Source organism: Peromyscus leucopus, chromosome 19 (assembly GCF_004664715.2).
Source record: "Peromyscus leucopus breed LL Stock chromosome 19, UCI_PerLeu_2.1, whole genome shotgun sequence".
NCBI lineage: Eukaryota > Metazoa > Chordata > Mammalia > Rodentia > Cricetidae > Peromyscus > Peromyscus leucopus.
The window spans coordinates 21,976,498-22,119,151 of NC_051079.1; the positions used below are offsets into that span (position 1 = coordinate 21,976,498).

At 49.1% G+C, this 142,654-nt stretch overlaps 2 protein-coding genes across 25 annotated transcripts; one reads left to right on the plus strand and one right to left on the minus strand.

Annotated features, from left to right (window-relative positions):
- Nucleotides 1-824: 824 nt before the first annotated feature.
- On the plus strand, nucleotides 825-61,393 carry Bin1 (bridging integrator 1). 24 transcript variants are annotated; one of them, XM_037197032.1, is made up of 20 exons: nucleotides 836-1,113; nucleotides 30,194-30,274; nucleotides 37,112-37,166; nucleotides 37,294-37,388; nucleotides 37,811-37,906; nucleotides 38,965-39,072; nucleotides 39,769-39,861; nucleotides 44,677-44,762; nucleotides 44,906-44,981; nucleotides 46,579-46,661; nucleotides 48,056-48,100; nucleotides 49,780-49,927; nucleotides 51,165-51,293; nucleotides 54,689-54,796; nucleotides 55,202-55,225; nucleotides 56,782-56,889; nucleotides 57,798-57,869; nucleotides 58,123-58,233; nucleotides 58,461-58,562; nucleotides 60,783-61,392. In XM_037197032.1, the coding sequence occupies exons 1-20, from the start codon at nucleotides 1,030-1,032 to the stop codon at nucleotides 60,888-60,890; spliced, it is 1,812 nt and encodes a 603-aa protein (XP_037052927.1). In that variant the 5' UTR covers nucleotides 836-1,029; the 3' UTR covers nucleotides 60,891-61,392. The 24 variants fall into 24 exon arrangements, with proteins under 24 accessions (XP_028722886.1, XP_028722889.1, XP_028722887.1 ...); XM_037197033.1 differs by lacking the exon at nucleotides 836-1,113 and adding an exon at nucleotides 20,075-20,199; XM_028867053.1 differs by lacking the exon at nucleotides 48,056-48,100 and having other exon boundaries at nucleotides 825-1,113; nucleotides 60,783-61,393.
- Nucleotides 61,394-74,512: 13,119 nt separating this feature from the next.
- Tex51 (testis expressed 51) lies at nucleotides 74,513-79,149 on the minus strand. Its single transcript, XM_037197045.1, has 9 exons — nucleotides 78,911-79,149; nucleotides 78,746-78,820; nucleotides 77,146-77,235; nucleotides 76,892-76,909; nucleotides 76,724-76,807; nucleotides 75,245-75,320; nucleotides 75,119-75,158; nucleotides 74,914-74,975; nucleotides 74,513-74,790 (listed from the first exon to the last, which is right to left on the minus strand). Exons 1-9 carry the CDS (start codon nucleotides 79,107-79,109, stop codon nucleotides 74,643-74,645), a joined length of 792 nt encoding a protein of 263 aa, XP_037052940.1. The 5' UTR covers nucleotides 79,110-79,149; the 3' UTR covers nucleotides 74,513-74,642.
- Between the last annotated feature and the right edge of the window lie 63,505 nt (nucleotides 79,150-142,654).

Below are 142,654 nucleotides of genomic sequence, written 5' to 3' on the forward strand. Positions count from 1 at the left end.
TCCTCCCGCCCCCATACATTGGTGGCAAACCTGGATGCAGTTAGCCTCTTGGTGTTTCTTTCGTAAAACGGTAATAAACTGGAGCCTCTTCCTCATAGGACTGTTGGAGACTGGGTGAAATAATGCTTACCAAATCGCTCAACACCATGCCAGGCACACATTAAACGTGCAGCTAAGGTTAGGTGATCGTTAGGATGATAGTTAAAGGCAAACTGGAAAAACCAAGTGCTTAGTTGGCATGGGACTAGGCAAAGAGAAAGGGACAGAGGAACCTGCCCTAGGGTGCAGGTGGAGGCGGACGCCCGGCTGCCAGAGGGAGGGGAATCCCTGGAAGGGCATTTTCCCAGCCCCCGGCGACTCAGGGATTCCAGGGACACGCAGGCATCTATCGCGCCCCCCCTCACTCCCCCCCATTATCTTTGATTTTAGAAAGCACCAACTCCTTCACCTGGTTCTAGGGTTGCAGGAGGTATCTGCTTGGGAGGAGGATTTAAGCCTCAGGACCGCGGTGGCGCGGAACCGGGGACAGCGTAGGTAGTTCCCACCCCCAGACGAAATCGCCAGCACGTCCGGGGAGTCCCTGCCCCGCAGCCCCCCCCCCCCAAGCAGCCTCCCCCCCCAAGCAGCCTCCCCCCCCCCCTCCGCCTTTCCCAGCGCCCGCCCTCGAGGCTCCCTCCTCCTGGGCGTGAGGATCCGAATCCCAGATTGGCCCTTTAAAAGGCAGTGTCGTGTCCGGAGGGGGCGGGCTGGGGGCGCTGACCCGCCCGCGGCTAGTCCCTTCTCCCCGCCCCCTCCCTCCCCCCCGTGGGTCCCTCCCTCTCTGGATCCCCGCGTCGCTTGCTCGCTCGCTCGCTGGCTCGCTCTCCCCGCGCACGCTCCGTCTCCGTCAGTCCCCGGAGCTGTTCTAGTGCGCGGCGTGGAGCCAGAGCCCAGGCTGGTGGAGCGGCCGGGGCCGGAGGCTGCGAGCGCGGCGCGCACCGCCTCCCCGCGCCATTATCCGCGCTCGCTACGGGCGAGGCCGGCGCCGCGATGGCAGAGATGGGGAGCAAGGGGGTGACGGCGGGGAAGATCGCCAGCAACGTACAGAAGAAGCTGACCCGAGCGCAGGAGAAGGTGAGCGACCGGTAAACCTGCCACACCTCTCACCCCTACCCCTGGGATCGAGCTGGTCACTTCCGGATGATCGTGGCCGAGGAGTCCCCGGGCTCGGTCTCCCTGCAGTTAGGGTGTCCCCTCCTCCCTACTCGGGCTCTGGTAGAGGAGAGCGCAGCTGTCCACCTTGTCGTCGTCCCCCCCCCCCCCCCCACCGTTTTGTACCTTCGCGGCTCCTCTGCAGAGAAGTGGAGGCCCACGCTCTGGTTTGCTTCTCGGACGCGGGGTCCGCTCTTACCCTAGCCTGGAGTCCAAGGGTCGGGAGGCTGGGAGGTGACCCCCAGCTCTCTAGACCCACGCGGGCAATCCAGGCGGGGCTTGCGTGGGGGGAGGGAGCCTGTCTCGCTGCCCCTAGGGCTGTACACGTCCCAGACTTCTAAGGCTATACTTTCCCAGCTGGCTAGTGCAGGCGCCCACTGCCCTCTCCTTCCTATGGCCTCTCGACGTTAATCCCTGAAGGAGGGATTGCTTTTCTCTTTCCAAGAGGTGCCTGCGGCCTAGAAGGTCCCGCCCAGACCCGCCGGGTTGCAGAGGGTTCTGCACCCTTAGCCCCCGCAGGGCTTTGGCGGTTCCAGCCGCTGGAGAGAGAGATGGTGGGAGCTCCTGGCTATACCGGTGGCCCAGGAGAGGGGTGTGGAGGGCGCCACAGGGAACCCCATCCCTGTTGTCTGAGAGTACCCTGGGGTTTTTGCAGGAGATGGGATCAGGGCTTCCTGGGACACCCTGACTGTGCAGGAAATGCAGGGGGTTGGGGGCGGGGGTCCTTCGCTGGCCTGCCTTTTACCCCTCGCTGTCCCTGGCTCATTGAATTGGATCACGCCAGCTGCTGACGCCACTTCCCCTGCCAATTCCGACTCTTGAAATCTGAGATTGTACAATCTGTGTTTCTGCTAGGGATAGCCCCCCATGGCTCGAGCTGGGCCGGGGCCTGATGGGGACGGGGACAGGCTTGCCTTCCTCTGCCAGTCTTGGGGCTGTTTATAAACAACGACTTTTGCAGCTGAGAGCTAGCTATGCGCTGCTCCCCAAGGATGCAGCCACGTGATGTGATGGGAGGGGGGAGTAGAGTTTCCTTAGAGAGCCCTACTCCTCCTCATCCTTGTGGTTACTAGCTAAGGAGGGGGTGACTGTGAGTATGGGGAGGCTCTTGCTAATCTCCAGATCTGGCCAGAGCTCCTTACCCCATTCAGGAGGAAAAGGAAGAGAGAGGGATTAGAGTCGTAACCCCCACACCTCCCTCCGCCTGCCCCAATAGTCTGCTGGTGGCTGAGGAGACCGGTTACCCAGCTGGAGCAGTAGGCAGATACAGCTACCCTAGCTCCCAGTGACCTAGTAATTCATTTAAGATGCCTGGAGCCTGTGTCCCACTCCTAAAGGAAATGAATGGAAACATCGGGAGTAAACTGAGACAAGTTCCCTGCCCCCACTCCGTGAAGATCAACTTCATACGCCTCTTCACTGTAGCCGGTGTGCACCTCTGTCCAGATGCTGTTTTGCTGGCAGTAGCCTCCTCGAGGCAACCCCAGGCGCCATACGTGTAGGCTGTGTCCCTTTCTTGTAGATGGTCCTGTATTGCTGGGCCATCTCTCTTTCCAGTGCCCCCACAAAGAGGTTCTGGGCAGTTGGCTGACAGCTGGTTGGCTGTGGACCACGGCTTTAGCCAGCAGCTGGCCTTGTCTGAGCCGGGACTTCATGGGTCTGCACTTGCCTCCTGCTCTGTGTCTCATGGGCATTAGTTAGGGACCATTTGCCCAGGGGAAGCCAAGACAGTCTGACAGGTATCCTGAGACAGTAGCCTGTTCCCCATCCTCTCCCTGCTTGGCACCACAGACCCGGCTTCCAGGAAGCCCTGTGTCCTACCTAGGTCCTCTTCTGCTTATCATCCTGCCACTTGGGAATCCTCATTTGTCACAGCCTGGGTGTACTGATTGGACTGCCTCCCCAATATCTTCTGGTGGTGGTCCATGCCCGATTCAATACCCATTGCTAATAGGATCTCAGGTCCCACACTGTCCTACAAACAGTCCTGCCTGACACTGGGCCTACCTTTCTTCAAATAAACTAGCCGCCCCAGGGCAGTTTTTATTTTTTATTGTCACAGAAGGGTATTTTCTGAGCAAGGATAGCAGGTGGAAAGCACAGGGAATGTTGGGGAGATAGCTCAGTTGGAAAAGTATTTGCCGGACAAACAGGATCTGAGTTTGATCCCCCAGGACCCATGTGTAAAACTGGGAGCAGGAGCGTTGTGAGTTTGAAATTCCGGCACTGGGGAGGTAGAGACAAGAGGATCTCTGGGACTTGCCAGTCAGCCAGTTTGGCTATATCAGCAAGCTCCAGGTTCAGTGAGAGATCCTTTCTCAAACAATATGGTAGAGCAGCTGAGGAAGAGACCTGATGTTGAGCTCTGGCCTTTACATGCATGTGCATACACACAGAAAAAAAAAAAAAATAAGAACGCCTCCAGTGTATTTGCTTAAGAAGAAGACCCTATGGCTTCCCATTTGGTCTTCCCAACTTCTCCCTCCTAACAGCCATGGCGATTGAGTGACAGCAAAGTGCAGTGTGCCCTCTGGTGCGAGGGGTCACAGGACCAGCTCTTCTCTGTGGCCCCTAATGAGTCTTAGGTTGCTTTGACTGCCCTGGACACACCAGAGCTGTGCTTGTGACCCTTGTGTGTCTCTCAAGCTCTGGTGGGTGGTTAGTGGGTGTTTAGGACTGAATGTCGGGACTTGGGTGCTTGATCTTGGAGCCCTGGCTGGCCCAGACCTGGGAGCAAGCAGTTGTCTTTTTTTTTTTTCCCTGCCTGCACACATGCCAGGTGCCTTGTTCTAGACTGAGTCCCCGCGAGCCGCCTCAGGCAGGAAGCGTATGGCTCAGACCTCCATGGGGCTTACTCCTGGACTGTTGCTGTGTGCCTGAGATGAGCCTGTGTGCCTGGAGACCAGGCCCGTGGGCTTCATGAGGTCATCTTCCCATTGCATTTGGCTTAGCTGACCCTCTATAAATGACTGTGTCCATTTTTGGGCCTCAGGAGGGTGGCTGGGCAAAGCCAATTTAGGGTGGAGGCTGGGTCAGATGACAAGAGGATTAGAGGCTGGCGAGCTGGGCCCCTTGGGGGATGGGGTGGTTGGGGAAAAGGACAGCTGGGGTTTGGGGGGGGGGTATGGAATCTTGCCTGCCCAAGTCCACGGCCTAGGAGTCCTCAGGGAAGAGTGTGTGAGGGAGGCTGGGCCTTGTTCTCACAGGACTGAGCCAGTGCTTGAGCACAGGGAGAAGGTCCTGGGTGTGGCGGGAATGCACAAAGGGGGAATGTTTCCTTGATGGCTGTGGCTGTCCCTGAGCATGCTTGGAGGGGGTGCAAGAGAGAGCGGGGGGGGGGGGGGGGGGGGGAGGGAGCGCCAGTGGGAGTGGGGAGCCTGGGGTTGTCGGTGTGCAGCACGTCTCTGGCATGTGAAACAGATGCTCAGCAAAGGAAGGGGCAGCCGTGGTTATTTATAGGACCGGGCCACGTGGTGGTAAACTGCGCCATGGTGCTGGTTATGCCACCTTGACACAGGGCAGTGAACTGCACTGGGTTCCTGTGCGTGGTCAAGGTCTTCCCTGGTGGTAGGTGCATCAGCTTCCGTAGTAGGAGCTGGGTTTGAGCATCAAGCTTCTTCTGGTGGTGACCTAAAGAGTTGTTAGGCTACCTTTAGGAGAAGCAGGTGCAAGGGTCCCCTATAACAGAACGTGCTTTTGCTGCCTAGTCCCGAGTCCCTGCTAGAATCACATAGCCCCTGCTTCTGAGGTCATCCGGGCCACTGATTTCACTTACACAGGCTTTCCCCAGCCTGAGGACCCAGCCTGAAGTTGCTGCCTTCCATGCAAGGCATAGTCTACATCCCCTTTCTATCTCCGTGCTTCCCTGTGCCCCGGAGAGTCTAAGGCCTGTTCTCAGTCTCCTCTCCCATGCCGGATCACCTCCTTTCCTCTCCAACTCTCTGCACTGGACCTCTCTCTCCTTGAGCTTGGACAGGCTCTGCTGAACCTTCCAGCGGAGATCAGATTTCCTGAAAAGTCTTTATGTGGAACGGTGTATCTTCCCTGCAAGAGCCTGCCTTCCGTATGGGGTGTTGGGTCCTTGGGGATGGGGGTCACAGGGGATGCTCTGGAGACACTGGTCTCAGGAAGGGGTGGGAGAGCTGTAAGCATGTCCTTGGGCTCTTCCTGAGCCCCCTCAGGCCTGGTGGCCTCAGTAGTGTACTGGCTGTGGCAGGTGGAAGCCAGGCAATTGGTACCGTACTGGGGGGAGGGGATGGAAGAGGGAGAGCCTGCTGGGATGCCTAGGGTACAGGTATGGGGCAAGGTGTGAAGGGCTGGTGAGGATGGTGAGAATTTCAGCTCCATGCACGAGAGGGGTGGCTGGATGACTCAGGCCAGATTTCATTAAGTGTTGCATGCTGGGGTAAAAAAAAAAAATCTGTGTACCCCAGGGGTTCTCACAGCCGCTGAGGCAGAACCACTTCCTACCACTTCCTCACAGATCATCTTTTGAGGTTCCTCCATCTCCTTCCTTCTCTGGCTTCTGCCTGGGTGGCCTTGGCTGAGTTCTTTCCAAGTTGTGAGGCTGGGACAACGCTGAGAATGTCTCAGCCCTGCTGTGTCTTCCATCCTGCACATCAGCATGGCTCACACACGGGGCCTCTGGGTCCCCCTGACCGGCTGTAGTCAGGTGGCAGGTCCTTCTGGAGACCACCCCCCCAATGGATAAACTGGGGATAATGATAGCTCCTTTTCACAGGCGTGTTGTGAAGGACAGAAAGCGTTTAACAGACGCCTGTCACATAGTATGTGCTCACTAAATATCGGCTGGGTAGGTAGACTGGTAACACAGAACCTCCCTGGGAGCCCTCCACAAGGTCCACTACTCAAATCGCTCCCTGGGAGTGTCCATTACAGGCCTTTGTAGACAGCTAATCCCTGCTGAGCCCTTAGCCTGTCAGGGCTTAGGATAACAGCCTGTGTGTGTGTGTGTGTGTGTGTGTGTGTGTGTGTGTGTGTGTGTGTGTGTGTGAATACTGTGTGAATGTTTATGTGTGTGGTGCACATGCATGTAAGTAGTGTGTACAGGGGCAGTCTTGCAGGCAGAAGGTTTGGACTTAAGAATCAGAATGATTTAGAGTTAACTCCGTTCCTACAGATAAACTCTAACCTGGGCCTCCTTAACAAGTCTTTTGTTTCTTGACACTGGTGGTGTATTTATTCTTCTACACAACATGTAGCACACACTGTGTGCTAAACACGGAGGAAGCAGGGATCAAAGCCGTGCCCTGTGGAGCTGATGTCCTAGCTGGAGACGTGGTCATCTCACAGCGGCCACAAGCAGGAGCGTGTTCCATGTGTGGAGACCAATGCCCGTGCTTAGGTTTTAGATGGATGTGATTACAGACGCCGCTGGCTGCCTTGGTGGGGGAAGGCTAGGGGAAGGGTCTGGTCTCCAGGTGAGGGGCCACCTCTTGCAGTGGGGGACTTCCTGTTGGATGTCTGGTATGTTGCGTTTTCCTCTTTGGCATGCTTCCACTGGGTCTGAAAAATGCAAAGAAAAGCGTGCTAATCCTAACATTTTACACCGCAGAGGGGCAGGCCAGGGCAGATGCGCAGCTTGAGGTGGGTGTTTGTGCAGGGCCAGGCGATTAGGGGTGCCCGTTCAGAGTACACTTTGGGGAGCGTGGAAGAGGCACTTATTGGATGCTACCAAAGATGTCAAAGGTGGCCTGGACTGGAGGGGTCCGCTTGAGAGATCCCATCTAAGCAATGGTGCCGGGGAAGGTCACAGGTCTAGTGAACTGGGGCTGAGTCATCTCTCCACACCCACACGGTGTTCCTGTCCTTGGGCAGATCCTGCCAATCTGTCTGACCTCAGTCTTCCCTTCTGAAAAAGAGGTAATGATACCTGCTCCCTGGGCGCTTGGGAAGTTGAAGTGGAAATTTGCGTAGGTGCTGCTAGGTCAGGGGAGGCCGGAGACCACCAGTAGTACTAATTTAACCTCTCACTGCGCTAGTGCCGTAGGAGATTCCATGAGGGAATGCCTGGCACCCAGGCTTCTAAAGCCCCCTGTGAGAGGCCGCCATCTCTAAACAAGGCTGCTGGATTCTGCACATGCTATTAAGGAGCAGGGGCCAGGGTTGGGGAGTGGAGAGAAAGCCTGCTGTTCCTGTCCGAGGGAAGCGTCATCAAATATCAAGTTACTAGTAAGAGCTGTGGGTTACAGCTTACCTATACCTTACCATCATTGCGCAGTCTTGTGACTGTCACCCAGCGAAGAAACTAAGGGGCTGGCAAGGTGGCTTGAGGGATAAAAAGACACTTGTCATCAGCCTGACCATCAGAGTTCTGTTCCCGATCCCTGGGGATCCCATGTGGTGGAAGAGAGAGGACTTCCACATGTATGCTATGGTACTTATGCATATATACACATGTGGATACACATGAGTAAATAAATAAACAAATAATAAAATTTATTTAAAACAAGAAAGGAACTGAAGCCTGGTCCAGTGGTTGACACTCTGCAGACTCTCTGGACCAACCAGACTTACGGTTCCCACTTCTCCTGCAGTCAGAAGGTGGGAAGATGTATACAGGTGAGGAGGACTTTGGCCCCTGAGACACTTGACCCTTAAATAAGATGCACCCCTAATCCCACTTGAGGTGGAGGTTTATTCTGTGTGTGGTAGACTAGGTGATGGAAGGGAGGCCTGGGTTTCCAGGGCAAGACTGAAAGTGACGGTCCCACATCTCACAGCTGGGGACAGACCAGACCGAGTACGTGCGTGCGTGAGTGGGTGTGTGTGTGAGTGTGTGTGTGTGAGAGTGTGTGTGAGAGTGTGTGTGAGAGTGTGATTGTGTGTGAGTGAGTGTGTGAGTGAGTGAGTGCGCTCTCCTGTGTATATCCACATGGAGACCAGAGAACCTTATTTTTTGGAACAAGATGTCTCCTTGAACCTGGAGCTTGCTGTCATTGAGACCCCTGGATCTGCCTCCTCCAGTGCTGGAGCTTCAGGTGCGCACTGCTGTGCCTGGGTTTTACACGGGAGCTTGGGATCTGAACTCTGGTCCTTATGTTTGCATTTACCCACTGGGTCATTTCCCCCGGTTCAGGAACACCTTTTATTCTGAATTACATACTGTATACTTTAGCTCCCATCTTTGCTACAAAGTTCCCTTTTATAAGATGACAGGGATACTAGGTGTTTGAAAATGTTCCCAGGAGAAAGATCGCTACTGTTGACCTCACACAAGTTAGGAAATCTTCTTTCTCAGTTGCAGCCCTCCCTGTCTTTGCCCTCAATGGCAGGGTACTGCCTCCTGCCTCCTCGGCGGTGTCCAGACCGCCAACTCAGCACGCAGCAGGTATTCTCAGCATGAAATCAGCCCTCAAGTGCCTTAGAAAATTGGTTTCAGGGTACCCACCTTGCAGATGTCCAAATCCTTCAGAGGTCAAGCCTGTGACGTAAATTAATGTAGTATTTGCATAGAAACTATACACATCTTTCTGTATGCTGCTACCCGTCTCTCGATGGTTTATAATGCTCAATTTGGTGTGAGCACATGGCACATCATATATTGCTCAGGACACAACAGCCAAAAAACCCACCCCGTCTGTGTGTGTTCAGACACCATTTTGTCTTTTGAAATGTTTTTGGTACTCCGTTTGTTGAATCTGTGGCTGTAGAATTGGAGGACCAGTGTGCTTACTGCAGAGGGATGCATGACTTCTGGCATCAGGAGACAGTTCTGCTGGAGGCTGAGGGATGGAGAGGAGGAGGTGGAGAGGAGGGATGCTTACTGCAGGACCGGGGCTAGGGTTAGGCGGGAGGAGGCTGGTCCCACCCTGCTCTGCCACGTTGGGGTAATCTAGGCCTCCCTTCCTCCATGGTCAGATGGATGAGTAAATAGCTCAGGCATGTGGTGGAGTAAAAGCGGCTGCAGATTGGCTGCCTGGTGAGACTGTTCTTGTGGCGAGTCAGGGGTGTGTGTGTGTGTGTGTGTGTGTGTGTGTGTGTGTGTGTGTGATGAGTGGGGGGCTGCCTGCTTTGAGGTCAGATGACAAATGGGACCTTGGCCCTCAGCAGACCAATGCTCTGTATGAGCAGAAGTACCGGGTTGTATGGATCAAGGGGTGGGGGGCAGTGTGGTTGCTAGGCCTGAGGCCTCACAGCTGCCGCGGAGTCTCCACCCTTAGACGTGGTCCTTATGCTTTTTTCTTCTTCTTCCAGGCCCCGCACTTCTGCCCCAGATCCCAAGTGTCACAACAGATGGATTGGGGTCACATCATGGGGCTTGAGGAGGGAGCCTCAGACTCTCTCTGGGTCCCCCTGGGAAAGGGCGTTTGTGTCTCTGGTGTCCTTTGGAAGGGTGCCTAGCTGCATCATCTTCCCACTGCAGCGTGAGCGCCCTGCACTAAGCTGAGCCCCAGGTCATCATGGGAGTGAGTGGGTGGCCACAGACAGCAGCTACTACAAGGCCAGCCGGGGAGGTATTTTCCCCTGTTAGAGCTGCTGCAAGTCCTAGACCTAGACCAAGTACTACCACAGACTCCGCTCCTTATCGAACCGCCCTGGCACCCTGGCAGGGCAACCCCTGCGGACTCCTCATTGTGTATGCAGCACATCTGACCTGAATTAGACTCTGGGGAGACTGCAGCTCGCTCGGGCTGAGGTGGTTTCTCTCACTGGCCATTATGGGTCAGGAGTCTGAGAGGGAGATTCTTGCCTTCCCCCTGGAGCCCCCACAGGCCTGGATGGATGATCAGGGAAAGCTCCCTAGAGGCAAGGCTGGGCTGTGGGCAGTCATGGAAGAAGAATTTTCAAGGCCTGTTTGAGACGGAAAGTTAATGCAATTGGGAGGTGAAGGCCTGAGGCTGAGAAAAGATACATGGAGTCCAGGTTGGGGCGGGGGTGCGCGCGGGGGGGTGGTGGTGGTGGTGGTGGTAACTGGCTTTGTCTCAGACTGGATCTGGCTCGGGTGTGCACGGTGTTTGTGGAGGTCAGAGGTCAACGTCAGGACTCCGGCCATCTTACTTTTTTAAATTAATTTTTAAGTCAATGAATTAATCTAGACTGTGTTTGTGCGTGAGGGCAGGTTTGTGTCAGGGGACACACGTGGAGGTTTGGGGACAACTTTAGGGAGTTGCTTCTCACCTCCCACTTTGTTGAGGATGGGTCTCTAGTTTCCGCTGCTGCTGTGTGTACTCCAGGGAGCTGGCTCATGAGCTTCCAGACCATTCTCTGTCCTTTCCTCCTCTCTCACTGTGGGTGTGCTGGGATTACAGGTGCACACTACTCCATCAGGGTTTTTATGTTTGTCCCAGGGTTTCAGGTCATCAGACTCACGTGGCTAGTGCCCTTAACCACTGGCCCTTCTTCCAGGCTCTCTCTCACCTTGGTGAAGTTCTCACAGGGTCTCTCATGGTTTGGAACTCTCCACGGAAGTCATGCTGGCTGACAAGTGAGCCCCAGGGACCTGCCAGGCTCCACCTCCCAGACCTGGGATTGCAAGTGTGTGCCACCACATCTTGGCTCTTTTATGTGCGTTTTTGGGGATCAAACTCAGGACCTTTTGCTCCTGTGGCAAACACCTCACCTGCCGACCTGTGTCCCTGGCCTCCTGGGTCAGGCTCCTTAGCTTTCTTCCTCAAGTGTAGCCGGAACCATCCTGTCTCCCCAGCTTGCGCTCAAACAAACATTCACGATTTTGGTGTCTTACTGACTCTGGGCATGGGGATCTCGGGGCAGCTGGGATAAGGAAGTGAGCTCTACATTTCCAGGGGGGAGTCACTTTGGCCAGAGTAGAAACCAGCTGTTTGCAAGAGGCCTGAGGGCCTGGGTCAGGTGGGGCCAGCACAAAGCCTCCTGTATTGGCTCTGTGATGTTTGGTTCTGCTTATGCCTTCTTTTTCAGGGCCCGTGGAGGGGTTGGGGGGTGGCAGGGTGTATGAAGATGGGGTGACACCAGTGGTTCTGATGAGCGGGAATGTCAGGACCCGCTCACCCTCTTTAGCCAGTGGCCTAGAAGGGCATGGGACTGTCCCTCACTCTTGGGTCCTGCCAGCCCTGGGCATGCCTGGGTGTAGGTGCGGGTTGCAGGGTGGCAGATGACGATACTGAATGCTGTGTTATGGAGGGGGATGGGGGGGTTGTTGGCTGGTGAGGAGATGGAGATTTCCATGGGGCCTGCCTGTGGTGGGAGGAGCTTCGCTGGGGCTTCAGGGCCGGAAGGGGATAGATAGGGTGACAGGACAGCCTCAGCCGGTCCAACCCCTTCCCAACAGCTGCAGCTTCTTTCTTTGGACCGTTCACTAAGTTCACTTCAGCCGAGATGCCTGAGCCCTAGCAAGCCTGGGCCCCCCCCACCGCTGAGTCCTGAGCACTGGCCTGATACCCAGAGGTCGTCGTCCGTGGACCCCATTTCCATGCTTCTGGCTGCTGTGTTTTCCTAGTTCTTAGTCCAGGATGGCATGAGCTATCTTACTCCTTGTTGCACACGCCATGGGACTGTGGCTTAGTGGTCAGACATGCGTGATGAGGGCGATTGGGGCTCTGACTTAGACGGGACCACTGGCAGGTAGACAAGAGGAGGGTAAAAGCTGGATGGGGTAAGAGGGAGGAAGAAAATGTAGTGACGTCGTAGGGATGGGTAAGAGGATTTAACGTTCAGGGAGGAGAGAGGATTTGTCCCGTGGCCCTAGGGTTTGCTTGCTCTCTGAGACCACTTTTCCTCTAAGTCTGTGTGGGCGGGGAGAGAACCTCTTCCCCCATCCCACCCTCTCCCCCTTCTCCTGACAGGGCTAATCTGCTCTGTGTCAGGGAGATCTTGGGGAGGGCCCCGATGGTCTGCAGTTAGCCTTTGCGTTTTCTCTGTGCTGATGTGAGGTTTCTAGAAATTGAACTGCAATGCTGTCCGTGGCTCCAGGTTGGGGCCGGAGGAGGAGGAGGAGGAGGAGGAGGAAGAGGAGGAGGAGTCAGAGGGCACAGCGTATATTCCTTCCTCCTCCCCTTCCTCCTCCCCTATCTGCTTGGGGAAGCCCTGGGATTTCCTCTATCTTGGACCTCATTCTGAGTCCAGGTTGTTTTTGCCCACAGTGCGTGCGTGCGTGCGTGCGTGCGTGCGTGCATGCGTGTGCGTGTGCGTGTGCGTGTGCGTGCGTGCGTGCGTGCGTGCGTGCGTGCGTGTGTGTGTGTGTGTGTGTGTGTGTGTGTGTGTGTGTGTATTGGGGTGGAGTGTCCTGATTACATCATTCTCAGCTTTCCCTGGAGACAAGGCCTCTGAACTTGAAGCTGGACTGGCAGTCAGCAGGTCCAACCCAAGCATTCTCTGTATCTTCTCCTGCCACCCACCCAGTACTGGAGTTAGGGATTTGAACCCAGGTCCTTACACTGTCTCCTGCTCAGCCACACCTCCCCCCGGCCCCCGGCTTTGCCCACCTTGTGCTGTCCTCTTGAATATCCAGAGTGAGAGGATGGGTGAGGGGTAGTGTCTACCCCAGAGCAGATGTCAGAGCCTCTGTGTTTTCAGATGGAACCCCATGTGGGCCGCCTTTGTGACTGAGGCCTTGGTATATGTTTGGGAGGTGGACAGCGACCTCGGAGGCTGAGACTCTAGAGAAAGTGAATGAACCCTTCACTGTGTCAGGGATTTCTCCATGATTCTGGATCTCCCCATCGACTCCAGATTCATTCCAAGGTGACTAAGGCCTGGGTTTTCTTATGAACAAAGGTTCTCAGAGGTTCAGGGCTGGGTAGGAATAAAGCTGGCCTGCTCCCTGAGCGGGCGGTAGCAGCTGGGTCAAGATATACCCACCACCTTCTCTGAAGGAAAGACTGGGGACTCTGTGAGTCATTATGGCTGGCCAGAGGCTGAAGGGTAAATTTCAGCAGGACAGGCTGAATCTGTCCTCAGCTGAAGGGCAGACCCTACTTCCTGTCCCTCTGACATTGAGAAAGTTGCTTGTGGAGTGTGACTGTCACCATTCGCCCAGGACACTGAAGGTCAGGCTGCAGCCTTTTACAGGGCATGTGGTGTCCCTTAGGCCAGCGTGGGTGTGTGAGGCTACTCCGTGGCCTCCGTGCGGCTCTTGGCCTTGACGCTCAACCCAGGCCCAGCTCCGGATCCAGATGGAGGGGCCCGAGGCTCAGTGGGGAAGGAGGAAGTAAGTCAGCCTTTGCAGGGGGTTGGCCCCCAGGTCACGCAGCCTTGCCAACTGTTGGCAAGGGCCAGCCTGTGGAGTTTGTGGGGTTGCCATCCACTCCCAGCCTCATCTTTTTCTCCTGCTCCCCGCTTGGGCCCATTCTTTGGATGGTCATGGTTGTACCTAAGAAGCAGCCCTGTGGGCAGGGACAGCTAGGGAGTCAGTCTGATCGGAGGGCGTGTGAGGCTTGGCTTTGGATCCTGGGGCCCTCTGCCCTCTCTTCTGCTGGGGGGCTCCATGCTGCCCGCCCTGGACTCCCCCTCAGCCCTTCCACTAGTAACAGATGGTGGACCCAGCTCTTGGCTGGGTCTCCCAGAGTTCTGAAGTCATAGAGGGAAGTATCTGCTCCGGTGGAGAGGGACTGGGGTGACTTGCCCAAGGCTGTGGTATAGTGACCATCCATTCTCTGGCTGTCTTCTCCTCCTCACTTTGTCTCTCTGAGCTTGTGGTCCCCTGAAGTGTTGAGTCCAGTGGTGCCCGGGACCCCAGGCAGAAGTCACACAAGGCCATCATTCAGTTGGCAGTCCTCTCCACGCTGGACAGCAAGCCAGGCCGTGTCCGACCTCTCCGAGCCTTTTCACTCTGTTCTGCTGTGCTCCTTAGGACCTGGAGTGCGGAGCCTGGGGTTGGCCTTGATAAAACCACACACGCGTCAGCACCTTTTCCTCCCAAACTTCCCTTGCCTTGCATCTAGAGCTAACAGGACAATGGCTTCTCCGGCCTCTTCACCCTCTCTCCAGTCTCCTCTTTGTCTACCATGCTGTCTAGACCACTTCCTTTGCCGGCACAGGAACAGTTAGGGGTCTGGCTCCGCAGCCCAGGTTGGCCTTGAACTCGTGGTCCTCCTGCCTGAGCCTCCTGAGTGCTGGGACTACAGACATGCACCTTCCCCCGCCCCCCACGCCAGTGCCTATTCCCTCGGAAGCAATTACGGAAAGTTGTAAGTGAAACATGAGTTCCCGTAATTTATTCTTTCGTGCGTGCATGCGTGCGTGCGTGCGTGCGTGTGTATGTGTTCACATGTGTGTGTGTTCATGCATGTGTAGGTCAAAAGTCAACCTCAGGTATCATTTCTCAGGTACCCTGATTTTGGAGGCCGGATTTCTCACTGGCTTGGAGCTCTCTGATCCAACTAAGGTGGCCAGTTGCCTTCCCCATGCTGGGGTTACTGGCATGTACTGTGATGCCATATAGTTTTGGGGGAGAGGGTTGATAGGTCTTCATATCTGCAAGGCAAGCCCTTTACTGACTGAGCCATCCCCCCCCAAGCCCCATGATTTACTCTCGATGTGGCTTGGAGAGGAGGTAGGAATCCAACACTAGTCTGCTTTGATGGAATTATGTGATTTTTTTTTTTCGTTGCCTTTGTTTTGTAGCGCTGGGAGTGGAACCCAGGGCTTTGTGTCTGCTAAGGCAGCTGGTACGCTAGGCCCATGTGTGTGTTCTTCTCCAGCCCAGGCAGCAGGTGCTGAGGGGGTGGGAGGTGGTGGCTTTAGAGGCAGATCCACCCCCATGCTGGGCTGAGAATAACACCACACTCGCCAGCCCTACGAGGGGTGGCTCAGATGATAGAGATCTGTATAGGTCGCTAGAGAACTCCAGCCAGGGTTGGGGCGGGTGCCTGTCAGGACGGCGCCCCACCCAACATGATAGGCCCTGGGGTCACCCTGTGGCATTCACATTCCACTGGCCATGCCAGGCTGCCGGGCTTTTGGCTGGGCACTAGGGCCAGGCTATTGAGGCTCAGCCAGGGCTCCCCACAGTGGCTGCTGCTGGTCGTGCAAGACTGTCCCCAAAGGGATACGACTTTTCCCTTTTGCTGATTTTTGAGGACCCTGTACTGTGTCTTATCATTGAGTGTGGCATATGTATGGAGGCCAGAGTTGTTCTTTGTCTCTCTTCCTCCGTATTCTTCTGAGGCAGGGTGTCAGTCAGACCCAGGATTCCCCTATCTCACTAGCCAACTTGCTCTGACCATCTCCTATGTCTGCCTTCTGAGGCTGGAAGTACAGAGAGGTGCCTTGCCCACCCAACAATGGACATGGGCTCTGGGGCCCTGAACTCCCAGCCCTCTTGCTTACATAACCAGCTCTTTAAGCACTGGCCCGTCTTCTCCATCCTGATTTTCGAAAGCGAGTCTCTCATTGGTCCAATAGGCCAGGCTGACTGGGGATCCTCTGTCTTTGCCCCTCAGTGCTAGGGTTACAGGTATTCCACGATGCCTGTCTCTTTATGTGTATCCTGGGGCTTGAACTTAGGCCGTCACGTTTTCAAGGCAACCACTTTACCATCTGGGCTGTTTCTCCAACCCGCCTTACCGTTTTAACCAAGGGGCCCAGGGCAATGGGCTGAGTTCTTACAGGATTCTCAAGAACTGCAGCCAGGCAGGCTGCCGAAGGGAGCTGGGTCTGTGAGTTGTGGACTTAGGTGGTGTCTGTCTCTGAGGAAGACTCAGTATGAGTTCAAGAGAGTCACAGAGGTATGTGTGGGCACATGTGGAGGGGCTGGGTAGGGTGGGGATGAGATGGGGTGGGCTGGCTTGGGTACAAACAATCCTACCTAGGATTGGAACAGGGGACAGGAATGGAACCAGCCGCTGTGACTCCAAGGGTGGAGTCTGTGGCCCTGGTCCTCATGCCCCAACTTCCTGGCATCTCTGGGTACCTCACTGCCCCATGTATCTCCATCTTGGGGAATGACAATCTTTCTCTAGTTGCTCAAGCCCGAATCTCTCCTTCCCGCCCATTTTTCATGCTGTATTTAATTATTCTTAATCATTTCCTGTCTGTATTCTGGCCACTGCAGTCTGACCTGCATGGATTTCCTGACCTACCCTTTTGAGAATGTCCCCATGTAGCATAGAAGTCATGACAGAGTGAATGTCAATCAAGATCCGGCTTGGTGGGTGGGACGATGGCCCAGTTGGTACAGTACTTGCCATACAGACATGAGGACCTGAGTTCCATCCTCCAGAACTTAGATTACTGGTAATCTCTGGTTACTAGACCACCTGGCCAATAAGCCCCTGTTATACACTCTCCCTTACCCTCTCGAAACACAGTAAGAACAGAAAGTGATCTTGGAGGGTTGAGAATGTGGCTCAGGTAGAGTATCAGCCCCATGCACACAAAGCCCTGGCTTTGATCCCCAGCATCACATCGAATAAGTCAGGGCTGGTGACACACACCTGTGATCTCAGCCCTGCCTGGGGGAAACAGAGGTTCAAGGATGATGACGTAAAGGGATGCAGAAGCTGGCCTGAGACGACTCAGGTCTGTCCCTTAGGGTAGGTAGCCCGAGCCTGTGAGTCGGGGAGACTTCAGGTACAGAGGTGTGGGCTCTACCCTGTGGGTTTCCACTCTTTGGGTCCCAGCAGCCTTCCTTCACTTTGACGTGGGGTCCTTCTTTCCATGTCTCTTGAGGCCTGGCTCTCTGGCTTCTTCATGAGTCTTTCCATCTTCCTCCATGCCCAGAGGCAGCCAGAGAGCATGGGCAGGGGTCCCTGCTGGGGCCGGGGGGGTGGATATATGTGCATCTGTGTCATTTCATATCTGGATGTGAGTGCTTGGCACAGGCTTCTGCTGCCTTGGGGGGGGGGGACGGGCTGTCTGAGGGCTGGGAATGCTCTAATCTGCTAGGGGTGGGATGGACTCTGTCTCTGACTTCGTCCCAAGACCAGCATCACAGGTACTTGTGTTACTCTGGAAGGTGGAAGGCAGACTGGCCTGCCGGTACTACACTGCAGGAAGCCCCAAGGTTTGTTCCTGGCCATGGTCTTCTCCATCCTGGATTTGCTTTCCGAGCCTGAGCCCCTGCATGGGAACTTAGGCTTCTCCTCTCTACTACGACCACAGCTGGGCCAGGTGCACTGCCTTAGGCTCAGTAGCCTGCAACCCTCCCAAGATGCCAGCCCCAGGTCTAACCTCTCTCTTTGGTTGCTCTCCCTTCCTTACTGGAGTCGGGGTAAGGCACAGCAATGGCTCTGTCTGGATCGGCTTCTCAGGCCTAAGGTGTCAGGAGCAGGCTCAGTTGGTTTTGTTAGGGCCACTCTGAAGGGACGGAGTGTGCATTAAATACCTGAGAAAGCAACCTTGGGAAGGAAGGTTTATATAGTCCATCACGGTAGGAAAGACATGGCCTCACTAACGTGAAACAGCTGGTCACATTGCGTCTGTAGTCAGGCAGCAGAGAGAAATGAATGCTGATGCTCAGCTCCCCTTCTCCTTTTTAGTCACCCCAGGACCCCTGCTTATGGTCTGGTTCCTCCTGTATTCAGGGTGGGTCTTCCCACCTTCATTAACCCAGTCCAGGAAATCCTTCATAGACATGCACCGTCAATATGAATCATCCCCAAGTGCTTAGACCTCAGTGTCTGAACCCAGACTCCGAGGAGAGATTGGCAGAGCTCACCTGAGCTCGGTGAGATGAGACGCCACCCTTCGAGCTGTCACCAGTGCAAGAGCCGCATCCAGAGACCACCCGGTAGTGAAGTGTAGTCCTGGCCTATGCCACCCTATTTGGTGTGCCTCAGTTTCCTCTTTCACAACATGGCTGCCATAGCCTTCTTGTTCCAGAAAGGAAGAGAGGACGCTGTGGCTGGAGGCATCTCAAATGGCAGAATAGACCAGGAAAAGGGTCTGGCCAGTCCTGTGAGCATCCCTGAGCCAGGGCCCCCTGTTGGAGGAATATGATCAATACAGGTGCCAAGCACACTCAGCACTAGCCAAGAGCAGCCTGCAGGTGCTGCAGCTTGGCCTCGGCCCCAACAGGTGATGGGTCTGGGTGGCTTGTTGGTCCTGGTCTGTCTCTCTTCCCACATTGACGGGGCTGAGCAGCACTGACTCATGGCTACTTCAAAACCACAGACCTGGCCCTGTTCTGCTTAGCAATGTGGGCAATAGTGTGTTTGCTTGCTTCCTTTTTATTACTTAAAAATTTATTATATATTATTAATTAATTAATTAATTACTGTGTGTGCCTGTGTGTGTGTACGTGCATGCCTGCCTGCCTGCATGTGCCTGCTTTCTCCTACCATGGAGGCTGGGGATCAAACTCTGGCCCTCAGGTACTACTGCAAGAGGTTCTGTCCCATCGAGCCATCTGGTCTACCCCGGCCTGCTTTTCTTATTTCTGAAGGGAGGGTGTTTTAGTCCCTTCTTCCACTGCTATGACCAAATACCTGACAAGAAGGAACTTAAGGAAGGAAGGAAGGAAGGAAGGAAGGAAGGAAGGAAGGAAGGAAGGAAAGAAGGAAGGAAGGAAGGAAGGGTTTATTTCGGCTTATAGTTTGAGGAGATACAGTCCGTGATGGCAGGAGCATGAGGCAGCTGGTCACATGGCATCCACAGTCAGGAAGCCAGGGGAGACCAGTGCTGGTGCTCAGCCCCTTTTCTCTGAAGTCCAGCACCCCAGCCTATGGGAAGTCCAGCACCCCAGCCTATGGGATGGGGCTGCCCATATTTAGGGTGGGTGTTCCCTCTCAGTTAACCCAGTCTAGAAACTCACAGACACATCCAGAGGTTCATTTCCTAGGTTATTCTATACCCTGTCGAGTTGATAATAGTGACTGTCATGGAGGGTAATACTCAGGAGCTTGAGGCATGAGGGGAAGACTAAATGCCAGGGAGCAGGGATTCCCAGTAGCAGCATTAAACCTGAAGGGAAGAAAGGCCTGATTCTAGGGTAGAGGCAAGACAGGACAGGGGAGCCTGGAGCATTTGGCAATGCTGGAACCGAAGTGCAGGAAGATAAATGGGGATACGTCAGGAGGCTCCCCTGGCCACATTTGAGCAGTAAAAAGAATAATGATGGGAACAGGTCTGTGACGCAGTGAACGCAAAGTGAAAGTGTGAGTTCCTGGCACTCACCTTCCCCCTGTCCTTGCAGAGGTAAGCAGGGAAACTTCACAGAAGGCCAGGGCATATGGAGAGAGCTGGGCCACAGGAACAAGGACTTCTCAGGCTTCCCTGTGCATGGAACTCAGGGTGGGGGCTGCATAGGGGGGTACCTAAAACTAATTCAGCAGGACTGGATGGAACCTGGAGTTCCCTTTCTTCGCCAGGCCCTGTGATGGAGCTGGTCTGTAGACCTCCTGTGCTGACTCGTTTTATGTCAACTTGACATAAGCCAGAGTCATCTGGAAAGAAGGAACCTCAAATGAGGAAATGCTCCCACTAGACTGACGTGTTGGCAAGCCTATGGGGCAATTTTTTTGATGGATGATTGGTGTGGGAGGTCCCAGCTCATCGTGGGTGGTACCACCCCTGAGCAAGTGGTCCCAGAGGCTGTAAGAAAGGAGTTGGAGCAAGCCATGAGGATTGAGTCAGGAAGCAGCTCTCCTCCATGGCTTCTGCTTTAGTTCCTGCTTTGAGTTCCTGCCCAGACTTTCTTCAGTGATGGACCATGATGTGGAACTGTCAGTGAAATAAATCTTTGCCTGCAGGGGTAAGGAGGGGCCCACAGGAGAATATCCTAGAGTATCAGGGAATCAGTCTAAAACTCAGGGGTACCTGGACAGATGGACAGACCTTTGGTCTGATTCTAGGGTCCCTTCTTCATTTTTACCTCCCACGGGGGAAACCTGTCTGGTTTCTCACAGGGCCTTTTGCCTGTCTTCCTGTCAGCCCCCGTTGTAAGTGTGTGAGGGCGTTAGAGTGTGCATCCTGTCCCTGCGGTCCCCAACCACAGCCTGTGCTGGGAAGAAGAAGAAGTTCAGTGGGGAGGGTGGGGGAGATGGCCGACTGACTGGGTGAGGCTTCACTCGGAGACTCTTTCTGGCTGCAGCTACAGCTCAGACTCACCCGGAGGAGATGATGAGGAAGGTGAGGCCTGATGACTTTTTGAGGGTCTCAGCAATGGAGTGGTGGGTTCCGGGAGGGAGGTGCGTGAGTGAACGCTCTCGTGTCTGTGTGTAGGCAGGCCTGTGTGTTAGGGTGCTGGCAAAACCGGGTGAGTGGTGGGTGGAGTTCAGTGTCTGCTTCCCATAGCAAGCGGGACATCAGAACTTCGGTTCCTGCCTGACTTGGGCTTTCCAGCTTTCCCGTGATCTTTTCTCCCGGGCTCCTGGATTCGACCCTGGGTTCTGGAACATGCCTGTCGTGTGTGTGTGTGTGTGTGTGTGTGTGTGTGTGTGTGTGTCCATCTGTCCGCGTGTCCCCACAAGGTTAGAAGGCTCAGTCTCACCCTGGCACTGATGGAGGGAAGGCCTTAGTCTACGAGGTGACTGTCCAGGGTCTAAGGTTCAGTGAGAGACTGAGTGTCCTGTCTTCTCTGCTCTCCATTCACCAAGCCTCTCATTGGGGGAGATAGGAAATGATCGGACTCTAGTTCAAACAAGCCTTGCCTGTGAGCTTAGCCTGCCCTCTGGGATGGTGGCCGGGCCTTGGCATGGGCCATGGGACTTTTGTAGGGGTCTTGCCTGTGTCTGTGTGAGGGGGTGGGTTTTTGTAGAGTTGGAAGGTTTGGCGGGATGTCTCATACGCTCAGGGATACAGCTGAACCCAGAGCGTCTGTTCTTACTTTAGGTCACAAGGAAGGCCACATCGGATGTTGGGGGGCTTAGGGAGGACTTCCTCCCTTCCCGGAGGCACAGGTGGCTCCAACAGGCATTGACCTATGCCCGACACCTCACCTCAGCCTTCCCAGGGGAAGTGGGCCATCTCATTTGGCCGCTGCCGAGAGGCTATACAGCTGGATGTTAGCGGAAGGTCTGGAGCCGTCCATTGAGGTGTGCAGGCAGCCGCTGACAGACACTCCAGCTCTGCTCACATCTGGCCAAGGGCTTGAGGATGTGGGGAAAGGAAGCTCTGATAGGAGGTGACATTGAGTGGCACTGATAAGGCTTCCTGGACTGCTGGCTCTGGGCCTGCTTAGTGACCTCCTGTGCTGGCAAGCACATACACGTGGGGGTGTGGCCAGTGGGAGCCTTATCCGTTGTCCCACGTGAAGGGCTCCTCTTTGTTCTCTGTGAGCTGAGACAGGCAGGGCGAATGCGAGGTGCTGTTAGTACCACGGAAGGTCTGGGGCTTCCTTTTGTTATAGGTGTGAATTAGAATCTAGATGACACTCACCGTGATTTCCGGGTGTGTCCTGCAAGAGAGAGTTGACCCAGGAGCCCATAGATAGAGGAGATAGAGATAGACAGATCATTAAAGAAGGGAAAGATGGGCCTGGGGCCGTGACGGTGGGAAAGTGCTTACCACGCGAGAGTGGTGACCTGAGCTCAGAGCTCTGGAAACCGTGTAAAGTCCCGGTCTGTGGTGACTAGAGCATGCTATGGCTAGAGCAGAGGTGGAAAGAGGAAGCTTCCTGGAAGCTTGTGGGCTAGTTTGGCATCCAAACATGGCGCAAGTCAGGTCCTTGGGACGTGCAGGGCAAGTGGTTTAGCCACTGAGCCTTTTCCCCAGCCTCTCAGACGTCTGTCGGATGCTTCTGGAACCTTCCTCTCTGCCCTGTTCTCCTGCTTCTCCAGTTTGGTCTAGAACTCTGGATACCTGGGTGCCACTGAGGCCAATGTCATTCCTCCCTTCTCACCCTTCACGGCTCCGCTTAATGTCTTGTGCTCCTCCTCTTCCTCCTCTCCCGGTCCAGGTTGTCCCGGATACTGAGGACCCCTGCTTCCCCAGTCTGTGACCTCAGCATAGGAGACTCCAATGAAAGGGATGAATGGGCTCTGTCAGTGTGTGCGTGTGTGCGTGTGTGCGTGCGTGCGTGTGTGCGTGTGTGTGTGTGTGTGTGTGTGTGTGTGCATATGTGTATGTGCGCGCACGCATGTGTGCGTGCGTGTGCATGTGTGTGTGTGCATGTGTGTGTGCGTGTGCATGTGTGTGTGCATATGTGTGTGTGTGCATGTTTGTGTGTGTACATATGTGTGTGTGTGTGTCTTGGTGAAAGCACTGTTAGACCTAAAGTGAGTACCTTGTGCTCCTGACCCCAGAATGGCAACAGGTCCCCAACGTGGCTGAGCAACATTCATGTCAGGGAGCTGAAGGGGTACTAGAGCTGGTCAGGAAGGCCTCCCTCGGGGGCCAGGGTGTGGTGGGGTGCCCGGTGTGGATGGTATGGATAGGAATCTGCCATGGTAGTTGGTCTTCCCTCCTGCTGTGAGTCCCTACAGAGTTTCTGCTCAAGGAGCAGCCATGCAGTCAGATTCTGTAAAAAACCCACAAAACTTAAGAATTTAATGCTCCATCCTTTGTGTTGGGCTGCATTCACGGCCATACCCCGCTGTGAATGGCTTGCCGGCCCCGAGCTGGACACACCCGGTAGCCTCAAGGTCTCCCTGGCTCAGATCTCTGCAGTGGGGTTCTTGGGTGAGGTGGGACTTGAAGGGGGCTGCTTCCCTGACCCTGGGCTACACCATAGTTGCTATCACGGTTCCTTGCCACTGTAGGGGTGAAAGTTCACAAAGCTGTTGGCCCCTTCTACCATTTTTACCCCCCTTCCCGTCCTGTGACCTCCAGTGACGACGCGGAGCCGTTAGATACCCCACTGCTTTACCATATGACTTATCCCTTGTCTCTTCTCTCTGGGAGCTGCCGCCCCTCCCCCACAGGTCTTTCCTTTCCCGACTGCCCCACCCCCTCGCTCCCACATCTGGGCCACCTGTGTGGTTTTAGCCATGATGCCGGGACATAACCTAGGTGGGATAATTGATAAAATATTTCAGTCATCTTGCTGTTACTGTAACAAAATGCAGGAGACAATCAGTTTTTAAAAGGGAAAGATTTACTGGGTACATAGTTGAGATGGCTTAGTTCATGGTTGATGTGCTGTTTTCGAGTCCGGCTTGACGAGAGGTGGCCGTGGAGGACTGGACATACTGAGACTCCTGGGGTGGGGGGCTCTGGAAAAGGATCAGTAGGTCGGTGTAGGTCCGTGAGGGCCAGAGGGGTGGGGAAGGGCCCAGCTGAGGCCCTGAGTGTACTTTGCAGGCCGTGCAGCCCAGTCTCAGGGTCATCAAAGGGAGGTGTGGATCGGAACATCCTGGTGTGAGGCAGATGCCTCTGGGCTCCGTGATCACCGCACTGTCTGTCCCCCTTTGCTTTTTTTCTCTCCCTTTTCCATCATGGAGAGCTCTGGGGTGGGAGAGAGCAAGGCCCAGGGAGGAAGTGGGGAGCCTTGTTGGGCAGGCCCTCTGCTCAGCCTTCCTCTTAGCTCATTGACCCAGCTTCTCTCCTAACCTTGGGTCTGTCTTTCCCACCCTTGCCCACCTAACACCGTACCTCTGTCCTATGTCTCGTTTCCCCAACACTGATGAGGAGGGCCAGAGGCCACCAGAGGCAGGCCACTTTGTGAGTGTGTGTGTGTGTGTGTGTGTGTGTGTGTGTGTGTGTATGAATATGAAGGTAGGTGGTGGACTGTGAGAGACAGAATGGTTGGGCCCAGTGTTGACTGCTGGGCTATGGCGGAAGAAACAAGAGTGTCTGTGCCCATGTCACCTCTAATGGTCTACTCAAATAGGAAGCTGATTCCGAGTGACGTCAGCCAGCCCCAGCAGCCCTTACTACCCTCTCTGGCCTGGGTGGTCTGTCCTGTGCCTCTTCTGGGCCTCCTTGCAGTGTCATGGTCCTTGGCAGGGGTGGCGGAGTCATCTGAGTCCCTGAGGACACCCTGTTTGGCCCCTTTTCTGCTCAGCCCACTTTGAGTGGGTGGGGCTCCCAGCAGTGCAGTGGGATCAGTAGGGAGGGGCATCCGGTCTCTAACACTGCCTCGGAAGCTTTCTTCGTGGTGAGGTCATGACAGCCTGTCTGAGATTCCCCTTCTGGTTCTGGTAGGAGAAGACAGAACCAGAAGGTTCTATCCTTTCGATAGACGGTAAGGAGTCCCGAGGGCCTCACTCTTAACTGTTTCCATCTACTTCTTGCTGCTATGATACAGGCAGGGTGATTTAGAAAGAAAATGGTCCAGGGTTTGGGCGGCGGCTCAGTTGGTGAGTAGATGCTGTATCATGCTGAGGACCTGAGTTCAGATCCTCAGCACCCACATAAAAGCTGGATATAGCAGTGCATGTCTGTAACCCCGGGGCTGGAGGAGCCGAGACAGGCAGATCCTTGGAACTCATTGGCTAGCCAGTCTAGTCTAGTCAAATGGATGGGCTTCAGGTTCAGTCTCAAAAATCCGGTGGAGAGTAATTGACACCCGATACGGACTCTTGGCCCTCGCATGCACGCACGCACGCACGCACGCATGCATGCGCACACATTTGTGCACATCCTTGTGAACAAGGACATAAAGGGCATATACCACACACAGAAAGAGAGAAAGAGAGGTGGGGGAGGGGAGCCAGAAAAATATTTTAGTCAGTTTGCCATTATTGAAACAAATATTTAGACAATGGACCTAAAAGAGAGGAAAGATGAGTCTTTCCCTCAGCCCGGTAACAACCTGCTTGCCAGTGCCCAGCCTCCCACCCCACCTCCATTCACCAGGGATTCTGCCTCTTGGTTAGCGCTTTCTCCGGGACCCTCTCAGCCTTCCCTTCCAGCCCATCTACATTCCTTTGCGTTAGCCACGGATATCCAGAAACACCCCTGGTGCCGCCAGGGACCCACAGTGGCCACACTGAGCGCTGGGGCAGGCGATTTTCACTACCCTGCTGGTCTCCCATTATGCTCTGTCCAGACTTGAGCTGAGTCCTTCCCCGGCAGCCTGCATGCAGGAGCTCCGCCTCCCATCCAACTCCATTCACTGGAGACTCCATCTCTCGGTACAGACCCAGAACCCCCTGGTCCTTTCATCCCTGTCTGTCCAGACTTACTGTCTGTCCTACTGCAGCCTACTTGCAGGAGCCCCTCCCTCCGCCATGCCTCTACTCCCTGGGACTCTGCCCAGGGAGTGTGTGGACCCCATCTTCCTAGGTCTTTCACGGAACCCCTCTCAGCCTTTCCCCCTTGCCCATCTCCATTCCTTTCTGCCACCCACTGACTGCAGAAGCACTCTCTACCAGGGTCCCCACAGCCACCACACTTGCCTAAGAGCCAGAGAGGACAACAGAAACCAAAGAACAGAAACCCAACCGACAAAGCCAAGACTAGATATCATCATCCATAAACACTCCGATCATCATGACTCCAGATATCTAGACCCCAATGCAAACCTGAGCAGCCAAGACAAATGCCTTCACCAGAACCTATTAGCCCTGTGAGAGTTGGCCTTGAGAAATGCAATAATTTTAAAGCACAAGACAAGGACTTCAGAACAGCAGTTATGAATATGTTCAAGGGCCTTAAAGAGGATATGAATAAACCCCTTAACAAAGACCATGAGAACACAAAGAAATAGTTAAATGAAATAATGAAAACAGTTCAAGACATGAAAGTAGAAATAGAATCACTTGAAGAACACTGAAACGGAAATAAAACAGGAAACGAAAAATTTAGAATGTCAAACAAAAACCTCAGAGGCAGGCCTCACCAGCAGAATATAAGAGATGGAAGAGAGGACCACAGGCATTAAAGACCAGATAGAAGAAATGAATGCCTCAGTCAAAAAATGTTGAATGTCAAAAAATCCAGGTACAAAACATCCAGGAAATCTGGGACACTATGAAAAGATAAAATCTAAGAGTAATAGGAATAGAGGAAGGAGAAGAAAACCCAGGTCAAGGCACAAAAAATGTTTTCAACAAAACCACAGAAGAAAATTTCCCCAGCCTAGAGAAGGAGGTGCTCATCAAGGTGCAAGAAGCATACAGAACACTAAATAGAAAAGTCCAGTAAAGAAATTCCCTACAGCACATAATAAGCAAAACCCTGAACATACAGAACACAGAAAGGATATTAAAAGCTGCAAGTGAAAAAGATGAACTAACATAAAAGGCAGGCCCATTAATAACGTCTGACTTCTCAATGGAGACTCTGAAAGCCAGAAGGGCCAGGCTGATGTTCTACAGTCTAAGAGACCACAGGTGCTGGCCCAGAGGACTGTATCCAGCAAAACTATTGATCATAATTGATGGACAAAGACATTCCACGAGAAAACACATTTAAACAGTTTCTATCTACCAATCCAGCCCTACTGAAGGCACTAGAAGGAAGACTTCAGTCTGAGGAGGCCAACCACATCCAAGAAGACACGAGGAATAAATAATACCTGAAAAGTAAATGAAAAGAGGGAGAAAAAACCCACACCAGAACAATAAAATAATAAAATCAGTAAACACTGTTCATTGGGAACTCTCAATGTAAATCATCTAAATTCCCCAATAAGATACAGACTATCAGACTGGATTGGAAGGCAAGATCCCTCTTTCTTCTGCATCCAAGAAACACGCCTCACCATCACCTTAGGGTAAGAGGATGGGAAAAGTTATTCCAAGCAAATGAAGCTAAGAGGCAAACGGGTGTCGTCATTTTAATATCTGACAAATCAGACTTCAAACTAAAACTAATCAGCGGAGATAGAGAAGGATGCTACGTACTCATCAAATGAAAAGTCCGTCAAGAAGATACTACAATCCTAAACATTTATACATCAAATACAAGGACATACAAGTTCATAAAAAAAAAAAGAAAACCACAACTACAGCTAAAATCACATGTTGAGCCTTACATGGTGTAGTGGGTGACTTCAGTACCCAGCTCTCACTAATAGGCAGGTCACCCAGACAAAAACCAAACACAGACGTACTAACAGACATAATAAAGCAAGTAGACCTAAGAGATATATACAGAACATTTTACCTAATGAAAATTCCCTTCTTCTCTGCACCTCGTGGAACTTTCTCCAAAACTGACCACATACTTGGACACAAAGCAGGTCTCAACAGATACAAGAAAATTGAAATAATAATACCCTGCATCCTATCTGACCGCCATGGATTAAAGCTGGATATTGATAACAAAAGAGACAACAGAAAGCTTATAAACTCATGGAAACTGAACAACTCTCTACTGAATGCAATATGAGTCAAGACAGAAATTAAGGAGGAAATAAAAACTTTTCAGAATTGAATGAAAATGAAAACACAACATGGCCAAACCTATGGGACACAGTGAAGGCTGCTCCCAGAGACAAGTCCATAGCACTACGTGCCTACATAAAAAAAATCAGAGAGGTTCCATATTAACAACTTAATAGTACACTGGAAAGATCTAGAACAAAAAGAACTTGTACCCAAAAGGAGTAGATGGCAAGAAATAGTCAAACTCGGGACCGGGATCAATGACGTAGAAACAAACAAAATCAATACAAAGGAGTAATGAAATGAAGAGTTTCATTATGTATCAAATAAAATTGATAAACCCTTAGCCAGATTAACTAAAAGTTGGAGAGAGAAGATCCAAATTAACAAAATTAGAGACAAAAAAAGAGACATAACAACAGACACCAAAGAAATCCAGAGAATCATAAGGACATACTTTAAAAACCTGTATCCTACCAAACTGGAAAACCTAAAAGAAATGGATAAATTTCTTGATGTATGCAACCCACCAAAGTTAAACCAAGATCAGATAAACAATTTAAACAGACTCATAACACCTAGTGAAAGAGAAAGTGCAATTAAAAGTCTCAAAAAAAAAAAAAAAAAAAAAGCCCAGGGCAAGAATGGATTTAGCATAGAATTCTATCAGCCTATCAAAGAAGAACTAGCACCATCAACCAGTCCTCAAATTATTCCACAAAATGGAAACAGAAGGAAGATTGCTTATTCTTTTTATGAGGCCACAGTTATACCTATATCTAAACCAAAGACCCAACAAAGAAAAAAAATTACCAACAAATCTCTCTTATGACCATAGATGCAAAATTTCTCAATTGTGAACTTGCAAACCGAATCGAAGAACACATACACATAAAAAAGATTATTCATCATGGTCAGAAACTGACGGTAAGGCCCTATTGCTGAAGACAACATTCACATATCTCATTGCACACAGAGAAATTGAAGTGGTACCTACCTAGAGCCTTCACCTCTCCTAACTAGTGTTCAGGTACTGGAAGGTACTGTGCACATTACCAATGGAGAAAGGTAATCATCAACCCAGGTATAAACCATGTAAACCTGCTGGTGCAGTAGTGGTACAAACATGGTATGAGTAACTAACCACTCTCTCTTTAGATTTTAGCTCCCCTCAAAGAGACAGAACCCATGTCTGGCGCTACTCAGATAGCCAAGAATCTGAAACTAGACAAACCATGGGCCTAAGGGAAAACCAAGTACTACTGTTCTACCAAAGGAACATAGCAATAAATTGACTCCTTATAGCACTCTGCCACACCCATATATCTATTGCTCCATTCAGCCGTCATCAGAGATGGGAACTAGTACACAGACCCACAACTGGACAATGTGCAGAGAGTGAGAGATTCTGGAACACTCGGTCCTAAGTTAGATGTTTTCATCAACCTCTCCCTTCAGGGATCAGGGATCTATAGGGAAAAGGAGGCAGAAAGATTGTAAGAGCCAGAGGTGATGGGTGGCTCCACAAAAACAGTGTCCTTCAGACACAACAGGACTGATGTACCCATGAACCCTTAAATACTGTGGCACATGCAAAGGGCCTGCACAGGTTGAGCCAGATGGTGTGCCAGTGCTGAGAAGGGAATGTGGACAAGGACTCCCACTCCGAAGGAGCTGTCTGTGGTTGGTACCCATCTGCAAAAGAGAAATTAGTTCTTCCCAATGGAGTCTCACTGGGAATAGTAACCACACTTCAGGGTAGACCCCATGCCCAGCAGCAGAACAGAAAGTAAACTCAGTGGTCTTTCTGTATACTTTTATCCCTTATGGTTTAGTTTGGACATTTTTTTTTTTTGTGTGTGTGTGTGGGTGTCTTACTAATCTTTGCTTGTATATTTAGATACCTGATTTTGTGGGGCGTGTGTGTGTGTGTGTGTGTGTGTGTGTGTGTGTGTGTGTGTTTGAAAGAGAAAAAGTGTGAAATAGGGTGGATAGGGAGGTGGGAGGTTCTGGGAGGAGCTGGGAGAGGGGAAAATCTGATCAGAATATAGCATATGAAAAATACTGTTTTTCAATTTTAAAAGGTAAACAAAACAAAACAGAAGAAAAGAGACAGGTCTGTTTGGTGCACATGTTAGAGGTTTAGTAGTTAGAATCCTCAGTGGGTTTGACTCATTGCTTTTGGGCCCAAGGTGAGCCAGTATGTCATATTTGGGGAGAGCATATGAATGAAAAAGTTTCTTGTCTTAGAGTATCCAGGAAGCAAAAAGAGAGACAGAGCAGGGGATGAGGTCCCAGTCAGCCCCCAAGGGCATGTCCTCAGTGACGTAGCTCTCTCCCACTAAGCTCCACCTAATGGTTCTACCATATCCCAGTAGTACCATAGGCTTGAGACCAAGTTAATGCATGGGCCTTTGGCAGACAGTTGTAGGAGAGATGCTTATCTAAGTTGATATGTATAGGGTGTGTGTGTGTGTGTGTGTGTGTGTGTGTGTGTGTGTGTGTGTGCATTACTATGGAATACTGCACAATTTTATACAAGGAATGAGCACCCATGGAATTTGGTATTGGGACAGAGTCCTGGAACCAATCATGTGTGGATATTGAGGAACCCCACACAGCTAAAACACTCATGATAACTGACCTAATCCATTGACAATGACATCCATTATCCATCCACGAAGAAAAAGCATTCTTGGCCTGGTTGCCTTCCATGGGGACTTACCTGCCCACACTGCCTTGTTAGGATAACTTTCCAACACAGATGTGTGGGGGGGACGACATGACACTCTGACCCTTGCACAATGACCGTCCTCATGGTCCTTGTGTCCCACCCTCTAGCGACTGAGCACCCTTGTTCCAGCCACTGCGCTTTTCAAGCTGATGATCCTCCCTTCTCTTTGTGCCGGCAGGTCCTGCAGAAACTGGGGAAGGCGGATGAGACTAAGGATGAGCAGTTTGAACAGTGCGTCCAGAATTTCAATAAGCAGCTGGTGAGTGTTTCTGGAGGTGAACAGCGGTTGCCAGGTAGGAGATGGTGAGGACCATATTTGTGGAGTAGGAAAAGCCAGAACGGGGAATGATGTGGGTTGGTGAGGTTGTGAAGGACTTCCTAGAGGGGGATGCCCTGGTCCTGGCTGAGACCATCAGAGAGAAGAGGCCAGGTTCTTGGGAAAACCTACAGTGAGGAACAAGGAAGGGGAAGCCTGGAAGAGCTGAGGACTGTGGTCAGACTCTGGAAAAGCTCACATGTCAAGGCCAGTGGGAGCCAGAGGAACTTCTTGCTAGGAGAGGAACATCTGTTGCATTTAATGTGGGGATCCAAGCAGGCTGGATTTGCTTAGGCATCATCTGGACATCATTGGTGCTCAGCTGTATGGCAGGCTAGCTGGTCCTTTGTAGATGGCTTGTGGGTATCTCCAGACAGTCAAGGAGAGCCGCTGTACCAGTGTCCCCCTTTTATAGATCAAGCAGTGAGGCTCAGAGATGTAGGGTCAGTCACCCAAGGCCACCCAGCTTTGGAGGTAGATTCAGTTGCTATTTGTTTGGTTCCAAAGCTTGGTAGCACTCCCAGGGCATCTTTACAAGGACACATTCCAGGCTTAATTATGTAGGCAGCCTGGAGGCAATAATTAGATCCAGAGGAGGACTTCCCTACAGAAAGGAAAACCTTGAACATCCCAAATGGAGATGGCCTACACCATCCCCTGACTGGGGTTGCGGGAGAGGGCAAGGAGGAGGGAGGGCTGAGCTGGGCCATGGCCTATGACTTCTTCAGGACAGTCCCATGAGAATCTGAAGCCACAAGAATGGGTCAGGACAAGCAGGGGGGGCGGGGAGGCTAGGGCTCTGCTGGAAATGGGGTGGGGTAGCCCCAGGCTGGGAGACTCCAGCTTCACGGTACACGGTCAATAACTGAGGTCTTGGGTAACATTGAAGGTGCCCATCAAAGCCTCTGCGGCTGGCCTGGAACCTAGGGGAAGGGTCTCATTGCTCTGGGCCTGGGATATGGGAGTGAGTGGCAGCATGGTGGGAGAGAGCTGGAGTATGCTGGGAGAAGGATGAAGCATGCTGGGAGGGGGCTGGAGAGCTGGAGAGCACTGGAGAGTGCGTGAGGAGAGAGGGCTCAAGGATAAGTTACCCTGGTCTGCCAGAGATGTCTAACTCAAGAGGTTCCCCAGGCAAGAGTGGGAGTCACCATAACCACCACCCTGGGGGTGGGGGAGGCAGTAACAGGAGGTATTCAAGGCCTGAGTAGGTTCCCTGACAAGGGGCATGGGTTTCTCCATCTGTAAAACCTGAGCTTGAACAAGAAATCAGAAGCCCTGGCCTCTGATTCCGCCTATTGTAAGGCAGGGCATGTCCCCTACTTGGCTGTTTCTCCTAGGCTGTGGGCAGCTTTGAAGCCCTGTAGGAGACCGCCATTATCTGCACACGTATTGTCGGCCCACAGAGCCTTGAAATGAGGCCCGTATTCTTTATTTCATGTTTTTTTTTCCCCCCCTTGGGACAGAGTCTCCTGTATCCTAGAATGCCCTTGAACTCATTCTGTAGCCAAGACTGACCCTGGCCCTTCTGCCTTCATCCCGAGTGCTGGGGTTACAGGCTTGCTCTACCACACAGTCTGTGTGTGCTTGGGTTTGAACCCAGGGATTTGTGTATGCCAGGCAAGCGCTCTGCCCACTGAGCTAAACCCTCAGCTCCTGCTGTTTTCTTTATTGTTAGGTGAAGCACTGCGCTTCCCAGCAGTTAAGGCCACACGGCTAGTTTAGGGGGTTGGGGGGATTAAAATTAGGACTCTTGGCCCTTTAAATTCCTCCCAAGTTCACCCTGCCCTGAGGACCGCTGGATGCTGTGAGCTTGGTAGAAGTCTCTTTAAAGCAGGCTGGGCTGGTGGGGAGGGGGGGCAAGGAAGCTCAGAGGCAGGAGCTGGGGTCCCTGTGGCCTGGCCCAACAGAGTGGCACTCCCTATTCTTCCCACAGTGTTTACAGGCATGGGTCTAGGATTTCTAAGTTCTTGTGTTCCAGAACAAGGCATTGAACCATCAGCACATGGACAGTGATAGAAGCAGAGAACTCTTCTGAGTGAGGACGTGGATGAGAGAGTTAGGAAGAGTTAGAAGTTCGATGACACTTACTTGTGCTGGGCAGATGGAGACCGCTGTACATGTGTGCTTTTTTTTTTTACACATGCTCTGTTTCAGGTCAACCTTGGCTAGAAGGGCTTTCTTTCTGCCGGTTGGCTTCTGTCAGATGCTAATCTTCAATGCCTTACTCTACAGTCACATCAGGGTCACCCTTGCTAGGTCTCTGCTCCTGGGCAAGCCCTCCCTTAGCACTCCTTGGTAGAGGAGGCGGGGGGGAACGAGGGCCTAGACCCAGAGACCAGGGATAAATAAAGATAACCATGGAGTTCTCCTGGCCTGGGGCACACGCTACCCTGGGCTGGTGTGGTATCTGACTGTGTAGGGTCAGGGGTGGTTTTGAGAGTACCATTTTACGGTCTCCCTTGCATCTCAGCGGCCCTCACTTGGCGGTTATACAGGTCTGGAACAGCCTGGGGTCCTGGGGTGTGTGAGGGATGACTTGGCAAAGGGTTGCGAGTGAGGTGTGGATCGGAAAGGGTATGGGGGCTGTTCTCTATTCTTGAGAGAGAGAAAATCCAGGAGCTGTAGTGAGCCTGGTCCTCTGCCAGCCTACAGAACTGCGATGAGAGCTGGGGTGTGGGAAGCCAGAGCTACAGCGTCTTCTGTGCCTCCAGCTGGAGTCTTCAGCATAGTGATCTCAGCTCTAGGTTACTGTAAGGCTGACAGTGTGTTCAGTCTTCAGGGCAGTAGGTCTCCTTCAGTGTTCACTTCTTGTGACCTGTGGAAGAGGCAGAGGTTGCCTGCTGTTACTTCCCCTCATGGTGACCCAGGTGGATGGCTCTCTTTGGACCCAGTTGGTGCCAGTCACACGTAGTACCCTTGGCCTTTGCCCTGTCCTGAGTGACTGTAATAAGCAGACTGGTAGGCTATGAGGTACTTGGCCACTAGGATTGAGGTTTACCCTTTGAATATGCTCAGTTTATCCACACAAACGTTCCTTACAATACCATGCTATACAGAGATGATGGTAGTCTCATGTAAACAGACACCTCACCAAGTGGCGAACTATTGGGCAGAAAATTCCACTGGGGAATCCTCTCGAGTGAGGGCGCTTTGGGAGCAGGCTTGACCCATGCTTCTGGGTCCTTCAGCTGTGGCAGGCTGGGAGGACGGTGCTATTGGAAGTTCCAGACGGTCTTTGAGAGCAATGGTCAGTGCCGACCAGTGCAGCAGAGGTACAAGAAACTCAGTGGTCGCTGGAGCCAGACTCACATGGAGGGCCGTCTCAGAGTCCCTTTGCCAATGAGGACCCCTGCAGAGGCTTGAGATGCATAGCGGTGCAATCCTGGGGCGGCCTCCAGAGTTCCAGTTTTTCGTATTGTTCCAGTGGGCGTTAGCTCTGGGTTATGGGAGCTCACAGCTTAGGGCTGCTTATGAACATTATAGGAGCTGCCTTCGGCTTGGCTCATATCGGAGCTGCCTCGTGGTTGGCTCCATAACAAATCTTGCGAGCATTACTTTATTCCAAGTTACACAAAATGGTTTCACTTATGTCCTAACATGGGTCCTAGGGAGACTGCCTGTTCCTTTCATCCCACGGGACTGCATACCGCATCCAGGCCCACCAGAAGCCAGCGTGGGCTTCCAGGCTGGCTGAGCTCTTACTTGTAGGGCTGTTCTAGGCTGCCAGGCCCTAGGGCTCACTGAGATGCGAAAGCCCTACTCTTGGCTCCGTTTAGAGTAACATCCTGTCTCTGGTGCAGAATGCCCAGCAGCAGCAAGAGTTGGGGCTGAAGCCAAATGCCCCCTAAAACCACTAGGACATGGGAGCCTCTGTCTGAAGGCTTAGGGTGGGACCGAACAGGGGAAGGCCCAACAGGGGTGTATGGAGGCTGACTGGGCTTGGCCTCCTCTGGCTCTCTGTCAGGCCCAGACTAACACTTAAGGGCCCAGCCGAGCAATGTCCCAGAATATTCTTCCCCAGCTGAACTCTAATAACATTGTGACCGGAACCCAGGAGGTTCTGGAGAATCGTTGCCCAGCAATCCCGGTTAGGGGATGACTCTTCTGGGTAACCCCTTGCTCAACTGAGTGCTGCTAATCTGCTCACAGCTCGGTGCCTGGGAGGCAAGAGGGGCCTTGGTACAGTCTGCAGCTTGGGTAAACTGAGTAATCCAAGGGGACCTCGTGCTTGGGTACAGTGTAGGGGGCATGTGTTGCAAGAGATAGGAAGGGGATAAAGATGTGGCTTGGGAGGAAAAGAAGCTGGGTCGGGAAGGTTCTGTGGCACCAAGTAACGGTCTCGCATCACCTTCCAAGCACGCTTTAATCCTCATCGTTGGCAGCGGAGCCTGGAAGGTGTTAACGTGAAGCAGCTTTGGAGAGCTGGGGTTCTTCCTGTCCAGTGCTTCAAGCTCTGCCTCCTGTCTCAGAGCACTTCTAGGTTGGGCTTCTGTTTCCTCGTTTTGTTTGTGCTCAGTGGGCCTTGAACTTGGGTGTTCAAACTTACATCTGACCAGGGTTACACACCAGCCAGGTGGCCAGCCTCCCTTCTCCGCATGTTGCTGGTCCGTGGACTGAACTAACTGCGGAGTGAAGATATTTCTAGAAAAATCAACACCAGCCACAAACAAGATTCTACAAACAAGAGCAGCCCAGTGTGCTGTTTATAGCTCATCCGCGTTATGAGTAACGTGGAGACGGTGCGCGGTCCACAGGAGGATGTATGTGGGTTCTGTGCAGATGCTGTATCATCTCACAGAAAGGGCGTGTGGTGCGTCTGTGGGTGTGGGTGTCTGGACCGGGTCCCCGGATGGATCCTCAATGTTTCTCAGAGTGCAGCTGTGAGTGTGAGCTGTCCCCTAGGGGACTGACAGAGTGCGAGAGGGGGATTTTGTTCCTCTCCCTCTCTCTGTTTTGTGGCATTTCGCGTGGTTTTTCCTCAGCTGCCACTGGCTGCTGGTGTCCTCGGCTGTGCGACGTGAGATGTGACATAGAGTACAGATGACAAAACAATCGAAGGATTCCACCCAAGCCTCGCGTAGTGAACCAGTGAGCTTATTGTAGGGAGCAGGGGTGACTCAGAGGCAGCTGTGTACTGCAAAGCCCACCCAGTGTGTGTGTGTGTGGGGGGGGGGATGACTCACTCGCCGAAGCTGCATCTGGAGAGTTTCCCGACTTGCAGGCAGCATGGCTGGCTGGAGACTCTCCTCTCCCCAGCAACTGTTACTGTTTATATAACGTTGGGGAGGGATCTTATAAATCTGTACATTTTAGGAATTCTTGGGAGCCACTGTAACCCGTTACCCACCTAGCCTGAACCCTCTGGCTGCAGGTGCTCCCTGAGTCTCCCGGGCTTTGCACCATGCTGAGTATGTTGCTGACCTCATGGCATCCTTGTCAAGTGGTGATAGTGTTGTTGAGAGGATGGTACACAGAACTGTGGGTACCTGGGGGAGAAGTGCAGGTCCCAGTAAGGAGGAAGGACCTGCTGGCAGGGGGCAATAGAGGTTGGAGGCGGGTGGGGTGAGCCAGGAAGGTGGCCAGTCCCCGAACGCCCTTCCTGGAGGTGGACCAGTATGGACAAAGATAATTTTCAGGTCAGAGTGTTGCACTCTCTAGGTCTTCTGTGACTAGTCATGGCCATGTCTCCTTCCCTCTCCTCCAGAGTGAGAGGGGGCAAGATGTTTACTTCCGGAGACACCACCAGCCTCAGCGGCATGCCCCTTCCCCAGGGTGAAGCCCACCTCCCGAGGGCTGACATCAAGGCTCCGGGGGCTGGTGTCTCAGCTGAGCTGTTCCCGAGTACTTGTGACGTGCCAGGCGGGGTCAGTATTTGTTCTCTTTTCCTGAGGCTCAGGGAAGTATATTGACTTGCTTACGGCATGACCCCCAAACTGTGTGTTCTTTCCCTTCTCACATGGCTTCTGGAACCTTCCAATTAGCACTTCGGGTAGTCTGAGGACTCTCACCTATTGTAACCCTCCTGGTACCAGTATCTCAGCATTCCTGGTCCATTTCTATACCACAGGTTCCATCCTTTCTGCTGGCTCTGTTGCCTCAGGAGCTCAGGAAGCTTCATAGTTGGCTAACGCTTTTTCTACAGTCCCTCTGGTCTGGGCTAGAGGCTCTTAGAGTTCTTGGAAGTATTTCTGTACTTCAGCAACCTGCTAGTACCATTTCCTTCTGGGCTTTTCTTCTCCTTGGCGCCTGCCACCCTCTGTCCATCAGCACCGTGGCCCCGTGAAAGCTCACCGGACCCTCCTGCCCTTCCTTTGGGACTGTGGGAGTCCCTGTTCCGAGGTGCAACCTGAAGTTGCAGAACGAAGTGCCTGCTGGTCCTTGCACCCTGTTTCTGTGCTCATTTGTCTCTCGCTCACTGTCATCTGAGAGTCACGCCGCTTTGTTCATGGGCTCTGTGTGGATGGTACCCAGCAATACCCCCGTGTGACATCCACTGTGCAGGGGTCTTGTCTTCCAGCCATTCTTACACCACAGAGCGGTGGCTGACAAAATGGAGCTGTGGGGGGCGGGGCTCCCAATGAAGGGATTAGCAAGGACAGGCAGAGGGCCACAGCTGGCTGTCCACAGCTGCCATCCTGAGGTTCCAGCTTGTAGGGAGAACATGGGTTGGTGGCTGTTGGCAAGAGGGAAGCCTGGTTTGTCATGAGGTGGGTTTTAGGAAGGAGAGGGTTGGTGACCGCTGTCCCCAGGCCCTGACCTAGTTCTTGGATCTTCTGGCAGACAGAGGGCACCCGGCTGCAGAAGGATCTCCGGACCTACCTGGCTTCTGTTAAAGGTAGGGTACGTCTGTCTGCAAGGAGCTGGGGCTGCAGAGACTTGGGGCAGCTGGGCCCCGTTTGTGGTGCTGATGTCTGGATGGGGGATAACGACTGGAGTCTGTGTACCTCCTCCCTACCCCACAGCCATGCACGAAGCCTCCAAGAAGCTGAGTGAGTGTCTGCAGGAGGTGTACGAGCCCGAGTGGCCTGGCAGGGATGAAGCAAACAAGATTGCAGAGGTAAGCATGGGAGGGTTGGCCTTGGTTCTTCCCCCGGGGCCCTTTTGGCCTCGGTTTCTGTCCCCACAACATCTCACCCTCTGGTGCAAGCTATCCTGATTCTCCGCACTCATGGGCGATGTAGCCTTGGCCAAGTTGCCTTCCGTTTCTTCAGGCTCTGCTTTTGGTCCTCTTCACACGGGAGTTTGAGAAAGTGGGTCATGGCTGTCCCTATGTGTTAGGGCGCATGAGTTCCAGTCTTCCTTGCTGACCCTGCCAGTCTTTACTGTATTTGAACCTGGTTGTCATTCCCTGGACACTGCAACCTCAGAAAACCAAGGCTCTGAGAGTCCACAGAGCTTTGAGGTGATGGGCTCCAGAACCAGAGCTGGGGACTCTGTGGCTTGGCTCTCTGAAGCACTCTTCTTGGTCCCATGTTTCAGAACAATGACCTGCTGTGGATGGATTACCACCAGAAGCTGGTGGATCAGGCTCTGCTGACCATGGACACCTACCTGGGCCAGTTCCCTGACATCAAGGTAACGGGACCTCTTGGCCCATTGTCTTGCTTTGGCTTGGATCTCGTGGAAGGAGCCGGGGTCTGGGAGAAGCCTATAGTGCAGGTGGGAGGTGACTGGCCTGCGGTCAGGTATCTGCTTAGCCTGGCAGTTTGTCTCTTCAGGACTGGTGTCTCTGTGACCATCCCCTGGCTGGCTTGTGTGACTTCCTGGGGGGGAGATATAGGGCACGGAGGATACAACAAAGAAATTATTTTACCCCAGTCTAGATGAGTTTCTTGGGGTTATGCTTACCCTCCCATAAGTCACAACTTACAAAGCTCCGTCCCTGGAGCTCCCGGTACAACTTGAAGACAGTGTGGCAAACCAGAGCGTTTTCTCTTCCCAGTCATTGTTACCTCTTACATAACCTCAGGCAGGACCTTGGATGTGTGTGAGGTTGTGTGTAAGACCCAAGCATATTCAAACCAAAGATCCCCGTATTTATGCTGCGTGTTTGGTAGGGTGTGTGTTGCCTGTGAACTGGTGTGTGTGTGTGTGTGTGTGTGTGTGTGTGTGTGTGTGTGTTTACATTATTGAATGCTTAGAAACCCGATTGCTTCTGCTGGAACTGAATATATGCTTGGAGCCTGGAACGCTAAAGTCTCCACCAATCCAATGAGCCCCCAGGTGCCGTGTCCACAGAGGCTCAGGAGTGCGAGGAGCCTCGGAGGGTTAGGAGGGAAGTCTGTCTCCCTTATGGGCTCCAGTGCAGATACGTAAAGCCACTGCTGGAGTGGTTCAGGAGAAGATCTGGGGCCCGAGAAGCGTCTCTAAAGATCCCAAGCCTGGTGGAGGAGGAGGTTTGGTTCACAGGACACTGGCTGGGGGGGCTCTGAGCCATGAGTGCCTGCTGCCAGGACAGTGGGTGCCACAGAGAGGGCCGGGTGCCCTGCCGAGTGAGCTTTCTGCCCGCAAGGAGGCTCTGTTGCCAGCTTGGGGTCTACTTCAGGCCTGCTTGGTTTACCTTGCCTACTTTCTCTGGGCCCAGCCTGGGCATGTTTGAGCCCCCATTGGGTCCTCCTCTCTCTGCTCCCCAGTCACGCATTGCCAAGCGGGGGCGGAAGCTGGTGGACTATGACAGTGCCCGGCACCACTACGAGTCTCTTCAAACTGCCAAAAAGAAGGATGAAGCCAAAATTGCCAAGGTAAGGGCTGGGGCGGGGGGTGGGGGGGCAGGGAATCAGAGAGAGGTTAGTCCAGGGTTCCCAGCTGTGGGTGGGGATGGTGCTGAGCCCAGAGCCAGACAGTAGAAGACCCTGTGGGTGCCGAGGCAGGCAGAGGGGTGGTGGTGGTGGGGGGCTGCTGCTGGCCTCTTTCTGCCCTTTTGCCCTGCTCTGAGGCAGTTTTCCAGAATGAGAATAGACCCAGCTTGGGTTTCCCTGGCGTGGTGCTTAATGCACAGAGCGGAATTCTGTCATGGGATCCGATGTGACCCAGTCTTGCTGGAACAAGCCTGTGGGCTGGTCACAGGCAGGGCTGGTCTCGTAGTCCCGTGGTGGGTGGGTGGGTGGGTGGCACAGCCCTGTGTGCGGAACCCCTCGACCCTGCCTATTATTCCTCTTATCATGGTTATGCCTCCTTGGGCACGGGGTGGGGTGGGTGGGTGGGGGTGGGGTTCCCCTTATTTTCTCAGCTGTGGGGGTTGGGAAGGTGGAGATGCAATACTTGCTGCGGGCTGGCCTCTGGTCGGGGGCGGGCTTGCCTGTCTCCGTGTGGGATTGTGGGCTTGGTGTTTAATTATCTATGTCTCTTGTTTTTTTTTTTTTTTTCCCTCCCACCTCCTTCCTGTCTCTCCATTCTCCTTTGCCTTGACCTCTCCTTCCCTTCCTCCCTGCCCCCAGCCTGTCTCGCTGCTTGAGAAAGCCGCCCCCCAGTGGTGCCAAGGCAAACTACAGGCTCATCTTGTAGCTCAAACTAACCTGCTCCGAAATCAGGTGATACTGGCTTCTAACCTTGCACGTGCTGGCGCCTTCTGGTCTGTTGTCCTCTCCCGGGTGTCTCTCTGCCCAGCCTCTGCAAGCCTCCCTGGGTTAAGGGAGGGCTTATCTTCTTTCTGGGGGGGTTTGGAGCCAGACAGGGCTGGAGTCGGGGCTGGAGGCCTGTGGCACAGGGTGGGGTGAGGTGGGCCTTTCAGATGCCTCTCTGAGACTCCTGTTTTAGACGAGACTGCTGACGAGGTGTCCTGGCAGACTGGGGCCTAGGAGCTGTGGCTGACCTGGGCACCCACCCAGGTCTATGCTTTCTTCAGAGGGCTGACATCCGGGACTGCCCCAGCCAGGAACACGTTTGAGTTTCTGCCTTCCTTGGGGACTCCGACCCTGTTCCTTGAGCTGTTTGGAGCCCCAAAGTTATTCTGGATATTCTGAGGAGACATGTCTGCCCCCACAGGCACTCTTACTCCCAGGATCCCACAGCTGGTTGTAGCTGATTGGGGTGCCTAACTCGAACCCTGGAGTGGTTAACCTGGTTGTTGGCCTGAACTCCATGTAGGTGGTCCTTGCTACAGAGGACTTGGGACCCGGCTATTGGAGGAGCCTCCAGGAGGTCTCTTTGTTCTGGCTGGGATGCGAAACCTGTCAGGGAGACCTGGGTCCCAAAGGGTCATCCTTTGGAGGCTACATGGGAGAGGAAGGTTTTAAGGGAGTTCCTACTGGACTCTGGGCCATGCCACTACCCTGCCAGTGGACCTACAGTCCTCTTGGTGTCCTGAACCGGAACTGACTAAAGTTTGGCTGGGGTCTGCTGGAGGAGAGGCAGGTAGACCAAGAGAAGTGGGCCACATTTTTTTTTTTTCCTTTCCCATCTTGCTGAGACTCAGGAAACCCTTTAGAGTGGGGATGAGGCAGGTAGCTGAGACTTGACCCAGGAAGAGGTCGGATTTCTCCTGGACGGTGCCCCATTTTTCCTGGGCCACCTCCTGATTTCATCATCTCCAAGCACACATATCAAATACTCAGGAAGGGGAGGGAGGGAGCCCCAGCCTGACATGGTTAACTGCCTACTTTCTGGCCTGCCCACTGCCTAATTTCTTGAAGGCCTAGGCTTCGGGCTAACTTTGGAAGCACCGAGGTTAGGATCAAGGTGACTGATCACTCGGAGCCTGTGGGCACGGGCTAACAGGTTTGGAAAACAGTCAAGCAGTCTTGGGAGGTCAAGCAGGAGGGGTATCAGGAGGCATGTGGGCTGAGGGAGGTAGCGGGTAGAGCTGAAACCAGGTTTATATGTGTACCTTCCCGACAAGGTGGAGTACTCTGAATGAGTTGGAGAGGCCCCTGGGGTGTCCTAAGGCCTGGGATGGGGTCTGCCTGATGCTTTAGGGCTCCCGAGACATGTGTGTGTGTGTGAATCCTGCTTGGGAGGGCCCTCATTTTACTGTAGGGGAGCAGCAGGGGAGACTGAGGCACAGGGTCACCTTTTCAAATGCTGGCCTGTAGATGGTTCATTTTTTTTTCCCATGTGACTTCTCTTTTTGGTCCCTCCTCTCCTAATGTTACCCGGGAAACTGGAGCAGCTGTGGACTTGCCCTTGTCACCAGTGGGCAGCTGGCTGACTGTGAACTTGAACTTGGGACCCTAACCTGCCCTGAGGGTGGACTTGACTTTAGGAGACCGGGTCCTCTGCCAACTGAGCTTGTAGAACTGACTGGCTTCTTATGGCCCTGATTGGTCCTGGGAGCTCTCCAGACATGCTCCAACCTGCAAGACTGGCCCCGGTCTCTAGGCAGCAGCTTGCTTTTAGAATGGAGAAGGGCACGGGGGGGGGGGGGGGGGGGGGGGGGGCTGCAAGGCCTCCTGGACTACCCACAGCGCTCTCCTGCCCCGACACTCCTCAGTGCTTCCTAGCGTGTGGTGTTCATGGTACAGTGTGGATAGCCGCTTTCCGAGTGCTTCCTAAAAGGCCATGATATGAGGCACCCATCAAAGGGCTGAGGCCCTGACTTCGGGAGATTTAAGGTGGACCTGTCCTTGTTCTGTGCGGTGTTGCTGGGGCACCGGACCTCCTGTGCTGAGAGTCTCCCGGCTCTGATCTGACCCCTCCCAAGGGAATTATTTGTGTTTAGGTAGACGTTTCCTCCCTTCTCGTGTGTGTGTGTGTGTGTGTGTGTGTGTGTGTGTGTGTGTGTGTGTGTGTGTTGGTCAGAGGACAACGTCAAGTGTCCTCAGGCACTGTCTTAGTTATGGTTTCGATTGCTGTGAAGAAACAGCAGCTTGGGGAGGAAAGGGTGGCTTACACTTCCACATCACTGTTGCTCATGGAAGGAGGTCGGGACAGGAACTCAAACAAGGCAGGAACCTGGAGGCAGGAGCTGATGCAGAGGGGTGCTGCTTACCTTCTTGCTTCTCATGGCTTGCTCAGCCTGCTTCCTTATAGAACCCAGGACTGCCAGTCCATGAATGGCCCTACCCACAGTGGTCTGGGCCCTCCCCCATCAGTTGCTAATTAAGAAACTGCTCTACAGGCCTTGCCTACAGCTATATCTTATGGAAGCGTTTTCTCAGTTGAGGCTCCCTCCCTTCTCTCAAATGACTAGCTTGTGCCAAGTTGATATAAAACTATCCAGGAAGCTGGGCAGTGGCGGCGCACGCCTTTAATCCCAGCAGGGAGGCAGAGGCAGGTGGATCTCTGTGAGTTTGAGGCCAGCCTGGTCTACAGAGTGAGTTTCAGGAAAGGCGCAAAGCTACACAGAGAAACACTGTCTCAAAAACAACAACAACAAAAACAAAACAACCCCCCCCCCAAAACAAAACAAAACAAAAAAACCATCCAGGATAGGCACCATCTACCTTATATTTTTTTAATTAATTAATTAATTTTTTTTTTTCGAGACAGGGTTTCTCTGTGTAGCTTTGCGCCTTTCCTGGAATTTACTTGGTAGCCCAGGCTGGCCTCGAACTCACAGAGATCCGCCTGGCTCTGCCTCCCGAGTGCTGGGATTAAAGGCGTGTGCCACCACCGCCCGGCTATAATTAATTTTTTAAAATGTGGGCGTGCATATGTGGAGGTCAGAGAACAACTCTGTGGAGCTGGTTCTTTTCCTTCCATCCTTCCATGGGCTTCAGGGATTGAACTCAGGCTGTTGGGCTCCTGTTTAGAGTGTGTGTGTGTGTGTGTGTGTGTGTGTGTGTGTGTGTGCCCTCAGAGGCTAGAAGAGGGAGTCAGATCACCTGGAGATGGAATTAACAGGGGTTGTGACCTTCCTGATGTGGGTGCTGGAACTGAATCTGGGTCCTCTGGATGGGCAGGAAGCACCCTTTAACCTAACTACTGGGCCATCTCTCTGCCTCCTGCCCCTAAATTTAAAGTGGGTCCTGAGGGATCAGACTGAAGTCCTTATGCATGAACACTAAGCACTGAATTTCCTCAGCTGTCTTCCCAGACTCGCTTTTAAGGGTTGTTCCCTGTGTTTTTAATTAGATTCTAATGCCATCCCCTCAGGAGCCCATGTGTTATCTGGAGTGTATGGTAATCAGAAGCCCTGGAGGCCCCTTCTCTTATTCCATCCAAGGCTCCAGCTTGGGGTACACTGGGGCCGGGTGCTCGGAGGGCTGGTCCTGGTGTACCTTAAGCTGGGTGGAGTCACCTGGAGGGAAAAAAAGTGTGATTTTTGTCTGAGTGGTGTTCTGGCCAGCTGTGGTCCCACACCAGCCTTGAATATGAGGCGCCTGGGCTGTGAGTCAGACCTGAATCTGGGTCACTCTTATCAGCCCTGTCTGGGTGACTCACAGCTCCACCTGGTGCTGGGGTCTAGTACCACCGCTTGGAAGATGTGAGCCCTCTGTAGAATAAGAGGTGTAGGGAGAAAGAATCATGGGTACTGGGCATGGGCACCTCAGCCCAGCTCGCTCCTCCCTGCCTAATTCCTTTGTCCTTCGTAGAAGAAATTGAGCCATTGCCACTGTCCCTAATTGGGACAGGTCATAGGAGAGGGATTTGTGGAGTGGGGGAACCTTCCCCAGGAAAGTAAAGAGAAGCTGGAAATGAAAACCTAGCGGGCTTTGGCCCTAAGAAAGCAAGTAGGAACCATCGGGAGGTGGTCATAAAAAGCAGTAAGGTGCTAGCTGAGTCTCAGGGCTGACGCTTGGCTCAAGGGAGTTAATGCAGGCAGGGTTCTGTTGAGTCTGGGGTCTGCCTCTGTGCTCCAGCTCTCTCGGTTGCTTCCTTCCAGCCCCCGACCCCCTCTGTGTATGTGTGTTTCGGCGAGGGATCAAGTTCCCGTACTGTCCCCGAGAAGCTGTCCACAGTAATGTTTGGAGACAGGATCTCTCACTGGGACCCGAGGCACACTGGTTCAGTTCAGCTGCTGGCCAGTGAGCTCCAGGGATCTCCCCAGGCGCACCTCCCCAGAACTGGGATTTCAAATGTGTTGTTCTACCACGTCGGGCTTTTTATGTGGGTGCTGGGGATCAAGCTCGGGTCCTCCTACTTACCCTGAAAGTATTTTACCAACTGAACCATCTCTCCAGCCTTCTTAGTGATCTGTCTTCCCTCTAAAACCTCCTCTTTTAATGTCAGCTCAGCTCTCTCATTCCCAGAGTCTCCCCTTAGGCCTAGCTGTAGGAGCCCCTAGGTCTCCAGTGGCAGGGTCTGGGTGGGTAATCCACATCCGGTCTAGTGTCTACCCTCTTCAGGTTCTGGGGCCTGCCACCAGGCAGGCGAGGGTACCAGCGATTGGGGGTAGGTCGGCCTCAGCTTCCCCAGGGCAGGAGTCCAGACAGAGGCTGACATACCCCACTGCCTCTCCATCCCAGGCAGAGGAGGAGCTCATCAAAGCCCAGAAGGTGTTCGAGGAGATGAATGTGGACCTGCAGGAGGAGCTGCCATCCCTGTGGAACAGGTGAAGTCAGGAGGGGTCCATATACCTGGCGGCCAGCCTGGCCCTGTGTCCGCCTGCCCGCTCCGGGGCTCTGCGGCGGCTCTGAGGATGCAGCCCGCAGTCACGCGTGGTTTTCACCCTATCCCCTCCTCTCAATCCGGCAGCCGTGTAGGTTTTTATGTGAACACGTTCCAGAGCATCGCGGGCCTGGAGGAAAACTTCCATAAAGAGATGAGTAAGGTAGGCTGGGTGATCTGCGGCTCGAGAGGGCCGGGCGGAGGCAGGGGTGGGGAGCTTGGGCACTCCCGAGGACGGCTGTGGGCGGTCCAGTCCAGCCCCAGCCTGCCATGCCCTGTCCTCTTCTTCTTGCCTGGACCCACATGGCTGAAACGTGATCAGCCCCGTCTCTAAGTATGATCATCTTCTCAGGCAACTCTGAGAGCACAGGGCTAGAAACGGCGGTGGATGTTTTCCTCCATCTGTAGGAAAACAATAAATAAGGGACCAGAAATTTTTGTAATAAGAAAAGTCTCCTGTGTTTCTTGAGGTAGTGAATCAGCTCATACTTCTGTGCTGTATTAGAATGGGCGCTGTGTCACACAGCCCATTGGAGACCCCTGCTGGGAAGGGGCCTGGCATCAAGGCATGCCTGGGAGGCAATGACTCCTCAGTAGGACCTAAATGTCCACTGACGGCTAAAGCCTAGCTCTTTCTAGCTAATCCTGGGTAAAGGGAACAAAGCCACGCTCTCCCCGTCCTGGTGGCTGTTTTGACTTTGTCTCTTGGACCCAGAGAGATGAAGTGATGAAGGTGGACCCCAGGTTTGGGGGCTGTTCCTGAACACAACCCTACTGTTGAAGGCCCCTCTTTTCTTCCCGTTTTTTTCCCTTCTCCTCCTAAAAGACGTGAGGCAGAGCACCCAACAGTTCGGACTACTGAGATGGCTCAGGGGGTGGAGGTGCTCATCCCACAGGCCTGGTGGGTGACCCGAGTGTAGTCCCTGAAATCATGGTGGAAGCAGAGAATCGACTCTGCAGAGTTGTCCTCAGTAATAAACACATACGTGGAAAAAAAAAAATCAAAACCTTTCTGCAAAGTTAGTCCAAGGCACAGAAGGCAGAATGATGTATAAGTAAGAGAAAAATTTCAGCCCTTCCTAGTGGCCAGAGCAAAAAGAGAAATGATATCAGTGATGAGAACCACGGTCCTCTTACCTTTTGGAGGAATTTCTGGAAGTAGGTAGGTAGGATGGTTTAGAAGCTTCTTGGCAAGATGACTTTAATAACTAGGATTAACAAACATTAAATCTGCAATCTGCAGAAATGAGTTTTAAGAAATAGAATGTTGAAGTGCCTTGTGCTTGACATCCAGCAAGTAGGGAGACTAGGTAAGAAAATTGGAAGGCTGAGGCCTGGGCGACTTAGCGAGACCTTGTCTCACACTAAAATGGACAAAGAGCTGGGGACGTGGCCTGGTAGTAGAACATCTGCCTACCACATGCAAAGCCTTTGGTTCAATCAACATCAGACAAGCTCTCCTTTTCTCCAGCTGGGGAAAAGTGAAACAGTAGACTCCTGTGTGGCATTTGGGATGTCCGTTTAAGGAGCCAGAGCAAAAAGGTGGCCCTCAGAAACGGTAGCTGTCAACAATACAGCTCATGTCCCCTGATTTCCGGGCTGTCGGTTGTCTGGGGTTCATGGTGCTGGTTTCCTCTTCCGTGGATGGGGGCAGAGGAGCTTGCTCCTGGTGGAGGCAGGGGCCGCAGTGAGGAGATGGAGGAATTCCTGCAGAAGGTGCGATTGTCCCAGCCTGCTTCTGTTCGCCCTTCTTCCCACAGCTCAACCAGAACCTCAACGACGTCCTGGTCAGCCTAGAGAAGCAGCATGGGAGCAATACCTTCACAGTCAAGGCCCAGCCCAGGTGGGTGAAGGCAGGGAGGGCGAGGTCCCTGGGGCCCTGTGACTTGATGGTAGGCACTAGGGGCAGCCTCTTCCTGAGACTCTCTCTCTCTCTCGTCCTCCTTGGTCCCCATGGGTTGGACCCTGGGCCTCTAGGAACCTCCCCAGCCCTGCCTCCTGGCATCAGGAAGCGGCACCTGTATGTAGTCCTGTTCTGTGGAGGAAGGAATGTGGCTGGGAGCCTGCAGACCCCGGGGCCTTTGTAGAGTAGAGGACAGGGCTTGGTTGTTGACCGAAGGCTGCGGTTCCTGGTGGACCAGCCTTCCTGCCTCCTGCTCAAGGTGAGGGCCAAGGATGGGGGCAGTGCCTTGGTGCTTTGTCCTTTGCTGACTTCCCCCGGCAGCTGCTAGGGGATCCTGTCCCCTGAGGAAGAGGGGAGGCAGCAGAGACAACCTGGAGTCTGGTATTGCATCCCTTCGTGTGTGTGTGTGTGTGTGTGTGTGTGTGTGTGTGTGTGTGTGTGTGTGTGAGAGAGAGAGAGAGAGAGAGAGAGAGAGAGAGAGAGGGAGAGGGAGAGGGAGAGGGAGAGGGAGAGAGGGAGGTGGGGGGTATCGATCGCGTGTGTTTGTGTAAGTTTGAGTGAGTGCAAACCGTGCACCATGTAGAGTGCACTGTAAGCATCAACCCACGTGCCCGCAAGGGCTCTGATTCTTGGGTAACTGGTCTGCTGCCCAGAACTTCGGAGCATTTCAGTGAACAGTCTTACTCCTTTCTCTCCCCCTGAAAATAAAACGTGCAGTTGACAGAGAGGAGTCTGCAGGTGTCCCAGGGAGCACGGGGGAGGGAAGGAAGGGGGGAAAGGAGGGTAGATATGAGCCTGTAGTCCCTTTAGAAAGACCTTACCCAGTTGGAAAGATTGTGGGGCCCAGGCTGGGGGAGCAGGTCCTTGTCCACACTCACCACTAAGGTTGCCCATCTGTGCCCCACCCTGGCATCCTGTAGCCTTCCAGGATCTGTCAGCAACTGCACTTGGGCAGGCAGGGAGGGGCACAGGACCGACGACGGGAGGAGCATGGGGCGCAGATGGAGGGCGGGGGCAGGTCCTGGGAGGGGAGGCTAGGAGAGATGGAGGCAGCAGGAGCAGGCTGAGGGTAGCGGGGAGCTCCTGGGGAGAGGCAGAGAGAGGAAGGTCGAGAACAGGCAGAGTTCAGGGGCAGGCTGAGGGCAGCGTGGGAAGGTCCAGAACAGGCTGAAAGGTCAGAGGTGGGTTGCATGGGGCAGACTAAGGTCAGGTGGGGCAGGTAGAGGGCAGGCCATTTCTTAGAGGCCCCTGAGCCAGAAACGAGGGTGGAAGAGGAAGGCCTAGTTCCCAATGGCTCCTCCAAACGAAGCATCCACACCCCACCATCCCCGCAGAAAGAAAACTAAACTGTTCTCACGGCTGCGCAGAAAGAAGAACAGGTACCCCCGTTGAGTGCAGTGCCCTGGGCCGCTGGGTCCCCGCCCTGACTGCGCATGCGCCTTGTGACCTGTGCCCTGCTGCGGGGCCCACTAACCCCTAACCTGCCCGTGTGTCCTGTTGCTTGGGGACATGTGTCAGGAGGGGATGGAGGGCCTGGGATACCAGGGAGGTAGGAGGTACAGGGCAAGGGGGTTTGAGGGTTAGTGTAGTGGACACCCATTGCTGCTGGTCACCAGCGAAGGTGGAAAAGACACTGAGCAGGGACAAGGAGCCACACAGTGAAAAACATCCCCATGTACACTGTATTCTACATTGTTGTTTTTTTATTTTTATTTATTTATTTATTTTTATTTTTATTTTTTTTGGTTTTTCGAGACAGAGTTTCTCTGTATAGTTTTGGTGCCCGTCCTGGATCTCTGCTCTGTAGACCAGGCTGGTCTCGAACTCACAGAGATCCCCCTGCCTCTGCCTCCCGAGTGCTGGGATTAAAGGTGTGCACCACCGCTGCCTGGCCTGTTATGTATTCTTTAGGGAGGCAAGTGCCCCCCCATAAAACAAGGCCGCCTCAGACCAGGCATCTGGGGTACCAGTCTAGTGTTCCTTCTGGAATGTCTGGATCTTCACATGTCCACACCATAGCTGATTGTTTCAAGTGGCTCTTGAGCAGCTGAAATGTGTCCATTGTGATCCTGGAAGCTGAGACGGTAATGCTAATTTATTTCAATTAAGTAGACGTGTGGTGGCTGGTACCCGCTGCGGTTCGAAAACACCAGTGGACCCCCTGTCCCTGCATGTCCAGGAGCCCCACGGCGTATCCCTGACCCTTCCTGTTCCCGAGTGGACCCTGCTGCTCACTTTGCCCTCTCTCAACTGCCACTTCTCTGCAGTGAGGCCACCAGCGTCGGTTCATGCCAGCCCTGCCTGGGGACGCTTCTCCAGGGTGTGCACTAAGTTCAGGAACCGTGGCAAGGAAAGTGTAGCGGGTAGCGAGGGCTCCTGGGCTGTGGTCAGATCTGTGCAGATGGGCAGAGGCAGGTGGGAAGGTCGTGCAGAGGTCGGTGGAGCAGGTCAGGGATAGGCTGAGTGGGCAGGCCACTGCCTGATGAGAGAGACTCACATTGCCTCTAGGATGTCTGGCTTGCTTGTGCTGTGGACATTGGGCATTTAGGCATATTTGGGGAAGAGACTTGTGATCACTGGTGCACCCCTGATTTGGAGACAAGCCCCCTATGAGCCACACAGGAGCGTGCACTGTTCCTTTCACTTCCAATCTCTACATGCACTCATTTCCAGAAAGGGATTCACAGGGGTTCCACCGGACACAGATCAGCACACAATTTCTTTTTACATGTGAATCCATGGGGCTCAACGTGCATGCACAGTTTTGCACACAGGACCCTGGGGCTCACATGTGGATGCACAGTTTTGCACACAGGACCATGAGGTTCACTCATGCACACAACTCCACATGTGGATCCCAGGGTCTCACATACGTACACAGTTTTACATGCAGATCCATGGGCCTCACACATGCATACACAGCTCCACATGTGGATCCACGGAGTTCACGAATACACACATGTAATTCCCCATGGACACCCACAGGGTGCTCACATACTGCTCCGTGTCTTCTAGCACTTTGTCCTACTGATACCACTCTCTTTCTGTCCTTCTATAGTGACAATGTACCTGAGAAAGGGAACAAGAGCCCGTCACCTCCTCCAGATGGCTCCCCTGCTGCTACCCCTGAGATCAGAGTGAATCACGAACCAGAGCCAGCCAGTGGGGCCTCACCTGGGGCCACCATCCCCAAATCCCCATCTCAGGTAGGCATGCCTGTTGTCTCTTCCTCTGCTTTTATCTCCTCCCCTTTCTCCGTCATCCCCAGCCTGGGGCCAAACAGGGTGTGAGCCTGAGGCTCCGCTCCATGGAGGACTGGTTCTGACCTCAGTCTGCATGGGCTCCACTGAACCTAGACTTTCTCAGTGGCTCTGGTCTACTTGACAATAGTATTTGTAAACATTCCCATCCATAGACGTGCGCACCTTCCCTGTCCCGACTCCTTGTCCCGTTTCCTTGACTCTTAACTTTTCTCCCTTCCTAGATAGTTGCTCTGGCTGTCCAGCCCCTGAGTATCCAGTGTCTCTCCAGACTCAGGATGTCTTGCCCTTTCTCTGGCAGGGACTGAGAGAAGAACCTATTAGATGGTCTCACAGGACCATCAAAGGAACAGAGAGTGGGCTCCGTGAGGCAAGGTGGGGGTGGCGCAGAGGGGACAGGTGTCTCCATCCTGTCCTGTTCCATCACGCCCTCTGGGTTCCTGCAGAGGTCCCGGGAGCTAGCAGCTGGGTGGGATTGAAAGGACTGAGTCCTCTTGTTCCTGTTCATAGGAAATTAGGACAGTGAGTCCAAGAGTGGTTCTGAGAACCCACACCTGAACAGTGTACTGCCATTGGTGAGCTAGGATCCCAGGCCAGTGCTGGCCACACTTCTGTTCACTGGGTCTTTTTCACTGCCCTGGGCAAATGGGTAGGAAGGCAAGGTTAGGGCAGTCCTTCACCTGGTCTGCATATGTGTGGTCCTTGTGGGGACCTAGTTCGGGCTGGCTTCCGTACGGATAGCCTGAGCCAGAGCTGGAGCTCCTTTTGGGGGGCCCCAGCCTAGGGAAGAGGAGGTAAGGTCTGTGGGAGGGCAGAGATGGGCAGGGGAGGGGGCCTTTAACTCAAGTTCCCTCCTGGTTGGGTAGGGCAGACCTAGTGGCCTATGGGAACGTGTCAGGGGTTGAGACCCGCTGACCCACCCGCTCTGCCTTTGTTTACCCCCTTTGCTTCTGTCCCCTCCCCCTCCCCCTTTCTTTTTGCACAGTGGTTTTGGACCTCCAGTCTTGGTCTCTTCCCTTGGGGTGGCCTGTCATCTTGGTGTCTGTTTGGGGGAGCAGTGACTTGTTTGCTCCCCTCGGTGGCCTGGGAGTGACTGACTAACGTAACCACGGCTTTGTCTCTGTCTCCCCGTGCCCTGCCACGCCTGCCCTGCCTGCCACGCTCCCCCCTTGCTGGCCCACAGCTCCGGAAAGGCCCACCCGTCCCTCCGCCTCCCAAACACACCCCATCCAAGGAGATGAAGCAGGAGCAGATTCTCAGCCTTTTTGATGACGCATTTGTCCCTGAGATCAGCGTGACCACCCCCTCCCAGGTCAGCCGTGTCCACCGCGGCCCAGTCTTCTCCCTTTCCCTCACTCTTTCTCTCACAGCGTGCATGGCCTTCCATCCTCCACCCTGAATGCTAAGCTTCTCTCGAGAGTCAAGAATTTGGCTGGAGAGATGGGCTGGAGCCTCCATCTTTGATCTGTGCATCTCTCCTCTTCCATCATCATCCATCATCCATCCTACCCATCCGAGCATGCACCATGGCTAGATAAAGGGACGTGATAGTGACAGATCTTCCCTGTTTCTTGTGGCGGTGGTCAGCTTGGCAGTCACCTCACAGTGACTGATGCTGTCCTGGGGACATGGAGTGGTTGGGCAGCCATGGGGCATTCCCTGGTGCAGATGACATTTGCCTGGGAAGGATTCACAGACGTGGCTTAAGTTAGAGATATCAGAACTAGGCCGGAAGGGAGAAGACCCAGACTCTCTAAGTGGGGCAGGTGGCCGGCAATGGTAAGCATCAGGCAGAGCCCTGCTGCATACTGTCATGACCAAGGTGCAGAGACTTACCTGTCAGGGCTGCTGTTTGTAAGCGTCATGAAATGCCCACCCTCAGATGGAGATAAAGAGAAAGGTGCCTTTTGTGGTGGAAAAACATCTTGTTAAGACTGGAGTAGGCTGACACACCGTCAGACCAGCCTAGGGTGATCAGCTTCCTGTTCCAAACTGGCCTTAAGCCTTCTAGCCTTCCATGCAAGGCTTCACTTTTGAGGCGGTGGCTAGTCTAGACCCTGGGGGGCTTGGCCAGAGCCCTTCCCAGGTGTGTCTCTAGAGTCTACCTTCCCCGGGATCGTTTGTATAACTCAGCTAGCTAGAGAAGGCGGACAGGGTCTGAGGGTGGGAATGTGGAAGAGGCAGCTTGGCATGGAGAACAGTGGCCACTGCAACAGGAACCTAGAGAGGGCAGGCCTTCAGCTCCCGTGGAAGGACTACCTGGTGGAGCCAAAGCCACGCTGTGCATGAAAGTAGTACAGAGGCAGGTAGGAATAGGCAGTGTGGGAACGGTGCTGAAAATCTCCAGGCTAGCTTGTTGTGGGCCTACCCTTCCTGAGCATGCCTTGCTAGGCAGGTGACCGGCATATGTTTAAGATGAAAAATAGGGGATATCATGGGAACTAGCAGATGCGGAGTGGAGATAGCATGTGGTGATATATTGTGTACCCTAATAAAATTTACCTGAAGATCAGAGGACAGAACAAGCCACTCGATTAAACATAGAGGCCAGGCAGTGGTGGCATACACCTTTAACCCTAGCTCTCGGGAGGCAGAGATCCATCAGGATCTCTGTGAGTTCAAAGCCACCCTGGACTATATGAGATTGACTCAGTCTAGGAGAGAAACAGAACCAGACAGTGGTGGCATGCACCTTTAATCCCAGCACTTGAGATCTCATGCCTTTGCTTGGGAAGCACACATGCCTTTACTCCCAGGAAGCAATATGGCAGGGTGGAGAAAGGTATATAAGGTGTGAGGAGACAGGAACTAAAGTCTTTCGGCTGAGGAAAGCTTTTCAGGCTTTTTTTTTTTTTAGGGGTCCTAGAGGTAAGAGGTGGCTTGTTCCTTTGTCTTTCTGACCTTTCATTATTCACCCCAATTTCTGGCTCCAGGTTCTTTATATAAAAAGGACCATTTAGCAATTCGTGTTACCATGGCGTATCTACTTTCGCGTACCGGTCTTGTTTGGTTTTCAAATGCACCCCGTTTACCTGGGGAGGGACCTGATGTAGAGCTTACCATGGTCATGTGTCAGAGGGAGCCAGAGACTGGCCCACCAGACTCCATGTGTCCCCCCATGTCATCGCATGCCTTGCTCGCTGCTGCTGCTGCTCCTCATGTCCATCTGCAGGGAGCCGGGGCTACCCGTCAGCCCGGGGGTTGAGGGGGTGGGGGGAGAGGAGAGCACTTTGGGCGGGATCGCATGAGTGGGGGCGGGCTCATGTTGTCATGGTGCTGGTGCCAACAGGCTGCCTGGTGTGATGTGGTGAGCAGTCTGCATCCGTTCCGCGACTTGGTCTTGTGTGGGAAAGAGTCGTTTGCCACAGGCAGGCCTGAGAGAAGAGGGGCAACTCCCCGATAGTGGGCCTCCCCGACAGTACTTCAGGAGTATTGCTGTCTTGGCCTGGGTGACTTTGTGACAGAGGTGCCTGCCTCATGCTGGGTGGGAGGCACCTCAAAGTCTTGGGGCCGTGATGTCTCTAGCTCAGCTTTCAGACAAGACTGGACTGGAAGGAAAGGCAGCTAAGGGTCAACCTGAGGTTACTCGTTCTGGGAAGTGGGTCCACTTGGCCTGGCCCAATTGAAAGGGATCCCCGAGTCTCACGCTGTGTGGGCTCTTAGTGTCCTTGGGACAATAGAGGCTCCTCTGAAGAGCCGCAGGCCACGTCACAGTTCCTAGCTTCTCTTGATTGGGATGGGCATAGGCCTGGGACGCCCTCTCTGAGTTGGGCTCCCATGGAAAGCAAGTGGAGGTCAGAAGTCGCTGGCCTGATCTCACAGATCTGCAACCTCTCTGCCTTCTCCTAAGGGCTGGGGAGGGGGCACGCTGAGCCATATCCCTGCTTGGACCGGGCGAAGTCTTCCATAGCTCTGAGGAGGAAGCCCACAAGCACAAAAAGATCGCAGCTCCTTTAAGGCAGCTAAGTCAGCGCGTCCCCCGGGAACCCAGCCTTGGAAACCTAACCTGGTCAGCTGCTACTGACTTGTTCCAGGGTCTCCCTCGAGGGTCTGGAGAGAGGCACCTCCCATGATGTGCTAGCCTGGGGTCCATTGGAGCTTTATATTATTGGTAGAGTACTGGCTGCATGTGTACTGCTGGGCTGCAGCCGGGTGCCCCAAAAGGGAATCTGGAGGTATCTGGGGGTGTGGTCCATAGTGGTAATGCGGGTACCCCCAAGCTCCCTAGCATTGGGATCCCACACTGAAGATGCCCTTGAGGCATGTATAGAGATGGATGGCAGGCTGGGGTGTCCCAGAGAGTGGCTTGGCTGGGTGCCAGCGTGAATTCTTTGATATGGGGGCCTCTTGGTTGGGAGACTGAGGTGGGCGCGTCCAGCCCAGGCCACAGCCTTGTGCTGTTCTTGATACACAGGGGGCAAAGTTTGGTGAGCTCGTGGGGGCAAAGGGCAGAAGAGGAGATGAGAGTGACCTGGTCTTGGCTGGATGCTGGCCCTAGTGGGGGGGGTCGGGTATCTTCATGGAGGTCGGAGCCTGTGCTAGTTTGTGTAGTTGTGGTCAGTACTTTTTCGTGTGTGTGTGTGTGTGTGTGTGTGTGTGTGTGTGTGTGTGTGTGTGTGTGTTATGTGAATTGGTTTTTCTCTGTGTGCACAAGGCTTAGGCTCAGTCTCTTACTAACGGCTTTCTCCCTCTGCTGTTGTCGCCAAGTTTGAGGCCCCCGGGCCTTTCTCAGAGCAGGCCAGTCTACTAGACCTGGACTTCGACCCCCTCCCGCCAGTGGCAAGCCCTGTGAAGGCACCCACACCCTCTGGCCAGGTTGGTTGTGCCCACCAATGCCCGTGGCCCATCAGCCTCAGGACCAGGTCTTGTGCTTGTGTGAGCCACAGACTCAGGTCTTTGGGGGAGAGGGCACAGGTCACTCGGCCTTTTGCCCAGTGTCCTAGCCCCTGGTCCTCTTACCTCCTTTGGATGTAGGGCAGAGTAGATGTGGGCTACCTGGGCTACTCTCACTCAAGACATGTCCCACAACCTCTGGTCACTCCAGCACCTTACCCCTTCATTAGCCACTCTGTGGGCCTCCCTGAGCTGAGATCGGAAGCCTTCAGAGACCAGCTTGGAGCCTGCTGGGTTGGGGTGCGGGTGGGGTCCCTGGGTCTGCTTGCTCCCCTGTCTCTAACCTCTGTACTGACTCTGTCCTTTTCCCATTACTGCTGCCCTCAGCCAATCCCATGGGACCTCTGGGAGGTAAGCTGCGCACTTGCTCCGCGTCACACCCCTGGGGGGCTGTTTCTTCGTGTGTGAAGGCCCACTCACCCCTCCACCCATCTGCATACGGCACACTCGCTTATCCGTGCTCATATGCGCAGGGGGCCACTAAGACTCCATCCCTTCATCAGGACCACAGGAATGGGCTCCTTGGTAACTCAAGATGGTACCTACAAGCCGGGCGTTGGTGGCGCACGCCTTTAATCCCAGCACTCGGGAGGCAGAGCCAGGTGGATCTCTGTGAGTTCGAGGCCAGCCTGGGCTACCAAGTGAGCTCCAGGAAAGGCGCAAAGCTACACAGAGAAACCCTGTCTCGAAAAACCAAAAAAAAAAAAAAAAAAGATGGTACCTACATTGGTTAGATTTCAGGTCTTGCTGGTGTTTACCTTGACAAGTAGCCAGTAGGTCATCTAGAATAGTCAAGGAGTCCTAATTACAAGGCAGTATTAGGAAGCTGTTTTTCTGGGGACCCACCGCTGGGAGTCCTGGGCATGGGGATTCAGAGACTCGGAGAGACTTAGAGACTCACACTTGGAATGTGCCTAGCATTTGGTTATAATAAAACCTGGGTTCCAGGACACAGTCTGGCAAGGGCCAGTTAGTGTGGCAGGTGCTGTGGGGCCACACACCAGCCAGGACTCTGGGGGCTCAAAAGTTTTTGTAAAAGAGCTTCATTCTGCTAAGTGCTAGCTGAGTTCGATTCTCAATACTCAGGTAAAAATCCCAGGCATCGGGCTGGAGAGAGGGCTCAGTGGTTAAGAGCACTTACTGCTCTTGCTGGGTTCTAGTCCTAGGACCCACGGTAGGTGGTGTACAACTGTCAATAATTTCAGTCCCAGGGGATCTGATGCCTTCTAGGCTCTGCAGGCCCCTGCACACATGGGGTACATAGACAATTATATGGGTGCACACACATACATGTAAATAAAAGTAATAGATAAATCTTTTAAAAAGATGTCAGGTGTGGAGGTGCAAGCTTGTAGCCCCAGCACTGGGAGGCAGAGATGCGTGTATCACTGGATGCTGCTGGCCAGCCAGCCTAGCTGAAATGGTGAGCGCCAGGTTCAGGGAGAGACCATGTCTCAAAAAAGCCAAGTATATAGTGACTGAAGAGACATAAGAGATGAACCTCTGGCCTTCACACACAAGATCACGTATGCCACATATGTGCACACATACACGAAACACACACACACACACACACACACACACACACACACACACTGTCAAGGATTTCTGTAATTGCCAGAGAAATAAGGCTGGAATGGGCTGCCAGGGCCATTCTGACCATTTTGGTAGATGTTATGCTGTGTGGTGGCGTCATACTTGCCTGACCCCTTGAAAGCGGCAGGACCAGAGCAATGGGAGGCAGTTGTCCCCACCAAACTGACCAGGCTGTTACCCTGGGCCACGTCCCTTGTTAATGCTGGCCACTCAAGACCACCCTCTCTTGTCTCCCGCCCTTGTCCAATATGCCCCCTCCCCCCACTCCCTGGCCTTCTCTCCCCTCCCCCATCTTGGTGGCTGGTCACTAGTCCACAGAGACTCAAGCTGGCATCCTGCCTTCCGGGGAGCCCAGTTCTGCTGAGGGCACCTTTGCTGTGTCCTGGCCCAGCCAGACGGCCGAGCCAGGGCCTGCCCAAGTAAGTGCCCCCCCCCTGTTCCCATCTGGCTTCTTCCCATCTCTGGGGTGTAGCGTGGACAAAGAGCCAGAGGACAAGACTTGGAGGTCCCGGGATGGTGTCGCTAGGTGGTGGTGCCCAAGGTGGGTGATCACGGCTCATGTCACATCTACCCTCCCCTATTCTCTTACCTGAAGCCGCTGCTTCAGAGTGGGAAGAGAGGGCCGTTTCAGAGGAACTAACAGCTTATTCCGGGCGTTTCCCAGAATTTTTTTGGCTTGTCTTCATCATAACCTTATCAACCAGATACTTTCTTCTTTGTTATATTAGAGGAAGTGGAGGGCAGAAAGGTTGATTAACTATGTTCCAGTGCTCAGAAGTGGCTGAGTCTGAGTGTTGGTAGAGGTTACCCCATGGTGGAGACTTGTCCATGGTCTCCGGTAATGCCCTGGCTCTGATGCTATTACCCATGGAGAAGGCAGCATCCAGGGCTGGAAAAGAGCTACCCGGTGTTCTCTAAGCATGCTTGGTGGGTCCAGGCCATCCAGCAGGCTCCAGCTAACCTGTGAGGGGCCAGTGTGGCTGGCAGAGTGGGCAGGAGGAAGCTGGGTGTTTAGAGGGAAGGGCCTGTGAGGCAGAGGTGGGGGCACCATTCATGGTAGTATGCTTGCCATTCACTGAGGTGTAGACCGTTCTCTACACGCCTGTCCCCTCTGTGTCAGCCAGTATTTTCTCTCTGGTGGCCTCCTGTGCTGGGATCAGCCTGTCCTGCAGGGCGCTGCTGGGTTGGTTGTGTGGGACACATTTCTAGGCCAGCCAGCCAGGCCATTACCGGTGGCTCTCTCGCTTGCCCAATGCCTTCCCATGGTGTGCCCTGGACTTGGCGTTCTGCTCTGCGTCTGATCCCTTGCTGACATTTTATGTTGCAGCCAGCAGAGGCCTCCGAGGTGGTGGGTGGAGCCCAGGAGCCAGGGGAGACAGCGGCCAGTGAAGCAGCCTCCGTAAGACGGCAGGGACCTTGCCCTGTTTTTTCTTCCCCGTTGTCTGTCTGTCCAGCGCTGTCTGTCTGTCTTCTGCCTCTCTGCAGCTTCCCTGTGTTCCTCACCCATGCCGGTGCAGGCCACAGTTCCCTGGAAGAGCACGGGGCAGGGTAGTTTGGCACCGGACATGAACACGTCCCCTTCCCTCCCGTGGCCCTGGCTTTCCCCACCCTGCCGTGGGTGCTGCTGACTCGTCCTCATCCCCTGTCCGCAGAGCTCACTTCCGGCTGTGGTGGTGGAGACCTTTTCAGCAACTGTGAATGGTGCCGTGGAGGGCAGCGGTGGGGCTGGGCGCTTGGACCTGCCCCCGGGCTTCATGTTCAAGGTGAGCTTGGGCGGCTAGCTAACCCGGTATCCTTTGTCCCAGGTGCCTCGGGGGTCACCCTCATTTCCAGGCTAAGACGCTTAGCCCAGGAGCTCCCGTGGCTCCCTCGTAAGGTAGTCTCTGAGTCTCCTTCGTGCTGTAGCTGCCGTATAGAGTAGCGGAAAGAAAAGCCTCCGTCTTTGTGGGCTGGGTGGGGGACGCAGCCCCCTGACATGCTTTCCCAACAGGTGCAGGCCCAGCACGATTACACGGCCACTGACACTGACGAGCTGCAACTCAAAGCTGGCGACGTGGTGCTGGTGATCCCTTTCCAGAACCCGGAGGAGCAGGTGAGCCTGGCATGGTGTGGGAATGTGGGAATTCGGGGGTGCTGCAGCTGCAGCGTTGGGTATGGCCGGTAGGGGGCAGCAGAGGCCCACTGTAGCCGGGCACGGCTAGGCTGCCCTTACCTACGGCTCCCTTTTCTTTCCTCTTTTTTCTGTTGCTTTCCCCCCCTCCTGCTGTCTTTCCCTCCTATTGGTCCCCTCTGTGTCTGTGCCTCTCTTTTTAGCCTGTTGTACTGCACTTCCTTTCTTGCAGCGCTGCCCTGCCAACTTTCAACATCTGAATTCCTTTCTTCTCTTTGCCATGCTCTTGGCCACGAGGCTTGCGTTCCTCCTGCAGGGCTGTTCCTGCCTGCAGTGGCAGAAGCCTAGGCTCGCACCAGCCTTCCGGGCTGGCTCTACTCTGTGTTCTTAGCTGGTCTTCTAGACCCTTCTCACTGCGGCGACTTCCTTGTGTTAGTCAACTTTATAGCAGCAGCACCCTGTTGGACCTGGGCTGTGTGAGTGCTGTGTCCCTCCTCGCTTGTGGCTGACTCCTCTGCCCCAGTGCCGCTGCTGGTATAATGAACCTTCGTGGGGTGCTGGTGGCACCCAGGCAGAGACTGAGCACCATGGCTGGCTCTTGCCCTAAGTAGGTGTGGGCTGAGCTGCAGGGAGCGCCCCACGCTTGAATCTGCTGCAGCAGCGCGCGCGCGTGCGTGCGTGCGTGCGTGCGTGCGTGCGTGTGTGTGTGTGTGTGTGTGTGTGTGTGTGTATGCGTGCACGCATGTGGCATGGTCCATGAGTGGAGGTCAGAGAACAATTCGCAGGGATCTTTCTTTTTCCTCTCATTCCACCAGGTAGGATTCAGGGACCCAGCTCAGGCTGTTTGGCTTGGCGGCAAGCACCTTTATCCACGGAGCCATCTCCCATCCGTTCCCTTTTCAGTGCTGGGTGTTGTACTGAGCCAAGGGCCACGTGCATGCCCTACCACCGCACTGTGCCCCCAGCCCCCTCTTTCAGTTTTTAATCTTGGGGCAGGATCTCACTAAATTGTTCCCAGATGACCTTGAATTCACTCTGTAGTCCAGGCTGGCCTTGAACTTGTAATCCTACTTTCTCAGCCCCCAACCCCTGCCCCCCACCTCCAGAAGGTCTGATTAGAAACTTTTAACTGCTATCACTTCCAGAACTTTCTGGCTGTTTATAGATGTCTGGGGACTTGGGAGGACAGTTGGGGTCCTCTTGGAAGTTGTTAGGGTTTGGGGAACCCAGTTCCAGAGAGACACACAGGCGTCAGAACACCCTCCAGGTTTCTTGGAGTTGATAAAGCAGTGGAGTTGGAAGGGCATTTCAGGGGAAGGAGGGGGAGAAAAAGAAGACGAAAAGAGAGGAGGGGACGGGAAAGGAGGGGAGAGAAGGGAAAGGGAGAAGAGAGAAAGGGAGGGGAGGGGAGAGGAGAGAAAGGGAAGGGAAAGGAGGGGAGAGGAAGTGAGGGGAGGGAGGATGTGTCTCGGATCATCAGCAATCACAACTAGACTGAGCTACTCTGTCAGCTTGTATTTCTGGCTGAGGCGGGTGTTTAGAGTCCCGAGGACTGGATAAGGACTGTGAGGACGAACAGTGGTGTAATTAGTGTGTGAGAGCTATCATTTGCCATGGCCTACAGCTCTTCTCCCTTTAGGACCCCTTCCCAGAACAGGTGAGACTTGGCTCTTGGAAGAGCTATGAGAGGAGACAGGCGGCAGCTGGGTGTGGCCTGTCCTGGTCCTTGGCTGTGGGTGTGGCCTGTCCTGTCCAATGGCTGTGGGTGTGGCCTGTCCTGGCCCTTGACTGTGGGTGTGGCCTGTCCTGGCCCTTGGCTGTGGATGTGGCCTGTCCTGGCCAATGGCTGTGGGTGTGGCCTGTCCTGGCCCTTGGCTGTGGATGTGGCCTGTCCTGGCCAATGGCTGTGGGTGTGGCCTGTCCCGGCCAATGGCTGTGGGTGTGGCCTGTCCTGGCCCTTGGCTGTGGGTGTGGCCTGTCCTGGCCCTCGGCTGTATCTGAAGGGTCTGGCTTATGGGAGGGATGCATTTGCGGGCAGATGGTTATGGGCTGGTACTGAGGACATAGTTGAATGCAGTGCCCAGGCACAGAGGATTCAGAATAGCAAGCAGGCAGGCTGGCTCCTCTCCGGTCTGCTTGGGTCTTAGCGTACTGGAGGGTGGTGTGAGCGAGCCCGTGTGACCCGTGTTCTGTTGGCCGCAGGATGAAGGCTGGCTCATGGGAGTGAAGGAGAGCGACTGGAATGATCACAAAGAGCTGGAGAAATGCCGGGGCGTCTTCCCGGAGAATTTCACCGAGCGGGTGCAGTGACGGCGGCGGCGGAGCCCCTGCAGCCTTCTGGTGTGTGAACACCTTTTCCCAAGAGATGTGTGCTTTCCTTTTCTTTGTTTTTTTCTTCCTCCCTCTTCTGTTTGTTTTTGTTTTGAAACCCTTGAAAAGTGTCGGGAAATTGGGGAGTGCAGACCTAAGCCAAGAGATGTTCCCCCAAAGACGAGGTGGTTTTTCCAAAGAGCCGTCCGGCCCAGTTCAGTGGACTTCTCCAGTGTTCCCGAAGCTGCTGTGTCCTCCTAGTTAGTTCCCGGTGCCCGCATGTTCAGGGCGGGCCGGGGGGCGCAGAGCCACCGCCGCACCTGCCTGACGCTTGGCCGCGCCACCGGGCAGGGCTTGGGGTCCTCTTCTGGCAGCTGCCGTGGGTGGGGCCTGCACACTGGCCCAGCCTGGTCCCGCTCTGCAGACCATCCGTGTGCTGTTTGAAAATAAGCCCTAGTGTTCAAAATGCAGCAAAACAAACAAAACCTGACAAAACCATCCAGGAACAGTGCATGCGTCTTCCTTCGCCTCTGTGGTGTGAGTGCGACCCAGGCCAAGTGAGGCCTTTATGGTTGCCGGTGTCCCCGAGGTACAGGGGGTGGGACACTCTGCATGGATGCCACCTCTGCTAGGCTCAGGGCACATGCTCCGTGGGGTTTCCGCTGGTGGTGGGTTAGAGGTCAAGTGACAGACACGCCCTGGAAACTGTCCTCGGTGACCTCATTTAATACACCTCGGGCATTTAGGGGGTGGACGGAGGGATGCCAGGACAGCACACAGTGGATGAGCGCACCGAGGCCTAAGGAGACAGTGATGATGGCCCACGATGGGACCTCAGACCCTATGGAGAGCCTGAGTCCGCCTGGGAAGAGCCAGGGTAGGAGGTGAACCAGTTCCGTGGTTGCCCCTCTCAGCCCTCTCCCCATGGCCCCTCTGGAGGAAACAGCTCTGGAAACATGTTTGCCTCATGAACAGCTGGGGAAGTTCAGTGTCCGGGACTGCAGAAACAGCCTGGCCTCCAGAGAAGGTCTGCGAGGTTTCAGAATGAAGTCCCTGTGCCTTGCTCTGGGTGACTGGGCTGCTTTGCTGTGGGCTCCACCTTGAGCCAGCTACAAAGTAACACTGTAGGCAGGGGTGCCCACCCTGCAGTCTGTGGGCTGCTAACACCCCAGGATAGCTATGAATGTGACCTGACCCCCCCCAAAAAATCAGAAACTTATTTAAAATTGTAAGATTTTTTTTATTTATTTTATTATTTTATTTTATTTTATTTTATTTTTTTTGGCAATTCAATTTATGGTTCTTGGGTGTGAACTTGGTAGAAGACATCTTTCTTGCCCCAGGGTCAGAAGGTTGGACACACCTGTAGAACACACTCATTTCTCGTCACTTGCCTAGGAAGCTGTAGTGTTCCCCCTTTCCTTTCCCTTAGGGTCCTTGGGTTTGGAGCCCAGACCGGAGCCTGAGATACAGGTGCCCATTGCTGTTACCCGGGGGTATGTAGCCAGGGCCTTTGGTGTGGAAGACTTTGAAATGTTTTCACTAAAAACATTACCAACTAGAAAGTATTTGTATTAGGTTTCACTATATTTCAAGATTCAAAGATATGTCACGAGGGTTTCTTATCCATGCCCCCCCAAAGCCCCTCCCAACCTCACTCTGTTTTTGGGGGGCGGGCAAGATCTCTTTATATAACCCAGGCTGACTGTGATCCTCCTGCCTCAGCCTTCTGGTCCTGGAACTATAGGCCTGTCCCACTCTACCTAGTGGTGGCCGAGTACCTAGGAGCTGGGTATCACTAGGTTCCTGTCAGAGGGAGTCAGCGCCAGGCAGCCTGCATTAGTGACTTGTCCCATTTCTGCAATAAAACACCTGATAAAATAACTTGAGGAAGGGTTAATCCTAGGGTGTATCCTAGCACACATTCCAGGGGCTACAGTCTGTCATGGCGGGGCAGGCATGGTGGCAGGAGCCGGAAGTGTCTGGTCACATTACAGCCACAGTCAGGATGCCGAGCAAGAGGGATCCTGGTGCTCCGCTTGGGTTCTCTGTTTAGTCTGGGACCTTAGCTTGTGGAAGGGTGTCACCACACAGAGGGTGAGTCTTCCTGCTCAGTTAACCCGGTCTAGAGAAGTGGGTCAAAGACCTTAACTTAAAACCTAGGATGCTGCTGGGCAGGGGGTGGCACACACCTTTGATCCCAGCACTCGGGAAGCAGATCTCTGTGAGTTCAAGGCCAGCCTGGTCTACAGAGCAAGATCCAGGGTGGCCAGGGCAGTTACACAGAGTAACCCTGTCTCAAAAACCTTACAACAACAAAAAAAAACCTGGGATGCTGAGAAGTATTTTGAGATACCTTGGCAGCAAGAATGGGACTGTTGAAATTGAAACTTTGCTGCCTGTGGGGCTGAAGGGACAGCTAGGGGGTTGAGAGACCTTCCCAACCATTTTCAGAGGATCTGAGTTCAGTGCCTAGCACACATAGGAAGCCGAAACAGCCTGTAACCCCGCCTCTGTCTGCACCTACATGTATACACACACACACACACACACACACACACACACACACACACACACACACTAAAAATAAATTTAAAAAATTTTATAAGTGTCTGCTCCACAAGGGGAGCTGTCAGCAGAGTAAACAGACTATAGAATGAGAGAAAGTCTCTGATAGTTAAACCTCAGATAGGGGCTGATGTCTGGAATATGTAAAGGTTTGTAAAATTAAATACCAAAAGCACAACAACAAAGACAGAAAAAAAAAAAAAGCCCACAAAAACAACCCAAGTTGCTGAGGGGGTGGGTGGGTGGGAAGGCTAATGACTTCCTAAAAGAAACACAATAGCCAATAAGTAACTTAAAAAGTATTAAACATTCTTATCCACTATGGAAATAGAGTGGACGAAACTTCTTTACACGGTGGGAGAGAAGCTGCTGCTGCTAACTGTCCCCTGACCTCCACGTGCATGCTGTGGCACAGGTCCCTCCAGGATGACCACATGTCATCCCAGCCAGGGCGGCCAGGATCAAGAAAGCACAGGACAGCAAATGGTGTCCAGATGTGCAGAAAGAACTCTTCACTGGGGTGCGATTATTCACCTGGTGTGGCCATTATGGAGATCAGAGGGGAGCTTTCTTTAAAAATGGAATTATCATGTGACTCGGTTATACACCTCCTGGGTGCAAGTGCACGTCCATGTTTATTGTTGGGTTATTCACAATAGTTAGGACGTGGAAGTAACCTAGGTGTTCATCGATAGATGAAGAAATAAAGTATGGTATACATACAGTAAACTTTTATTCAGCTGTGAAGAAAAAACAAAACAACAGAATATACAGGAAATAGGATGGACCTACAAAGTATATTAGTGAGGAAACCTGGACTCAGGAAGCACAAGGAAAACACACAGCTCTCTTCAAAGGAGAGGTAGGCTCACAGCGAGCTGCGGTGGACTCCAAACCATCCCAAAGTGGGAAGCCTGTGCAGTGAGAGGGCTTTACGTGTGAATTGCTTTCATGCACCTCAGAAATTCTTGTTTTATAAGCAGACATAGTTTCTGATCAACCCCGGGAAAAACCAGCCTGGTTTTGTGGACGGCGTGAAGAGTTGGTTCACTGATGGAGCACAGGATGTGGCCAAGGTCTGTCGGGATCTCCAGCGAACACTGAGGTCCTTTAAGCCCTTCTGCCTGTGTGCACATACCCATGCTAAAGAAATAATAAATAGGTGGGTTCTTATAAGGCAGATAAGGGGCCCCCTGCCTCTGGGGCTTTGGGCAGGTGTTGGGCACTCTTACAGTCCGCTGTCAGGTGAAGTGCAAGAATGAGGATTTGAGTTCAGAAAATGGGGGGAAAAAAAAAGTCAGGCGTGGTGCACACCTGTAATCCCAGCACTGGGGAGGTGAGGACAGATGGATTCCTGGGGCTTGCTGGCCAGCCAGTTTAGTCCAGTTGGCAAGCTCCAGGTAAAAGTGAAAGACCATGTCTCAGAAAAACAAGATGGCTGGCTCCCAGGGAACAGAGTGACTTCTGGCTCACACACGTACACACATACACCTGAATGTGCACCATTATACACACAAACGTGTGCACATATATGAAAGAAATCAGTGTTACAGTGTTCACTGGAGTTGTGTTTTAATCACATCTGACGCTCATTTTCCTGTAAGCAAGCACAGATATTAAGGGACAGGGTAACTTGATTCCCTAATAGCAGCCATTGGTCTCTCAGTACTCTGGCTGCGCTGAATAAAAGGGTTGTCAGTCAGACAGCCAGCAGCCAGACTACCCTTGCGGCAGCGCCACCCACTGGCTAGAGAAGGCTTGTCCATACTCTCACCTGCACCCCCTTGTGGCCGATCTGAGGAACTACCGTGACTGGGTCTGCGTGATTAAGACTGATCAAACATGAGCCTCTGAGGCTGTGGCTAACTAAGGCTAAGAGGAAAAGGCTGTGATGAATCCAGACACCACATCTCAGGCTACAGAGTCAGGCTGCCGAGGCTCCCTGGGTGAGTCCCCTGGGAGACGCCCTCCGGTGCTGCCGTCCCTGAGGTTATAGCACTAGGCCGGATAAAAGTCTCTCTTAGGGAGTTTTTCTCCCCCACTTTAGTAGTGAGCTGAGTGGGAAACAGGAGGAAAAAAAAAAAACAAACAGCGGAGAGCACAGCCCTGGCATGGTCAACGGCAGCCGAGCCATTGGCAGGTCCAGCTGTGAGCAGCAAGGCTGCTTGCCTGCTGACCTGAGTACCGGCAGGTGGACAGTCCAAGAATGGCCAGGGCAGGGAGGAGGGCAGCAGAGGTGGCTGGTGAGGCAGAATGGGGGCGGCGGCGGCTGCGGCGGCGGCGGCGGCGGCGGCGGCGGGGGCGGCGGGGAGGAGGGGGCTGTGCTGAAAGATTGATGGCCTTAAGGAGGAAGGGATGAGAAACCAGGCTAGAGAACAGTGATGTCCTTAGGGCCGAGGGTCTCAGACTCTCCAGGTTCTGGGCTGTCACACTGCCCAGGGTGAAGGGCTGAGGAGTCTCGATACCGATGCTTGCCTGCTAGCCCCAGACAAGGTCTGAGGAACCCCGACTTCCTAGGAACCCTGATACCTAGACTTGCCGGGAAGCTGCAAAACCAGCTTCAGCCAGCGGCTGAGGAATTTGACTTCCCAAGCCCACACAATATTCACAGGGTAACATCTGTAGACCAAAGGGTCCTGCAGACTCAAGGCCTACAGCACCCCAGGGTGCCACCAGTCATGGTCCCACCTACCTGCTGTTGTCGCTAGCTGCCGTCAGGCGTCAGACATGAAGGGAGCTGAAAGCTGCCCGAAGACCAGGGTTTGAAGAGTTGCTTCTTGTCTGCCTGACTTCTGTCTAGGTCTGAGACAGCCGATTGACAACAATCTCAACCTTTTCTTCCCCCCACCGCCTCTTGCAGGACTGAATTCTAGTGGGAGCAGGGAAAGGGATCATTTCCCATTGCAGGAAAGAGGTGTGGTGACCACAGCTGAGACCTTGGAAAGAAAGGGCTGTGTGCTCAGCAAAGAGCCTCCTAGTCCCTGCTGGCTCAGGTACGACTGGCCTGGGTGGGAGGTGCTGGCTCCCCAGGGGTCAGTGCCATCGCCACAAGACCAGGCCTGACTTAGGAGGCTGCCACTCCAGTGCAGTTTGCTCTCTGTGTCTATGTCCACACCAGCCTCTCTGAGGATTCAGTGAAAGTCTTCCCTGACATCCAGCCTCTTTGTCTTAGCTGTTCTCTGGAAAGCCAAGGGTTCCTGTCTTGTCTGTGTCAAAGAAGTCTAAATGAGGACAGGACTCTTGTGGGTGGGCTGCAGGCCCTGGAGACGCTCTGCTGGGCCCAGGGGTCTTTCTGTGTTAGACCATGGCTCTCACCCTCTTTTCTGGATTATTCTTTCTGCAGAGAAAACTTTTGAGAACCTAAATATTGCTCCCTTCCATTCTCCCTCCGCCTCCTCTCCTCCCCCTTGGCTTCTCTCTTTCTGTGTGTATGTATGTGATGGTGCACATGCATGTAGAGAGGTCAGAGGAGGATGTCAGGCATCTTCCACAACGGCTCTCCACTTCATTTTTTGAGACAGGGTCTCTCACTTAACCTGGAGGTTGACTATTCGGCTGGTTAGCTGTGCAGCAGGCCCCAGGGTCCCCATCTCTGCCTCCTCAGCCGTGGGGTTACAGGTACATCCAGCTTTTTTTAAATGTTAGTGCTGGGAATTGAACTATGAAATTTTCAGGTAACTGGATGGATTTGAAAAGAATCATATTGAGGTGACCCAGACTCAAGAACCACAAACAAACAAAATCTGCAGCTCTTTCCAGAGGAGATGTAAGCCCACAGTGAGCTAAGGTTGACTCAAAGCCATCCCAGAACCAAGAAGTGTGTGCATGGGTTTTGTCCGTCTTCCCTGCCCCTTCCCCTCTCTCCGTCCCTTCCTCCCTCTTTCCCTCCCTTCCTCCCTTTCCTCTCTTTCCCCCTCCTTTGTTTAACAAAATCTGGCTTCCTCTTTAGTACACATTACACCTCAGAGGTCTGAGGCGCTGGACACCTGTTGCTTTGTGTTCCCACAAGGGCATGTGCAGAGCTGGTCCTTGGAAAAGTGCTGCCAGGACCCCTAGCATTCTGGGTCCCTGTGACCTCAGCTCTATGTCAGAGGCTGTCATGGGCCAGGGGCATAGGAAAGAATAGCCAGCTTGTGAACCATGGAAAGGGGGTGAGAGTCCAGAGACTGTGGCACTCCCTGCCTAGCAGAGTCAACTTGTTGCTCATCTTGAGCCAATCCAGATCAGTAAATGTTTCACAAGGGACAGCCGGCCTTGTAAAGACTCCTTTTTTAAAAGACTCCTGGAGCTCGCAGTTGGACAAAGGTTCTTCACGTGGTTAAGGAAGTCGGCTCAAAAGCTGGGTGCTTCCAAAGCTAACACAAGTCTAGAGAGCAAGGCATGCCCCAAAAGAACAATGTGTGTGCGTGTGTGTGTGTGTGTGTGTATCTATATATGTATGCATACAAACACACATATGATTACTGTAAACTAAAGTTCCCAGAAAAAAGTGGCATCTGCATGAAACATTCTACAAGACTGATTTGTTAGCTCTCTATGGGGCTCAAAGAGGGCTCAGCAGGTAAGAGCACCTGCTGTTCCTGCAGAGGCTGCAAATTTGATTCCAGCATCCATGTCTGGAAGCTCACAACTGCTAGTAAACTCCAGATCCAGGGGCTATGACACCCACTTCTGGCCTTTGTGGCACCTGCACTCAGGTACACACACACACACAGACGCACAGACACACAGACACGCACACGCGCACACACACATAAAATAAGTCTTAAAAAGACTTCAGCGACTGTGGACAGCTGGATTTGGATGTGCCTTGCCATTCAGTTTCAGTAATAACAAACATTTATTTCCCCTGAAGTCAGGCTTCCTAACTACTACCTTTCTGTCCTGACTCAGAAGCAGCATTTGCCTAGCACTTCTTCCTCTTGACCAGGTCACTTTGGTGACCCAGCAATGACTTTGCTCAGACTCAGTAGGAGGAAACGTTCTTATACTATCATTGCATCCATTGTGGGGTGACTTATCAATTTCATGCCTGTTCTTCTCTGACAGTGGCTCTCTGGGGCTGGGTTTGTTCCAGGAGCCTCATAGTCACTCCTCATAGATGAGATCAGCGGTGGGTGACAGCAAAGGCGGATCTCCTGAGGGCTTTGATGATGGGAAGAACCAGATGCATAATAGAGCCATACTTAGGGTGACCACGCATGACCAGAAAATGGATGTGCTGGGACTGTGGAGATGGACGGCTCAGTCAGTAAACCTCCTGGTACAAAACGACAAGGACCTGAGAACCATCTCCGAACCCAGGTTAAAAATAATAAATAACTGGGCATGGTGACATATGCTTATGATCCCATTGTTGGGGAGGTGGGGACAACAGGATCTCAGGGCTTGTTGGCCAGCCAGCCTACCAAAATGGACAAGTTCCAGGTAAAGTGAGAGACATTGTCTCAAAAGACAAGGTGAATAGAAAGGTACCTGAAGTTAACTTCTGGTTTTCACATGCATGCACACACATGTGCACTAGCATACACACAAACAGGCCTACACCCATACACACAGAAACATACATGTAGTAAGTCTCGGCAATAGAGAAGCAGGCAGAACAGTCAGGAGTCTAGGCACATTTCTCTGGTTAGTAGCTGGTGTTGCTAACCTGGGTGACGTGGAGGACAGCTCAGCTGGTTAAAATGCTTGCTTTGTGAGCATGAGGAGCCGAGTTTGATTTCCAGATCCCGTGTGAGGAAAAGCCAGGTAGGGTGATGCAAACTCAGAGAGCTAGGAAGGTGGAGTTAAATGAATTTCCAGACTCCTTGGCCAGCCAGCCTAGCCTATCTGGTGAGTTCCTGTTCAGCCAGAGACCGTGTCTCAAAAATCAAGGTGGAATAGACCCACACCTCCAGGGAGGAGCATTAGACCCACACCAGCAACTTCACCCACCCATGAATCCCATCTTCTTTTTTGTGTCCCTTTCCATATCCATCCATTGGGTCAAGAGTTCAATCCAAGCCACCAATCCCATCTAACACAGTGGAGTGAGTGCCCTTTCCCCGTGCCTAGGTGGGGAGTCTCCACCCACTCCTGCCAATTCCATCTATTCCAGTTGCACACACTTGGTCCCTTCTCAAGGCAGACACTACACACACACACACACACACACACACACACACACACACACACACACACACACTATTAACTTGAGGATCATCACTCCCCGGAGAAGGGCACTAGGTTCACACCAATAACTCTGCTTACTCCCCAAACTTACCCAAGGACCATGTGTCCCATGTCTGCCTTCTGATCCCTCCTCCTCACCCTCTTCTTTAAGTGGACAACAATTCCAGATTCATATCACCAACTCCACCAACACTCCTTACCTAAGTCCTTAAGCAAACGCCCCACCCACCCACCTCCAGACTGCTGAAGATTGACTTTGAGTATCCACTTCTGTATCTACAAAAGATTTGCTCCTGGACTTATAAACCTCACTTGGCTCAAACTGAGCCAGGACTATTTCTGAAACTCCATTTGCATATCAACACTGAATAGCCCAAAGATCAATCCTAGGTCTCATATAACTGGTCAACCACCTGCCAAGTTGAGGTCACAGGAAACAGGGTTCCAAACACATTTTTAATAAAAGAGAGGCAGGATCTCCAGACCAAGAAACAGTATCAACAACCTCACTCCAGATGCCTATGTCCAACTGCAAATACATAAACATGAATAATCAAAACAATGTCTCCACCAAAAATTTGTATTACCACAGTTGTTTCCAAACAGATGTACTTAGGTAACTTACAAGACAAAGATTACTACTTGTATTTTATTTTATCCTATTTTTTTGAGACAGGGTCTCTCTATGTACATCTATCTCTGAATGTCCTGGAGCTGGCTGTGTTGGCCAAGGTGGCCTCGAACTCACAGAGATCTGCCTGCCTCTGCCACCCAAGTGCTGGGATCAAAGGCATGCATCACCATGCCCAGCCAAGACAAAGATTTCTAAAGAGTAATAACAAACACAATTGGAGAACTCAATAAAGATATGAGTAAATGCTAGAATGAAGACTGTAGAAATATGGACAGTTGAGTAAAATAGAAAAATAATTCAAGATATGAAAATAGAATTGAATAAAGAGAAGAAAAAATCCAAAATAAAATAAAACTGGTAATGCTAGCAGCATACAAGTCAAAGGCACAGAAAATATTTTCAACAAAATTATAGAAGAAAACTTCTCTAATCTAAGGGAAGAGTTGCTTATCAAGAGATCCAAAAGGTGTGCAGAGCATCAGGTAGAGAGGATCTGAAAGAAACTCCCCATGTTGTATAACTGTCAAAGCACTAAATGTAGAGCACAGAGAAAGGCTATTGAAAGCAGCAGGAGAGGAAGCCCAAGTCCTATACAAAGGAAGATCTGTCAGGATGCCAGATTTTCCAGTGGAGACCACAAAAGCCAGAGGAATTGGACTGATAATCTACAAGTTATGAAAGATCATATATGTCAGCCCAGACTACTATACTGTACAAAACTGTCAATTGTATTTGAAAGGGAAAGGAAATATTTCCATGACAAAAACAGGTTAAAGGAATTTATGACCACTAAACCAGCTCTACAGAAGACACCAGGAGGGATTCTTGGGTCTGAAAAGAAGGTAAAACACACTTGAGCTGAGACAGGAATGAATAAGCAGTTCCAGAGCACTGAATCAGAAGAGGTCGAATGAAATACCACAAAAGCAAATGACACACATTTTCTATCATAACTCTGAATATTAATGGCACCAATTCCACAGTAAAGAGACCTTTGTCTCACGAACAAATTGGATCAGAAAGCAGGGTCTATCTTTGTGCTGCCTCCAAGAAACATACCTCATAGTTGAGAATCACAGTCCTTAATATGCACACATGTGCACATCCATCCCTGACAAGTACACATGCGTGGACATATGCACATATATAAACAAATACACACATGCAAAATGAAATTAATTCTTGTTTTGAAACTGTGCATGTTTATTCCTTGGTTTCAATGAGTGCTTGGTTCGAGAAACCCATGAGTCCCCACATCTGTAGATGTCAAAGTACCGGGGCTGGGAAAGGGCTCAGTGGGTAAGGCTCTCATCTCACAGGTGTGAGGACACGAGTTTGAATCTCCAGAATTCATTTAAAACCATGCCCTGGTTCTTCCCTCTTGAAGTAAGAAAGTATTAAACTTTTTGAAAATTTTCAGAAACCTACAATTATGAGACCTTGGATAATTTAAAGAGACTTTGGAATTTTAGAGAGACTTTGGAACTTGACAGAGATTTTGCATATTTTCGAGAGCCTTTGGGTGTTTTAGAGACCTAGGACATGCTTTTAAGGGGTCAGAGACCAGAGAATTCCCAGAAGCTCAGGCCAGCTGGCCAGGTTGACACAATGCTAAACAGCAAGACACCCTGTCCCCAATAATGTGGAAAGTGAGAACCAAAACCTACACCCCCCCCCACACGCACGCACCATATACCCAGATGTACATCAAGGATAAAAAACTAAACATGGTGTAGTATGATCACACACCACTTAGCAATGGCACAATGTTTTGAGAAGTGGATCTTTGGTGACTTTGTGTGACCGTCACGGGAGGAATTTACATAATCTACAATAGCTACGACACCACTGAGTGATATGCTCTTGTGGGACCATCCTTATGTGGTCTTTTGTTGACTAAAAATCTCATTATGCAGCCCATGACTATGTGCCACACAAAAATATTTCCTTGTACAAAGTAGAATACATATTAAAATGTGAAAATAACCCCAAACTGTGGTGATAATTTATTTGTGCGTTAATAAATGAGATCGGGGGGAAAGGCCAGCCATTTTAAGTAAACAAAGAAGTCAGGCAGCACACGCCCTTAATCTGATCACTTATCAGGCAGGGTCTCTGTGTGTTCAAGGCCACCCTAGGGAACACAGCCAATTGTGGTGACACAGGCCTTTAATCCCAGTACCAACCATAGAGACCTGGAGGTCTGTACAGACAGACAGAAAGTGACAGAGCTGTGTAGGAAGAAGAAGTGAGGTTGCTGGGCTAAGAGCCAATTAGAGGTCAGAAGAGCAAGGCAATAAAGGCTTGGGTAGACAGGAAGTAACTTGTATTTGGAAGCTGCAGAGTTGGTGAGGTAAGGTTGGCTGGTGGCTTTCCCTATTTCCCTGATCTAAGGCTTTCACTCCTATATTTGGCTCCGCATTTCTAATTTAATAAGACCATTTAGAAATTCTTTTACACCAAACTAGTAATACCTTAAATGTCCATCATCAGTAGAAATGATAAGCAAGTAGGTAGACAATGGAATAGTATAAATTGACAAAAATGAACAAATTAAAGATACTTATGTATACTATGAGTATTAGAGGATTTTCAAACTATAATATTAAGAAAAACAAAGTCAGACACAATAGCGTGACACTGTAATTATATTATTCAAAGTTCAAACACTGTAAATTGATTTATGATATTAGTGGTTGTATTAAGCTTTTTTGATGCTGTGACCAAAGATCTGATGTCATTTAAAGCAGGGAGGGGTTTATTCTGGCTTCCAGTTAGACAGGGACCTTCCAGCCTAGCAGGGAAGGCATGGGGGCAGCAGCAACATGCAGGTTAGTCACACTGCATTCACAGCCGGGAAGCTGAGCGTGAACAGGAAGTGGGGTTGGGCTAGAAAGCCTCAAGTCCTGCTTCCGGTGACCTAGTTCCTCCAATGACACTCCACCACCTCTTAAACATTCTACGACCTTCCCAGACAGTGCTACCGGCTGGGAACCGCATGGACCTGTGAGGGATTCTGCACACTGAAACCGCAGCAGCAGGGCACTGCATCATTCAGCATGTTAGCCAATGCTAGCACGCATGTGGGCAATACAAGTCCCCTAAGCTTATCTTACTTGGTGACACTGCACCCACCTTAGACTGGGTTACCCTTTGTGTGGTGCACATAGTGATGAGATAGCCCATGATGCATTTCTCACCACCCGTTTCCTTCATTACACCACACTGACTGTATTTGCATATAAGCCATGGTCATTTGAATGTCCTTAGTTCCTTTGGAGTTGGGAACCAGAGTCTAAGTGCTTCCGTTCTGCTTCTCACTTTCATGGTGCCTGTTTCTGGTAGTCTAGAGAGGACACAGTGCGAGAACTGGGAAGGTTGTGCTAACCGAGAGGGTGTTAGATAACACCGTGGAAAGACACTGGTTTCTGTTCAGCTGCTACAGGAAGCCCCATAGTCCAGACCAAAGCAGATTGGAGTGACTTGTGCCAGGTACCACATTAACATAATTCAGTTTTGAGTTCATTTTCATACTTTTCAAAAACACACAAGGCATTCAAGGCCAACAATAGAAATAGGTGCCAGATCGAGCTGAGACGACATGCGTCTTGGATTTCCATTGCTGTGATAATACACCATAATTACCAAAAGCAGCTTGGGAAGGAGAGGGTCCATTTTATCTTGCACTTCCACATCTTAGTCCATCACTGAAGGAAGCAGGGCAGGAACTCACGGCAAGGACCTGGAGGCAGGAACTGAAGCGGAAGTCATGGAAAAACACGGCTTACCGGCTCGTTCCTCATGGATTTCTCTGCTGGTTTCTTTCAGCACCCGGGACCACCAGCTCAGGGGTGGTAGTGTCCACAGTGAGCTGTGGTCTCCCACATCACCAGTCAAGAAAAAGTACCACAGGCTGCCCCACAGGCCAGTCTGGATGGGGCATTTTCTCAGTTGAGGTTTCTTCTTCTAAAAGGATTCTAGCTTGTTGTAAGTTGACATAAAAACTAGTCAGCACAACACAATTTTAAAAAGTCCCCCTGCCTCCACCTACACAAAGAAAGTCACTTGCAGGCCTAGGGCTGCCGCTGTTGACAGAGTGTTCCTGGGTGATTTAAATGCAGTCAAGTTGTCAACAGAGATTAACTACCAAACCGACTAACACCCAATCTCCAGGAAAAAAAACCAGGAAGAAATGTTTTTAATGAAAACTATTTTATAAGAGGATATGTGTTTGGAGGGAGGAGAGAGAGAGAGAGAGACAGAGACAGAGACAGAGACAGAGAGACAGAGACAGAGACAGAGACAGACAGAGACAGACAGAGACATAGAGACAGAGAAACAGAGAGGCTTGTCTGCAAAACTGCAGAACATCGGGCTCAGAACTCTCCTGGCCCCGGGGAGGAGTGTGTTGTGTGAGGGATGGTCACCAGAGCCAGAGATGAATTAGTTGTCAGATACCATGTGTTCTCATTCATGTTCTGAGAGCTGCTAACTTCCCGAGGGAGGTAACTGTCTGCCTCTTCCCTGCAAAGAAGAAAGAAATGGGACTTTCCAACGAAATCCCAGGCCCTCTGACTTGCTACTGGGAGTCCCACTGACCAAAGTCACCCCGGGCCGGGGCCCGGGCCAGGACAAAGGTATTATTACCCTGCTGGCTTGTTCAGGTCAGTGCTCAGGGCAGAGGCGGGAGGTGGCTCTTCAGGGGCACTCTGGTGAGAACAAGAGGCTTGAGGAACTTTGCTTATCTGTGTCCTGGACCCCAGCTTCCAATATCTGCATACGCCAGACCCAGCAGGCAAGAGCTGAGCCTCCAGGCCTTACTAGTCCCAGACAGGGGAGTGTTTCCTAGTACCTCAACAGCCTTCTTCTTTTGGAGCCAGAAAAAGTAACCACTGGGCAAGAAAAAGGGCGAGAGACAGGTCAGTGAAAGAGTGGGGGTGTGTCCTCGGGGGCAATGAAGCTAAGAGGAGCCACTCACCCAATGCCAGCCACAGCCAGGAACATCAGGATGCTGATAAGGATCACAACCCACTTGTAGGACCGGGTGACACTGACTGGGGTGGGAAAGGAGGAGCCAGGTGTTCGGAGGCTGAGGTGAGGCACTTGAGGTTATAAAAGGGTGTGTCCCGGACAGATTTGCCCTTCAACAGAGTGCTTTCTGTCTCTGGGGCCCGCTGAGACTGCAGGACTAGGAAGCAGCAGGTAAAGGGTGCTGCAGCTGAGAGATGTGAGGGAGGCCTGAGGAGGGGTCGGGGTGGGGGCTTGAGGTGGAGTCAGTGAGTGCTTGCCTGGGGAGCACAAGGACCTGAGTGCCACCCCTGGCGGGGAGGAGGTGTCAGGCAGATTCCTGAATCTCACTGGCCAGCTGGCCTCGTGTATTTGGTGAATTTTAGACTAATGAGAAACTATGTCTCAAAAAGAAGATGGGGAATTAGGGAGGTGGTTCCCAGGCAAAATGCTCGTCACTCAAGCCCAAAGGCTGGAGCTGAGGTACCCAGCATCTAGGTCAAAGTCAGATGCGGTAATATCTCTCTCTCTCTCTCTCTCTCTCTCTCTCTCTCCCTCTCTCTCTCTCTCTCTCTCTCTCTCTCTGTAATCTCTTCATTCCTGTGGGGGGAGATGGATGGGAAGAGGATCCCCAAAACTGTGGGACATCAGGCTTGAATTAGCAGTGGTGAACAAGAGAGCTTGTGTTTCTAAGAAGGTGGCAAGCAAGGACAGATGCTGGAGGCTGATCTCTGATTGCCGTACTCACACTGTGATGCACATATCTCTACACAGACACACCTGCACTCACAGATGCAGACACAGAGGGGGGGGAGAGAGAGGGGGAGAGGGAGAGAGAGGAAGAGAGGGAGAAAAAGGAAGAGAGAGGGGAAAGAGAGAGAGGAAGAGAGAGAGGGAGAGAGAGAGAGAGAGGAAGAGAGAGAGGGAGAGAGAGAGAGGGAGAGGGAGAGGGAGAGGGAGAGGGAGAGAGAGAGAGAGAGAGAGAGAGAGAGAGAGAGAGAGAGAGAGAGAGAGAGAGAGAGAGAGACTGGTGGACGCTGGTGTGAAGTATAGCGACACACTGAAGAGTCATTCCCCCAGGCTTAGCTGAGGCACAGGGAGGAAGGTCGGAGGAGGAGGCTCCTGGCTTAGGGTTGTGGGGTCTCAGTGAGGACAGTTACTGAGAAGGACACTGAAGGCAGAGCCAGTGGTAGATGGGATGGGAGTGTTCCAGGTGTGCTGAATCTGACGACCCAGAAGCAGTGGCTCTCAGCCTCTAAAGCCAGGCAAAAGGACATTAAAAACATCCTCAAAGATTCTCTTGTCCTTCACTCAACAGGAAAGGAAAATCCAGAAACATTCTAGCTAGGATAGAAAATAACAGACAGAGATGGGAAACCCAGGGGTGGAGGGTTTGGGAAAGGGAGGACGGATGGAGTGTAGTCCAGTGAGTGGGGCAAAGGCCACTGACCTACGCAGAAGGTGGGGTCATTGCAGGACAGGAAGTGCGTCTGGCAGTCAGCACACACAGCGATTTCCACTGGGGACAGGAGGTCTGTGGGAGTGAGCGATGCACAGGGGCCTCAGACATGGCAGGACCTCTCGTCCCTTCCTCCAGCTCAGCCCTGGGCATACTCACCGCAGGAGTCATTGCACGCTGTCCAGGAAAGTGAGATGGTGGAGAAACTGAGGCACTAGAGAGGCAAACAGAGCTGGGAGTGGTGGGGAGTGGGAGCAGGACATGGGACTAGGAGACTCCTGGAAGGAGCCTAACCTGTGGGCAGGACAGAGCTCCTGGGGAGATCTTAGGAGGGACTGCTCTTTGGGTTCTACAGTCCGTGGTCCAGGGGTGATGGGTGTGTGGGGGGTGATAGGGACAGCCCCATCTCCTACCCCTCTGCTTTAGCTCCTGGGACCTCTCTTTCAGCTTCTCAGACAGAAGATCCTTCTGAACATTGATCTCTTCCAGAAGTGCCGACTTATCTGGGTGTAGCAGAAAGGAACGAAACTCACTGACATGAAATTAGTCTTTGGTGCGCAGGTGCACATATGCGTACGGGTACGCATGCGTGTGAGTGTGGATGCTGGCTGGCACCCTGGAGTGTTTCTCTTCAGGAACCACCCACCTTATTTTTGAGACAGGGTCTCTTACTGGCCTGGAACTCTATTCTGCCTGTCAAATGAGCCCAAGAGATCCTCCTGCCTCTGCCTCCTCAGCACTGGGCTGACAGGCACAACCACTGTACATTTTTTTAAAAATGTGGGTTCTGGGAATTGAATTCAGGTCTTTGTGCTTAAAGGCAAATCTTTTAATGATTGAGCCTTCTCTCTGCTTTTATTTTAAAAAAATGTGTGAGTGTATGTGTGTGTGAGTGTATGTGTGTGTGAGTGTATGTGTGTGTGAGTGTATGTGTGTGTGAGTGTATGTGTGTGAGTGTATGTGTGTGAATGTATGTGTGTGAGTGTATGTGTGTGTGAGTGTATGTGTGTGTGAGTGTGTGAGTGTATGTGTGTGAGTGTATGTGTGTGTGAGTGTATGTGTGTGTGAGTGTGTGAGTGTATGTGTGTGAGTGTGTGAGTGTGTGTGTGATGTGTATTGTTGTGTGTGAATGTATGTGTGTGAGTGTATGTGTGTGTGAGTGTATGTGTGTGTGAGTGTGTGTGTGAGTGTATGTGTGTGAGTGTATGTGTGTGAGTGTATGTGTGTGTGAGTGTATGTGTGTGTGTATATGTGTGTGAGTGTATGTGTGTGTGAGTGTATGTGTGTGAGTGTATGTGTGTGAGTGTATGTATGTATGTGTGTGTGAGTGTATGTATGTATGTGTGTGCGCGTGCGTGCGTGCATGCATGCGTGTGCGTGTGTGTGTGTGTGTGTGTGTGTGTGTGTGTGTAGAGATGAGAGAGGCATATGTGTATATATCTGCCTGTGTGTTCCTCTGAGTGCAGGTGTGCACGTCACAGCATGCGTGTGGATGCCAGAGGACACCTTGGATGACAGTCCTCACTGGTGTCTTGTTTCCTGAGGCAGGGTTTCTCATGGTTTGCTGCTGTGTATATGCAGCTAGCTGACCCAGGAGCTTCTGTCTCTACCTCCTGTCTCCCTTTAGGAGCACCAGGATTACAGACAGGTACTACCACACCCAGCTTTCCCAGGCTGGGGTCTGGGGATCCGAACTCAGACCCTCGTGCTTGTGGGTTAGCGATGTATCTCCTGAACCTTCTTCCCAGTCTCCCTTGACCCTCGGACTCGGTCTCATGCATCCCAGACTTAGCACCATGCAGCAAGATGGTCTTGAATTTATGGTCCTCTTGTCTTCACCTCCTAAGTGCTAGAATTATAGGGCTGGACCACCATAGAATGCACAGTGACACAATGTGCTCTTCAAGAAGGCTTCCTTGCCCACTACCACGACAGCCTCCTGGGAATGCTGTTTAGGTCAGGTCTTGGCAACCCAACTCAATCCCTGGGGTCCTGGACATTTGTTCTCCTTACCATCCCTCAGCTTCTTAATGGCTTGGTCTACATGGGTGAAGAAAGTAGCTGTTTCCTCTTCCAAATGGTCTTGAGCTGGGAATGGGATGTGGGACAGAGAGATGTTGGGAACCGGATCGGGTCAGGAGAAAGGGGTGCTCCCCTCCCTGCCCAGCTGTGCCTCACCAAGATACCAGGGCATGAACAAGGCGTTGTCCTCCAGGAAAAAGGAGTGTAGACTTTGGGAGAGTTCTGTGGGTGGCCCTGGGCTGCCCCAGAGCACCTGCAGGTCGTAGTCCAGCAGGGTGGGCAGCTCTGGCCAGCATCGGAGGCAGCTCTTCCCACTGGTCACTGGCAGCAGGCACATCAGCAAGACGCGAAGCATCTTCTGGAGCCTTTCCCATGTATTCACGGTCCCGTGTGGAACACGGTTGTCCTGGGAACGGTAGAACAAAGGGAAATTCCACGGCCACAGCAAGGGTCGTTTGAAGTGAACCCGGGCTGAGGCATCACAGCCAGCAGGGAGGGAGAACAGAGACTGAGGAAAGTAATATCACCATCAACATATGAAAGAAGCCAGTTGGCCGTGAATGGTCTGAGCTTCCGGGTTGTGGGGCGGGACTTGGGGATGTATTGTCTATTTGGGTAAAAACTTGAGGGGAGTTATTATGGCATTGACATACAGACAGGCAGACAAATGGCAGTATGGCCCGTCTCAGCCCAGGAGGTGGGGTGTCTTAGAGGAAGGGGGAAGGTTTCACAGCATAACGGGAGGGATTTCTGGGGTACAAATGTATGACTATGGGAATACAAGGGAGGTGAAGAGGAGGGTCACAGGTAGGTGAGGTACGGTCACCACAGGGGTAGGATGTGTGGCCTCCGGTGTCCCCCACCCCTGCACTGGTATTCTGGAGTCCGGCAACCTGATCTGGAAACTTCCTTGGGCAAGTGAGAACGGCTCCTATCATTCTGGGATCTGGACACTAGAAGAATCTGTTTATACGCTCATGGGCAGGCTCTCAGTAGCGGGCTTGCCAAATGCTCTACCTCAACGGTAAGGAGAGGCATCGCCTGATCAGCCTGTCGCCTCAAATATACCAGGGAGAGAAAGACGGAAAACGCTTCCTCATCAGAGCTACATGTAACACGCTTGAGAAAACCTCACGCCATGGAAACGAGAGAGTGCTGTAGAAATGACCTAAAAGGCAACAAGCGCCACAGCCCAGTGCTTTTTGATGGCACGCCTTCTACCCGGCTCACTAGCTCACTCACATCATCATGAGTGCTTTCCTTTTCTTAACTAATTGCCTCTAGTTCTGTGTTTACATATGTATTCCTGATGCAGTCCTTTGCCCTGCGACACAAGAACATGGACTTCAGTGGGTGGTCTTCAAACTGAGGTCCATCCCTATAAATACCAAGTAAGCCTTCAATGAATCTCTTGCCTCAGAATGGGCCACTGGTGTTTGGCAGGGAGGATTCTCTGATGCTTTCTGTGTTAACGTGAACATGAGGATGATGCTTCCAACATATGAACTCCGAGAGGCACATTCAAAACGGGAATTCCGCACTCAAATTCTGATCTCATGTCTGTCTCGCATTCTGAGTGTCGTCTGTCTCTTGGAAGTTCTCCACTAAAGCAAATCAGATTGATAGCTGGGTCGTTGTCCGCATTGGCATTTAAAACCCTTCTACTTTCCCTCTGTGCCAACTGTTTGTCTCATGGTGGAAACAAGGCACCGGACAAAAACAGCCTATGGGAGGAAGGTCCATGCTGGCTCACAGTTGGAGAGGACACCGTCCCTCACGGTGGGGATGGCATGGTGGCAAGAGCTTGATTGAGGCAGCTGTCCCATTGCATCCACATCCAGGAAGCAGAATGTTGGTGCTGGACTCTCTTCCGTCAATCCAGGACCCCAGTGCATTGTCTGGTGCTGCCCACATTCAAGGGGGGGGGTCTTCCCACCTCAGTAAACCTGATAAAGTCCCTCCCAGACATGCTCAGAGGATTGTTTCCATGGTAACTCCCCCCAAGTACAGATTCCGTCATGCACGAGTCCTCAGTTCTTGAGCAACTGCGGGGAGCCGTGTGACCTAGTTTTGGACCAGTCTATGAGTGCTTGTCCAACGGGTCTCCAGACGAGGCAAAAGCCCACGGGGACAGCCTCACTTGGCAAGGACCAGTGGACTCCGGGACGGCGCACGCGGAATACTGCTGGGACTGCATGGCCTGCATGCTCTCTTCTCTCTTAACATTGATGATTCTCTTGGTGGTTTTAGTGTCTTGTCAATCATGCACAGGATAGATGTCATCATTCTGGAAACCCCATTGTTTCCTCAATATTTTCCCTTGCAATTGTTTGGGCGGTGATGCTTCTCAGGTTTCTTGTCTGGGGATGCCTGCTGTCACTTCAGATCCTGGGAGCTGTTCTGATTCAGTGCTGACAGGATCGGAGATTGTTGCTCCTGAAAATGTGTGCCTATGTGAATCACCTTTTAGTTTTGTAAAGACTTTTAGTTTTGGCTCGATATTTGGCCAAGATAGCAAAATGGTAAGTATTGTTCTGGTTTGAAGATGTTTTGATGTAACAGTTGGGAGAAGAAAACATATTTGTTTTTGCCAGAGGTTAGCGTTGGAGGATGAGAAAAACATGCTTGTTTTTACATTATAAATAAAGACAGCTGGAGCTATTTGGGGCCGGCCACTTGTGTGAAACTCATCTGGTGGTCTGACAATTCATTTCTTCACACCGATGCCTCTCCCCCATCTCAGGACCTGAACCTAGGCTGGGCAGGACCATAACAAGCAACAGTTGCTAGAATTCAGTGGTTTGCAATAACGTTTATTTATTATTATTTCCTAGTGTCTAAAAGTTTGAGTTTGGTTTAGCTGGGCTCTCTGCCCAAAGGATCTCACTAGGCTAAATATACCAAGCCATCTGGAAGACCTGTAATTATGTCAGATAATCAACTTTTGACTCCACTATCATGGCTTCCATCCATGTATGATTAGATTCATTACTTTGGGTCTTTGTGCAGGGCAGCAGCATCATGGTGAAGTACACGTCATGGTGGAGGAACAACATCCTCACTTCACGAAGGCCAGGAAGAAAGAGAAAGCAAAGGGGTAGAGAGACTAGAGTTCCATAATCTTCGGTGGAAACTCGTGGTAGCTCAACTTTCTCCCAGCAGGCCCTGTTTCTCAAAGGTACTCGCGCCTTCCCAAACCGTCTCCCGAGGAAGGGCTGAGACTTTGTTTGACACTGGCCTTTTGAGACCCTTTCCCAACTCTGGCACTAGTTGAGGGGGCTGTGGCTGTTGGACTGGAGAGAGGGGTGCTCTCAGCAGCTAGAGATGCTCTCAGTTCTTGCCTCTGGGTCCTTCCATAGTCTTTTATAGTCACTGAACTTATCCCTTCGGGAAGGGATACATTTCTTTAAAAAGGCCTGCCTAGGACAATCGCTGCTTTGGTTGTCTCAAGGTTATTTTGATGTTAAATCTTAGCCATGTCTACAGAATCCCTCATCTTTGTATAGCATAGATCTTAACCCCATGTAAAAACGCATCACGCAGTGTGACCTCACACCTGAGTGTTTGCTGATGGTCCTATCTGGATGGGGTGCTTTCAGATTCTTGTTGTCTTGATCAAAGAATTCAAATTCTTTGAAAAAAATAATGCAAATTATCAAGGTGCTTGATAAGTATAGGGAAGGTGTGAAGATGATATGTAGCAAGGGAGTTGGTGGCCCTGAGTGAGGATTGTGCGGTAGCTCCAGGTTACTTGACCCGTTTCCCCTTAAAAAATGCCATCAATTAGCTTTATTAGTTAAAGTAGAAATAATACCTATTAATAAAGTTATTTTTTAAAAATAAACTTTAGTTCCTCTATGGCTCCTGGAGGAGGAGGAGTGGTTGCTAGAGGCAACAGTGTTTTTTTTTTTTCCCCCTCTGATAAACTCCTTTACAGGCTTTGGTTATATATTCACTATGTATGCTTTTGATTTTAATCATATGCATGCCCAATCATGCATAAGCCTAGGGTGTTAAAGAGGGGATTATACCTAAAAGTTCATTCTGGGGACACAAGTTACTTTCCTGCCTGTGCAGGCTGGATCAGCTCACTGCTTCTAGTTCCAGATTTTGTTTCAGGACGAGTTTGAGCACAGAAGGGGAGCTGCTAGAAAGATATTAGGGTAGAGAAACTGGTTGCTTTGTTTGGAAAGGATTTTGCGTATAACTAAGAATAAGGGGGGACCCTGGGTTGCCAAGGTATCCCATAAAACTTCAAGACAGTTATACAGCATTTGTATCCAAGGGGTCAGGAACCTTGAAACCATCTGAGAATTCTGTCAACCATGGTTTTGACTCCCAAATACCTGCTCTCTGGGCATGGAACAACATCAGCAGCGTCTCCACCACTGTGTTAGGGAATTGTGCCTCCCACAGCCTTTTATCGTGAAGCTAAGCTTGTTGCAGACATAGCTGTAATGGGGTCCTGACTCTAGTGATACAGTGTTACTCTAGTTTCCATAGACTGTGAGAAATCCTCCACAAGAATTCCCCACTTTAGAGGAGGGGCACAGGAGAGCCCAACAGAGGAGTGAATATGTTTAAGGTACATGATACACATGCATGCAAATGTCTTAACAAACCCATTGTACAAGGACTATATACTAATAAAAATAAAAGAATTTTCCACTTTAGACACCAGCTTTAAGAGCTCTGCAATTTTCCCAGCCACTTTCTCCTCTCACAAGTCACTCAACAGTGTGTAGTTCCTATTCTACCCTCCGATCTGATTCGCTAGCATAGATTGCTGAACTCCAGAAAGCAGTCTGTCATTCTGTTTCTATGGTAACAGACAGGCATCAGGGCCAGTCAAGTGAAGAGACACATAATAGGGACAAAGTATTGGAGGGTCCCAAACATAAAATCCCATGTCCTGAGGGTGCATTTAGATTATGTGTTAATGTAGACCACTACCTAGGAAGCTCACTGGAACTTGGTGTTCAGTCTTCCCCAGAGGCTTCATTGTGTTGGTATGACTGATTGAAGAAAGTGTGACTGACTGAAAAAAGTATGATTGACTGAAGAAAGTATGATTGATTGAAGCTGGTACGATTGATTGACATGGTTGAACTCAATCTCCAGCCTCAACCTTGTTTTTTTTACTTAATTTTTTCAGACAATATATTTCAACCATGATTTCCCCCTCCTCCAATTCCTCCATGATCCTCCTCACCTTCCTACCCACCCAACTTTACAGTCTCTGTCTCTCAACACAAACAAGAAAAAATAAATGCACAAAAACACAAAAGTAGAAATAAAAGGAAATAAGCAAAGACCAATAAGATGAAAACAAAATACCCAAGCAAAGCCAAATGAAAAAAAGGTTTACAAAATTACCATTGAATTTGTTTTGTGTTGGCCATGGGACCTGCTCTGAGTGTAGTTAAAATAGCCAGTGAGATTCCACTGGAGAAAACTCAGGTTTCCTTTGTCAGTGGGTATCAATTACAGAGAGGGTAGGGTCCTTAGATTGGTCCAAATAACCAGAAGACATCCAATATGCAATTACAGAAAGCAGCTTTATTCTCGAGACAGAAAAACCAGCATGCTGGGGTCCACCCAAAGTGGTGCTGACCATGGGGAAAGGTAAGGCGATCCCTTTTAAGCCTATTTAGGGGAATTCCAGCTGTGGTTAAGCGTACTTTGAAGTGATTGGGTATAGACCCTTACTGGTACAGGAATCACTTTATGATTGGCTCATGACATATGATCAGCAACTGCAGTTGCAGTGTCAGGGGTCTGTTTGACTGAAGATAGCAAGAACAATTCCTGCTTGTGGCTTGGCAGGACCCTGATTGGCTACCAGACTGGGCATACTTCCTAAGGGTCTGGTTGAAGTCAGACATGAGTCAACTTAGGATGGTGGGGTAATATGGGCCAGAGGTCTTAGCAAACTGGCCCCTGGTGGGAAAAAACTGACCCTGGTCCCTTTAAGAGCTTCTTGGTTATGAGTGGAACCCATGACCACTTACCCTTCTCAGCGCTGAGACCCCATCTGGCTTTAACCTGTGCAGGCTCTCTGTGAATTCATCTGTGTATCAGTTCTGTTGTGTCTGTAAGATACTGTTTACTTGGAGTCATCCACCACCTCTGGACATCTCTCTGCTTTCTCTTTTGAACAGCTTCCTGAGCCTTGGTGCTTTTGATGAAAACATCTTATTTAGTACTGGTTGTTCCAAAGTCTGCCACTCTCTGCACATGGCCCCGTTGTGAACAGAACACCAACAGCACAGGCACTAAGAACAACAATTAGTAAGTGGGTCCTCATGAAAATGAAAAGCTTCTGCATGGCCAAGGGCACTTTCACTCTGGCAAAGCAGCAGGCTACAAATGGGAGAAGATCACATACCTAATAGAGGATTAATACATAAAACAATGTAAAGGATGAACAAAACTGGACGTCAAGAAAACAAATAACTCAGTTTAAAATGGGAGACAGCACAAAGTAGAGCGTTCGCAGCAGTGGAAACACAAATGGCTGAGACTTAAATGCCAAGCCTCTCTATCTGTTAGTCTAGAAATTACCTCTGTCTCTTTATTTCTTTTTTAAACTTAGGGCCCTTGGCTGTTTTTATTTATGTATGTGTGGCATGCTAGACCCCAAAATCTGGGGGTCTCAAGTGGGCGCTCCAAGAACCCAGACTCCAGTCCAGTTGATGCAACAGCATGAGGATTTATTAAGCTTCTGTACAGAAGGGCAAACTCTTGTCCTGAGAGCAAGAGCCGCGTCTTACTGCAGCCCCTAAAGGGCTTATAAAGGAAAACCCCACAAAACCCACAAGATTACAATTTCCATACAATTTCATGGCCTGATCACAGAGTGGGTACAGTCATGTCCAGAGTGGGTACAGTCACGTCCGCATGTACATTCTTCCTGAAACCTCAAGGTGGGTATCAGGGCAGGAGTGGAATTTACACAAAGGTCACAGTGGTCCTTCCTGGAACACCAGCAACTATCCCAGTCACAGTTGAGCACATCTCTTAGCAGAAATCTTTTTACATTGTTACATTTTGGCAGGGGTGATTGAGTAGTGGCTGAGTCAGGTTGCCCTTGGAACTAGATTTTTAGTTTCTCATTTCCTGGTGCTTGACGTTTCTCTTTGACGTTTCTCTTTTCCTGAGGCTTGGGGGTGTAAGCCTGAAGGGCTAGGATCTTTCATGGCGTGTGTGTGTGTGTGTGTGTGTGTGTGTGTGTGTGTGTGTGTGTTCATGTGTGTGTGTGTTCATGTGTGTGTACATTTGCTTGGGTGCCAGAGGTCTGCAGTGGGTGTCTTCCTCAGTCACTTTCCATTTCCTTTTTTGAGACAGAATCTCTCTCTGAACCCTGAGCTTAGTGATTTGACTTGGCTGGCTGGCCAGTGAGCTTCAGGGATCTGTCCATTTCTGCCTCAGCAGCACTTGGATTTTAGACATGCAGCTGTACCTGGCTCTTAAATGGGTGCTGTGCTTGAACTCAGGTCCCCATGCTTACCCAGGAGGTTCTTTATCCACTGCCATTTCTCTAGCCCGAGGTCTTCATATTTGTCAGGCTCCATCACTATCTGGTACTTTGGTTAGCCTTTTCTTCTGACCAAGTTTATCTTTTCTCCTGTGTAGATGATTTGAGGTGCTAGGACTGACTTTTGGGGTTTTCTGTTTACCCTGCCTGCTTGGTGTGGGGGCTCATAACAAAACCTCATCACCACTGGCCTCATCTTCTAAATTATCCAGCAGCCCCAGATGGAGGCAAGGTGCCCAGGAGAGGAGAGCCTCAGAACACAGTGCCATCTGCTTCAGGATACAAGCCATTGGATGCTCGGTCTGTCCAGGACAGGGGCCTCAGAGGCAAGAAGCCCTTACTAAGTGGTGTGATGAGGAATAGATCATCTATTAATAAGGTGCTTTTAGACTTGATTCTAGCCCCATTAAACTTTTAGTTTTCTAACCTTAGTTTATACTCCATTTCCAAAGCACTTGCTATGGGGAACCCACCAGAAATGACTACTCAGATACAGTTTATAGCCAATTGAAGGTCTTTCTTTATTCCTGAGTGAGGTATTCCAGACCCAGAAAGATAAATATGGCGTGTATTTACTTACATGAGGATGTTAGTTGTTAAATCAATGATAACAAAGCTACAATCCATAGACCCACAGAGGGTAGGTATAGAGTAAGAGGCTAAAAGGTACAGATAGATCTCTTTAGAAAAGGGAAATAGAATAATTATGGATGGATGGAGACATGGAATGGGAGAGTTAAGTGGGAGAAAAGAGGGAGATGAGGGAGAGAATACAGGGAGAGACAGCTAAAAGCAAGGGACACTTGAGGGGTGGTATGAAAGCCTAAAATATTAGAAATATCCTAAAATATATACATATATGAAGTGATCTAAATGAAATCACCAAATCATGGGGGAGACAGAGTCCCAGCTGGCCATCTCTTGTCACACAGTGAAGTTTCTAGCACAAGGATTGGGCTACATATAATTGAGTTGTTGGCCAAAGGGGTCCCATGGGAATCCCAAAAGAACCATGCTGTTGCCGAGACAGTAGATTTCTCCCCACACGCTGACAGCAAGGCCCCAATGCTGAAGACAACACCTACACAACTCAGTGAAGATGGAGAAGTGGAGCTGGTGCCTACACAGAGCCTTCACCCCTGTGGTCTAGCTTCTTTGGTACAGGAAGGTACTCTGTAGGCTACCAAAAGAGAAATGTAAACACCAAGCCAGCCACAAACCCTTTGATCTGCAGTGGTGTCCTGCCTGCAAGATATGCTAGGGCAGTGGTGGCACAAAGCTTGTGGGAGTGACCAACCAATAACTGATTTGACTTAAGGCCCACGCCACAAGACAGAACCCATGCCTGACACTGCTAAGGTCACCAAGAACCAGAGACTAGATAGTCTAGGGACCTAGGGTAGAACAAAATAATATCGGTCTAAAAACAGTGATAAAATGAGTCCTAATGATGCTCCACTATACACTACCGTACTCAGATCAGTGCCTTGCTCAGTCATCATCAGAGAAGCTTCAACCTGGAGATGGGGACAAACACAGAGACCCACAGGCAGACATTATGCAGAGAGGGAGAGACATTGGAACACAGCTCTAAATGGGATGTCTCCACCAAATCCTTCCCCTTAGAGCTCAGGGAACCTCACAGAAGAGGAGGTGGAAACAGTGTAAGAGCCAGAGGGGATGGAGGACACCCAGGAGAGAAAGGTCCGCTAAAGCAACATGAAGAAACTCATACAAACACATAGAGACTGAGGCAGCATGCACAGGGCCTGCACAGGTCTGCACCAGGCCCTCAGCATATAGAGTATAGTATACAGTTTAGTGTTTTTATGGGGTTCCTGGGTATAGGAATAAGTGGGTCTCTGATTCTTGTACTTTCTCGTGGGCTCTTTTCCTTCTGTGTAACAGACCTGGTTGTCCTGGAACTCACTTTGTAGACCAGACTAGCCTCGAACTCACAGAGATATGCCTGCTTCTGCCTCCTGAGTGCTGGGATTAAAGATGTGTGCCACCATGTCGTCCAGCTTTCTTATTATCTCTTAGAAGCCTGTTATTTTCTAATGAGAGACAGAAAGGGAGCAGATCCAGATGGGAGGGGAGGTGGGGGGTGGAGAAGTAGAGGGAGGAGAAACTATAATCAGGTTATATTATGTGAGAAAATAATTTATTTTCAATAAAAGAGAAAAGTTAAAAAAAAAGAAAAAAAAGAGAAGGTAATCCAGGTGGCTGGGACTACACCAAGGTATTTGGGATCTAAGTGTAGCCCTGAACATTTAATTTTTTTTTTTTTTTTGGTTTTTCGAGACAGGGTTTCTCTGTGTAGCTTTGCGCCTTTTCCTGGAACTCACTTGGTAGCCCAGGCTGGCCTCGAACTCACAGAGATCCGCCTGGCTCTGCCTCCCGAGTGCTGGGATTAAAGGCGTGCACCACCACTGCCCGGCTACATTTAAAGCAAGGGGTTTTTAAAGGAAAAAAAATCATATCCTGCTGTCTTGCAGCTGCTAGAAGAGGTTTTACCCATGCAAGCAGTTTAACAGAAGCTAAGATAAGTTACCTGGGCCATCTTGACCTAGGTTTCCTAGAATGGAGCTGGGCAATTTCCCATGAGATTCTCCATGGAGACTGAATTCTAGTTAAACCTGAAATGGCCTCAACAAGAATACAGGATGGAGGGACCTCTGCACTGCCTTGTCCTGTCACACACCTCTTTCAGTCCCCACTTTTAATGTCCCCAGCAAGCTTGGGCCCTAATGAAGTCAACTAGCATAAATTTATGGCAACGTCTGGGTGAAGTGTAGCAAAGCACATGTCTATAGGAGAATCCTCTGCATGACTGGAGACATCCATCCATCCTGAGACTGTTCTATTGATTCAATGAGGCTCATGGAGAGCCATGAGCAACACAGAGCTGTGACAGCCAGGGCAGATAACACCTCACAAGCTCCCATGGTTCAACATCCAAGGCAGGGGACCAGAGTAGTGGAAGGCAGCTTGTCCCAAAACAGAGTAACTTATTCATCCATCTCTCATACATTTATTCTATGAATACTCACTGAGCTGTGTGTACATTGTGTCAGCTGAGTTCTGTATACTGATCATTGCATGTGTCTACATACGTGTTTGCCTGGATATGTGTGTGTAGAGGCTAGAGGCCAATGTTAGATGTCTTCCTTATTTTGGGGGGGTCAGACTCTCTCATTGAACCTGGACTAACCGGTTGTGCTTTACTGGCTGCTAGCAATCCCCAGGATCTTTGTCCCTCTATCCCCTCAGTGCTGGATCACAGACCAATGTTGCCCCGGAGATCAAACTCAGGTGCCTATGCTCACTGGGCAAGCACTTGATCTGTGCTTGCGTTCATCTCAGTGCCGGTTCGAGCATGCGTTAACGTACTCACTATGCTTACACGTCACTCCTTCACTTTGAAGTTCACTATTCGGTCCTTTTCCTATTGATTCTGATGATCAGCTCTCAAACTCGACGATTGCAGAGCTGTTTTCTCCCCCTTTTTCCTTCTCACTCCAGGCGGGAAGACAGTGCAAAGGCGAGGACCGGACATTAGAGGGCGCGCGCCGCTCGTTCATCCAGGCCAGCCTGTCCTGAATGTGTCCCGCAGGGATACATAAGGAAAATTCCTTGTAACAGCCTTCAGTTTCTAGCAGGCCAGGGTTGGAAACCGAAGGCCAGGACAATGGAAGTGATTGGCTCAGGGCCACAGGAGAGTAAGGGGCTGAACAGGACGGAGGAAACGGCTATGGTGTGTGTGTGTGTGTGTGTGTGTGTGTGTGTGTGTGTGTGTGTGTGTGTGTGTACATTGGAGAACGCCTTTGGGATACCCAGAGAGGAGGGTGGTCCGCTACGCCAGCAGGTGCCAGGCCCCCTCTCTGTAAAGGGGAGGAAAAGAGGAAAGCTTGAGCAGCATCACGTCTCTCTCTAGACCCTAGCTGGAGGAGACCCGCCGATCCCATCGGGGGACTCTGCGCTGGGGGTACTCCATACTCCTCTGTTCCCACCATGGGAACAGTGCTGTCCCCACATAACTGTGCAGGCTCTGAAGACCCTAGAGGCAGGTCCAAGACTGCCAGATAGGAAAAGGGCAAACTTCTGAACTTTCTGAACCTTCGCCGCCATGCCTACCGAGTTTCTGTAGGGGCAGTTGGAGATGAGCACTGATTCAGGGTCAGGGTCCCAGGACGACGACTATTTTGAGTTTCCTTGACTGTGGGCCTATCCCTCCTGGGAATACCTAAGGCTGAGGAATGGAGCTGGAAGAGCTGACAGAGTGCCTGCGGCCACAGAAGGGCAGGTGTAGGTGTGTGTATGTGTGTGTGTGTGGGGGGGTACCTTGCCATCTCCACTACATCAACTGGTTGAAAGGGTTCCAAGGCGCTCTTCCCCACTAAAATCACTTTGTCCAGAGTCAAGTGTTATAACAGGATGACCAGGCTTGAGAATTCAAAGCAGCAGGCCACTTGGTGTCTAGGAAAGCCAAGGCTGGAACCTACCAAGGGTGCTGTTGAATCCAGGTGGGAGCTGGACTTGATTCAGAAGTCCCCAACCTTGATCTTGGGTAGCCTTCTTCTTCTTTTTTAATATTTATTTCTTTATGCACGTATTCAGTGTATTTTGGTCATGCCCTCCTATTCCCCCTTTACTAGGGAACCTTGCTCTTTGCCTTCTTTCTAATAGGCTGAATTCACTCTTAGCTCTGTCTCCATGCTTGCTGGGGGCTCTTAACTTAAGGAAGAGGTTTTCCCTGTCTTTACACTGCCAAGAATAGGCTGAGCTCTGCCCCAGGGGAGACAATCAGATCGAAGGGCGTGTAAATACTGATGGTTATCTTGCCAGCATCTGGAATCACTTAGGAGGTGAACCTCTAGGGATGTGGGTCAGGAGGTTTCTAGGATGGATTAGTTATTGTGGGAAGACCCACCCTGACTGTGGCTGGCACCATCCCTTTGCCAGGGATCCTGAACTGAATAGAGGAGAAGATGAGCAGCAGCGTTTACCTCTCTCAGGACGTCTCTCTGCATCCTGACTTGTGATGCACTGTGACCAGCTGCATCCGGCTCTGCTACCATGACTTCCTCACCATGATGGGGCTGGACCCTCAAGCCATGCGCCAAAACTAATTTGTTTTTGTCACAACAAGGAGAAAAGTAATACAGAGGGTGTACAAGTAGGAAATTGTCCTGTTTTCATTTGGGATTAGAGTTTTCTACTCTTGTCAAAGCCTTCTGAAATAACCGCGAGACACCACACTGCAGCAGTAGAGAAGGAGACTCACTTGTAGACTCCTGGGCTGTATACCACCAGTGCCATATCACTTCCCGCCCTGGACCTCTGCATCAGTATCCGGCAGGTTGGGAGAGGGGCAGGCTATGGTGCAGAGGTGCCCAATAGACACCTGGGCATGCTACCTGGGCAGCATAAAGAAGTCATTGTGTGTGTATGTGGGGGGGGGTGGGTTGGGGGCAGAAGTCAACTTTGGGTGTCTTTCTCAGTTGCTCTCTGCCTTATTTTTGGAGAGGGTTGCCCACTAATCCCCGGAGCTCACTGATTCAGCTGCACTGTCTGGCCAGCAAGTCCCAGGGATCCCCCTGCCCCAGTCTCCCCAGTGATAGGATTACAGGTATGCACCACACCTGGATTTCTACACACACACACACACACACACACACACACACACACACACACACACAGGATATAAATTCAGTTTCTCATGCTTGCGTAATCACTTTAAACAACTAAGTCATGCTCCCAGGCCAAGGCAGCCAATTTCAACACTATAAATGCTGTGTGGGAGCTCTTAGCACCGTAGATCAGGTCTGGTATGGAACTGGGTGTTGCATGCTGGGGCTGGAGCATCCTCAGAAGGACTAGGAGTTGGACATTTGGAGATGCATGCAACAAAGTGGCCCTAAGCTTCAGTCTTGGCTTTCACTGCACAGATACGCTAAGTTCAACCTGGACATCCCTGGTTTCGTTTTCAAAGTGGGCACAGGGTCTGTGGAGAAAAGGAGGCACTGGCAATCAGGGACTGTCTTGCCTCTTGTCTGTGGAAGCCCAGGGCAGAAGCTCTTACAGCACAGCAGAAAGACCTCAAGTTTGACCCAGAGCTGGGGATGTAGCTGGTTAGTAAAGTGATTGTCTAGCCATGGCAAAGCCCTGGGTTTTATCCTCAGCATCATGGTAAACATGGATTAAACCTGTAACCAGTAGGTGAAGGTAAGAGAATCAGAAGTTCAAGGTCTTCCTTGGCTACATACAAAATTTGGAGCCACATTGGCTGTGTGTGACCCTGATTTACAAAAGAAAGGCCTGCTGCCTCCCATCCATTTACTAAGTTTGGCCTAGAGGTTTTTTTTTTTTTTTTTTTTTTTTTTTTTTTGCACATAATGAACTGTAAGCTGATGTGCAAACATACCGCATGGCAAATAGGATGCCTCAGCCAATCACAAATGTCTAACTACTGAAATTACATTCCAACAAAACAGCTGTATCCAATCAGACTATTTCTACCTCCATCCCTTTTCTCTGACTCTAAATATAACATGTGGAGGTACAGGGGTGATGTTGTTTTGGTGACAATTGCTACCAGATGGTTGTAGACTCACGAGTAAAGCTAATCATCCTGCAAAACCGGGCGCCAGAGAGATGGCTCAGAGGTTAAAAGCGCTTGCTGCTCATGCAGAAGACCCAGGTTCAGTGCCCAGCACCCCCCACAGCAAGCAGCTCAGAACGTCCGTAACTCCACCTCCAGTGACCCTGACACCCTTGTCAGACATCCAAATGGGGATGTGTATATTCACACATGTAAAATAAATAAAAATGATATTTTAAAAATCTGCGACATTAGATTTATTGTGATTTTTATCTTGTTTTTTTCTAAGACAGAGTTCCAGGCTGGCTTCGAACTCACATAGATCCATCTGCCTCTGCTGAGATTAAAGGCATGTGCCACCCCTCCCCGGCTGTGATTTTTGTCTTTTAATATGTTTAAAGATTGGCATTTAGCTGGGCTCATCTCCAAAGAAACCTTGTAAAGCCACTGTCTTTGACCCGCTCTGGGGCAGCTACCGCAATGCCACTCTCTTTGCCTGCTGGTTCTGTGTCCTGGTCCAGTGACAGGCCCTGGACCCCAATGTGTAAGAGCTCACTTCCCAGAGCGGTCAGCCATGCCTCCTCCTGCCTCCTTGGAGTCTGGATAGTGTGTGGTCCAGAGCTCCCCGAGGCATGTGGTCATGAGCTGGCTCCCACAGGTCGTGTGCACACAGACCTTTAGACCTCCTTCCTTTCCAGCCGCCTGCAGGAGCCCAGCTTCCTGCTAGGCTGTATGACTGCTTGAGACAGAGCAGGCAGCGCCGCATCTCCTCAGTGCTCACCTCTGTCACTGCTGATCCCACTGACGACCTCCTAACCATTGCCGGCTTCTTCCCCCCGCTCCCCCCAGCTTTCCTACTCAAATCTCTTTGGGTCCCTTTGTGCCTCCTGCCTTGTTAGTCTGGTCTCATCCCTGGTTCCTCAACTGGCCTCCTAGCGGCTACTCCAGTCAGCCTGAAAGCCCTCTACTTGCCCATTCTCAATGAGAAGCTTTCCTATTTTATTCAAAGACCCTGCAAATCACTTAGGGAGGCCTGATTAATGTTTCTCTTTCGAAGCTCTGGGTATTATTGGCAGGATTAAGTCTAAGCTACTAGAGCTATGGACACACACCCATCAGGCTAGACTTCCAGCCTTTGCCATGTGCTCAAGCGTCCTCACTATCTTCTTGTGACTTCCAGCATAGCTCTGTATCCTTCTTCCTCCTGTTTTAAAACTCAGGGTCCCTGGGCAATCACCAAAAAAGATAGTACTGAGGGGAGGGCCAGCCTTTAACCAAAGCCATGCATTTGGTTGGTTCCGATGTCCTCCACAGAGCCTTGGCATAGCTGAGATTTATCCTGTTGTGGTTGGGGCAGGGTTAGAAAAGACACTGGTCACAGACATAAATGTGCCATAGACATCTCTGGGTTTGGGAGAGAAGGACCAAAATGAAACAAGAGCAGCCATTTGCAACAGCTGCATGGGCACAGCTCAGCACGAAGTGTCTTCTCCCGGCCCTGTGTTGGGTGACTTTATTTTTTAATGTAATTTTACTTTGTGTGCAGACGCACACATGCATGTGGAGGTCAGAGGACACACAGCTGTCATTCCTGTCACCAACCAACTTGTCCTTTTAAAGACAGGGTGTCTCACCTACCTTAACCTGCCCAAGTAGGCTAGGCCGGCCAGCCAGTGAGTGCCCAGATCTGCTGGTCTCTGTCTTTCTAGCACTGAGTCTGTGAACAACAGGGAAGAGGCTCCATCTGCAGAGACTGATCCCAGCAGCAGCGCTGTAGAGAGACTGGGTCGCTGCAGGTCCAGAGGTGAATTACCGTATCTTAGGCTAGTTCTGCCCTCCAGAACAGCCATTCCTTGCCCCCCTCTGTAGTGGAACTAACATCTGGTAACCAATAGACAGCCACCCTTTGGAATCTATTGACTTAGCAGACCACCTCCTTCCATCAAAAGCTAAGAAAGTAATCAGACAGCATCTTGGGCTTGTAGTAAAGTAAAACACACACACACACACACACACACACACACACACACACACACACACCCCAAAACCAAAAAACGTTCCTTGTTTTATGGCTTTCTTCATTCTGTAACACTATAAAAACTTCATGAAACTGCTTCCATGTTTCATGGAATTTGGGGTAACCTAAATCTATGTTCCCAGGACATGATCACTCAAAATGGCTCCGGAATAAACTATCTTATTCCCTGTAAGATAAGAGCCTTTTGCACAGACAGGTTACAAGCACACTCCATATGGAAAGGTTATCAGTGCACTCCACACAGACAGGTTACCAGTTCACTCCACACAGACAGGTTATACATGCACTCCGCCATGCCTCGCTTCTTTTCTATGGGTTTTGGGAGTTTGGACTCAAGTCCTTGTGCTTGCAAGAAGAGCAGTTTTCTAACTGAGTTATCATCCCAGCCCTGAGCAACACTTCTACATTTAAGAAAAACAGTTTACTGAGTACAATGATGACGATCCTAGGTTATCAACTTGACTACATCTGGAATTAATTAAAGCCCAAGCAGTGGGGCATGCCTGTGAGGGACTTTTCTTGATTGGATCATTTGAAGTTGGAAAATACACCCTAAATCCAGATCCCTTGAGGTCAGAAGACCCACCCTAAATCTGGGCCACGCCTTTGGTGGTGGACTATTCAAAAGATGCTGAAGAGGGAAGCTTTTGCTCTTTTGCCTGCTTGCCCTCACTCCCACCAGCAAGTTCATTCCTTCACTGGTATTAGAGCCGACTTCTTCAGGATTCCAGCGTTTGCTGAAGACCAGCTGAGACATCCAGTCTAGTGGACAAAACAACTATTGGACTTTCTGTTAGGAGACAGCCATTGTTGGAATATGAGACAGCAGCCTGTAAGCCATTCTGATAAATCCATACACATATGATTCATTCCTTCAGTTCTGTTTTTCCAGAGAACCCTGACTAATCCAAGCACACTGTAAAAGGGCAGCAGTATGAACACGATCTAGGGTGCCACTTGCAGCCCCTTGAGCAATTTTTAAATACTATAGAAGAGCCACCTGCTTAGACGAATACATCCGTGCCCAGGATTTGCTGTGGAGGTTGTGTGTATTACACAAGAGTGTTTAGACTATGGGTTAAATCTCCTGTACTTTCCAGTCATGAACCTGTGGTCATCTTTCTTATCCTGTTACTTCCCCCGGAAAGGGGAGATAATAAACGTTCCTAGCTTGTGTTTATTATGTGGATGAACAGTTAGCATTAGTAAGTCACTTGGAACAGTGCTGGCAAACAAGCGGTGAGTGCTGCAGATTAAAAAACATCTCAACCCTTTTGTAGAGCACGCCGTTACTTCCAATGGTTGTAGCTAGAGTTTTCCTGCCTTGCCCACAGTCAGGACAAATCTCTCTCACCCGCCAGTCTCACAGCCGCTCAGACCCAACCAAGTAAACACAGAGACTTATATTGCTTACAAACTGTATGGCCGTGGCAGGCTTCTTGCTAACCATTCTTATAGCTTAAATTAATCCATTTCCATAAATCTATACCTTGCCACGTGGCTCATGGCTTACCAGAATCTTTACATGCTGCTTGTCCTGGTGGCGACTGGCAGCGTCTCTTTCTGCCTTCCTGTTCTTTTATTTCTCCTCTCTGTTAGTCCCGCCTATACTTCCTGCCTAGCCACTGGCCAGTCAGTGTTTTATTTATTGACCCATCAGAGCAATTTGACATACAGACCATCCCCCAGCACAGCCAAGTGCAGACCATCTCAGACACCTGCACTCAGGCCCGTGGTCCTAATCATCCTCTATGCGGACCTGCTGGGTAAAGCCACGAGGAACCCAAGAACAGGCTCCCAAGGACATACAGAACATCCCACAGCAAATGGTGTTGGCTCTGTTTCTCGCTGTTTCTCATGCGCCATCCTATCTGTAGCGCAGTGGTTTTGCTATCCATCTGCTCCCATACCCCCATAATCTCTGTTTTTACTTCCTTTTGCTTTGTAGTTTGGTGTTTTGTTTTCTCTCTTGTCCTGTACAGTTCACTCTGTCATGCTGGTCTTCAAAGCCACGGCAGGGCATGACTTTCCACTCTGTGAGTTAGGCTTTCTTCTGGGTTAGGTTCTCTGTCCTGCCGGGCTGTGTTTGCTTTCCTTGTGGTGGATGTGGGTGTCAAATGCCCCCATCTGCTATTTGTCTAATTGAACCTCTTCATCTCGGCTCCGGCTCAAGCATCCACTACCTGTTTTGCTCAGCATTCAAGTGACTCATCCCAGTCACTTTCTCCTGTGGAGTTCCAGTTCTTTGCAGCCCTGGGGCATGATGGAGGGATGGAAAAATTGTTCAGAGACTGCAGTGTTTTCATCCTTTTCAAAAATAAGCTATTCTCCGGTAGTTCCACCATGAATACAATATGTTTATATCACACATATTGGTTAAAATATTAAGGCAACTCCACATAGTTAAAAGGGAGGTTTATTTTGTGGGGTAACTTACAAGTGAAGGGATAGGTTACAAGGTCTGGGAAAGGGGTAGCACAGTCCAGCGGTGTTCTCTGGAGAACTCTGCTCGGTCTACCTCCAGTGTCCAAGATCCAGGAACCAAGAGAGCCTGCCCATCCGGATCTCGAGTCTTCAGGGGTCCTCTCTTGGCCCCGCCTTGTAAGCGTGACAGTTACCAAAGCCTCAATGGGGGTGGTACTTCCAGATCAAAGATGGAACGGCTACCCACTACACACACACACACACACACACACACACACACACACACACACACACACCCTCTTTCCCTCCAGCACCTCCTGTATAATCCACTCTCCCACTGCAGTGTTTTTTTTTTTTTTTTGAGGGCTGACACACAGACACTAGCGGTGAGGCGTACTCATGGCTGTCCGTGTGTCATGAGAGACCTCAGATATTAACTCACTCCCCAACAGGCAGCAAACACATTAGCCCTGGCTTGATCCAGATCCAGATGCTGGCAAGAGTCCTCAGGATGTGGCACACTTCACACCAGTCTCTGGACTGTGCCAGGCTGGGTGGCTTTCCATTTGGGGGACAGAGGAACACTAATCTGTGTCTCACTCCTCTAGTTACTGCTGAAAAAATATTTTTGTGTGAGAATGAGGCTGTAACTTAGTATTTATACTTTTACTAGCCTTTTTATTTTTAAATGGCAAGTTAGTGTTACATTTTTAAAAATATAGTTGGCCCTCCAAAACTGAGGCATCTGTACTATGAATTAAAATGCCCTTGGATTGAAAATAGTAGGTACTCAGGAGATGGGGAGATGGCACAGTGGGTAAGAGTGCTTGCTGTGAAATCATGAAGCCCTGCGGTCAAATCTCCAGCAGGAAGATCTGGGTATGGTTGTGTGTGACCCCACCAGCACTGGGAACAGGTAGGGAGAGGTGGATCCCATGAGCTCACTGGCCAGCCAGATCAGTCTAAATGGTGAGGTTCCTGTTCAGTGAGAGGTTGTCTCAAGACAATAAAGGAGAAAATTGGCTCTCGGCTGTCATGATCTGGCTCTGCAGGCATGTATCCACATGGCATGTGCTATGTGCTACAAACACATAACACACACACACACACACACAGACAGAGATACACACACAGAGACACATATACCACCCAGACACACACACACACACACATACACACACACACACACACACACACACACAGACATATACACAGGTATAGATATACACACAGAGACACATATACCACCCAGACACACCCAGACACACACACACACACACACACACACACACAGAGACACATACACAGACACAGATATACACACAGAGACACATATACCACCCAGACACACCCACACCCACCCACCCACACCCACCCACCCACACACACAGACACACACACACACTGGGTACTCATGCGAACAACTCTCACGAAACCTCAGTGGTTTACAGCAACAGAAGGAAGTAGAAGGGAGACTCGCTGGGAAGAAGGGGCCAGTAGAAGTAGGAGGAGATGAGAGAGGTAAAGAGGAACATGAAAATGACCAAATTTCATGTATGCAATTGTTGAAGAAAAAAAAAAAAAACAAAACCAACAGACTCCAGCCAAATAAAAAGAAAACTGTAGACTAAAAAAACGTCATGAACATGCAGATATTCCTGAAATAACACACACAGCTGTGACTTACACAATGTGCCAGGAGTAAGCTTGCAAGTGACGAAAGCATTAGAGACCCTCCACAGCTTATCTGCACACACTGTACTTTTTTTCTGTAAGCAAGAGATGCACTTTACAGATTTTGGGGTCCTGGAACCCATCGCTAGAACCCAAACCCTTGAGGTGCGGTTGTGGTGAGTTGGAAGGCTATACCTCCCGTGCCTTTTCTCCAATGGCAAACCTTCCCCCTCCTTCCTTACTACTTGGGAGACAACCTTTGTTACATAGATCATATAATAACTAACCTCACTTCCTCAAGATGCAGTGACCCTTCCCTCCCTTGGAAACCTTTAAGAATGGTCACCTCGCTTTGTTACGTAAGACTGAAGCCTCTTCCTTTAAATTCTTCACAGTATTGCTGACAGTGTTAATAAAGCTCTTGCCTGCAGGATGATCCTTCTGTCCACAGTCTCTCCTGAGCCTTCTCTCTCCCCCTTTCTAAAGCATGGCACCCATCCCCTATAGACATCACTGGACAGCTTTATTGTTAGGTTGTGTGAGTTGATGGATTGGTGTGTGCAGAGCTTTCAGGAGTTTCTGTGATGCTAGGTGTGCTGGTTTGAAAGAAAATGGTCCCTAAAGGGAATGGCACTATTAGGAGGTGTGGATTTGTTGGAGTAGGTGTGGTCTTGTTGGAGGAAGTGTGTCACTGTGGGGGCAGGCTTTGAGGTCTCCTTTGCCCAAGCTACACTCAGTGTGGTAGACAGTTCACTTCCTGTTGCCTGCAGATTAAGATGTAGAACTCTCAGCTCCTTCTCCAGCACCATGGCTGCCTGTGTGCTGCCATGCTTCCTGTCATGATGATAATGGACTAAACCTCTGAACTGTAAGCAAGTCCCAATTAAATGTTTCCTTTTAAGAGTTGCCATGGTCATGTTGTCTCTTCACAGCAATAGAAACCCCAACTAAGACTCTAGGAGTCAGGTAGAGATGCTCAGAGATGCATTTACTGACCTTGAACCCAAACACTCTCACTGTCTTCTGATTAATCTTTTCTTTTTGTCACTGCCTCCCAAATAATCCTTAAAATACCACTAAAATATCAAATCTATGGTACAAGCCAGAAAAGTGTCTTTGCAGCCTGAATAAGGCCTTTAAAATGTGGCTCCTACATTCTCCCCTCTTCTCCACTCTTGAATGAAGCAGAAACAGCCATCCTGAACTGAGCTGATTCCAAAGCACTCCCACATGTGCAGAGAAAATAAATCCCCTCAACTATCTCACAGGCTTGAGGACAGGAAGGGTCAAATTGGCTAATTAGAATTATGTTTGCATCATGTGTCTTGAAGTCCATATATTTAAATACTGATAAATCAGTATATCGTTCAGACAGCCTCCCAGCCTAAATCAGCAGCACAGGGCAGGCCATGTGGAATAGGGCAAGCTCTCAGAGCTCAAGCATTTCAGTTTCACTGTGTCAATCTGTCATTCGTGTGGCCCGTAAGCCTTGTGTCCACATGGGTGACTGTGAGTAATGGTAACTGGCTGAACATGAACTCAGCCTATTGTCCCCTTAGCATCTGCATAGCCACTTACCCAGAAGCCTCTATGATACGTGTCTTATCATCAGACTCCATGAGCCTGGCCTGGCTTCAGGAAAGGAGTGGCTTCCTTTGTAGGAATGTTAGGGTTGGAAGAAGTAAGATGCCTCTGACCTTTGCTCTTCAGTACCAGGAAGGACTTAAAACCCCATTGTTTACACTCAGGCTGGTGATTATTGTCTCTGAGTCTGAGCACGAAGTGTCAAGCCTCACTTATACGGCTTCTCATTGGTGCATGTGGTGCCCACCAAAGTCAAGTTTGAAGGGCCAGCCAGCCTGCCCATGGTGGGTGGCTGCATTGGCACAGTAACTTGGTAACTCCAGAGTTAAGGGTTCAATTTCCTTTAAGACTGCAAGTTCATGCACAAAAGACAGCAGGTCTTCCACAGAGGCTCTTGGGGCTTTGCTTCAAAATCCTAAGGCATTCATGTAGAGCATCCTGCCAAAGGCCCCAGGGAACATCCCTAACCCACCACAGACACTATAGGCTGGGACATATGGCCAAGGTAGCAAAGGATTTTTCACAGGAGCAGAACTTTACTTTGTGGCCTGGGGATGCAACTTAGTTGGTAGACCAGTTGTCTAGCAGGCACCAGTTCCTGGGTTTGGTCTCCAGCATGACATAAACTGCCACCAATAGCCAAGCTCAGTCCATGAAATGAAACTCTTGAGTCTAAAATGTAAATTTTCAGCAGGGAAGGCTAGGGACCCAAAGATTGTGCCAGATGCTCTAAGGATCCAGAAAGTCTCTTGCTCTGAGCTTTTATTAGGAACAACTATATGTAAAGATATAATACGGTCATCAGCAGAAGGCTCTACTGAATAGTTCACCACAGAGAACAAAGACAAGAAAGTGCCATAGAAAAATACATGGGAATGTAACAAGCCATTCTATCCTAAGAAATACTATATTCCTGCTTTCCTGAGGTGGAGGCATCTGTTTTACAGATCATTCCCCTCCATCCTTAGTGTGCTAAGGGTCAGAGTGCTCTTAGATACAGAGTATTTTGTTTTTGTTTTATTCAGACAGGTTGGCCTCAATAGTAAATGAGGTGTTATGGCATGTGCATGGAGCCCCAGTACTTGGTGGGTGGAGACAAAGAATCAGAAATGTATTATGATCCCTGGATAACTAGCAAGTTCAAAGAAAGCACACAAGACTCCAACTCAATAGAATACAATAAAATAAAAAAATTTTTTTTCCTTTGTTCTGGATTCCATTCAAAACTATCAGCCCTTTGAAGTACTTATTAAAGACTGGAGTAATCAACCCACCCAAATGAAGAAAATGTTGCCATGACAACCCATGAGGCAATGGCTTTCTTGTTTCACTGAAAGAGGAACTAGATGCATTTCCTTGGCCTTCCCATTAGAAGGGTTACCTCAATGTACCCTAGACTCCACAATACTGAAATTTGCTCTCCACTCTGTAGCATATTAATGTTTTTGCCATGTGCCTGGAATCATTGTTGATTCTTATGAATCAAGTCCAACTAGCATGCCATCAATGTAGTGGAGCTAATGCAGTGATGTCATTCAGAAGAGAAAGGAAGGTCAAAATTCCTATAAATTAGCCCATGAGATACAGCTGGTTTTCTCTCAAGTAGGATACAGAAGTGTAATGCTGGTCTTGACAACTAGAAGCAAACTGCTTCTGGTGAGCATTACTCATGGGTAAAGAGGAGAGGGGAAAGTACTTACTAGTTGATCATTATACAGCAGGTATTGGGGGAATGTGTAAATTTCCCTAAGCTGTAGAAACATGTCTGACATGGCAGCTATAATTGAAGACACTGCCTGGTTGAACTTACCATAATCCATTGTCACTCTTCAAGATCTATCATCTTGCATGTATAAAATGAATACACTTAATGGGGCTGTGGTGGGACTCATCAGTCTTGCATGCCTCATACTTTCTACCCCAGGAATAAGAAAATGATGTTGATTTACTATTTTTTGAGGTCAAAACAATCACTAGCTTCCTCTTGGTCTAGCTACCATACTAGCCCGCACTGTAGTTGTCAGAAAGCTGATGAGTGTCCTGCTATTTGAAAGTATGTGTCTAATCATATCTTCCATAACTGGGTGTTGCAATCAGTGTTTGTAAATGGAAGTTTCTGTCCCACCAGCAACTCCCAAACACCCAACAGCCACCTCCCAAATAATGGACTCAGAGGCTTAATATTACTTGTAAATGCTCAGCTGGTAGCTCAGGCTTATTACTAACTAGGCCTTACACTGAAATCAACTCATAATTCTTATCTATTTTTAGCCATGTGGCTTGGTACCTTTTCTCAATATGGCATTCTTATCTTGCTTCCTCTGCTTCTGGCTGGCAACTCTCTGATTCTGCCCTCCTTCTTCCCATCATTCTCAGTTTGGCTTTCCTGCCTATACTTCCTGCCTAGCTACTGGCCTATCAGCATTTTATTAAACCAATTTGAGTGGCAAATCTTTACAGTGTACAAGAGGATTATCCACAGCAAGTGTTCTATAAAGAAACAGAGCCGTTGCTGGGCGGTGGTGGCGCACGCCTTTAATCCCAGCACTCGGGAGGCAGAGCCAGGCGGATCTCTGTGAGTTCGAGGCCAGCCTGGGCTACCAAGTGAGCTCCAGGAAAGGCACAAAGCTACACAGAGAAACCCTGTCTCGAACCCCCCCCCCAAAAAAAAAAGAAACAGAGCCGATAGAATGATAGAATCTAAGATACACTGAGATTACCCTTTTGAAGGGAAGTTCAATGAGCTGATTTATTAGAGTAGCTTACAGGATGTGGTCCAGATAATCCTACGAAGGCCGAGAATCCAGTAGTTGTTCAGTCCACGAGGCTGCACTTCTCTGGAGTCCAATCTGATGCTGAAGTCTAGAAGGATTCCTGGAGATCTGCTGGTCTTCACTGGAATCCTGAAGAAGTTGGAATTAATACTGGCTGCAGCAACCGGGGAGATGAACTCTCCAGTGGAAGTGAGGGCAAGGAGGCCAAAAAGCAAAGCTTCATTCTTCCATGTCCTTTTATATGGGCTGTGTCCAGAAGGTATAACCCAGATGTCAGGTGTGTTTTCCTGCGTCAAATAATCTGATCAAGAAAATCCCTCACAAGACCAGCTTCTTGGGTTTTAGTTGATTCCTGATGTAGCCAAGTTGACAACCTAGATTATTTCTCACATTGGAGAAGTAGCATGGTTCTGGGGACAGACAGGACTCATCAGGGACTGAGCATGCCACTGATCACCTTCCTCTAAAAGCCCTACTCTGACTAGAGAGACACAGTGAGATTTCGGTCTCCTGGGATCAGTTCAGTACCTGGGTCACATCTTGGGAAGTGACCATTGTTCCTTTGAAGAGATCTTGAAGGGAGATTTTGGTGATGTGGTACAGCATGTCCTTAAAGGGAGCTGGCCTCTACTTTATTCAAATCAGCATGACTCCTGGGCCTGAGCCTGATCTTGATATAACAGCTAACATGGATGGCCAATTTGACAGGATCTAGAAACATCTTGGAGACAAATCTTTAGATATATCTATGAAAAACTTTGTAGGTTGGGCTAGTTGAGGTGGGAGGACAAACCCTACATGTAGGGTGGCACCATGTCATGGACTGGGCTGCACGGACATCAATCTCTTTCGGCTTCCTAACTGTGGATTCAGTGTGACCAGACATCTCATACTTCTGTGGCTACACCTTCCCTGCCATGATGGAACATGTCTCAGGGTTTCTATTGCTGTGGTAAAACACCGTGATAAAAAGCAGCTTGGGGAGGAGAGGATTTATTTCACTTATGCTTTTAGGGACAGTCCATCCCTGAGAAAAGTCGGGGCTGACACTCAAGCAGACCGGGAAGTTGGAGGTAGGAACTGAAGCAGAGGCCATGGAGGGACGCTGCTTACTGGCTTGCTCTTCATGGCTTGCTCAGCTTGCTGTCTTTTAGCACCCAGGACAAACAGTCCAGGGACAACACTGCCTATATCAAATATTAACCAAGAAAATGTACTGTAGGCTTCCCCACAGGCCAGTCTGTTGGGGACATTTTATCATTAGGGGTTCTCTCTTCCAAAATGATTTATTCTAGTTTGAGAGTAAAGACTTTCATTTGGCTATAAACTGTAACTGAGTGGTTGCCTCTGGTGGGCTCCTCATAACAAAACAAAATGTTTTTTAAGTAGTGGAAAAAACAAGTAGCAATTTGCTTTTTAAAAAATGGTTACATGGAGACCCAGCGGCAGCCGGCAGAGACATTCAGGCCCAGCGGCGACCCACAGAGGTAGACAGGCCCGGCGGCAGAGACAAGCAGATGCAGGTAGGCCTGCGGTGGCGGCCCGTGGAGGTAGACGGGCCCAGCGGTGGCAGCCGACAGGGATATTCAGGCCCGGCGGCAGCCGGCAGAGACATTCAGGCCCAGCGGCGACCCACAGAGGTAGACAGGCCCAGCGGCGGCGAAGACAAGCAGATGCAGGTAGGTCTGCAGCGGCGGCCCGTGGAGGGAGACAGGCCCAGCAGCAGCCCGCTGAGGTAGACGGGCCCAGCGGCGGCCTGCTGAGGTAAACGGGCCCGGCAGCAGCGACCGACAGAGACATTCAGGCCCGGCGGCAGCCGGCAGAGACATTCAGGCCCAGCGGCGGCCCACAGAGGTAGACAGGCCCGGCGGCAGAGACAAGCAGACGCAGGTAGGCCTGTGGCTGCGGCCCATGGAGGTAGACGGGCCCAGCAGCAGCCCGCTGAGGTGGACGGGCCCAGCGGCGGCAGCCGACAGGGACATTCAGGCCTGGCGGCAGCCGGCAGAGACATTCAGGCCCAGCGGCGGCGGAGACAAGCAGACGCAGGTAGGCCTGTGTCGGCGGCCTGTGGAGGTAGACGGGCCCAGCAGCGACCTGCTGAGGTAAACGGGCCCGGTGGCAGCGGCCGACAGGGACATTCAGTCCTGGCGGCAGCCTGCAGAGACATTCAGGCCCGGTGGCGGCCCGGTGGCGGCCCCCAGAGGCAGACAGACCCAGCGGCAGCTGACAGGGACATACAGACTCGGCGGTGGACTGCAGAGGTAAACAGGCCCAGGGATGGAGACAAGCAGACCCAGCTTGGAACAGGGACGCCCCTAACCCCAACATCTGGGGAAGAAGCTATCTCGGTGGGTCAGAACCAGAACGAATCTGAACACTCTGTCTGAGGACAACCCAGGGCCCAGCTGCTGATCCTGTGAAACCCAACAACTTGGAGGTGTTGGTGAGACTACCCTGCTCAGCTGAAACCCATCTGGGAGAGGATTCAGATGCCTACAGTTTAAAGTCTGAAGAAACAAGATCAGCTGAGGAGTTGACAAATGAACAAAACGTGACCTGGGAACACAGAAGAAGGCGCTACCCAGACACCAAACCAGATCACCAGAATCATAAGTATATAATTCACCGATCGAAATCAGCTGCCCCTGAAGAACTAGCCCAATAGCACCAATTTAACCAAGAACCACTACTAAACCAAGACTAAAAATTAGAACAAGAGAGGCACTCTCAGACACAGACACCACCTGCACCTCACAGAGGAAGAGATGAGTAGACGCCAGTGCAAAAATACAGGCAACAACATAAAGACCTATACGGCAACATCAGAACCTAGTGATTCTACACCTGCAAGACCTAAACATACCATGACAGAAGAAACAGAAGAAATAAACCCTAAAAATGACATTAAGAAGATGATAGAGGCCCTTAAAGAAGAAATAAAACATTCCCTCAATGAGGAAATAAAAACTTTCCTTAAAGAGGAATTGAAAAACTACCTTAAAGAGGAAATAAAAACTTTCCTTAAAGAGGAAATAAAAAACTCCCTTAAAGAAGAAATAAAAACTTCCCTTAAAGAGGAAATGAAAAACTCCATTAAAGAGGAAATAAAAAACTCCCTTAAAGAAATGGAAGAAAAAACGAACAAAAAAATGGGAAGAAATCAAATCAAGCCAAGAAAAAGCAATTAAACAGATGAAAGAAACATTCCAAGATCTGAAAAATGAATTTGAGACAATAAAGAAAACACATGCTGAGGGAATTCTGGAAATAGAAATCCTGACAAAAAGAACAGGAACTACAGAAACAAGAATAACCAACCGATTGCAAGAGATGGAACAGAGAATCTCTGACACTGAAGACACGATAGAGAAAATAGATTCGTCAGTCAAAGAAAACAATAAAGACAAAAAAGTCCTAACACAAAATGTCCAGGAAATTTGGGACACCATGAAAAGACCAAACCTAAGAATAATAGGGATAGAAGAAGGAGAAGAATACCAACTCAAAGGCACAGAAAATATATTCAACAAAATCATAGAAGAAAACTTTTCTAACCTAAAGAAAGAAATACCTATGAAGATACAAGAAGCTTACAGAACACCGAATAGGCTGGATCCAAAAAAAAAAGTCCCCTCGCCACATAATAATCAAAACACTAAACACACAGAATAAAGAAAAAATATTAAGAGCTGCAAAGGAAAAAGACCAAGTAACATATAAAGGCAAACCCATCAGAATAACACCAGACTACTCAATAGAGACTATGAAAGCTAGAAGATCATGGACAAACCTCATGCAGACACTAAGAGACCACGGATGCCAACCCAGACTATTATACCCAGCAAAACTCTCAATCACCATAGGCGGAGTAAACAAAATATTCCAGGATAAAACCAGATTTAATCAATACCTGTCCACAAACCCAGCACTACAGAAAGCACTAGAAGGGAAAATTCAACCCAAAGAAGCTAAACACATCCATGAAAAATCAAGCAATAGATAATCCTACACCAACATACACCACAGAAGGACAACACAACACAACCACAAATAATAACAGGAATTAACAATCACTGGTCATTAATATCCATCAATATCAATGGTCTCAACTCACCTATAAAAAGACACAGGCTAACAGAATGGATAAGAAAACAGGACCCATCCATATGCTGCATACAAGAAACACACCTTAACTCCAAAGACAGACACTACCTCCGAGTAAAGGGCTGGGAAAAGGTTTTCCAAGCAAATGGACCTAAGAAACAAGCTGGTGTAGCTATCCTAATATCTAATAAAATAGACTTCAAACTAAAATCAATCAAAAGAGACCAGGATGGACATTACATATTCATCACGGGAAAAATCCACCAAGATGAAGTCTCGATTCTAAACATTTATGCTCCAAATACAAAAGCACCCACATTCATAAAAGAAACACTACTAAAGTTTAAAACACACATCAAACCCCACACATTAGTAGTGGGAGATTTTAACACACCACTCTCACCAAAAGATAGATCTACCATACTGAAACTTAACAAAGAAATAAAGGACCTAACAGATGTTATGACTCAAATGGACCTAATAGATATCTACAGAATATTCCATCCTAACACAAAAGAATATACCTTCTTCTCAGCACCCCATGGAACCTTCTCAAAAATTGACCACATGCTTGGACACAAAACAAATCTCAACAGATACAAAAAAAATTGGAATAACCTCCTGTATCTTATCAGACCACCATGCCTTAAAGTTAGAACTCAATAACAACAAAAATTATAGAAAACCCACAAACTCATGGAAACTGAATAATGCCCACCTGAAACATCAATGGGTCAAGGAAGAAATAAAGACAGAAATTAAAGAGTTCCTATAATTCAATGAAAATGAAAGTACAACATACCCAAACTTATGGGACACTATGAAAGCAGTGCTAAGAGGAAAATTCATAGCTCTAAATGCACACATAAAGAAGATGGAGCAATCCCATACCAATGAATTAACAGCACAACTGAAAGCTCTAGAACAAAAAGAAACAAACTCACCCAGGAGAAATAGACGCCAGGAAATAATCAAATTGAGGGCTGAAATCAACGAAATAGAAAACAAGAGAACAATACAAAAAATCAATGAAACAAAGAGTTGGTTCTTTGAAAAAATCAACAAGATAGACAAACCACTAGCCAAATTAACCAAAAGACAAAGAGAGAGCACCCAAATTCACAAAATCAGAAATGAAAAGGGAGACATAACAACAGACAATGAGGAAATCCAGAGAATCATCAGATCATACTTCAAAAACCTGTACTCCACAAAAATGGAAAACCAGGAAGAAATGGACAATTTTCTGGATAAATACCAAATACCAAAATTAAATCAAGACCAGATAAACCATTTAAATAGACCAATAACCCCTAAAGAAATAGAAACAGTCATCAAAAGTCTCCCAACTAAAAAAAGCCCAGGACCAGATGGTTTCAGTGCAGAATTCTACCAGACTTTCAAAGTAGAACTAATACCAATCCTCTTCAAAGTGTTCCACACAATAGAAACAGAAGGAACACTACCAAACTCTTTTTATGAGGCTACAATTACCCTGATACCCAAACCACACAAAGATGCAACAAAGAAAGAGAACTACAGACCAATCTCCCTCATGAACATTGATGCAAAAATACTCAACAAAATATTGGCAAACCGAATCCAAGAATACATCAAAACAATCATCCATCACGACCAAGTAGGATTCATCCCAGGGATGCAAGGATGGTTCAACATATGGAAATCAGTCAATGTAATACACCATATAAACAAACTGAAAGAAAAAAAACCACATGATCATCTCCCTAGATGCTGAAAAAGCCTTTGACAAAATCCAACACCCCTTCATGATAAAGGTCTTAGAAAGAATAGGAATACAAGGAACATTTCTAAACATAATAAAAGCAATTTATAGCAAGCCAACAGCAAACATCAAATTAAATGGAGAGAAACTCAAAGCGATACCACTAAATTCAGGAACAAGACAAGGCTGTCCACTCTCCCCATATTTATTCAATATAGTACTAGAAGTGCTAGCTAGAGCAATAAGACAACAAAAGGAGATCAAAGGGATACAAATTGGCAAGGAAGAAGTCAAACTTTCACTATTTGCAGACGATATGATAGTATACATAAGTGACCCCAAAAACTCTACCAGGGAACTTCTACAGCTGATAAACTCCTTCAGTAAAGTGGCAGGATATAAGATCAACTCAAAAAAATCAGTAGCCCTCCTATACACAAATGATAAAAGGGCTGAGAAAGAAGTCAGAGAAACATCACCCTTTACAATAGCCACAAATAATATAAAATACCTTGGGATAACACTAACTAAACAAGTGAAAGACCTTTTTGATAAGAACTTTAAATCTCTAAAGAAAGAAATTGAAGAAGATATCAGAAAATGGAAGGATCTCCCATGCTCATGGATAGGTAGGATTAACATAGTAAAAATGGCAATCTTACCAAAAGCAATCTACAGATTCAATGCAATCCCCATCAAAATCCCAACAAACAAAATCCCAACACAATTCTTCACAGACTTGGAAAGAAAAATACTCAACTTTATATGGAAAAACAAAAGACCCAGGATAGCTAAAAGAATCCTATACGATAAAGCAACCCTTGGAGGCATCACCATCCCGGACCTCAAACTCTACTATAGAGCTATAGTAATAAAAACAGCTTGGACTGGTATAAAAACCGACATACCGACCAATGGAATCAAATTGAAGACCCTGGAATTAATCCATGGACATATGAACACCTGGTTTTAGACAAAGGAGCCAAAACTATACAATGGAACAAAGAAAGTATCTTCAACAAATGGTGCTGGCATAACTGGATGTCAATATGTAAAAGATTACAAATAGATCCATATCTGTCACCATGCACAAAACTCAAGTCCAAGTGGATCAAAGACCTAAACATAAATACAGATACACTAAGCTTAATAGAAAAGAAAGTAGGAAGCACTCTTGAACGTAATGGCACTGGAGACCATTTCCTAAATAAAACACCAACAGCACAGACCCTGAGCACAACCATTAATAAATGGGACCTCTCAAAACTGAGAAGCTTTTGCAGGGCAAAAGACACAGTCAATAAGACAAAAAGACAGCCAACAGATTGGGAAAAGATCTTCACCAACCCCACATCTGACAGAGGATTGATCTCCACAATATATAAAGAACTCAAGAAACTAGACATCAAAGCACTGAACAGTCCAATTAAAAAATGGGCTAAAGAGCTAAACAGAGAATTCACAAAACAAGAACTACAAATGGCTGAAAGACATTTAAAGAAATGCTCAACATCCTTAATCATCAGAGAAATGCAAATCAAAACGACTCTGAGATACCACCTTACACCTGTTAGAATGGCTAAGATCAAAAACACCAATGACAACCAATGTTGGAGAGGATGTGGAGCAAAGGGAACACTCCTCCACTGTTGGTGGGAATGTAAACTTGTACAACCACTGTGGAAATCAGTATGGCGGTTTCTCAGAAAATTAGGAATCGAACTACCTCAAGACCCAGCCATCCCACTCTTGGGCATATACCCAAAGAATGCTGATACATACCATAAAGATACATGCTCAGCTATGTTCATAGCAGCACTATTTGTAATAGCCAGAACCTGGAAACAACCTAGATGCCCATCAACGGAAGAATGGATGAAAAAAATGTGGTACATATACACAATGGAGTACTACTCAGCAGAGAAAAACAATGAAAGCATGAAATTTGCAGGCAAATGGATGGAACTAGAAAAAATCATCCTGAGTGAGGTAACCCAAACCCAGAAAGACAGTTATGGTATGTACTCACTCATTGGTGGATTCTAGATATAAAATGAACAATCAGACCACAACCCATAGAACCATAAAGGCTATATATATATAGCATGGAGGTCCCTAGGACGACTGTGGCATATAATAAATTTCAGTTTTACTCAATTATTGAAAAAAAATAGCCAAATGAATGGAAACACATGAACTATGAACCAAAGGCTGAGGGGCTCCCAGCTGGATCAGGCCCTCTGAATAGGTGAGACAGTTGATTGGCTTGATCAGTTTGGGAGGCATCTAGGCAGTGGGACCAAGTCCTGTGCTCATTGCATGAATTGGCTGTTTGAAACCAGGAACTTATGCAGGGACACTTGGCTTAGTCTGGGAGGAAGGGACTGGACCTCCCTGGACTGAGTCTACCAAGTTGACCACAGTCCTCGGGGGAGGACTTGTCCTGGAGGAGGTGGGAATGGAGGGTGGGCTGGGGGTAAGGGGAGGGCGTGGGAGGGGGGAGAATAGGGGAACCCATGGCTGATATGTAGAACTGAATGGTATTGTAAAATAAAAAATATATATCAAAAAAAAGAAAGAAAAAAAAATGGTTACATGGTTCCTTAAAACAAAACAAAACAACAACTTCTGCATTGTAAATCATCTTGTTTCTCCACTAAGTCTGAGTTTTTTTTTTTTTTAACCACTGTGTTACCTCCTTGCTCACCTCTGCACACTAAGGCTAAGGTGGATTTCTCTACACCAGGTGTTTTCAACCATCCTGTGAATGCTGTGACCCTTTAATACAGCTCCTCATGGTGTGGTGACCCACAACCATAAAATTATTTCATCGCTACTTCACAACTGTAATTTTGCTACTGTTACAAATCATAATGTAAATATCTGATATGCAAACCCCAAAGGGGTCGAGACCCACAGGTTGAGAACCAGAGCCCTACACTCTTGTTTACTGGCCTTGTTCCATTACATAATTCACTCTGCTATGCAGGAGTTTCTAGGGGACTACAGAGAAGAGCTGAGAGCTGTGGGGGTGCAGAGCCCGGCAATGCCAACTCTTTGCATTTAATTGAAATTCCTGGCCCAGCGCTGATCTCAAGCCCCAGACAGGGGCCAGTGCCTTCCTAACACCCTACAAGGACACAAACATCCCTAAAAGCTATAGAGCTGGCACCTCTTGTCTACCCACCTCCACGTTTCAGACCCTGCTAGGCCCTGATAGTGGAAAAGGGCTTACGGATTAGAACAATTTATAGAGGCCCCTCCTAACAGACAACAGTGCTGTCAGAAATTAAATAAATACATAAATAAAAGCTGTTCAGGGCGTGCCCAACCTCCAGGTTCCTTATTACAAAAGGAAATGGAGAACATGGAGGGAAGTTTGGGGACAGACCTCATACATCAGTTAAACCCAGAGGGAAAGGCTGTGAGTACATCTCTCTCCTGAACTGACAGATCAGAGAGTCCTCGGGCAGGAAGAACCCCAGCTGGAAGAAGGAAAGGTTGAAGCCTGGAACCAGTCAGAAGAGGAGCTCATCTCCCCGGAGGGGACTTTACACAGTCTGGCACCTTCTCAGACTACTCGTTACCGGAGAGACTGGCGCTAACAGTGATCAGTGATGGCTGGCACCACACACTGACGAGACCTGTTAAGTTCTTCATATCTTCTGCTCTTCAATCAAACCTAAACTTCATGATGACAGCCTGAAGACAGACTTGGGAGTCACTGTACCTCTTTGTTCTTCCCATTGTGACCATATTTAATTAATATCCTTTCTCTGTTTTTTTTTTTTTTTTTTTTTTTTTTTTTTTTTTTTTTTAACTATTAGCCCATCTCTTTGGTTGGCTCTTTGAGAACAAGTGACTGAAACCTGTCTTGTTAGGGCTGTCAGGGTCCAGGCTCTGGCCCTTAATAACTCATGTAACAGAAGTGGCCAGGGCAGCTTTCCAAAGTTTTCAGCATCAGAGTTTAGACTCACACAAGCATGGAATGAACACTGTCAGCCTACTGGCCAAATGCCACATCCTGGGGAAGCAAAAATGTTAAAATGAGAGCCTTCCCCTAGAAGAGCCCACAGTCCTTTCAGAAAGTGACAAGAAAACAGCAAGTTAGAAATCCACAAAGGAACATAGCATCGGGCCAGGAAAACAGGAAATCTTGACACAGAGAAAGCACCTTTTTTGACCGAGCAGCACAGAAAGGTGACAGAATGTTGTGGGATGAAGGGAAAGCATCACAAAAGGCTCAGAGTTCAAGTGGTAGGTGATTGAATGGAGGGGGAGCTTATGTCCTCCTTATGAGTTCCAGGAAGGGAAAAGAGAGAGCCAAGGTTGGAGAAGGTGGGAAGCTGGGACATCCCCTCTAGTAGGCTAATGACTCAAGGGCAGCAGAGCTGTGCAATCGTCAGGAAAGTCCAACCCACCAGAAACCATGACCTCATGTTCCTTGAGAAGGGAACATATGGCCACCTGATGAATTCCTTCCTTGGTCGCTGTCAGCGAAATTTGGGGTCTACTGAACAGTCTGCCTTGAGTCTCCCATAGAAAAAGTCTCAGGTGGCCAATCCCCAGAAAATACAAGTGCTATAGCGATTTTACCTCATGGTTGTGGAAAAATGCCTGACAAAAGCAATAAGGACACATACGTTTAGTTTGACTTGCAGTTTGAGCCAAGCTGTGGGGTGGGGCTACACTCAGGTATCCAGGACCTAAGTGTTCAGAGTAAGGGGGTTTTAAAAGGCAAGAACCACATCCTGGTATCTCGCTCAGCAGCAGCAGGGGAAGTTTTGTGCAAGCAAGCAGTTTAACAGAAGCTAAGATAAGCAGTTAGCTGGAGGGGGAGGTTTGAACAAGCAGGCAATTGAGCAGAAGCCAGGATAAATTAGCTGGCCCACCTTGTCCTTTGATTCTTAGAATACAGTTGGGTAATTAATTTTCCATGGGATTCTCTATTAAGGAGATCAAATTCTAGTTAAGTCTGAAATGGCCTCAGCAAGAACACAAGATGGAGGGACCTCTGCACTGTCTTATCTTGTCACAGTTTTACTTATCTGTGTCCTCCCTGGAGACTGTTAATGTGTTTATCTGTTTATTTGCTATTTTTTTTTTTGACAACCGCGTGCCTTATTGTTAGTTTTAAAGACACATAGACATGATTTTATTTATGTGTTGATTCAATGTTAAATTCATAAAATGTGTTTGTGTGTGGTGGTTTGAATAAGATGGCCTCCATGGGATGATATATTTGAATGCTTTGTCACCAATGTTTGAAAGGATTATGAGATGTGGCCTTGTTAGAGGAAGTGTGTAACTGGAGGTGGGATGTGAGTTTTCAAAAACTCAGACTAGGACCAGTTCTCTCTCTCTCTCTCTCTCTCTCTCTCTCTCTCTCTCTCTCTCTCTCTCTCTCTGCCTCTGTCTCTGCCTGTGGATCAGGATGTAGCTCTCAGCTACTTCTCCAGCACCACTTCTGCCTGCCATCATAGCCCCAACCATGGTGATAATAGACCAAACCTCTGAAACTGTAAGCAAGCCCTCTTCACAGCAATAGAACAGCAATTAAGACAGTGTGTATGCATAATGCATGTGTACATGTTATGTATGTGTGTGGAGGCCAGAGGATGGATGCTGAGTATTTTTCTTGGTCATTCTTTATTATTATTATGATGATGATTATTATTATTGTTATTACTATTAAGGAGGCAAGATCTTTTATACTCTGGGAGCAAATGGACCTTATTTGAGAAGGTAGAACATTTGTCTCTGAGGCTGTTCTGGGAGGGCGATATGCCATGGTGGAATCTCCAACTCCACCCTCTCTCTTCCACTAGAACCTCAGCTCAACTCCTCGCTCTATCAAAAGACCGTGAGACAGGACCTGGAGAAAGAAAATGGATTTATGGACAGTTTGGGCCAGAACCGGGGAGAGCAAGCTCCTCTGCTTGTCTCTGCTGTGTCTTTAGCACTGTTACAGGCCACAGAAAGATGAAACACAGAGCCAGGGAACTCTGCATCGGCACCTTCAGCTGAGGAAGGCACTGGGAAACTTCTGAGTAGATAGTTCTGTTCCAGGAAGATACTGGGGTCTGGAGGGATACCTGCTGGGATTTCCAAGTTCTTGAGTCATAGAACAAGGACTCAGACTGGGAACAATTTGATAGTTACTCAGTTTATTAAAAGAAACCACTTCCAACCATGGAAGTGGGCCAGGAAGGTTAGCTCAGCAGCACTGGCTCATGGGCAATGAGGGTGACACCCGTGGGTCATTTACATTCCCCAGCATGCTTTACCCCTTATGTGCAGCCCCTGGTGGTAGTGATTTCTTCCAGTATTTTCCTCTGTCATTGGTTTCTTTTATGTTAATATTTAAAATTTTTGAGAATTTTGTACATGTATATAATAAAATGTGGCCATATCTATCGCCCAGTTTCCTCTCTAACCTTTCCTATATCTCTCATAATGCCCTCTTTCCATTTTTTTTTGCTTCTTTGTCCTCCTTTTTTTTTTATAGCCAACAAAATCCAGTTAATGCTGCCTATATGTGGGGGCATCCACCAGAGCATGGGGAAACTACCAGGACCATAAACTCTATAATAAAATGATCTCTCTCTTCCATCAACTCTTCACCACTTAGTATAGTGTGGGACCTGACAATCATCTATGCCATCTAGGGATGTTCTCATCCCAGCATGGAGTTCCTGGATTTCTATTCTTGGGGATTCTTTTTCTCTTCTAAGTGTGTCTCAGTTGTACTGTTATATGTTCAGCTTCTCTCCTGGGCTTACAAGGTTGAGTCAGTTCTGCGTTGAGACATGGTGGAATGGGTAACATGCTGGGGTCAGGAGGCAGGAGAGCAGCTCCATAGTCTAAGGAAAACCAGGCAAATGGGTCCCTTAGGATAGATGACATCTCTCTAATTACCTACCAATGAAAAGTGACTTCCTTCTCTTTCCTTTGGCTTTGTTCCTGCTGCGTGCTGTTGTCTCTACTTCCAAAGTGACTGATTGTTCTCAGCGAGAAATAGCATTTTTAAATCCTTTACAGCATTTATTTATGAAATATTATTGTATTTATGTTACTTTTACATACTTTATCTGTTGGACATATAGCTACCTGGCTGCAGGATATATGACGGATTGTCTTTGTTAGTCATAACTGCTGATCTTAATAAACACTTTACATACAATGAGTGAGTGAGTGAAAGGTTAGATAAAAACATCAGAGCTTAATATTCTATAAAAATAATATATATTAAATATACAATATATAATATATGTACATGAATGACAGGGTCTCCTTATGTTGCCCTGGCTGGCTTTGAATTCACAGAGATCCTCCGGTCCTTTCCTCCCATGTCCTGGCACTAAAAGTGAACTCCACCACACCTAGCCACATATTTACTTTGAACTAATAATTCCTCCGAGACCATGAAGCAGGGTCAGGCAGACTTGCCAGGAAGAAGCAGCATGCTTGTAACATGCAGAGAGCTTGTTACCATGGTGACCCTCAGCAGCCCAACGTAAATAGAAAAAAAAATAATCATGTCACAATATGAAAAAAAAAGCAGCTTGGCTTTGGCCCAGGCTAGTCACAGGTCACCGTGGGAGTAAGAAAAAAACGTGCAGTTGGAGAGAGATGTGATTAGGGCAGGTTCACAGTCACCCAGGGTCTGCCTCCATCCAAAGACTGCACTGACTAAAAAAACCCGCGTATAACAAATAGAGTTGGTAAGGTATTATGGGCTGGGTGCTCTTAAGAATGTTCCAGAAATCCAAACTTTGTTTGGATTTAGAGTAGATGTAATGAAGGCCTTGTGAAAAAAGAGCAAATCTGCTCCAGGGGTCTCAGACTGGGAAGGAGGCTACCTTATCTCAGGGTATTCTGAGGGCCTGTGTCTTTGTGGGCAGTGAACATGTACAGCACATGTTCAGGCCCCGAGTCAGCTTGCTGGAGTCATGGCTGACTTTGCAAGTGGGAGTGATGAAGGTAAGTCAGAGTAAGTAGAAAATAGCACAGAGGAGGGAATCCAGGTGAGGGTGTGTGGCAAGGGGTGACATGGCTCATCTAAGAGCTTTATTTAATTTTCTTAATGAGATATATAATATTTAACCTTCAAAGAGAACTTGCTACATATCCCAAATGGCTGCAGAAGGACAGGCCTGATTTCCCAGGAATATGGCACACACAGGAAGCACATTCAGTTTTTCATTGTACATTTACTGCTTGACTGTCTCATGCAAGGCCTTGCTCTAGGAATGAGGCACACGTAAGTGGACTAGTTACATAATCTTGTATTAGTTAACTTCTCGTTCTTGTGAAAATATCTGACCAAAGCAACTTCAGGGAGGAAGGGCTGACTTTGGGTCACAGTTCCAGGAGACAGTCCATCTGGGACAGTGTGACAGCAGGACTGTGAGGCAGCTGGTCACACTGCCTCTGCACCCAGGAAACAGAGGGAGAGATGAAGGCAGGTGATGAGCTCACCTTCTTTTTTATTCAGTCTAGGGCCCCAGGCCATTCGATGGTGACATCTATATTCAGGGTGGATATTCCCACTTCAACTAACCCAATCTACAAACTCCCTCATAGGCATGAGGTGTATACTGATCTTTAGTATTTGAGATCATGCTGACATATGTCCATCACTCTTTCTGGGGGCACCATTAGGTGACCACAAGGCGAGGATTATGTCCACTAGGAAAATACAGACATTTATTTGGATGAATGTTCTTTCTTCATTTTAGGAATGAACTTGGACCAGAGAGATGATTCCAGCCATTAAGAGCACTTGCTACTCCTACATAGGACCTGACATTGGTTCATTAGGAAGTTCATAGCTGCCTGTAACTCCAGATTGAGGGACTAATGCACTCTTCTGGTCTTCTCAGGCATCCCTATGCATGTGAACACACATACCCCACAGATATAAAAAAAGATAAATCATTAAAATAGAAAACAACAGTTTATTTTCTGTACATATGGTTATCTGTCTTTCTGAGACTGACAATTCACTTCATGTGACCATTTCCAGTTGCATCTGCTTTTCTGCATGAGGAAAAACATTCAGATATAAATGAGAGCTCACACCCCAATGCCTCATACTTGCACTTGAGAGGACGGAGCAGATGCCACAACAGGCTGCTCAGTCTTCTCTCAGAGATCAGGCCTCAATTCCAGTTTCCTGAGACTGAGCAAGCAGTTTCTGAGAGAGCCATGAACAAAGGACCATCAATCTCCAACACCCCCAACAGCAAGGACGAGGAGGCCTGATGGGTGCAGTACCAGGCCTGAGGCACAGCAGCTCAAGGTAATAGATGATAACCAAATAAAGACAGAGCCTGGAACTTTTCCAGGACTGTCCAAAAATGGAAAAGCTGTATCTTGACCAGCCCCTGACTAGCCCTGGCTGTTATAGACATTATTTTAAGGTCTGTTCCTTTTGTTTATGTTGCATTTAACTCTGTGAAGCTGTGTTACTGTGCCTGTCTAAAACACCTGATGGTCTAATAAAGAGCTGAATGGCCAATAGTGAGGCAGGAGAAAGGATAGGTGGGGCTGGCAGGCAGGGAGAATATAAATAGAAGGGGAAATCTGGAAGGAAGGAGAAGGAACGAGAGAGAAAGGAGGAGGACTCCAGGGGCCAGCCACCCAGCTACACAGCAAGCCATGGAGTAAGAGTAGGATTTACAGAAGTAAGAGAATGGGAAAAGTCCAGAAGCAAAAGGTAGATGGGATAATTGAAGATAAGGAAAGCTGGCAAGAAACAAGCCAAGCTAAGGCTGGGCATTCATAATTAAGAATAAGCCTCTATGTGTGATTTATTTGGGAGCTAGGTGGCAGCTCCCCCAAAAGAGTAAAACAACCAACAACACCTGGCCAATTAGAACATATTAATACGATTGCCACTTGCTTAAGCCAACCCTGTCTGCAAGGATAACTGCCCTAGGACCTCTCCTTAGCTGTGCTTAAAAGGAGCCCACACATCCTTCTCAGTGTCGTTGACATTTTGCCTTTGTGTGGGATGGACAGCCTCAGCATGCTGGAATAATAAACACTCTCATTGATTGCATGCATGGATGGCGGTCTTTTGTGGGACTTCTCCAGGACCCTAACAGTACTCAACATGAGGCTTACACTGACTTGGGTGTTTCGATCCAGCTAAATATTTAATGTGTGTCAGTCTACCTTATCTCCTCGGTCTACCTTAATTTTTCTCCTGTTGCAATCCAATCCCACCTGCCACATATTAAATCAGCTTTCTGATAGAGATTAATATTGGGTGGATTAGCCTAGGACAGCGCTTAGTGCCACAGGAACCAATACACTACATGAACTAATTCCTAACTTTGCTTTACTAAGCCTAAGTGGAACTTACACACGGCGCCACCAATCTCTACATGCATTATTAAAATAAAATTGCTTATTTTTAAAGTTTGCATGCATGAATATGTTGTATGTTGAGCTCATTCCTCCAACTTCCTTCCTTTCCATATCTCTCTCCTTCCCCTCCCATTAGCTCCCTTTGTCCCCATTGTGTGACACAACTTTTCCTGGGGAGATGCAACATATATGTGTACTCATCCCAGATAGGGAGCCCACCACAGACACCATCAAAGTCCAACTTGGTGAACCAATGAGTTTTTGGAGGGCTACTTAGAGGAATATGGGTGAAGGGTCACTTGCGGGAGCAGAAATGACTCAAAGACAGATGCATCTCCAACACCCACCGCAGGACAAGTGACAGCTCACTAAAGCTGGGAACCTGGAGCACACTGCACAGCCTGCAGGCAGCTCACCAGGTTGAGAAGTATCCTTTCCAGGTGCCTCAGTCAGTCTCAGCCTCTTTATCTACGATAAACTTTCTCCTCTACCATACCTAGGAGCCATGTCCTTTTCTTTCCTCCTTCTTTCCTTCTTTCTTTCTTTCTTTCTTTCTTTCTTTCTTTCTTTCTTTCTTTCTTTCTTTCTTTCTTTCTTTCTTTCTTTCTTTCTTTCTTCCTTCCTTCCTTCCTTCCTTCCTCCCTCCCTCCCTCCCTCCCTCTCTCTCTCTCTCTCTCTCTCTCTCTCTCTCTCTCTCTCCTTCCTTCCTTCCCTCTCTCTCCCTCTCTCTCTCTCTCTCTCTCTCTCTCTCTCTCTCTCTCTTTCCATTCAATGGCACACATAATTTATCACCTATTCTGTAGAGGGACACAGGGTTGCTCCCAGTTTGGAGACACTATAGACTGTCTGGAATGAACACATTGGAATACAACATTGGGTACATGTGTACACACACTTCTGCTGGGAAGATGCTGAGGGACAGACTGCGCATTCTCAGCTCCCAGAGATGCTGCCAAACCAATTCCCAAGCCTTGCACTGATTTGTACATTTATGCTAGTGAAGAATCAAGCCAATTTTCTTCAATAAACTGTGCCAACTGCTTTTGCTGGCACTGTGGCACAACGTCAGTCCTCTGATGGTCTCTCGGATGCTTCCTGCCGGTTTGCATTTGCTCCTGATGGACTGTGAAGGCCCGAGTGTGAGACTGCTGAGGCTGTTTCAATATGTGACCTGGAGCTGGAGCTGGCAGACCAAAGAACACAACGAAGCAGTATACGTAGCAGGCCCGGCCCACATCTGTGTGCACGGGTGCTTGTTATCAGTGATGTCATGATGCACACAGGTGGTGGCAGGGCATATGAAGGGTTGGGAGTCAAAGCTACAAGCTTGCATGCAGCCAAAGCTTATGTCGTAGCATCACACGCTAATTTACTTGCACATTGCATGTATTGCAATGATTTGTTGCAAGCTTGAGAAAGGAATCCCATGGCTTGGGTCCTAACTTACTTACTCACTCTCCACTCAACTAACTGTTCTGAATTTAATAAACAGCACACGGGAGTGGCTGCTTCTCTTGTACATCCATCTAAGCACAGGGGCTCTTTGAAGTGAGTTCTCTGTCTTCATCCTAATGCATGGAGCAGGCACCCAGTGAGTAGCAATTGTGTTTGTTATGTTTCCACAGCTCTTCTCGGAAAAGGAGCTTGCATCCTCAGAGATGGCACAATCAGTCCACAGATGTGAGCTATGCACTGTGCAAGCTGGACAGCCTGGCTATGACATGGTATCCCAAGCTGGAGCTTTTCTTGCAAAGTGTTTGCTGATGCCTGACTTGTTACCCATATGCAGTTGCTATGGACAGTGTGGATGCAGAAGGGGAAGGCTATTGTAGTTGTGGAGGCCACTGACAATGGATATTAGGCTCTGCTGAGGCAGGAAGAGAGGTAATTTTTATTGGAGGAGTGGGGAATGAGATCTACCTTTGGCCCCAAGTGGAGAAATGACATCTTGATTTGTTTTAAAGATTAGAGCATTATATACTTCCTATTTCCTCTTTCTTAAAGAGTTGACTTGGGGAGCTGAGGGCTCAGTGGTAAAGAGCACTTTCTGCTCTTGCAGAGGACTTGGATTTGGTTCCCGGCACCCACATAGCAGCACACAGCTTCCTATTGGGGACCCCGTGTTCTCCCTGGCCTCCACAGGCACTGCACGTACATGGTGCAAATACACACATGTGGACAATACATTCATACATGTCAAACAATGGGCCTTTTGACACATTTCTGTGAACAATAGGGCTGAGGGTGACTCAAGACATGGATATAACAGGAGAAGAGCTATCAGACTCCACACCCAGGTCCTCAAACAATGATCTGTTCCTCCACATGCCTGGGCATGGGATCCTTGGGTATCAGAACTCTTGGATATGCTCAAGTCCCTCCTACAGCACTGCAAAACCCATACACATTCTCCCATACACTGTGTGTTACCTGTAAGACTTAATAAATGCGAGCGTCAGGTAAGTAGTTGTCGGGCCATGTTATTGAGGGAATCATGACAAGAGAAGGAGATCATCTTTAGCACAGATTGGACCATCATTGGCCCAGAGCTATATAGTGCAGAGCAAGACCTGAAGAGAATAACAGTCCAACAATGGGTACTGAGGAGATGGAACAGAGGTGACCCAGTGGGACCGTGGCCAGCGTCCCTCTGCCTAACTTCCTTTGCTGGGTTTAGTATAGACACAGGAAAATGCTCATCTTCAAGCTGCACTTCCTGGGAGTTTTCTGAATCTTGTCTTCAGGTGTTTGTACACCATGGCTCGTTAAACAAGGATTCTCTGCGTGAAATGCGTACTAAACTTGATTGTGTGTGTGTGTGTGTGTGTGTGTGTGTGCTCACATGTGTGTGCACGTATGGATATGGGTTCACATATGTGTGCATGGGTTCACATGTGTGTGCACGTGTACCTGTGAGTGTTCATGCACATGTGTGTATGCGTGTGTACAGGGGGCGGAGACTGATGGTGTGTGCTCTTTTTAGTTGCTGTCCATCTTAAGTTTTGAGACAGTCTCTCACTGACCGAGGAGCTCTCTGATTCATTATGACTGGGTGGCCAGCTGGCCTCAGGAATCTACCTCTCTCCACTTCCCAATGTTGGGAAAGTACAGGGCACCCAGATTTTTAACGTATATTTTTGAGCTCAGACTCAGGTCCTCATGCTTGCATGGTGAAGATTTTACCAACAGAGCCACCTTGTCACTTGATCTTGAAGTTAGTTTTATTAGTTAGAGGAGCAGAAAATTATGTGAAAATCTAGATACAGGACCAAAGGGGTAAAGGTCATTAAGCAATGATTTGCTAACATCTAAAAGGAGTATCAAAGTGTTCTGAGAGGTCTTGGAAGGGACAGGAAAGTGATATTCCCAGCATACCTGTGAGAGATCAGCAGGCTGAGGAGAAGCCAGTACTCAAGAATGAGAGAGAACCATGTTCCATGGTCAGAGCTGGCAGATATAACGGCCCTGAGACAGCAAAGTTTTGTGTGAGGAAGAGAAGAACAAGGGTGCTGGAGGCCTTGGCCTCTGTGAGCTAAGCGCCTACTCATTTACTAAGGGAGGAAGTAACACATCCCACACGGTTGTTATTATCAGGCCTAAAGAAATGGTGTGTTTTCAGCTCACTCTAGGATGTGAATGAAACACAGTCTTTGCTTGCACTGAACACCAAATGAAGATCTATTACTCCACTTCTTTGTCTTCTCTTAGCCTACCACTGTCTACCTCCTCCACCTACTCCTGGCAGTTAGCAGAGTGTACCAGGCTGGATGAGAGGGAAGGGCTTAAGACTTTTTATAAAATGGCCTACAGAGAACAGAAAGGCCCAGGATGGCAGATGAAAACTGAGTTGCTAAATTCCATGTTTTATTAGATACAGTGAGAAGCCATGTTGAGGCACCAGCCCAATGCTGTCAGGTAAATGATATACATGCATTATTCTTCACATCCTACCATAGTCTGCTGATGAAAACACATCTTTTGGTCATTCACTGATTCTTTCTGGAAAAATCATGTTTCTGTTTCTTGAAGTATTTTGCTATTGGAAGAGTAGGGGCGGCGACATTGCTGCTTCTGGATAGCGCCCTTACAAAGCAACTCCAGAAAGCCTCGAAGGGCTTGTTTTAGCCCATGGTTTAAGAAGGGACATTGTACATCATGGTGGGAAAGGCGTAGCAGTAGGGGCATGAGGTGGCTGTTACTTTGCATCTAGATTCAGGACCAAGAGAGAGATGAGTGCTGATGCTGCATCCAGATTCAGGATGCAGAGAGAGATGGATGCTGATGCTCAGCTGGCTCCTTCCTTTGTATTCAGCCCAGGACTCCAACTCAGGGATCAGTGCTGCCAACAATCAGAGTGATCCTCTGAAGTTGACAGTCTATATTAATCAGCATATCTGGCCACAAAAATTCAAGGGAATCTCTATCTTTAATATAAAGTTTCATAGTTTAAATGGCCTATCATCATCTATGATGAGTTGAAAGTTTGTGTGTCCTCCAAATCTATGTGGAAACTGAATCCTCAATGCACCAGTATTATGAAACTTCATTCCTCCAATACAGTAGAGTCCCCATAGAGGGGTTAGTCTCTTCTAAATGCCCAGAGAGAAGTAACTGCCCTTCCTCCCTTACTCTTCAAATGCAGGAGAAACCAGAAGCCGTAGAATTGACGCTATGAAGGATTTATTAATAAATTTTCATAGGAAATACTTAGATGCACAGAGTGGAATTTAGCTAAAGTGCTACCCCCAATATGAATGGAAGATAAGTAGTATACTAACCAGGCTTTTTAGAAGCTGTGGGAAGAAAACTGTGTACCATAACTGAAGTTTAGAGTTGCTGAGAAAGTTTCCGCTAACGTTTGATCACCAATTGACTTCAGTTAGGCTCCATTTCTATAACAAAGGGAGGCAGCCCTGACTTACAGTTAGGTTCATGCCCTGCCACTGTCTCAAGACAACCACCAACCATGGTTAAGTCTTCAGCCCTGCTCTGCTATTAACTTGCCTGTGCCCTTATCAGGAAACGTATCCTTCTGTCTGGGTAACAATATTCAAAAAGAACAACACTGGTGTACTTAAGTATTTATGGCAATATGTTTGCAGTCTCCTGTCACTGTTTAAATTGTTCAGAGTGTAACCTGGGTCTGGGACCTGAAGGAGATTTAAGAATGACTCTAAATGCTGTTTTGGAAGTAGAGAAGAGGACTTTAGAAGACACCAAACCTGGTAGTGTATTGATTGACCTTGGAGTCCCCAGCTCCCAGAACTGTGATAAATTTTTGTTCCTATTTAATTCATTTTGTTATAGCAGCAGAAACAAAATTAGGACTGTGGAAGGTGAATCTCAAGGTAGACCTTCTATGGAGAACATGGCCTGTCCTGTGGAAGATGAATCTCAAGATAGACCTCCTGTGGAGAACATGGCCTGTCCTGTGGAAGGTGAATCTCAAGGTAGACCTTCTATGGAGAACATGGCCTGTCCTGTGGAAGATGAATCTCAAGGTAGACCTCCTGTGGAGAACATGGCTGTCCTATGGAAGGTGAATCTCAAGGTAGACCTCCTGTGGAGAACATGGCCTGTCCTGTGGAAGGTGAATCTCAAGGTAGACCTCCTGTGGAGAACAAGGCCTGTCCTGTGGAAGGTGAATCTCAAGGTAGACTTCCTGTGGAGAACATGGCCTGTCCTGTGAAAGGTGAATCTCAAGGTAGACCTCCTGTGGAGAACATGGCCTGTCCTGTGGAAGGTGAATCTCAAGGTAGACTTCCTGTGGAGAACATGGCCTGTCCTGTGGAAGGTGAATCTCAAGGTAGACCTCCTATGGAGAACATGGCTGTCCTGTGAAAGGTGAATCTCAAGGTAGACCTTCTAACTCTCTATCTGCTACCTTCTGGCTTGCTTGGCTGAGGCAGGGAAGTCATCCTTCAGCTCCTGTGTCTTTCCTTCTGGAAGCAATGTTTACTTCTTCTCTTCTGTGGTTTCTCTAGGGTTCATGGAGGTGTAAATGCTGTGGGATGTTCTGTATGCTGTGAATGTGTTGCTTTGACTGGTTGATAAACAAAATGCTAATTGGCCAGTAGCCAGGCAGGAAGTATAGGCAGGGCATGCAGAGAGGAGAATTCTGGGAAGTAGAAGGTTGAATCAGGAGATGCCAGCCTGCCATCCAGGGAGCAACATGTAATGACACACAGGTAAAGCCATGAAACATGTGGCAACATATAGATTAACAGAAATTGGCTGAGTTTATGTGTAAGAGCTAGTCAGTGGTAGGCCTGAGCTAATGGCTGAGAAGTTTAATTAATATAAGCTTCGGAGTGATTATTTTATATTTGGCTGTGGGGGTCTGTGGGGCTGGGCAGGACCAGAGAAAACTTCAGCTACATGTGAATTGTACACATTTCTCTGTTCTCTGGAGGCTTTCTTAGCATCCTCTCCCTTTCCAGGAGAACACTCCAGCTTCCTGTTTTTACCCCAGTGAGCTGGTGCCTCTTGGCCTTTTGGTTCTTTTCTGATTCCATAGAAATGCCCACCTGGTGTTTGCATTGCCCCCTTTAAATAGTATAGCTATGTATTTAGAACAAAGAGAATGTATCTGAAAGAGAGTTTTCCTGTGTCCCAGCAGTCACTCCTGAATAACCACACAGAAACTTATATTAATTATAAATGTTTGGCCAATAGCTCAGGCTTATTACTAACTGGCTCTTATAACTTAAATTAACCCATAATTCTTATCTAAGTTCTACCACGTAGCTCATGGCTTGTTCCTTCATTTTGTCCACATCCTGCTTCCTCTGCATCTGGCTCATGATTGCCCTGACTCCACCCTTCTTCTTCCCAGTGTCCTTAGTCTGTTTTTTCCACCTAACCTTATCCTGTCCTGCTATTGGCCCGTCAGCTTCTTTATTAAACCAATCACAATGTAATTTACATAGTGTACAGAAGGATTATTGCACAGCAGTTTACTTGTGTTCTCTTGGCTGGAGGCGTTACTTCTGAAAGTACATAAAATAATATAAAGTAAGTTATAGGAGGTTTCTTATGTGACCCAATCTTTGGGCCTACCTTTGCTTTGTTCCTTCCTGAGAAAAGGTATTCAGGCTCATCTGCTGTAAGTGTTTGTGTGTCATGGGTGCTAATGAACTGTAGGTGGGTGGGAAGGAGTCATAGGGTGGGGGGGGTGAAATGTGATACAAACTTCTGTTCATATCCCTTCAGAGCAAAAGTGTTCTCTAATTTAGAGAGATTTTTTTCTTCAATTTTTAAAATTAGTTATCCTGAGCTTTTTTGTGTTGCCATATGAAATTGAAGATTGTTTTTTCAATTTCTGTGAGGAATTGCTTTGGGTTTTTGATGGGAATTATGTTGAATCTATGGATTGCTTTTGGTAGGATAGCCCCTTTCACTATATTAATCATACTGATCCATGAGCATGGGAGATCTCCATCTTCTGATACCTCTTCTTCAATTTCATTCTTCAATGTCTTAAAGTTTTTATTATACAATTTCTCTCACTTGCTTGGTTAGAATTACACCCAAAATATTTTATGTTTTTTGGAGGCTTTTGTGAAAAGTCTTATTTCCTTGATCTCTTTCTCAGTCCACTTGTCATTTGTATATGTGAAAGCTACTGCTTTTGTGAGTTAATTTTGGATCCAGCTTCTTTGCTGAAAGTGTTTATCAGTTGCAGGAGTGTCCTGATGGAATTTTTGGGTAACTTATGTACACAACCATATCACCTGCAAATAAAGATACCCTGACTTCTTCCTTTCCACTGTGAATCCTTTGATCTGCTGCAGTTGTCTTATTCTCTAAATGTCTGCAGAATTCTCTGAATCCATCTGGCCCTGGAATTTTTATTCTGTTTGCTTTTAGCAGGATTTTTTTTTAAATTATTATTTCAATCTCCTCACTTGTTAGGGTCTATTTAGGTGGATGACTTCTTGATTTAATTTTGGTGGCTTGGGTGAATGTAGAAATTCATCTATTTGTTTTTGCTTTTCCAGACAAATGGAGTACAGGTTTTAAAAACTATTTCCTTATAATATTCTGAATTTCTTTGGTGTCTGGAGTAGTGTTTCTATGTTCATTACTGACTCTGTTAATTTGGGTTCTATCTTTCTTTTTCTTTCTTTTTTTGTTATTTGGGCCAAGGGTCTGTCCATCTTGTTTATCCTCTCAAAAGGCCAGCTCTTAGATTTGTTGACTTTTGTATTATTCTCTTTGTTTCTATTTCACTGGTTTCGGCTCTGCTTTTTTTTTTTTTTATTATTTCTTGCAATGAATTGGGTTTAGATCTGATTTGAATCACTGAGACACTTATCTGTGCTCTTTCTGATGTTTCAATGTAGGCATGCAGAACTACCAGTTTCCCTCACAGGACTGCCTGTGCTCCAAAGGTTTGATTGTGTTGTGTTTTCATTTTCATTTGGTTCCATGACATTTTCTTTCTCTCTTGATTTCTTCTTTGACCCATTCATCATTAAGTATTGAGTTGTTTAATCTCCATGAGTTTGTGCATTGACTAAAGATTTCTTTGTTGTCAGTTTGAAGTTTGGTTGCACTGCACTCAGAATGCAATCTGTGATTTCAGTCATTTTGAATTTGTAAAGATTTGTTTTGTGTCCCTGGATTTCATTTATTTGAGGAAAGCTTCCACATGTTGTTGAGTGTCTTTGAAATAATTCTACTTTTTTCTTTTGGTTTTTCAAGACAGGATTTCTCTGTGTAGTTTTTGTGCCTGTCCTGTCCTGGAACTTGCTCTGTAGACCAGGCTGGCCTCGAACTCACAGAGATCTGCCTGACTCTGCCTCCTGAGTGCTGGGAATAAAGGCGTGCACCACCACTGCCCAGCTGAAATAATTCTACTTTAATTAACATGTAGAAATGTGATATAGCCATACATACTCATGCAGATGTGCCTATACATATATTGACACATACATGCACATACCTGTATTTTTTCCCTCACTAATGCAGCTGCCTGTTTTTTTTCTGTTAGAATAATGTCTTAGTGGCAAGTGATTAATGCTGGTCAGAATAAACAAGTTAGAGAGCTTCCTTCTATCTCCCTCGTGGGTAGCTGCAGCTAGCTGCTAAGAATTAAATATGCCTTAGCTGCTTCAATTTTTCAGTTTTTTTTTTAACTCAACCAAGTCTTCATATAAATAAAAAAACTCTGTAAGATAGGAATGAAAAATAGTTGTGATGTCTAATTGTTATTGTCAGGTTCACTGTATGAGGCATTACCATAGGAATACACCTCTGCCTGTGTCTGCAATAACCTTGCTAGATTACATTATTGACACAGAGAGAGATGCATTAGAAGTAGGTCATACCATTGCATGGGCTAACATCACAGACTGAATAAGGGGAGGAGAGTGAGTTGAGCATCAGTGATCATCACTGATTGCTTCCTGGCTGTGGAGGCAATGCGAGCAGCTGCCACACGCTCCTGATGCTGCGACCGCCTCACCGTGGTGAGCTGTACTTAGAATTGTCAGCTGAGACAAACTCTTCCCCTCACAAGTTGTTGCTGCCAGGGATCTGGTCACAGCAATGAGAAATGGACCTCTGTAGTTGTCGCGACACAGAGCTCTCCTCGACTTCAAGCATCTTTGCACTTCACAGCATTGACTTATTCTAGTAGTTGTATAAGAAAGGGAAAGGGCCCAGTCCATTATAGGTGATGCTGTCCCTGGGCTGCTGGTCCTGGGTTCTATAAGAAAGCAGGCTGAGCAAACCATGGGGTGCAAGCCAGTAAGCAGCTCCCCTCCATGGCTTCTGCATCAGCTTCTGCCCCCAGGTTCCTGTCCTGCTTGAGTTCCTGTCCTGACTTCCTTCAGTGATGAATTATAATGTAGAAGTGTAAGCCAAATAAACCCTTTCCTCCCCAGCTTGTTTTTGGTCATGATGTTTTGTCACAGCAATTGAAATTCAAACAATGGGCTGCCCCTTCCCATCAGTCACTAATTAAGAAAATGTCCTACAAGCTGGATTTTATGGAGGCATTTTCTCAATGAGGTTTTCAGATAACTCTAGCTTGTGCCAAGTTGACATAAAACTCTGCAGCATACCTTGGTATCTGAGATGCCATATTGGGTATCTTGTTTTTATCTCCCCTTGGATTCTAGCCAAGTTTCTTTTGTCCCATAGGCACTGCTTGTGCATCTAGGCCAATGATTCTCAACCTGTGGGTTATGACACCTTTTGGGGTCAAACAACCCTTTCACAGGGGTCACCAAAGACCATCAGAAAACACATATTTATATTACGGTTTGTAACAGTAGCAAAATTACAGTTACTTTTTTTTGTGTATCAATGAAAATAATTTTATGGTTGGGGTCACCACAACCTGAGGAACTGTACTAAAGGGTCAAAGCATTAGGAAGGTTGAGAACCACTGATCTATGTGATCACAAAGAGCTTGACTCATTTTATATAGGTTTTAGTGTCAAAGGAACAGTCTTTGTTCAAACCCACAAAGTTCATTTTTATCTTTTGCTCTGAGGGTTGTAGTAATCTGTGTATGTGATGGCTAGCAGCTGATACAGGTTCAAGTGGATTCTTGGTCCTGCATCCACCTGATATACTTCCAATAAGGTGTTTCACATCTGCCCAAGAGCAAGCCAGTTGAAAAGTCCAGCTCAGCATGGAGAGGCTCCTGAGGTTCCACCCTTAGCTGAGGGGCTATTGGCACTTAGTGGATGGCTGCTGGTAAAGAGATAGTCACTTTTCTTTGGGAGGTGGCTACTGATAGGTTGCTCATGTGCCTATAGGTGACTCAACACCCATGAGTATATATTGGTAGCACTAGTTGGACTCAATGGATGTGGTGAGTTTTAATGAAAACGGCCCTCATAAGCTCATATGTTTGGATGCTTGGTGCCCAGTTGGTGGAACTGTTTGGGAAGGATTTGGAGGTGTGGCATTATTGGAAGAGGTATAGCCTTCTTGGAGTAAGTGTGTCACGGGGGTGGGCTTTGAGGTCTCAAAAGCCCATACCATTTAATTTGACTCTTTCCCTGCTTTGTGGTTGTTGACTCAACATATAAGCTCTCAGCTGTTGTTCCAGTACCATGCCAGCTGCCTGATGCCAAGCTTCCCACCATGACAGTCACAGACTCCACTTTGAAAGTGTAAGCAATTCCCCAATAATCTCTTTTCTTTTACAAGTTGTGTTGGTCATGATGTCTCTTCACACCAAAACAAAAGTAACTAAGACAATAGGCTGTTGTAGAATATTATTTTAAGGTGTGTTGCATGTGTTTATGCTCTGGAATATTTATTTAATGATGCGAAGATGTGTTGCATTCTTTTATGTTGCATTTGTTTAACTCTGAGAAGCTGTGTTACTTTGCCTGTCTAAATTAACTGATGGTCTATAGGTATAAGATATTATAGTAGATTATTGTATACACTCGTAAACAAATTTAGTAAAATAGCAGCCTTAGATAATTTGCACTGTAGTTTGCACTGTTATGGATTCTTATATGTTGATACAAATGTAAACTATTTTTATATTCCTGTTCAAGATAATTTGTATATTGATTCAAATACAGAACTATATTTATTATAATGTATATATATTTCTACTGTTATTTGAAATATTTGTATATTGATACAAATGTAAATTTATATCTGTCATACTTTATATATGTTCTACTTCTGTTTAGGATATTTGGCATATTGATATATATTTAAGATTATTGTTATATTGCATATCGCACTATATATTCCTACCTCTGTTATAAATATCTTGTGCTTTGTCACAAGTTTGAAGTCATCGTTCCTTACCATACATTTGCTTATAGACTGTTTACCTTGTTTACATGAAACCTTAGTCCTTAGGTTATTTCAGTAGATAAGACTTATAGATTTATAGTAACCTATGCTTGTCATCTCTATAGTTATGTTAGTTAGGTTATCCAGATTTACAGATACATAGGTCAGATGGACAGGTAATCTTCAAGCACTTCATAGACCTAAAGAATATGACATTTAAATAACTTAGAATTCTGTTGACGTGAGACACAATTGCTCATGGCAGCACCAATTTGATCCTGAGAGAATGTTGGGCATCTAGACATTTCCATTTGGATGTTTGTCTTCTTGGCACAAAATGGCCTAGTGGGCAAAGAACTGCCCTTGCCTCGACTGTTGACAGTACGAATGCAATGCTGTCCTTCCTGGACAAGGGGGACACAAAGAAAGTGACCACTGTATTCTGCCAAGACAGGGTAAAATGGTCTTTCAGAATTCCTGCTTCTAAAAATGGTCTGTTAAATACTCTAGACCTGTAGCCAATTTGAATGCACCAACAATGCTGAGAAACATTAGGTGACTGTCCAGGCTGCCAGCTGTCTCGGTCTACTTTTACAAGATTCCCGAAAGTTGCTTGCATCCATCTACCATTTCTCAGGTACCATTATATTCCTTCTCAGGTCTTTGATTGGATTGAAGATTAGCAGGATTAGCAGTTATAGTTACAACTTAGTATATATATACTTATATATATATAAAATATCTTAGATAGAACATATTAAGTATTAGATTCAGGTTCTTTAGGATAGGACACCCTTTGGCATGGTCTTTGTAACATACCATTTACCTATGCTCTAGACTTCTCTGGATTTTAGTATGTGTTTTTTGCTTGATATTGTTCACATTGATTGTAGTTCCATCTTATCTAGGTCATTATCCCTCATTACTCCTGGACAATATTTAATAACCATTCCTTTGTATATAGTCTTGTATTAAGTTAGAATCTTTTTATTTAGACAAAAAGGGGGAGATGTAGTGGGTAGCCATTCCAGCTTTGGTCTGGAAGTTCCAACCCCCATTGAGGTTTTGGTAAGTACCACGGCCACAAGGCGGGGCCAAGGGAGGGCCTGAAGACCCGAGATCAGGATGTGCTGCACGCTCTTGTGGCTGGGAGCCCAGATGCTAGAGGTGGACAGAGGAGAGTTCTCTAGAGAATATCGTCGAACTACTGTTTCGTCTTTCCCAGAACCCTCAACCTACCTATTCCTTCATTTGTAAGTTACGCCACTAAATAAATCTCCTTTTAACTATGTGGAGTGGCCTTAATAATTCCACAATAAAGGATAGGTAAGGCTGGCAGTCAGAGAGAATAAATAGAAGGAGAAATCTGGGAGGAAAAGAAGAAAGAGCAAGAGAACAGGAGAGGAGGATGCCAGGGGCCAGCCACCCAGCTACACAGCCAGTCACAGAGTACGAGTGAAAGTAAGATTACAGAAATAAGAAAAGGAAAAATCCAGAGGCAAAAGGCAGATGGGATAATTTAGAAAAGCTGGCAAGAAACAAGCCAAGCTAAGGCTGGGCATTCATAAGTAAGAAAAAGCCTCTCTGTTTATTTATTTGGGAGCTGAGTGGTGGGTCGCTCCAGAGAGCAAAGACTGAAAGAACAAAAACAAGCAACAACAATAGGCTATTCAAAAAAAAAGGACATGAAGTTGGGAGTGAGATGTGTTGGGAGAGTCCAGAGGGAACTGGAGGGAAGAAGTCAGGCGTAAATATGATGAGGATATGTATGCATGCATAAACATTATCAAAGAATAAAATAGTAAGGTGTATTTGGGCCTGAATAACTTCCACTCTGTCTTTCTAACTCATCTCAGCATCAGCTGCCAAAGTGATTTGGCACACTTGTCCTCCACCCCTGGTCTTAGTAAGGGTTTCTATTGCTGTGAAGAGACACCATGACCACAGTAATGTTTATAAAGGAAAACATTTAATTTGGGCTGACTTACAGTTTCACAGGCTTAGTCCATTATCATCATGGTGAGAAGCATGGCAGCGTGCAGGCCAACATGGTGCTGGAGATGTAGCTGAGAGTTCCACATGTTGATCTGCAGGCAACAGGAAGTGAATTGTCTCACTGGGCTTGGCTTGAGTATATATGAGCCTTCAAAGTCCACTTCCACACTGACACACTTTCTCCAACAAGACAATGCCTACTCCAACAAGGCCACACATCCAGATAGTGCCACTCCCTATGGGCCAAGCATTCAAACACATGAGTCTATGGGGGACATATCTATTCAAACCACCACACCTCTCAATGACTCAGTACCTGTGAGACAATATTCACAATCCCCAACATGGAGGCCTAGGCCCTGGTGATCTGGTTCTTTGTTATCTCTGGCTTCAGCTCATCTTTAATCATTTCCATGTATGCCTCATATGATGGTTGGTTTTAATGTCAACTGCCACTAATTAGGATCACCTGAGCAGAGAGTCTTCATTGGTCTATGAAGAGCCTTCTCAAATGTGGGCAGTGCCTTCTTGTGACAGCCTGGATGAGAGGCCGTAGCAGAAGGAAGACTATTCACTGTTTGCTTGCGTGGTTTCCTTGGCTTTCCTTCTTGCCACTGAGTTGATTTATGCTGTCGCTGCTGCTGGTTCCTTTGATGATATCAGACCCAGTGTTTCCAGCCTTCTACTGACTGAAGACCAGGGCTCTCCAGGAAACCTCCAGGCCTTTGGTGCCAGATTGGAACTGCTGAGCCACCCAGCCTCATGGATTGGGCAACTACTACTCTTGCTAGCGTGAGGCAGCCCAGTGAGAGGACTCTGATTGCTGAGGGAGCTAGCCTCAAGGACAGAGCAGCTACAAGGTTCTCAGCCTCTCAAGTGCGATTCAGCTGTTGTGACCATTTCACTCCAGTGGATGTGTTCCTTCCTCTAGACTCTAGAGTCCAGAGAACCCTGACACACCTCATGTCCTGGGAAGAACAGCACAATGTCAACTTCCAGCCTCACACCTACTTCTCTGCATTCAACATTTCCTCCTAATGTAACTCATACAGAACTTGGCTTAGAAATTCTTCTTCAGGTGTGCCCGAGCTGGCCTAGCCAGGTAATCAGATTGGTGAATAACCTAACTGTCATCATAGAGCTTTCATCCAGTAACTGATGGAAGCAGATGCAAAGGTCCACAATCGCTCTACAGGATGAGCTCCAGAAGTCCAGTCGAAGAGAGGGAAGAGGGATTCTATGAGCAAGAGGCATCAAGATCGTAATGGGGAAACCTACAGAGACCCCCAAACCAAACTAGTGGGAACTCATGAACTTTAGACCAGCAGCTGTGGAGCCTGCATGGGATTGGACTAGGCCTTCTGCACAAGCCAGACAGTTGTGTAGCTTGATCTGCTTAAGGGACCCCCTGGCAGTAGGATCAGGATCTATCCCTGGTGCATGAGCTGGCTTTCTGGAACCCATTACCTATGGTGGGACACCTCCCACAGCCTTGATACAGGGGAAGGGGCTTGGATCTGCCTCAATTGAGTGTACCAGGCTTTGCTGACATGCTATGGGAGGCCTTACCCTTTTGGAGGAGGAAATGGGGGGTGGGTAGATGGGAAGGCTAGAGGGGGAGTGGAAGGAGGGAAGAGAGGGGGATCTGTGATTGGTATGTAAAATGAATGAAAAATTTCTTAATAAAGAAAAAAAAAAGAAATCCCTCTTCAAACATCCTTCCCTGCCCTTCTCAGGATGTTGAGTTCTCTTGGCCCCTGCAATTGCAGCCATTTTAGCCCATTAACTACTGCAGTGAATATTCTTCAGCTATCATGCTTGCCACATGGTGTCAACTCGGACCGCAGATACAGAATGAATGATAGAGTTTCACTGTGTGGGTACACATTCACCATCCTTTTATCCTACCATTCCCCTATCATTTGAAAAACATAAAGCTTATCTTAACAGCTCTAAGTTACGCGGCCCTTCTGGGGATGAGGGAGAATCCTGGGCATCAGCAGGCTGAGGGAGCTTGATCTTAAAAGGACTGAGTGTAAAAATATTTCCTAAGTACCACTTCAAAAAGGTACCTGTCTTTGTATGTGAATGAAGAATTTAATTGGGGTTACTTAAAAGTGTATGGGTAAGGAGCTCTTCAGAGGAGCATGGGTAATTTACCACTCTTTATCCCCTAGTAACCCTTAACTACCAGTGAATACTCAGGGAGGGGTTGGCCTTGTGAGACTGTCCCCTTCACTACGAATGTTGATGAGTAAATCTTACACAAGTCTTGAGCAGGCAATCACAGCTGTTGAGATCCCAGGAGTGTAACAGGCACGTTGTGCCTGGAAGACAGCTTCCCATAGACCCTCACCGCTTCCGCAGACTCCCACGGTCTTTCCACGCCCCCTCTTCTGCTGAGTTCCCCTAGCCGTGGAGAGGGTGATATGAATGCCTACTTTAGGGCTGGCCATGACTCGGAGAGAAAAAGAATCATAATTTCAGCTACTTGAAAACAGGAGTCGGCCCGAGGGTTCAGTTTTAAGTTGAAGTCCAGGGAATCTGAGCGTGAAGTATGGCTCTTTCTCTCAACCGCAAGGGGATCTCAGACACAGAGGCTGGCAGGGTCTTCTCAGCTTCACGGGGATCTATGGATCCATCCAGGGGCTGACATTTCTGCCTGCTTCCATGTGTTCCAGTGATGGCAAACCTGTCAAAGCAACTGAAACCGTGGCCACATTCCTCACAGACTAGCAAGAGAATGGAGAAAGCTTTCTCCTTGAAAACACCCCGTGGGGCTTACAAATCAGATATTTCGGTTTTCCAGTGATGAGGTTGAGGACTGTCACTTAGTTATTTACAATACTGTAGGGCTCGCCATATGTGCTGTCTTCACCAGATATGAAGCACTCACAGGGTATCATCAGGCACTGGGTAAGGTGGCACCTGCTTTGTTGGGAGGGCATTCTTCATGAATCCCACATTTTTGACATCTGAAGCAGGAAGGACACTTTTTTTCTGGCCCATCTTTCACACTTGCATATATTCATATTTGTATAATCTTTATATATACACACACACATACACTGTGTGTGTGTTCGTGCACTTAGGTGAGCATGCAAGATTGTGTTGCTGCATGCATGTACATATGTGTGGGTAGATCAGCGGTCAGCCTTGGGTGTCATTCCTCAGGCACTGTATACATTGTCTTTTTTTTTCTTTCTCTGAAACAAGGTCTCACTGTAGTTTTGAGTGGCCTGGGACTTGGTAGTTAGACTGGGCTAGCCTTGAATTTTACAGACATCCACATGTCTCCACCTCCCCAGTGCTGGGATCAAAGATTTGAACCACCATACCCAACTCTACCTTGGTTTTTTTTCAGTGTGTCTCACTGGCCTATAGTTCTGCAGATGGGCTAGGCTGGCTATTCACAAAGTTCCAGGAATCCTTCTTTTTCTAAATCCTCCATGCTAGGACTACAGGCATGCACCACCATATGCAGAGGGTTTTTATAGAACTTTAACTCAGGTACTTACGCTGGTGTCGCAAGTGCTTACTGGCTGAGTTATCTCCCCAGCCCTCCAACATGGAAGGCAGAGACAGTGCTTCCTCGTGGATGAAAGGCAGGTAAGCTTCTAGTCCAACATACAGGAGTCTACCTTTCATAGTATCAGGTTTCTCTTCCCAACCTACTGTGTGAGAAAGCATGGTCTGGCATCATTTACACCAGCCACATGGGATATCTGAGCTCAGTTTGCTGATGCTCTTCTGTTCACTGGTAGTCAACTCTTACCTTTGTCTGGAATCTCCTGTCATCTACCCATATCCATGCAGGTGTTATGGGATAACTGTAAAAGTTGACCGGAAAACAGGTAAAATTCCAGCTCTTCACAACTCTTGACGCACATCTTGACACAAAGTCACGTTAGGCTGGGAACATATCTCAGTCTATAAATATACATTCTGTGCAGGCATGAGGACCTGAATGTGGTCCCCATCATCCGTATAACAAGCTGGGCATGGTGACACACCTTTTTAATTTCAGTGCTGGTGAGGTGGAGACAGGTGGATCCTTAGGGTCCTAGCCAGACAGCCTATCGTAATTGGTGAACCTCGAGCCAAAGACAAACTCTGTCTCAGCAAAGCAAGGTGTATGGCCCGTGAGGAAGGACATCCGAGGTTGTCTGTCCTCTGAGCTCCACGCATACCTGCACACTTGGTCACGCACCTTCCCGCACATATGTACTTCACCCCTACTTCCCCCATGAAGTAAAGTTCCAATATGTTGGTTTGTTCTTGAGAACCTGGAGTGTGGAGGAGTCCGCTAACTCCTCCTAAGCTGTAGAGAGTCAGAGCCTGAGGTGAGGTTTCTGTCTGAGTCTAGCCTACTTCAGAACAGTTCTCCTGCGTGAAGCTTTAACACTACATCGATATGCTAAGCTGCAAACTTGCAAATGTCTGCAGGTTTATCCCTGGCACGGAGCCAGCTAAAATCCGGTTGGCCCCAAGGCATTCCGATGCTCTGATGAGAAAATGTTCAGGAAAGGAATGGAAAACAATCGAGCTGCTTAAATAAGATAAACGCGTCAGGAGTTCTTTCCAAGGAGATAAAGTTCTCCTCTGGGATTTACACAGTGCTTGGCTCTGAGCCTGACCCACTGCCCCGCCTTCTGGAGAGCCTCAAGTCTACACCTCACTTGACAGGATGGATGAATTGGATGAATATTGTGGAATCCAGCCCCACCAGTGGGATCATGGGAGCGGAGTGTGAGCCTTGTTCAGCCTCTCCCCCCCTCTCCCCTGTGTGTGTGTGTGAAAGTGTAAGTTCACGGCATGCGTGAACCTACAGCGTCTTGTTTCTTCAGTGTTTTGTTTTAAACCCCCTATATAACTCTCCTCTATATAGGCAAGGAGGAGAAAGAGAACCAAGAATGCTCTTTGGAAAGCTGACCGGCTCAGTTCTGTGTGGGCTCCACTTCCCCAGGCCACATCTACATAAGCCTGGCGGCATAGTTGCGGACCCTCCTGTGTCTAGGTTCAAGAGTAGATGTCCTGCCTTTCAGGGTTGAGGTGGTGGTGAGGGAAGGTGAAGGAGAATGCATTGTGTGGGGCTGTTAGGAAGAGCCAGCCGGCTGAGTTCAGCTTTCCTGCAGTTTGAGTTAATGCCTTTGCTTTTAGCGTGGACCTCCCTCCTTGTCTGTGGGATTCGCACACTCCAAAGCTGGGTCTTTCTAGGGTCCCCAGGGACACAGCTGTCGTTTTGCAACAGTGTCTTCCCTCTCAGGCCCTCTTCTCCATGGTTTACCTCATCTATCAGGTCTGTCCTTAGCCTTAACTCTGACCTCTGTCTTTAAAGACCTCTTGAAATCTCTCGATAGCAGTGGATCGAGCACACAGACCCATTTCTTCTCTGCCCTGGATTCTCACCTCCCAAATAAAAATTTAGGGGTGAGAAAGGATGAGCTACAGAGAGAAGTGAGATACCACACCTTGTGTTTTTGAGACTGGTTGTCTCACTAGCTTGCCACTCTGGTTGGCCTAGGGGTTTGTCTGTTTCCCTTAGAACCACAAGAGTGCTCACTATTATGTCTGGCTTTGCTTTTTAAAATGTATTTTTATTTACTCTTTGAAAAGTGCATTTACACACACAAGGCATTTTGATTGCACCCAACTTTATGGTCTCTCTTTTCTTTAAACTCAGCCCTGAGTTCAAGTCCAGCCGCCTGTATATGCGTAGGGTGTGAGCCCACCCACAGGAACACAGGCAGCTTACCTGGGGGTAGGGGTGGGGGCTCATCCTTGAAAAAGCCTGACTCTCCCTCCCCCAGCAGCCTTCAGCTAGGAACAGCTCCTCAGCTTGGGCAGGGCCTCAGGAGTCCCTCCCCAGCCAGCGCTGCAAAGCTCACTGGCTTGGATCTTACGCAGGCTTTGTTCGGACAACTACAGAGGCCGCGGGGGTTCAGAAGACCCCATGTCGCAGCCGTCTTCTCTGGACACTCTCTTTTTCTTTTCATTTTATTTTTTTATTATTAAGCAATTTTCTATTCATTTTACATACCAACCACAGATTCCCCCTCCTCCCTCTTCCAGCCCAAAAGCCTTCTCCCCCAACCCATCCCCTCATCCCTACCTCCTCCAAGTCAAGGTCTCCCATGGGGAGTCAGCAGAGCCTGGTGCATTCAGTTGAGGCAGGTCCAAGCCCCGCCCCGCTTCACCAAGGCTGCGCAAAGTGTTCCACCATAGACACTGGGCTCCAATAAAGCCAGCTCATGTACCAGGGTTGGATCTCACTCCCTCTGCCTGGGAGGCCCCCCCCCCAACAGTTCAAGCTAAACAACTGTCTTGCATATCTAGAGGGCGTAGTCCAGTCCTCTTGGGGCTCCACAGCTATTGGTCCACAGTTCATGGATTTCCACTAGAGTGGCTGGTCGTCTCTGTACATTTTCCCTTCATGATCTTGATGTGGAATCCAATCGATGAACACAGTCTCTTACAGTCTTTCACCCTGTCTTTCTACCACATTCTTTGAGCCCCGGGGATTGGGGAGTATGGTGCACACACTTCATTTCAGGGCTGCACAATGAACCTTCATCCAGCCTTTTACCTGGATTCTGGAGGTCGAACTTGAGTCTTTATGCTTGCAAGGCAAGTACTTCACTGACTGAGCTATTTCCCCATCCCCTGCCCTCTGTAGATTTCTACGGTCTATTCTGAGTCCTGTGTGATCTGGTCACTCCCTTTACCTTATGATAGACGTCGCCCCGTTATTTCAGTGGCTCCTGATTCACGTGTGAGAAACTCCAACTTTCTTTGCTTGGGGCCTCGGCTCCTCTATGGTCCAGCTCCTACCTACTGTTCTGCTGACCCAACCTCCTTCCTCTCTGGGGCTCTTCCTAAGTCTGGCTTAGTCTTAGATTAAACTGTCTCTCTCTCTCTCTTTTTTTTTCTTCCAGTTTTCAAATTTATCTACTATCTCTTTGCTCTCAGCCTTTGTGATACTTGAGAGCTATGAACATTTGCATATGTATTTATATATCTTTTCTACTAAGCCTCAGACTCTTGAAGGCAGAAATAGTATTTGCAGCTATGTAGTCTCCACAATTACACAAGTACCTAGTAAATACACACACACACACACACACACACACACACACACACACACACACACACCTCTCAAGTTCCTTACTAAATACAGATGACTCCTGACCCTGGATAGCTCTATCTAGCTCAGTAGTTTTCGGCTGTATGGCAGGGTGAAAGTGTACACACACACAATCCTGTTTTCTCTATTCTTCGCTTTCACTACAATAGTCAAGAAATTACACATGATGGCCAATACTTCATTATATGAAGGCACTGGGTTCAGTGATTTTTGCCCAGCTCTACTGGCAAGAAGTGGAAGTATTCTGAGTGCCTGTAAGATACAGTAGGGTCAGCTGAGTTTGAGACCAGGTGTATAAATTACGTGTGTGTGTGAGTGCATGCATGTCATTATAGCAGAGGAAAGGAGAGAAAACCAGCAGTTTTGATGGAGAGGAAGTGAGACCAGTCACCCTTCAGAATGAGCTCTATTAGGAGAGGGCTCTTTGCAACCAAGGGGCCATGATGAGGCCTTGAGGTGGGAGAGAATTGTGACTATTATGAGAAACCGCTTAAAGTAAAAGGTAAGAAAGATACCTGTCATGTAAAATGTGATGGGGGTGGGTGTAAGAGACAGAAAAGGAGGGGGAGGGGAGGAGGAGAGGGAGGGAAGGAGGGAGGGAGGGAGGGAGAGAGAGAGAGAGAGAGAGAGAGAGAGAGAGAGAGAGAGAGAGAGAGAGAGAGAGAGAGCTACTTCAAAGAAATCCTCCTCAGAACCAAGAGGATATATGACTTTTTTAAGGTTTTAGGGAATAGTGGGTAATTTTACACAGTGTGACTCCTATGTGGCTCCTGACACATGTCAAGCCAGGTACTTGATGGGACCACAAATTTGTATTTAAGCCACTAAAGGAGGAGCTTCAAGGCTACCACGTAACTTCTTAACTATCTGTCCCAGAGAAAGAAAGAAAGAAAGCTAGAGGGGGCGTGGCCTGGTTTCTGAGAGTGTGGTGATAGTAATTTAAAGAGCCCGTGATAGAATGTGTGTTCGCATACATGTGTGCATGCATGCATGCATTCTCTGTGTGTGCATGTGTACATGTGTGGAGACCAAGGAACAATGTTGGGTGTTGTTCATTGGTTGCTGTCCAAGCTGCTATTTGAGACACAGTCTCTTATTGGCCTGGGGTCTACCCAAGTAGTCTAGGGTTGGTGGTGAGCAAGCTCACCTCTCTGCCTCACCATCACCGGGATTATCAATGTATGCCACCAAGTGTAGCTTTTTAAACTGTGGGTTGTGGGGATTGAACTCAGGTCTTCACGCCTTCAGGACAAGTGCTTTACCAATGAAACTTTCAATCAATGATGGGTTTACAGGACCAGATCATGCAGTCACAGGGCAAGGAGCAGCTCTGGTTTCGTTGCAGGGCGATTGGTTTTCTAGAAAGCAGCACAAGCTATTTCAAGGGTCGGCATGGTTGCTTCGTCACATTGCCATCCAGTGGTCTATTTTCCTTTGAATGTGAAAGTGGGCTGGGCTGTCCTCAAGCCCTGAGGCATGGATGGGGAGTGACTGATCCAATAGATACTGCTGCCTTCTTAATTATACTCTCAGTGACAGGCCAGCTGCCCCACGTGATGCTCTCCCTCACAGAAAGGTCTATCACACTAGGTCAGCTCTCACCAGAGGTGGGAATGGTGTCCTAGGATGACAGATTTCTTTTTTCCTAATAGCCCTAAATTAACATTATTTATTTATTTTATAATTTAATTTAATTTTACATATCAGCCATGGATTCCTCTGTCCCGTCCCCCCCCCCCAGCCAACCCTCCATCCCCATCACCTCCAGGGCAAAGACTTTACTGGCAAAGGTGCTGGACAAAGACACCTGGCTCAGGTGCTCAGCTTCTTGGCTAGTGAATTGTTCCAGAATTCCAAGTCCCAGGTGCTCAGCTTGAGTAGTGAATTGTTCTAGAATTCCAAGACCCAGGTGTTCCCACTCTGTAGAGCCCCGGATGATCATCTTCAACTCGCCAAAGGAAGAACAACCGGTCCTGATGTTGCTCCATTGTTGGAAGCAGCCTGACCTCCAGCAGCCCCCAGCCTTTCTCAGTCTCTGTAGATCTAAGGGGCAGGAGAGGATCTGCACTGGACGGGGTTACTGTGGGGGTTAAAGGAGGCCTTCATGCTATGGAGCCGGGACT

Coding starts and splice junctions, on each gene's coding strand:
- Bin1 (XM_037197032.1), top strand. CDS start 1,030: ATGGCAGAGATGGGGAGCAAGGGGGTGACGGCGGGGAAGATCGCCAGC. Junction 1,114..30,193: donor TGACCCGAGCGCAGGAGAAG/GTGAGCGACCGG, acceptor TTGTGCCGGCAG/GTCCTGCAGAAACTGGGGAA. Junction 51,294..54,688: donor GCGTGACCACCCCCTCCCAG/GTCAGCCGTGTC, acceptor GTTGTCGCCAAG/TTTGAGGCCCCCGGGCCTTT.
- Tex51 (XM_037197045.1), bottom strand. CDS start 79,109: ATGCTTCGCGTCTTGCTGATGTGCCTGCTGCCAGTGACCAGTGGGAAG. Junction 78,821..78,910: donor GTTCATGCCCTGGTATCTTG/GTGAGGCACAGC, acceptor TCCCATTCCCAG/CTCAAGACCATTTGGAAGAG. Junction 75,159..75,244: donor CTGGCTGTGGCTGGCATTGG/GTGAGTGGCTCC, acceptor TTTCTTGCCCAG/TGGTTACTTTTTCTGGCTCC.